At 43.4% G+C, this 144,179-nt stretch overlaps 4 protein-coding genes across 6 annotated transcripts in view; 1 reads left to right on the top strand and 3 right to left on the bottom strand.

Moving 5' to 3' along the window:
* FICD (FIC domain protein adenylyltransferase) overlaps positions 1 to 1,089 on the bottom strand; it is a 5,902-nt gene extending 4,813 nt beyond the window's left edge. Inside the window, exons 1-2 of one of the 2 annotated variants that reach the window (XM_088457261.1) lie at positions 863 to 1,089; positions 156 to 486 (exon numbers count right to left, since the gene is read on the bottom strand). In XM_088457261.1, coding sequence (XP_088313387.1) covers positions 156 to 486; positions 863 to 880 — 349 coding nt within the window. In that variant the 5' untranslated portion in view covers positions 881 to 1,089. The remainder of the gene's footprint in view (positions 1 to 155; positions 487 to 862) is intronic. The other variant, XM_088457263.1, reaches the window with a different exon arrangement.
* A 35,923-nt stretch (positions 1,090 to 37,012) lies between these two features.
* On the bottom strand, positions 37,013 to 76,484 carry SLC8B1 (solute carrier family 8 member B1). 2 transcript variants are annotated; one of them, XM_088457258.1, is made up of 17 exons: positions 76,328 to 76,484; positions 68,577 to 68,638; positions 59,973 to 60,102; positions 58,047 to 58,199; positions 56,222 to 56,274; positions 51,861 to 51,918; positions 50,179 to 50,284; positions 49,836 to 50,003; positions 49,401 to 49,508; positions 46,692 to 46,748; positions 42,696 to 42,826; positions 42,473 to 42,614; positions 42,085 to 42,206; positions 41,782 to 41,935; positions 38,718 to 38,798; positions 38,016 to 38,080; positions 37,013 to 37,548 (listed from the first exon to the last, which is right to left on the bottom strand). In XM_088457258.1, the coding sequence occupies exons 3-17, from the start codon at positions 60,099 to 60,101 to the stop codon at positions 37,351 to 37,353; spliced, it is 1,725 nt and encodes a 574-aa protein (XP_088313384.1). In that variant the 5' UTR covers position 60,102; positions 68,577 to 68,638; positions 76,328 to 76,484; the 3' UTR covers positions 37,013 to 37,350. The 2 variants fall into 2 exon arrangements, with proteins under 2 accessions (XP_088313384.1, XP_088313385.1); XM_088457259.1 differs by lacking the exons at positions 68,577 to 68,638; positions 76,328 to 76,484 and having other exon boundaries at positions 59,973 to 60,240.
* A 303-nt stretch (positions 76,485 to 76,787) lies between these two features.
* Positions 76,788 to 120,823, top strand: PLBD2 (phospholipase B domain containing 2). Its single transcript, XM_088457272.1, has 12 exons — positions 76,788 to 77,005; positions 78,149 to 78,242; positions 80,515 to 80,673; positions 100,428 to 100,528; positions 106,114 to 106,328; positions 106,502 to 106,596; positions 109,669 to 109,829; positions 110,059 to 110,154; positions 110,550 to 110,621; positions 110,796 to 110,948; positions 111,086 to 111,248; positions 119,007 to 120,823. The coding sequence occupies exons 1-12, from the start codon at positions 76,794 to 76,796 to the stop codon at positions 119,172 to 119,174; spliced, it is 1,689 nt and encodes a 562-aa protein (XP_088313398.1). The 5' UTR covers positions 76,788 to 76,793; the 3' UTR covers positions 119,175 to 120,823.
* Positions 120,824 to 121,689: 866 nt separating this feature from the next.
* SDS (serine dehydratase) lies at positions 121,690 to 140,321 on the bottom strand. Its single transcript, XM_088457269.1, has 8 exons — positions 140,217 to 140,321; positions 137,962 to 138,120; positions 136,985 to 137,024; positions 135,027 to 135,166; positions 134,825 to 134,916; positions 126,001 to 126,228; positions 123,283 to 123,407; positions 121,690 to 122,503 (listed from the first exon to the last, which is right to left on the bottom strand). Exons 2-8 carry the CDS (start codon positions 138,112 to 138,114, stop codon positions 122,310 to 122,312), a joined length of 972 nt encoding a protein of 323 aa, XP_088313395.1. The 5' UTR covers positions 138,115 to 138,120; positions 140,217 to 140,321; the 3' UTR covers positions 121,690 to 122,309.
* Between the last annotated feature and the right edge of the window lie 3,858 nt (positions 140,322 to 144,179).

Here is a 144,179-nt window from a genome sequence, read left to right as displayed (position 1 = left end):
CAGATGTTGCTAGCCGTGGTAAGATTACTGTGATGAGGCAATAATAGTTTACACTTCTTTTAGACGGAATATACAATAGATATTGGCTTCTACTTTATATCACACTACCCCCTTAGAAATGTTATTTGCCATACAGAAAAAAAATTTACTCTTACCTGGAGATGGTTTCTGTTTTAACACCAAAAGTTCGATCGCAGTTGAAGCAACAGCGAGACCTGTAGTTTGTCCAGTGTATTTGTGAATTCGTTCATCACCTCCCCAGAGATTACACTGCAGCAAAACTTTTACAGCAGCTCTATACTGCTCATCGAGACCACTCAGGGGTAGGAGGACCACCAAAAGTGACCCAGACAACACCACCAGTGCAGCCCGCAGACCATAGCGAGCACCAAATTGTGGCCATTGAAACTCTGTCACTGCCATTGATGTGTCAATCACCCAACTCCAAGCACCTGCAGCAGGATCATCCTGAAGGTTTCCTCGAACCTAGAATAATAAAACAAAATAAACTCTCTTAGTTATGCAAATGAAATGTACTTTAGAGAAGACAGCCTATACTATATCATATGCACTGACAAGGGAATATCATTTTAATACACTCAACTAGTATTGCAAGTCCCAGCATGCCTTTATCCACATCTGGGTTACGGCAGCTGTAACCCAGAATATATAAGGTCTTTATCTGCTTTAAGGCATAAACCAATTCCTATGTTTGGAATGTACCCAGATTTCAATGTAAAATTCAAACTAAACCAAACTAGGTTAAACTATTACATACATGTAACCTATCTGTGGCAGCAGTCTTATTTACCCCCCAAATCCATCCCTCCCTCCCTCCCCCAATAATGCTCCATCAACGTACCAGACCTCCACAGCACATGGCTGGTGCGGGAGTTCCCGTTATTGCCCTTTACAGCAGCAGCAGGCTCTGCGATACTACTGCCATGTACCCCTGTTACAGCGGCAGGGCGCCCCCGCACACACCTCACCGGGAAATTACCACCAGCCTTTTCCTGCTAGTGACACTGACTACACTACAGCTAGCACATCCAGAGTCCTCCAATGGCCCCGCCCACGCAACGCTCCGTCTCCTGCTATTGGATGAACTAACGTGACTCAGTTCAACAGTTAACCTCAGCATATCGCCTCAGCTTCCGTGCGTAGTGCTACACAAAACACTAGAGGCCGGACAGACACGGTCTGTCTCCAGCGGAGTATGTGCACGACAGGCGGACATTTTTGGTGCCACAAGTACTTTCGTGAAGACTATACACAAGAATAGTGCATTAAGCGGAGACAAAAATAACGTGTTTGCAAACTCTAGCAACGCTTCTTTTATTCATCCAGAGCGTGGTGACATATGATTGGATAACGTAATCGCTTTGGCGTTTGGCCATAAACTGTATTATATTTAGTTTTGAAAGACATGGAAAACTTTGTTCTCAATTTTTTTATGCTATGCTTATTTATGCATACTGACCCAATCAATTCTGGAAGTAGATTGCCGAAACAGATCAATATGACTCACTTGTTTGTGTTTGGTCCAGTGGTCAAAGTGGGAATTTTAAAGTGGGGGGTATGGAAAATCGGTAGTGTATGGGCTATTTTACACCTGCCGGTTTTGGCCGGCTGGCAAAAAATACTGAAGTTTTTTTGCCGGGTGTAAAATTTAATTAAACAAGGAACCTGTGGGTCCTTTCACACGGCACACGTGTTACAGCTGGGAATATCCACTGAGAAGGATGGCTGCCGTGCCGTACCCATGCCGTCCCTGCAAGCCAGTGGAGTATAGGGAACATGTTTCCTTTCACACACACTGGCCGGTGTGTACTACTGCTGCTGCACATGCCTGGGAGATGAAGTAAAAAAACAAACATTAAAAACGTCTCAAAGCCGCTGCATGGGAAAGGCACTGAGTGCCTGAAAAAAATGGCCAGCTTCTGCCTGTCTTTTGTCGGCCGGGCAAAACCGGCAGGTGTGAAATAGGCCTTAAGATCCCCTTCCTTAGATGTACCTTGAAGTGACGTGAAGTGAGGGCGGAAGTGCGGTTCTATACCCATGTAACACCCCTTTACCTGGGTCTCCTAGGTAATGGGCTGTATTTAAAGATACTCTCCTTGCAATGCTTCACTCCATGCGGTTCTCTTAATTTCAGTGCCTCCACCCGAATCTTCATAGAAAGCGCTCTTCTGGGGAGTGTTCAGGGTCAGGAACACCAGGGGGAGACTCGGGGAACGCCCTGCCCAACATGTACTTAGGCCACCAACACCACAGTAATGTATCACACAGATATGTTGCAAAAGCCACCCTGGCACATTTATTAATGGGTTTGGGATTGCTATTGCTTTTTGTGGTTTTATATCAAAAATATTATTTAAGATAAACAAATATAACCATAAACAAAAATAGGCATATAAAGATAAATTGTACAGTCAGTTGTGTATCCAAACATCTAAAGGGCATATACAGCATTAATCAAAAACAAATATAACACTCTCAGGGGTATTCAATATGGGAGCGAAAACTCAGTTTTTGCGTTAATATCGCACCTATGATCTCATTATCGCAGGTTTTAGTTTTACACCGTATTCAATTTCAAAGACTTTTCGCAGATTTGAAAAGTCTTTGATAAAAAATGGGGATAACTTTTCACCATTGAATAGGCGTCGAAAAAAAGTGCAGAATTGGGGTTTAGGGGTGCAGGCTTAAAAAAAATAGCCTGCACCCCTGGGAATTACATTTAAAAAAGAACTGTGTAAAAAAAAAAGTTTTTTAAAAAAATAGGGACACCCCAAAAAATTAATTAAAAAATTGGGGTGAAAAAAAAAGAAATGGGAAAAAATTGTTTAACAATAGGGAAATAGGTTCAGGGCTATTCTGCAAGTATGCGGCAGGTGTATTCTAGAATAGATTTATAGCGGCAGGTGCACAATTGCAGAATTTTTAAAAACTTAATTTAGTGACATCAAAATATGCTAGTACCCATTTTCATGTACCCCAAATTTGATGGGACCACTTAAAAAAATGAAAAAAATAACCTAAGTGCTCTTCTGCAACACTTCTTCAATGTTGGGAAAAAACACCTGCTGCGGCTATTTAAATACCCGACTTTCATTTAAAGGCTAAAACGGGGGTACCCATAGTGATCCCCCATGTATTACAACTTTAGGGGGGTCCTACAATTTTTTTAAGGAAAATTTCATAACTTTATGCAAATCCCACTTCGCAGGCTCCCGTTTTCGTTAGTTTCATATTGAATACGGGGATAAGTGGGCGCGCGCCCGATACTTTAACACAGGTAAAATCTCCGATATGAAACGTAACCTTCGACAGCGAAGTTTACGTTTCATATTGAATACCCCTCATTGTCTTTTCTGTCTTTCGGTTATAAAACCTTCCTTCCGAGTACAAATAATACACAGGCCTATGCAATCACTGACTGGGTAATAGCTACATCAAAAGCAGCAACACACAGGAACATCACACATACCACACTCAGCATTAGACCCCACCATCTATAGTGCACTGATGAGTTGGAGCTCATTATCTTCTGCTGCTGTATACTTGGAGAAAGCTGAACCTTAAGGATTTCCACTTGAATGTCAAACACATGAACAAATAACTTTATCAAAGTTCCTCCTTCCTTCTTGTCACTTCCAACAAAGCTTGCACTTGTAGTTCCACAAACTGATTGGTGATGAAATCACACCTTTCTACTAAGAGGGGTATTCAATATGAAACGTAAACTTCGCTGTCGAAGTTTACGTTTCATATCGGAGGTATTACCTGCGTTAAAGTATCGGGCGCACGCCCGCTTAACCCCGTATTCAATATGAAACTAACGAAAACGGGAGGCTGCGAAGTTGGATTTGCGTAAAGTTACGAAACAATTGTTGCAGAAGAACACTTAGGTTATTTTTTTAGTTTTTTTAAGTGGTCCCATCAAATTTGGGGTACATGAAAATGGGTACTAGCATATTTTGATGTCCCTAAAGTAAGTTTTTAAAAATTCGGCAATTGTGCACCTGCCGCTATAAATCTATTCTAGAAAACATCTGCCGCATACTTGCAGAATAGCCCATAACCTATTTCCCTATTGTTAAACAATTTGTTCCCATTTTTTTTTTTACACCCCAATTTTTAAATTAATTTTTTGGGGTGTCCCTATTTTTTTAAAAAACTTTTTTTGACACAGTTCTTTTTTAAATGTCATTCCCAGGGGTGCAGGCTATTTTTTTTAAGCCTGCACCCCTAAACCTCAATTCTGCACTTTTTTTCGACACCTATTCAATGGTGAAAAGTTATCCCCGTTTTTTATCAAAGACTTTTCGAACCTGCAAAAAGTCTTTGAAATTGAATACGGTGTAAAACTTAAACCTTTCGATAATGACATCATAGGTGCGATATTAACGCAAAAACGGGCTTATCGCTCCCATATTGAATACCCCTGTTAGTGTTTAGTGCTAAACACATGCACAGAATACAATATTTCTTCAGGGCTAGTCCCCCAGCTTTTCCCTAGTCTTCGCTCTACTAGCAATCTCAGGGGGTCATTCAGACCCGCTCGCGAGCGCAGGACGCTCGCAAGCGGGTCGATGTTACCCCAATGCGCATGCGCACAACGGAGGGAGCTCCGTCGTGCGCATGCGCGAGACCCGGACAGCGACAGCCAAGCTGTCGCTCCGGGTCTCGCACCAAAGGGGGCGTGCTGTCGATGATGACTGACAGCACGCCCCATTTGGTGGGCGTGCCGGGGGCGGGGCTTCCAGACGGAGGCGTTCACATGGGAACACCTACCGTCTGGGTCCGGTCCCACTGACATCACTAGTGATGTCAGTGGGATTGATTTTGGCTCTGATAGAGCCAAAATCACTCCAGGGCTTGCGGTCACCGAGACCCTACCGCAGGGTCTCGTCGCAAGCCCGATGGTCGCAATGGTCTTGACCATCGCGACCATCTTTTTGGCCGCTCGCATATGCTGTGGGTGGTCACCCACAGCCATGCGAGCGGCCAGGAGGCCGCTCCATTTTTAGGTAGGAGGGCACTGATTCAGAGCGAGCACTCTGGTCAGAGCGTCCGGCTCTGAATCAGGCCCTCAGTCTTTATCAGGAAACATAACACTGTAAATAGCTGCCACTCAGGGTACTTATCTCACATGTCTCCACAGTGTGTGCCTCTCTCTGCAAACACTCTTCAGTGGATCCAAAGTGATGTTTTGAAATGCTTTATCCTCTTTAGGCTCCCTGGTCCATCAGACTGGAATTCTCCCCTTCAGCTGGGGTCTGTGCTGTGACTCTCCTCACCGTCCCCTCCAGTCATTGTAGCTGCTTCCTCCCCCTATCCTTCTCTGGACAAAGGCATTCCATTCCTTGCTTCCCCCACTCCATGCCCAGTCTTCCCCGCCCCTGACAGCCTCTGCGTGTCTCTTTGAGCACTGTCTTACTCCAAGGCAGTCTGGGTGATGTAGTTTCTGCATCGTTTCACTGTGATCCTTTTTACTTGCGCTGCCAGCCACCGGCGCCAGCGCTACACCCATAAATAGTACAAAATAATATCTATAATCACACACTAGCACTTCAATTAAAAATAATAGTTTTTAACTGAAGCGCCAGTGTATGATTATAGATCTTTTTTGTACTATTGATTTGATTAAGGAATTAGGTGTATTCCATTAATCTCACCACCAATAGAAGAAATTTGTTCGCTCGCCGTGCATCAGGCATGGTGGCTCACTTCGCTCGCAACAGGTTTGTATTTCCCCTCTATGTCCACATGGAGAGTTATGATGCGTACACACTGGGCGATATTACTGAGCGATTCCACGATTACGACATCGTAATCGTGTAGTCGCTGAGTAATCGTGTACTTTTATGTGAGAAACGACCAGTGATGCTCGCTCCCGCTGGTCATTTCCGACATTGTTCATCGCCTGAACATGCAGGCCAATCTGCCAATAACAACAGATTGGCATGTTCAGGAATGTTGGACTGTGCCTGCACTGAATGACTGATCATTCAGTGCAGACACTACAGGTGATCAGGAACGACGGTACTGTCTTTCATTATCGCCCAGTGTGTACGCACCATAACTAATGACGTCAGGGTACATCTACTGAAGGGGATCTATCCGCTACCATGGAAAATCCGAGGTTGTACTTATGCACGCCAGAGGAGTGGCCACTCAAAATGGGGCGTACCCTTAAGACATGCCCCTTTTCATCATTGTAGTGTACCATGCTATAGTACCCCTTATACACATTATGCCACACAATAGTAGTGCCCCTAATACAATGCCCACAGGAGTAGTGCTCCCTATACATTGCCCATAGTAGTAGTACCTCCATATACAATGCCCACAGTAGTAGTGCCCCTTATGCAATGCACACAGTAGTAGCACCCCCTATACATTGCCCACAGTAGTAGTGCCCCAATACAGTGCCCACAGTAGTAGTGCCCCCTATATATTGCGCACAGTAGTAGTGCCCCAATACAATGACCACAGTAATTGTGTCCCTTGTAGCAGTGCCCCCTATACATTGCCCACAGTAGTAGTGCCCCCTATACAATACCCACAGTAGTAGTGCCCCCTGTAGTAGTGCCCTAATACAATGACCACAGTAGTAGTGCCCCCTATACATTACCCACAGTAGAGGTGCATACTTGTCTACCTTTTTTTTTCTCTTCCCGGGAGAAACCCAGGTAAGAAAAGCAGGAGGGTAGTAACGATACTGGATCAGAACCTCTATACACACCTTCCTATACCTTCTAATATCCTGCCTATACCTTCTAATATCCTGCCTATACCTTCTAAGGATGACGCTAATTTGCGTACGCAGCCATACAGTAAATAAAGACTTAAGACTTGGAATCTGTGGTTCCAACGCACAAGTATTATTCAAGTAAAAGTACAGTCAGTTACACGCAATTGATCCAGACACAATTTATTTATTTATTTATTTATTTATTACCAGTTATTTATATAGCGCACACATATTCCGCAGCGCTTTACAGAGAATATTTGGCCATTCACATCAGTCCCTGCCCCAGTGGAGCTTACACTCTATATTCCGTATCACACACACACACACATATACACACTAGGGGTAATTTTGCTAGGAGCCAATTAACCTACCAGTATATTTTTGGAGTGTGGGAGGAAACCGGAGTACCCGGAGGAAACCCACGCAAGCACAGGGAGAATATACAAACTCCACACAGTTAGGGCCGTAGTGGGTATCGAACCAACGACCTCAGTGCTGTGAAGCAGTAACGCTAACCATTACACCGTCTGTGCTGCCCAATTTAGGCGCAAAGGAATAATACAGACCCAAGTACAGTATACATACGCAGCGCTTCCGATCATAACATATTCTCCTGGTTCAACATCGTGACAGTTAGTTTCAGGCATATCATGCGACAACAATTTCAGTTTCTGCTGCTGTTGCTTTAACTGCTTACTCATTGATATAAGATACTTTACAGTTACCTCGTTGTTACCCTTCAGGTCTTTCTGCGGACTTATAATCAAATGAGGTTGTCTACCGAACAATATTTCAAATGGGGACAGATTTAGAGGGGGTCTAGGAGTGGTCCTTATGCTATGTAGGACCAAAGGTAACGCTTCTGGCCATCCTAGTCCAGTCTCTGCCATGATTTTACTTATTTTTAATAGTCCCATTCATCCTCTCTACCTTGGCACTGGCTTGCGGTCGGTAGGGGGTGTGAAGTCGGCTATTAATACCCATCAGCTTACACATGTTTTGAAAAACATCGCCTGTGAAATGAGTACCCCTATCACTTTCAATGATTCTAGGGATACCATACCTGCATACAAATTCCTGAACTATTTTCTTGGCAGTAAACGCAGCAGTATTAGTGACCGCTGGGTAGGCCTCAACTCAGTTAGAAAATATGTCTGTGCACACTAATACATACTTAAGGTTCCTGCAGGGTGGTAATTGGATGAAATCAATTTGTATCACCTGGAAAGGTCCATCAGTTGGTGGAATGTGGGACGGTTCGGCAGGGATCGCTTTCCCTATGTTCCTCCTCACGCAGGTCAGACAGGACATTGCTATCTTTTCTGCTTGCGAAGAAAAACCTGGTGCGCACCAGTATGCCCTTACCAACTTGCACATACCTTGTTTGCCCAGATGAGTCAGACCGTGTGCTGCCTCAGCCAGGCTGTGGTAATATGCCTTGGGGGCTACTGGCTTACCTTGTCCGTCCCTCCAGAGCCCGGAGGACTCTTGCCCACATCCCTTGGACTTCCAAATGGATTTTTCCTGGATTGAACACAAATTGTGCATCTCAATTAATTTCAGCATATCAATTGTTTGGAATTACATAATTGTTTCAGTTGGAGAAAACATTTTTAACCCTGCTGCCCATTTTGCAGCTTCATCGGCTCTGTTGTTGCCCAGTGACACCGGGTCATACTCACATGTATGGGCTTTGCATTTAATTACTGCCACCGCTTTGGGCAGTTGGATTGCTTCTAAAAGATGTTTTATGTGTTGGGAATGTGCAACTGGTGTGCCTGCTGCTGTCATAAAATTTCTCAGACGCCATAGAGACCCAAAATCGTGCACCACCCCGAACGCGTACCACGGGTCAGTGTAAATGTTAGCAGATTTGCCTGCTGCCAGTTCACACACTCTAGTTAGTGCTACTAACTCTGCCACCTGGGCTGAGTGAGGAGAACCAAGAGGTTTAGCTTCTATGATGTCCGTGTAATTTACAACAGCATAACCTGTACATAATTCACCTGTGTCTGTTTGTCTATGACAACTCCCATCCATATAAAAGGTCACATCCGCATTTTCTAAAGGTGTGTCATGTATGTCAGGTCTAGCAGTAAAGGTCTGATTCAGATATGTCACACAATTGTGCGTATCATTATGTCCGCTGAACTCACCTCCCACCAGCAACTTACCTCCTTCCACCCTTTGTACATCATGTTGTACATATGGTAAATATGTTGCTGGATTCAGCGTGCTGCAACATTTAACAGTAATGTTTGCGGGTGCGATTAGAGCTAGTTCCCATTTGGTAAACCTAGCCGAGGAGACGTGTCTGGTTTGAGCTAAGTTCAACAAAGCAGATACAGCATGGGGAGTGTAGACAATCATATCATGTCCTAATATTACGTCCTCACTTTTACTCACCAATAGAGCGGTAGCTGCTACACTTCTCAAACAGGTGGGGAGTGATCTTGCTACAGTGTCCAATTGGGCACTGTAGTATGCTACGGGCCTACTGGCATCACCATGTTTTTGTGTGAGGACACCTGCAGCACAACCATCGGCTTCCGTACAATACAAATCAAAAGGTTTTTCATAATCAGGTATTCCCAATGCAGGAGCTCTTGTCAGACTATCCTTAAGATTAAGGAAAGCCTGTTCTGATTCCTCTGTGTGTATGACACGATCGGGCTTTGAGGAAGAGACTAATTCCTGTAAAGGTAAGGCCAAAATTGGAACTGGTGCCTGCTGGACATTTGCTGGCCTCTGTGCATATCCCTTATGGGGATATCCAGGTCTTCCCTGATTTGGGGTTCCTACTCTTTTTACTGTACAGTTTCTACTTAAGTGTCCTTAAGTCCTTAAGTGTTTACAGTTAAAACATGTTCGTGTATCGGGTGAAGACATGTGCTGTTGTGAGGTTTGCGCAGAGGGTAAAGGTGGTGGATATGGGTAAGGATAGGGATGGTAAGGGTATTGTGGGGGATAAGAGTATGGGACCTGTGGTTACATCGGGTTAGTGGGATAGAGTTGTGTTTGTTGTTGCGTGGGGTTAGTTAGAGCACATACTTGTTCAGATGTGAGTGTGGGTGCAAGTGCAAGTGTGTCTGTTGGCTGTGATGTTACCGTCATTCCCTCCAGAGCTTGTATACTGACAGCCATTAGTTTTTCGCTCTGGGCTTCTCTCTTCTTGGAGATGTTTTTATCATGTTCGATGGCGGTTTCTATGAGGGTATCTATTGTGAATCCCCGCCAGCCAGGCTGTGAGGTCTGAACCCAGGTTTTTAAACTCTCTTTCAGACCGTCAACGAGTATCGTGACTATCATTCCCCTGTGGTGAGTGCTATCTTTAATATCTTCTATCCCAGTGTACTGGGTGATAGCCTGCAGAGCCCGGTCGCAATAATCTTCTGCAGATTCACTCTCCTTTTGCTTAGAAAATTTTGTTCCAGTTAACTACTACCGGAAAATATATACCCAATTGAGTTACAATGCGGGAAATATTACCTTGGTTTACTTGGTCTGTTAAGGGAACGTCACCATCCAATACACAATCCGGGATAAATTTTGTCACGTCGGTATTGCGTGGTAAACAGGCCCTTAACACCACATGCCAATCTTTATTAGTTGGCTCATGTGAACTACCCAAATTTCTCAAAAATCTTTGACATTTGGCTAATTCCTTTTTGGGATCGGGGAAATCATTTATGATGGAATTTAGATCTGCTCTTGTCCAAGGACAATGCATTACCACTTCCCTCATGGGCACTATACCATTCGCATCTGCATTTCCATTGGGAACGGTTATCGTCCGAATGGGATGCAGACCGGTAGCGCTGCTACCTTTGACCTGGTTACCTGGCTGGGGGTTTAGTCTGCTGCTGCTATGTATGGTAAGAACAACTTGTTCTACGGGTGCAGAGAGTGTTAACACTTCCCTTGCTGTTACCGATGGAGATGGCGGAACCACTCGTGATTGTGGTGATGCAGTATCTATCATTTGCACAGCATGGGAAATGGCAGACATTACAATAGGTTCATCATCCACATCATAAACATTTTCCTTATGGTTGCTTAAGAGAGGGTACAAATTGCTTGTTACATTTTTATGGGTATTTTTGGTAACTGTACTTGCAACTCCATCCACATAAGGTGGGGGAGGTGAGCGTGAACTGCTGGCAATACGCTCCACGACGCTACCTTGCCGCACGTGCGTGCCATTTTGCGGCTCGCCCTAATTGCAATTTAGCATCGCGGATATATTCTCTGGCAATGTGCTTGCGACGCTAGTTTGCGTCATTTGCACATTTTTAAGCCATGCATCCCCTTCATGCTGACATTCATAATATTTAACCTTTTTCTCTCGGGAGCGCATCAAACTGATGTGATCCCGGACATTATCTAATACATTTTTATCAAAACTACCAATTCTGGGAAACGGTCTAACACTCTTCATCGTCATTTTAAACCATACATCACAATACCTTATTGCATAAGTACCGTACTTAGTATGCATAATACGACGAGCCAATCTGATCGGCGCCTCCATTAGCAGCACATCATTGTCTAACATCTCTACTGTTTGCGCGGCTCCCATTCTGAGACAAAAATCCTACGCTTTTCAATGAAGATTTAAACTGGTGAAAGACAATCAAGATACTTTCACTTACCTGTGGACGATTTAAGTCGGTGGCGCCCACACACCTGGATAAGATTTGAAAAAGGCAACTTCCACACCCGGATAAGATTTAGAAAGGCAACTTCCACACCTATGGAAGTTTATATGTCGGCCACTTCCACGCACCTCTCTACAACAAAGACAACATGTACACCTGCTACTGTGTATAGAACGGTAAAGCTGCTTACCGAGCGACTAGCACTTAGCCCTTAAAGGTCATACAGTACCTTTAACTGTAGGGAACAAGTTACCCCTACCAACAAAACACTCACTGTTACACACTTTTTCCTGCGCAGAAAAATACACTTTAACCCAGATAGATAATAATTGAAAAATGTAAACCTCAACGGCTTTGTTCAAACACGTGGCAGCACAACTGGAAGTACGTATACGCTATTGTGCGACCAGTCGCATACACAATAATGCGACTACCACACAACCGTATGACAACCTTTAGCTGCGTACACAAAAGTGCGTCTTTGTTGTGCGCAAACCTGCGACTTAGCTATGTACTCAGTGCTGCGGCACCCCTTTAAACGTAAGGTTCTATTAACAGAGGAAAACAAACTTTTTCCTCTCTTGTCCCTGCATTCTAGTCAGCTTAGAGACGGATAGCGATCTTTCAGCACAAAGCGGTTGCAGGAAAACCCTGCATGTGGCCACTCCACCCTTTGCTGAAATATCGATAGCCGTATGTACCGTGTGAGCAGGTAAGTGACTTCACTACGAGCCCCCAACTAACGATACTGGATCAGAACCTCTATACACACCTTCCTATACCTTCTAATATCCTGCCTATACCTTCTAAGGATGATGCTAATTTGCGTACGCAGCCATACAGTAAATAAAGACTTAAGACTTGGAATCTGTGGTTACAAAGCACAAGTATTATTCAAGTAAAAGTACAGTCAGTTACACGCAATTGATCCAGACACAATTTAGGCGCAAAGGAATTATACAGACCCAAGTACAGTATACATACGCAGCGCTTCCAGTACTAGGTGTTAGGCATCAGCAAGAAACCCCTAATCTATCTGCATTCGGCACGGACTAAAAACCCAGCGTTGGAGCACACATATTTATACCCCCCAGGAATAGAGAAAACAATAGAGACGTTTGCTGCTAATGCTATTGGTTCCCAAGGGGGATCCATCTGTTACGGGGCATTTAACAGGCTGGTTCAAATAGACTCACCCAGCCTCTAACAACTGGGGGTCTCTGCCCTCCCACCCCATGCAAACATCCTTACAGTTGTTCATATAATATACATTTTGTTGCTTGAAGTCTCTGCGGTCCATAGGTTGAGAATGCATGATGCAATCTCCCCACCGATAACACCGGAATACTGTGGAAAGAGTACGCATCAGTATAAAACCAAACACGGCTTATCTAGCATGTATAAAACCTTAGTTACCAAATATCTTTATTTCACAGTATTTATACTAACTGAACTAACTTAAATCTTATACCTTAAAGCTAATGGAACCTTGTAAGTGAATATGTAATGTGTGAGTATACGGGGCTTGATATGAAGACGCTAGTTAACTTGGAGCGGATGTGTGCGCATTTAGCTACTAAACAGTGTTTTTCTTATGCATTCGCTAATATGCGACTTGTTAACAGCGCTATTATGCGTATTATTGTGTATATGAGAAATGATGGAAGATGCAATCGCATGGTGCTAATAGTAATCTCGCCATATGTACTTAATTGTGAGTTTATCTAAAATGACGCTTGGGCGGCCATTCGCAAAATGGCATCTTGCGATCTCATTTCCAAGATGGCGACTTGCGGCCAGTCGCAAGATGGCGTCGCTGCGATTCAATTTTAAACTGAACTTGTCTCAGCCAATTACTCAGCTTTGACAGTAGCGACGGGGTGGGGCTCACGATTCGCGTCATTAAGCCACGCCCCTTGCACAGTGCAGCAATTGACTCAAATTTAATTAGGGGGTGGGACCAAATGACGCGAATCATGAAGATTCACATCATTAAGCCCCGCCCCCTGCACGGAGATCCGCGATTGCCATGGAAATTCTCCCCATTCTGCCTACCCTTCCGGGGGTGCGGGGGGTTACCCGAAAAATCGTGAGCCTCCTTCGAATTCCGGTAGGGTAGGCATGTATGTAGTAGTGCCCCCTATACAATGCTTACAGTAGTAGTGCCCCTATATATTGTACACAGTAATAGTGCCCCTTGTAGTAGTTGAATTTTGGCTGTGGATTATACTATGGGTACCTTTTACAGTTTTTGCACAAGCACATTGCACTTTGTGAGCTTTTGAGCACAGGTGCACTTTACTGGTAAACATTTATTTGCACGTGTGTATTTTTCTGAGTTATTGTAATGAGTATATAAGGAAATATTTATTGATACACTTTCTTGTATGATTTTTTTATATATCAATTGATCACTTAGATTCATTGGAAAGAAAGAAACTGAGGTGAATATTGCACTTATAATTTATTGGACGCACTAGAGGGTGCCATTGTCTCATCCTTGTGAAATAGAACTCAATTGGACTGATTGAACATTGGTCCTTGTTGGAGACTATAAGGCTGCCACTTGTGAAAACAAGTTCCGAATACCCCCCCCCCCCCCCCCCCCCTGCCCGCTGCTCCATCACCGAGTAGCTGAACAATATTACTTTCTTTCTTTTTTGTAAAGAGACTTGTGATACTGGCTGGGCTGGCTCTAGGGGGAGCTGCAGTGCGCAGCTCCTCACAGTCAGTTCCCATAGGGGCATGGTCACCGGCATTGTGAGAGGATGAGGTGACAGTATACCTGGTATTCCCAGCGCTTTCTCCCAGAGCCGCACTGTTACGGTGCGCACTGCATGTGTGGCATGCCGGCGGGGGATACCACGATACCGCTGATGTCTGAATAGGAAGAAAATGGCATTTTACTTGGAAGAGAAACTACATTTCGAGTGGGATTCTTCTGTTTGTCACATGGTTTAGCTCCAATTTTCATGTTTGGTTTTTCCAGTCAAAATAAGATGAAGTAATTCAGTAGTTCCCAAACTTTTTTGAATCACAGGGCCCTACAGCATCAGCATTGTTTCAAGGCACCCCTAAGCTCTAAGTTTGGTATTGAGAAATTAAAAAAATGTAGTGAAGCAGTAAAGTGAAGTAAATTGTGCTTATCTGTCATCCTTAGGCTCAGTTATGTGGTGGTGGACAGGATTGCTCTTCTAATTTTCCACATATTTACATTACACTGACCATAAATAATTTGATGTGGTGCTGGACCACTAACCTGAGGCACCCCTGCAAGTTTCCTGAGGCACCCCAGGGTGCCACGGCACACAGTTTGGGAACCACTGCAGTAATTAATTAAATACTATGGGGAACGCCAGAACAGGGCAGTCATAGCATTTTCATTTCAGTGATGATGGCTCAGGCAGCTTAGATAAAATCAGACTTTGTATGGTATGTTTGTTTGGGATTGGGGGGAATATTTAACATTAATATCTTAATAAATTATGCCAGTGCATAACAATACTATATGCTGTGTGAATGTATGTATGCTGTGTGTGTATGTGTATATATATATATATATATTATATATATATTATACATATATAATTATATATATATTATAGAAACCCCTACCCCCTTAACAATCCAGCTTCTGCCAAGGAGTGCACTTTTTTCCTAGGAGCAGGTTAAAGGAAGGACTTGTTGGACACATTGGACTTTTTGTGTGATTTAGACTAGATGCTGCTCACTACCATTGTGGTTTTACATATATATATATATATATATATATATATATAGCCAGCATATACCATAGCGACATTGGTAACAGGCACAGTAATATAACAAGACTGTGGGGAGAGGAGGCGATTTATCAAACCACCTAAAAAGAAGTAATAGATCGTGGGTAGGCAATGTATAACACTCCAGCTGCTGCTCCAGAGGCTCTGTAGGCGGCACCATTGCTGCCTAAAGGCCTTTTTATCTGGCTAGCAGTGTGCCTGGAACAGCACCCTGCAGCCAGTATCGCTGCTGCGGTGCCTCCCAGAGCGTCCTTTGGAAACTCCAGACATGCACACTGTAGATTGTACAGCCTTCTGTAGTGTCCTGTGGACACTCCGGGTTATGCTGTACTTCCAGGCGCTGGTGCCCCACCCCCTCGGCGTGACATCATGATGTAATCTAGTCAGGGGGCACAGTGCCTCCCTATTATGGCACTGACATTCAGACTCTGATTGGTTACTATGGACAATACCCCCACATTTCATGTTTTAGAAGGTTTTATAAATTTGCTCCTGGATATTACAAGGCAGAGTGGTAAGGACCAAATTACTCCCTTAAAGTTAATTTTTGAAATTTTATATATTGCTTGATCAGCACTATAAGGAATATATTTTTCCTCTAATCTATTATATAATGCCCTAGGATACCACATCTGTATCATGCGCAGTTGGAAATTCCCTTCCTCCCCCCCAATAGCTCCCACTGCAGCGACAGGACAGTCTGGACAGACCTGGAGAAGAGGAGCCTGAGGACGACTACTGCGTTGGGGATGGAGTAAGTAATACAGCAGGGAGGGGCGGAGCAGAACGTGGAGTGGAGAGGGCGGACTGATGTAACCATGCATATGTCCTGTCCAATTTACTAATTATTATATGTGGCGTAATTATTAAGTATTTAGTTGTAATTACACGCTGCCAATATAAAAACTCTATGATTGTTTGCGATTAACTGCTTTGACTAAAAAACATAGATTAGTCCACGGTTGAATGGTAGTTCTAATAATAGTTACATTTCTGTTAAATATTTATTTTTTATTTATTTTTGATTTAAACACAAAGTACTTATATGTCATAATTATTGGAAGGAGTGCGCTCCTACGCAGGGTTGCCTACCCTCCCGTTTCGGGCGGGAGCCTCCCGATAAACAGGTGCAGCTCCCGCCCCCCCGGAAAGGCAGGCAAGCCCCCCGGCTGCCGCCGATCCCTCGTCCCCCCCGCCAATACCTGTTAAACCCCCGCAGCGGGTGGGGCCGCTGACGTGATTCATGCTGAATCGTGTAATTTCGCTCCATGCATAAGGCAGAGACAGATAAAGAGGCTCCCTAGCTGCTCTGATTGTAAAGTAAACACAATCAGAGCAGCCAGGCAGCATTCTCTACATCCCTCCCAGCCTGCAGCCATAGTGCTGGATTAATGGGGGGGGGGGCCTCCTTAATTATAGGTGCCTAGTAGGTACTGCACTGCAACCTGGAGAAGAGGGAGGTGGAGTGTGAGCAGGGGGCTGGGCTAAATGGCATTGTGCTAGCAACATGAGTTTAAGTGGTACCATAAAGTGAGAAAAAAAGCAAAACCCAAGAGCCTGGATGCTCTTGGATGTGGCCCTCATAAGTGAAGAGGGACTTCACCATAAGAATGCCTTGTCCCATGTCGGTCAACCCAGGGGTTTTGAGCTGGGGATGGGGATGTGTGGCAATCAGTGGCAGTTCCTACGTTTAGCAGTCTGGGGGCTACCCGGGAGGCAGCTTAGGTCAGCGCTGATCCTGACTCCAGTATTGCGCAAGCGCAGAAGTCGGATTCGAGGAAGTAATAGAGGGGGATTTACAAAAAAAAAAAAACGTGCATGCGCAGCTGGAATATAACGGCTTCTAGGGCTGTACACTGTGCTGCCCCTAGAAGTACATTACAACCAGCGATCAGCACAGAACAAGCTTCCTGCTGGAAGCTCTTACTGTGCTGATAACACTCTGGACTGGCAGTCCCACAGGGGGAGGGGTTTCCTAACCTGAGACTGCCAGCCCTGTGTAAGATTGGCAGGTAAGGCTTCAAATAGGAAGCCACTACACTGCCAACACATGCAGCAGGGCAGACCTTAAGGATACTGAATTTCAACCTCTGTACGCACCTACCTATACCTTCTAAACCCTGCCTGTAAACCTCTAAAATTGACGCTATTTGCGTACGCAGTCATACAGTAAATTAAAGACTTTAGACCTTGAACATGTGTTCCAAAGCACAAAGTATTATTCAAGTAAAGTACAGTCAGTTACATGCTGTGATCTAAGTACAATTTAGCGCAAAGAATTATACAGACCCAAGATACAGTCATACATACGCACACGCTCTGGATAAGATACCGGCATCAGCAAGAGACCTCCGTCAATCAGCAATCAGCAGAATAGACTAGAAACCCAGTGTCAGAGCACACGTATTTATACCCCCCAGAAATAGACAACACAATAGAGGAGTTTGTTGCTGATCCCATTGGTTCCCAGTGCGGGTGCATTTGTTACAGGGCATTTAACAGGTTGGTTCAAATGGACAAAGAACAGCCTCTAACAGCTTGTTGCCTCCTCTATTTCCCCTGAATGCAAATCTAGGCTGTTGGTTTCACAAAATACATTTTGGTGCTTTATATCTCTACGGTCCATAAGTTGAGAATGCATGATACCGGGAAGCTGTTGAGAAAGTGCGGATCAGTATAATATCAAACACGGCTTACTTATCACGTATTAAACCTTAGATACCAAAATAGTCTTTATTTCACAGCATTTGTAATAAATAAATAAAACTTGGATCTTTTACTTTATAGCTATGGAACCTTTTGCTGGAGGGATCCGCCCACACAGGGTAGAAAAAGTGTGTCCACACCTAAAGGCTGCCTTGTATAGAGCGCTCAGGTGAGCAAATGAGATAGACCAGTCAGGCTGCCAGAGCATATAGTCTAAGTGGGACTGTGGCAGCTATAGAACCCAGTGTGCCTGGGTGCCAGTGGGGGGCAGGAGGCCAGTGTCCAGACCTGCAAGAGGCAGGGAGAACCACAAAACTCAGACTGTTTGTGTGAAGCTGTAGCAGCTAAGGAGACTGGGACTGGGTCCATACTTGCAGGAGGCAAGGAGGACCACTAAAGAAACTGTGTGACTTTGTGGAAGTTAGGCCAGTGGGGCCATGTCTATACCTGTGAGAGACAGGACTACAAGAGACTGTGTTACGTTTGCAGACTAGCTGCCCGTAACAGTAAAGGTTCAAGAAGTGAGGTAGTGTCCTGAATGAGGGCTAGGTTTTTGTTCTTTTTATTCCTGAATGCTGACAGTAAAGCACCATTTATTTCATTTAAACCTAAAAAGCTGCATGTGGACACATAGTATGCACCTAGGCACTGCACCACTGATCCCTCTACTAAGCTAATTACCTCAAGTTATCACTATATACACAACTGCATTACATATTCATTACCACATATACCTTGGACAAGTATTTTGTATCCTGGTATAGCACCAATTATCAATTCAGCCAGGGGCTGCACCAATTATTGGTATAGCAATCTGTAGAACTACAGTAGACAGCACATCTGCTCACACCAGAACTGGAATGCCTAAGGAAATGTGGACCCTCCCCCTCTGCTGCGAGTATATGCTAATAAATGCATACACCTGCAGAATAAGCAGACACCTAGCACTACACAATACTTTCCACTTCAATTAACGTGCGTCCTGTTATACCACGCAAGACAGCGGAGTCTTCGTTAACATTGAGAACCATCGAACACATTAGCATAATAGTGGTTGACCTGACTTCACGCAGGATGAGTGCCACTTCCTTCTTGCAACTAGACCTCAGGCTATGGCCGTTGCCGTAAGGGCTTAATTATGCACGCCCCTAAAACGGAGTCTAAACGCACAGGCATGCCTGCGTTTGGCCATCCACCCCCACAAAATGGAACTTTCTGTCAGTCACTGTACTCTGGGTCTGTGAAGCCTCTGCACACGCAGTTCCCACCGCAATAGCTGGTTCACGCAAGCGCACAGCGATGCATATGCATGCGCAAAGCTAAACATTGGCCAACTGCGTGCATCTGCATCTGTGCGTTCCTTGCTGAATCAGGCCCCATGTCCATTTCAGTCCATGTAGCATCCCACAAAAAAACGCAGCTACTGCTTCTCAGGAAGTCCCTTTGCGAATGAGGGGTCACATGGGGATGCACTGATTGGTCAGTTCGGTGTTGTCATTTGGAAGGGTGGACCCCATTTTTGAGGGGTTCTCTACTTCCCTAGGTATTACAGCCCTGGGCTGACCAGTCTGAGACTGGTTGTCTTTATGGCAAGGCATGCTATTGGGCTGATTCACGTAAATCTTGTCTCGGATGCGACAATATCCTAATGTTGTAGCCATTGGGATTTGCACCAAGATACTCATCAGCTGCATCTCTACTCCGCCGCTTGCGTGCAAAGACGCACCATCGGGCTTCTGAGAAACCCTATGGATTGCTCAAAATGTCCGTCGGAAGCCGCCGGAGCCTTAACTACTGCACACAAATTTGAAATTGCAGGTTGAACTTGAAACACAACCCCAAAACAGTTACAACATGCCTGCATTTGATTAGCCACCCCCTTCACCTCCGACAAACCGTCACTGACTGTCAATCACTCTACGTCCAAATCCTCACTGTGACCATCGTCTCTAAGCCGTCCACTTCTGGACATAGGCCCAATGTGTTCCCCTGCTATGTGTTCAACTGTCCAGGCTAGTTCGGCCTAGTGCCAGTTATTGGTTAATAAGGGGGACCCAATGCCATTCCTCCCCCTTTTCCAATACCAGCCTAGGCGCAGGGGCCTGGGGCTGGTTAATTATTTACATTGGGGCTCACTGTTTTTAAAACATTTTTACCACTTTTAAATATTATTAATAAAACAAAGCCTGCACAGATCATAGTACTGTATATGTACAGTGCTACACATTTTATTTATTTATTAACAGTTTCTTATATAGCGCAGCATATTCCGTTGCGCTTTACAATTGGAACATTAATAGAACAATTCATAAATACATAGAAAATGATCTTACAAATCCGCGCTAATGAGATGTTTCCAGATAACGAACCTTGTTCACAGACTCCAAACGTATTGAATTGAAATCAGTCCATATGCAAAAGAACATAGAAAAAAGGACTCTTTTATGATACAGTTCTTATTGAAAATATAGTACACCTTCAGTGCTGAAAACGGATGGAGAGGTGAAACCGGTCCCGATCCACAGTGGAGGTAGATAGTGGGAGAATAGTCAAAACGTCCATAAAGAATACATCCACACTGTGATCACAATGAATGGTGCTTACATGTAAGCTTACATAAATCAAGTAAGGTGCACCCACGTAGCAGTTTCTTTAGGGGTCTCCTTTGACAATCACACATCCGTAGATTCCTCATATAAATAGGATCCACGACACCCCAAAAATAAAAGGACCAACACAGTCACCACGGATAGCTGACACTCCAAAGTTTATTACAAAAAACATAAAAACATGATAAACATACCCTTTGTGCATCAAACAATCCTACAGCGTAAAGATGGATCCCGGGAATAACGCTAAAGTAGGAAGGTAGATCGCACAGGGTGGGAAAATACAGACACTAGGACGCGTTTCGACGCTCTGCGGCGTCTTTATCAACTTTAATGTCACAACGTGCAGCTTGTGTGATTATACGGCCGCCATCTTGTTTGGAATACTAGGTAGTTATTCCAAACAAGATGGCGGCCGTATAATCACACAAGCTGCACGTTGTGACATTAAAGTTGATAAAGACGCCGCAGAGTGTCGAAACGCGTCCTAGTGTCTGTATTTTCCCACCCTGTGCGATCTACCTACCTACTTTACCGTTATTCCCGGGATCCATCTTTACGCTGTAGGATTGTTTGATGCACAAAGGGTATGTTTATCATGTTTTTATGTTTTTTGTAATAAACTTTGGAGTGTCAGCTATCCGTGGTGACTGTGTTGGTCCCTTTATTTTTGGGGTGTCGTGGATCCTATTTATATGAGGAATCTGCGGATGTGTGATTGTCAAAGGAGACCCCTAAAGAAACTGCTACGTGGGTGCACCTTACTTGATTTATGTAAGCTTACATGTAAGCACCATTCATTGTGATCACAGTGTGGATGTATTCTTTATGGACGTTTTGACTATTCTCCCACTATCTACCTCCACTGTGGATCGGGACCGGTTTCACCTCTCCATCCGTTTTCAGCACTGAAGGTGTACTATATTTTCAATAAGAACTGTATCATAAAAGAGTCCTTTTTTCTATGTTCTTTTGCATATGGACTGATTTCAATACGTTTGGAGTCTGTGAACAAGGTTCGTTATCTGGAAACATCTCATTAGCGCGGATTTGTAAGATCATTTTCTATGTATTTATGAATTTATCTGTAAGGTGGTGACTTATATTGTGATCTTTTTTCTGCTGCTATATGAGGCAGCGCCAAATTTTGTGAATATTTCTTCTGTGATTAATAGAACAAAACTGGGTAATAGACAGATATATAGGTAGGAAGGCCCTGCTCGTACGCTTACAATCTATAGGGAAATATTCATTGATACACAAGGATAGGTGCTACATATTGCAATTTGGTCCAGCCAGACTGCAGAGTTTCTTGGTGGGCTGCATGATCCAGTCACACAGGAATGTCAGCCAAATGTCAGGATGATGTGAAAGAAAGACAGTGTGTGCGGTTATGTGTGCACTGTGAAAGGGGATGTAATTAGACATAAACTCGCTTGCTAGAGGCAGGTCTATTATTTGGTCGGGTTTGCTGTCGCTTTGTGGTGGGTTCTAAACCCGACCCATAGTAAATCCAGGGTTTCTATTCTTTTAACTGAAAATAAACCCATCAATAGTGAGCTTATGTGTTCCAAAGTCGGTCATCAGTTTACCATTTTGTAAATGAGCAAAACTGTAAACCGACCTTTAGTAAATATACCCCTAGCTCTCCCTCTAGTGGTTGTATAGAGCAGGGGTAGGCAATGTGCAGCACTTCAGCTGCTTTGGAACTACATATCCCAGCATGTCTTGCCACAGTTTTGCTGTTAGGGCATGCTGGGATTTCCAGTTCCACAGCAGTTAGAGTGCCAGTCATTGCTTACACCTTGTTAAAGTTGCAGTACTTTGCTAAAGTTGGACACTCCCTAATATAAAGCACTATAAATGTGTATAATTTACTAGTAACATATCCATTTCAATGTATTGTTTAGTTAAATATTTAATATTAATGGTGTGACATACAATATCAGTCCCTTGCCGAGCTGTAACATTTTCGGTCCCTTTCATTGCATGCTATGCAAAGTTGTGTATGTGCATAAATATTAGAGATGTGCACTGACCCCCATGTTTTGGTTTTGGTTTTGAATCTGGATATCCCCTGGTTTTGGATCTGGATGGGTTTTGCTAAAACCTCACCTCCGTGTTTTGTTTTTCGGTTTTGGTTTTTGGATCTGGATTTTTTTCTTAAAAAAATCATAAAAACAGCTAAAATCACATAAAGTGCGCCTGTTTTTGTTCCTACAGTATTATTAACCTCAATAAAATTTATTTCCACTCGTTTCCAGTCAATTTTGACCACCTCACAATATTGATTTTTTTCATCTAGTTAAGGGCCAAAAGGTTGCATCCAGCTAGCTGGCTCAAAACTGATTTAGAGTTGAGGACTGTGCAAAGATGATGGTTGGGGTACCCCTTGAGCCCCTGGCTGAAGAATTAATAATTGGTGCAGCCACTGGCTGAAGAATTAATAATTGGTGCAGCCACTGGCTGAAGAATTAATAATTGGTGCAGCCCCTGGCTGGCTGAAGAATTGATAATTGGTGCAGCCCCTGGCTGAAGAATTGATAATTGGTGGTGCAGCCCCTGGATGAAGAATTGATAATTGGTGCTGCCCCTGGCTGAATTTGTTAATTGGTGCAGCCCCTGGATGAAGAATTGGTAATTGGTGGTGCAGCCCCTGGCTGAAGAATTGATAACTGGTGGTGCAGCCTCTGGCTGAAGAATTGATAATTGGTATAGCCCCTGGCTGGCTGAAGAATTGATAGTTGATAGTTAATTGTTGATGCAGCCTCCGGGCTGAGTAGTAGTGGAATACAGAGCTATGATTAGTCCTGCAACAGCCTTGAGGCCTAGAACTCTTGGCAAGTTGCGGCCATTATAGCCTTGAGGGCTGGTGAGGAGTGACGACAGCTGGCCTTTGAGCTGTGAAGCAGGATGTGGCCTTTGGACCGTGTAGCAGCCTTAAGGGCCGAGAACCCTTGGCCGAATGTCACTGTTGTGCGACTTGTGCCGTCGGGTTGACACAACAAGCAGCAATTGGTTCAGAATTTTCTTTAAAAAAAATGAAAGGGGCATTAAGGAGATGCTGTCTGTGGCCATAACAATTTCTGAACATTCATAAACCATAACATTAAAATGTCAGGCAGCAATGCCCCAACCAGCACATAATGGAAAGGAAAAAGGTGCAAGATGGAATTGTCCATGGGCCCTCCAACTCACCCTTATGTTGTATATATGAGACAGGATATTCACAGTTTAACAAACCAATCACTTCAGCGACAGGGACTACCACTTGTGGCTGAAATGATTGGTTTGTTTGGACCCCCCACAAAACAAGCTGCCAATGCGCAGTGGACATTGGTGGCAATGATCCCATACACAAACTGGCTTTACAATACATTAGATGTCGTCATCGTCATCCCCATCCGTGTGTATATCCTCCTCTTCTTCGCACAATATGAATTCGTCCCCGCTGGAATCCACCATTAGTGAGTCAGACGCTAATGTCTTTTTTGGACTTAAGTGGTGGTAAAGGTTTTCCTCATGGAATTTGTAATTCATTTTGAAGAACATCATCTTTTCCACATTTTGGGGAAGTAACCTCTGACGACGATCACTGCGCTGAAAACTCTTTCAGAGTACACACTGGAGAGTGGGCAATTTAAGTACAGCAAAGTCAGTTTGTGTAAGGGACTCCAAATTGCCTCTTTTCCTGCCAGTAGTGAAACGGACTGTCTGACATGCCTATTTGGATGCTATTCTTAAAATAGTCATCCACCATTCTCTGAATGGTGAACGTGTCAGACAAAGTCACGGTAGACATGTTACTCGTAGGCAGTTCTTTCAGACCCAACCAGATGTCATTAGATTTCGCTGACTGATCTGCATCACCACCAGCAGTGGGTCTGTTAGGAAAATGTAGTTTTCTCCTGGAAGCTGTAGAAACTGAAGGAGGAGATGCTGCCATGTCACGTTCTGCTTGAGCTGACAATTTTTTCAGCACCAGCTCTTTGCATCTTTTAAGATTTATGTCCATTGGAAAGAAATACACAAGGAATGACTTAAACCTAGGATCAAGTATGGTCGCCAAAATATAGTGATCTGGTTTCACAAGATTGACGACCCTTGGATAATGTTGAAGCGAATGAAGGGCTTGATCTAAAAGTCCCACATACTTAGTGGAATCACTCCGTTTCAGCTCCTCCTTCAGTTTCTCCAGCTGCTTTTGCAAAAAATTCTGATTAGGGGAATGACCTGACTCAGGCTGGCAGTGTCTGAACTAACTTCACGTGTGGCAAGTTCAAAGGGTTTGAGAACCTTGCACAACACGGAAATTATTCTCCACTGTGCTTGACTAAGGTGCATTCCCGCTCCTCTCCCTATGTCATAGGCCCTACTGTAGCCTTGGATGGCCTTTTTCTGACCTCCATCCACTGATGGCAGAGCAAATTCAACAGTTCTTGCTGGTACTGCAATCTTCGACACGCAGTTGCTGAATGTTGAAAATGCCCAGAAATCATTTAGGCTACAGAGAGAATCTCCTGCACGCCCCTGTCATTTAAAAAAAAAATGTTGCACCACCAGATTAATTGTGTGAGCAAAACATGGGATGTGATCGAATTCGCCCACATGTAATGCTCGCACAATATTGCTGGCATTGTCAGAAATCACAAATCCTGAGGAGAGTCCAATTGGGGTAAGTCATTTTGCAATGATTTTCCTGAGTTTCTCTAAGAGGTTCTCAGTGGTATGCCTCTTACTGAAACCAATGATACACAGAGTAGCCTGCCTCTGAATGAGCTGGAGTTTCTTAGCTGCTGCTCCTGCTGTTTGCACTGTTGGAGGCAGTACACCTACCCAGTGGGCTGTCACAGTCATGTAATCTTTAGTTTGCCCTGTCCCACTTGTATACATATCTGTGGTTAAGTGGACAGTGGGCACAAAGGCAATTCAGCAGACATTAATAAGTTTTTTTCATGCCCGTGTACAGATTTGGAATTGCTGTTCTAGAGAAGTGGAATCTAGAAGGCACATTGTAGCGGGGACACAGGACCTCCATTAACTGGGTAAAACCCACTGCATTAATGGCAGACACTGAATGCATATCTAATACCAGCACAGCTGTTATGGCGTCAGTAATCTGCAGTGCAACTGGGTGTTTGCTGTCATACTCGTTTGCCAATACAATGGATTGTGTGATTGTCAATTGTTTGGTTGTACTTGAACTACTAAGAGTAGTCTTTTTCCTGGTCCCCTTCTGGGATGAAGATCCAGTCATAGCAACAGCAGCAGGCGTACCACTCAAGGTTCCTTCTGAGGAACAATGGATAGGAGAGGAGTCAGTCCTTATGATATTGGATGCAGGACTACTTCCAATCACGAATGAGGATGTTGATGATGATGCAGGTGTTGGTGGTGGATATTGCAGGCGCTTGGATCCAATTAGAAGGGAGCAGCTTGGTGACACTAGACTGATTGTTGTTTGTTTTACTTTTTTTTGTCCCCAAAGTTTCAATACCCTTTCCGACTTGATGAATGCGCTGCAAACGATGTAACATGGAAGAGGTTCCAAAATGGTTAAAGTCCTTACCTCTACTCACTGTTACTTGGCAACGGTCGCAAATGGCTTGGCAAAAGTTGTCCGGATTTGGGTGGAAATAATTCCACACATGAGAAGTGGATTTTTGGGTCCTTTGCCCAGGCATGGCAACAATGGGATTTTTCCCAATATGGGCAACAACAACTGTTGCCTGATTTACAGTTTTCACACAAACATCCTCGCCATCCTTGTTGTTATCGCCAGCTACGTAAATATCCTCCTCATCTTCCTCGTACAATTCCACAGAAGCATCCTCAATTTCTATGTCAGAAGAAGGTACACAAATGGTGGAAGGAGGATCCTCTTCAAGTAACGTATTACTAGAAAGGTCAGGCTCACACATGGCAACATCGGACACACTTGGACTCTCCTCTGGGATTTGTGATTTTTCAGAGTACATAGTTGGTGCCGGTGTCTTACTCATCTTAACAATTTTTATTTTTTTGTACCTCTCCTACAAGCAGAGGGGCTTAAATCATCACTAGAACCATCAGTCAATAATAAAGTCCACTTTGTGTAGTGAATAGCATATTGCCAATTTTTTGTTTCTCTAAAGCTGACTTAGCTTTACATTTTTTTTGCTTTAACAGGGTAAAAGTTGCTTTTTGTAGCCTGACTTTTTGGCCTGACTTAAGCCCTTGTACATCGGCCTTCATAGATGACGTTGACGGCCTTGCATCATCATCATGACTGCTGCCGACAGCTACAAGACTGGTATGTGAATCTTGCTCTCCGGTCATGTGACTGTCCTCCACCTCCATACTCACTATGCACACAACCACACACAAAAAAAAATAAAAAATATTTTTTTTGGGCAGCGTCCCTTGACAGACCGCAGCACAGCACCCCTGCGCAGCTACGCCAAAGACAGTGATAGCCAGGTGTGGCTGACATGCACACAAAAAAAATAGTTGGTTTTATTTTTTGGGCAGCAGCCCTTGACAGACAGCAGCACAGCACCCCTGCGCAGCTATGCCGATGACAGGTATGGCTAACACGTCACACAAAAAAAAATTGTTTATATATTTTTTTTTTTAACACTGGGGTGAACCCCTGAAAGAGGCAGCACCCCTGCACTGATGACAAGTTTGGCTAACACAAATTTTTTATTTTCCTTTCACACTGGGGGTGGGTGAAGAGTACCCCCTGGACAACACAGCACTACAGCCATCCAGCCCTTATGGACAGGATAACAGCCATCCAGCCCCTATGGACAGGACAACGACAGCCAGCCAGCCCCTCTATAGACAACAGCCAGCCCTTATGGACAACAGTAGCTAGCCCCTATTCACAGCGTCAGCGTGCAATTAATAACAACAGCACAGCACAGGTCCCAGCTCCCTCCCTCTTCACTCTCCACAGCCAGAATGAAAAATGGTGGCGATCGCGGGACCTTTCTAGAATCCAAAACCAGCGAGAAACCGACAGCAGGATGATGACGTTTTGCTTTGTTTTCAGATCAGAGTTAGGCAGGAAAACCTGAGTCGACTCGGATCCCCAAAGTTCGGGTGGGTTAGATTCTCAGGGAACCGAACCCGCTCATCTCTAATAAATATGCCTGTGTTCAGTTGTATATATTAAATCAGGGGTTCTCAACTTCTTCAATCGTGCAGGGGAGCAGTGGCAGCTCCTACCTTTAGACTTAAGGGGGGCTACAATTGCCTAGCTACTGCTGGTTGCACACGATACACCACCTACAGATAATCTACTGTAAACCACTTTAAGCACTCTCGTAACACTCCCATAAGACAGTGTACGTCTGCGCATAGGAATAACCATCGCTCAGGATCACCCTAATACCTTTCCTAGACAGTGTGTCTCAATCGCTACTGCGCCTCTGTACGTGCACACTGTGGGATGCATCAGACACATTTAAATATAAAATGTAGCGTTATAAATACATTGTTTTCCTTTTTAGAAATATCTTTATTGAAGTACAATGCACCGCAACAGCATATGAAAATACTGGTATAGAAATAGAAAGAAATAATGGTCCAAAGACTAATGAACAGATGGAATTGCAATAATATATAGGAAAAGATGTGATTGCTATTGGTGACATGTCGCCTTCATTGCCCACTATTACTCACTCTCAGGTAGCTGAGACTCTCCCCAGTATTTCAACAGTCCTGGATACATGTTCTCCACAACCTTTTTTTTGCCTTCCTCGCGGGTGCCTGGGTCCAACAGCAACCTGATTTGACTTATGATACTTTGGTATTTGCTTCCTTATTCCTCTTCGACCGTGCCTAATTATCTTGGGGGACTGGGAGGCTCCCCATGTGGCAGAGACTTTCCTTCCCCATCTCGACTAAGTGCCTAAACCACTTCTCATTTTTCCATAGACAGGGCGTGGGGTGATATTTATTTCTGTCGGCTGGACGACTAATTATGCTTTATATGCTGACTCTTACCCACTCGACCTTTCTACTACACACTACATTATATTTTGACCCGTACAGTTCTATAATACACATTATCTGCTTGACAAATTTGGTTTGGCTTAGTTTTGAACCTTGCACTATCCCAGGGGCGTATCTATAATGGGTGCAAGGTGTGCGGGGTCCAGGGGACCCACACCGCACACCCTGCACCCATAGGTAAGTATACTTACCTCATTGCTGATTCCTGAAGTGCTGCTCTGCAGCGCTGGACCGGCGCTGTAGAGCAGCAAACACTCACTGGGAAAATGGCGGCGGCCATTTGCCCAGTGATTTGCACATGCGCAGAAAAGATGTCGCCGGGAAAGTAGGCGCAGGTGCCATTTTCCCGGAGACCCGTGCATGCGCTGTAGATTCTGGCATGAAGCCAGAATCTACAGCGCTGTGTGCTGTTGAGCCGCTGTCAGAGAGGAGGGGGCCCAAACGGAGGCTGCACATGGGCCCCCTCCTCTCTTAAAACGCCCCTGCACTATCCGGTTTTGACTGTATTAATGAATAGAAAAAATCTTATTCTATTATCATCTGTATGGTTTCTTCAATATTTCCAGCTATTTGTCTCTGTATATTTTAATTCTATAATACCTATTGCTATTACATATACAGTATGCTATGTTAATACACTGTTGATGTCTCCCCAATCTATGTCTACCCGTATAACCTTTTTATACTGAATATAGCTATTTTTCCCACAGTTTTGCTTTGACAAATTTGGTTTGTCCTATTGTCTAGTATTATACATTGTACTGTCTTGTATTGACCGTATTGAGGAAAAAAAAAAATCAAAAAGTTTTGTTCTGCTATTATCTTTATTGTTACTTTGATTCCAGCTATTTGTTATTGTGTACTTTGGACTTATTTCACCATTTTAACAAGATTGTACTTTTATGTAATTCTGTTCATTAATGTTCCTTTTTTCTTACTGTTTTTTTTTGTAGACATGTTCATACAACTCTTTAATACAAAACACTTTGGGTTTTTTTGTATATTGAACACTTTACTTCAAAGAAACCACCATCAATTTACATAAAGAACATGAACACCAAAACCATAAAATAAAATAATAAATAAATACAAATGTATGCGTGTGCTCACAGGGGAAACAGTAACGGTGAAAAAAGAGGGAGCACAGTGACCTCAAAGTATCCCTGACCCCAAAGAAGAAGCTACACGTTGTTTCTTCTCCCATACGGTCTCAATCCAGTCCATCTGAAACACATGCCCGAACGTCTCTATGAAGAGATGAAAGGAAGGGGTTCCCTTTAAATACAATTTTGGAGGCTGGTTTATCTACTAGCTGCTCTAATTATAAATAGTAGCTTCTTACTGCCCCCAGTAATTCTTTGATTTTCAGGGAAAAAAGCCCCCAATATGGCCCAGTCAGGATCAAATGGAACATTAGAGTTCACCAACTGCCAAAAATGTCTAACCAGGGAACGTTCCCACAAATAATGGAAAAGATTAACCCCATCATGGCAGCATTTTGGGCAGTGGTGGGCATCCATTAGCCCCATCAAATAACATATCATGGGGGAGAGATGATGGGTATGATGCTGTGTATTAAAAAACAATTCAATAAACATACTAGAGGATAATAATATACATGAAGAGTGGAAAGAAGGAATCAATTGAAGAATGGAGAGAAAGGGGAAGTGATGTAACCAATGCGTGATGAGGGCATAGGCAACCGTCTCATTTAACAAGGTATAGTGAATGGCAAGGGCTTTACGCATAGGTGGAAATTGGAAGGTGTTTTAAAATAGTTACTGGCTGTTGACCCCATCTGAAAAAACCCTGATAGTGTGACTAACATTATGCTGAGCCGGCGAGAAGGCCATGGGGTAAGGCTTTATAACTTCAAATTTCTCTGTGGCTTCAGTGTATGCAAGTGGGTGCTTAGTTGAGGTATCAACCAAGTGAAAGAGAGTACATACCTCTCACTCTCACAATTGTAACGGGAGTAAAGAGCCATGCCACCTTGACAATCTGGGTTATGTAAGAAGGATGCATGAAGTGACTTGTAAGATTTCAAATTAAGACTAATTTGAGCACGCCCCCCTTCCATATGAAAGAGCAAATTATGGAATTGATAAGTTTGATATCTTTTTGGGTAAGACTGAGAAGAGACTGGAACAAGTACATCAATCTAGGAAAGGAAAATATCTTAATGAGGAAGGAGAGTATAAGATGTTCATAGGCAAACACAGGGGAGTTTCTGGTTGCCTGAAAACTCCCCCTCCCCAGCCCACACCATGATTACCACAATAGAAATAGCATATTATACCGAAGTTGCATGTTTTTTTAAGATCCCCTCAGTGTCACAAATTAAATAATTAGCACCACCAGTTGATCTTTTACAATTTGTGAGCCAGTAATGAATACACTTGTGCACCAACTAGGAGATCTGGAAACCATGCACTGTTATGGGTGCACTTATATAGACCATCTATAGGGTAAATTATTAATACATTATCCAGTACATAAGGAGACCAATCTGTACATATATGTCCAGATCACTGTAAGGTTCTTTTGCTGCTCCCAAACTTGCTGAAATGTTCTGGAATGTAGCCCACATCTGAAATAAAAACATTCAGCTCAAGCAGGATGGCCTTACTTCCACATATAATGGCATACTGTGATTGCTAGTACTGTACGTATCAGAATTATTACATATACTATACTTCGTAAGATAATTTATTATAGCTGGTTAAGTGCTTATTATGCTCTCTTCATGGACTGGCCACACTTGCTTTAAAATCAAGAATTTGGAAAGCCCCCTCTAGAAAGTTTGCGTTTGCCACTGATGTTTACAACCCTTCAATTCCTTCTCTAACTTTTTAATTGCAGTTGTAATGTTCAAATGATAAAGATGAGCCAGGTCTTTAAAGAGTCTAACCCCCAAATACAAAAAAGATTCGTAGAGGGGTAGAACTACCCCAAATCTGTTGAGCAATGGTGGTGTTTGGGAGTATTGCAATTGATTTATTGGCATTTATGGTGAAGTTAGAGACAGAAAAACCATAATGCTAAATTTCTTCAGAATGACCTCAAAAAGGAGAAGTCAGGGTTATTTACAGGGCTGGCTCCAGGGATAGCCGCGCCCTGTGCCGGATGGGTAAAATGCACCCAATAGTCGACCGAAAATGGTGGAATGGCCTAATTACCATAAGCCACGCCCTCTCTGTGGCATTATTTGTGGGAGTACCCGCATGTCACGCCTCCCGTGTACATCAGGCTGGGGGCGAGCCCTGCACTTCGTCACTAGCTGGGCTTCCCCGAGCCCTCTCCCGTCATTGAATGGGTGCCACGTGAGTGCGGTTGAAGATAACCTAGTGTCGCCAGTTTGACAGTAGTGCTTGTACACTGAAGGCGTACTTAAGACGCAGGTTTGAAACTTGTTGCCGTCGGGTTGACACAAGTGATGGTACGCTGGGTTGCATACTTAGAACACTAAGGTGCGACCTGTGCCACCGGGTTGACACTGGCCACAGGTTTGTGCACTCAGGACAAGTGCACTCTGTGCCGCCTGGATGACACACACGGCAGGGAGCTGGAATGCACAGTGTCGCCTAGATGACACAAGCGGCAGGTGGCATATATTATTTAGACCGTGCCACCTCGATGGTACAAACGGCAGACAAGAAATAGAGCTGGCAGGATCACTGGAACTCGACTGGAAACAGGAGACTGACCACAACTGGAAACATGTGAAACGCCATCACCAGCATAAGAGCAGCGTTCGCACAGGAGGAAATAGAAGCAGGAGCCAATCCAGATCAATCCCGGTATGATTGTCAGGAGTTAGGAGGAGTTTTAGCGAAAGCTCGCCTGACATTCATCTCGCCATGCATTCGCAGTGCGGCGGCATGTGGCAGTACCCCTTCCTTGACGGGTTAAAGAACCCCTAGACCCTGGTTTGTCAGGAAAGTTCTCTTCAGGGTAGGCGCATGCAACGACCTTTCAGGAACCCAGGAGTGCTCCTCTGGTTCATACCCCCTTCCTGTACACAAGAAACTGAAGACATCCTCTAGAAATTCTGAAAATTCGGGATCTTTTTCCTGGACAAATTCCTGGCGCCCCTGGACAAGCACTGATGGAGGTCTGACTGAATGCCTTGGAGAAAATCTGGGAGGAGAGAAAAAAAAAAAACGGTTTCAGGAGAGAACAATGGAAGGTGTTATTGATCCTGGGTGTCCAGGGTAACTTCAGTCGGAAAGCCACAGGATTGACTGAGAAATAATCCTAAACAGGCTGATGAACCTGAGCCCCAACTTTTGTGATCTCTGGCACAGGTTAATGTTTCTAGCGGACTGCCAAACCAAGTCCCCCACTTTAAGACTACAGGGCCTACGACGTCTGTCCGCCCAGACACTTAAAGAAGAGACTGGTGTACCTTTTTCCAGACTGACCGTAACCTGGAAACAGATGAAGGAGAAGGACTTGTGGTAGACAAAGTCTCAAAGGAATTGCTCCTAGGATGAATCCCAAAATTGCAAAAGAATGGAGACACTGAGGAGGTAGAATGGCAAGAGTTGTTGTATGCAAACTTAGCAAAAGGTAAAAGAGACACCCAGTTGTTGACATTTGGATATTAAGCAACAGAGATACTGCTCCAGAGATTGATTGGCCTGCTCCATCTGCCCATTAGACTGTGGGTGGTACCCCGATGACAGACCGACATTGATGCCCAGATCAGCACAAAAGCACCTCCAGAATCGAGCAACGAATTGGGTACCACGATTGGAGACTATATCTGACGGAAGTCCATGAGATCTAAAAACAACATGTTGAACAAAGAGTAATGCCAAGTCTTGGCTGAGGGCAATTTGCTGAAAGGACCAAAATTTACAATCTTGGAGAACTGGTCTACAATGGTCCAGATGACCAAGCAGCAAGACAATGATGGAAGATCCACCACAATACGACTCCATGGTTTGAAAGGAGTTGGTAATGGACACAACAGACCAGAAGGAGTGGTATGGAGAGTCTTTCTGGAACAGACGTCACAAGCTGCCACAAACTCATGAATGTCACGAGAGACTGCCCCCAGACAGAGCAGAAAAGAAGAAGAAGTTCAAGAGTCTTAGAAATGCCTGGATGACCAACAGCCTTGGATGAGTGGAAATCCTTAAGAACTGCCTTATGAGATCTCTCCGGGACAAAAATCAATCCTGGGGCATCTCAGAAGGAGCTTCAGACTGGCATCACCTATGAGTTCGCCAAAGTTCTTGTCAAGGCCAAATGAATCCAAGAAACCGGAATGATGGCTTCTTCTCCAAACAGTAGGACAATGGCCAACAGAAAAGCTACGAGAAAGGGAATCCGCCTTCACATTCTTAGAACCAGGCCAAAAGGAGATAGTAAAGTTGAAGCAGGTGAAGAACAGGACCCATCGTGCTTGTCTAGAATTCAGTCTCTTTGCAGACTCGATTTAAGCCCGATTTTTATGATGGTCAAAACTGAAACAACATGGTTAGCCCCCTCTAACCATTGTCACCAATCCTCAAATGCCCACTTAATGGCCAGAAACTCTTGGTTGCCCACATCACAATTTCTCTCCTCTGACTGAAATTTTTTTGAGAGAAAAAGGCGCATTTGGATGTAGTCTGTTGTCTACCAAATCCCTCTGAGAAAGGATGGCCCCACTCTAAATTTCAGAAGCGTGAACTTCAACCACAAAAGGAAGGTCTGGATTGGGATGTCGGAGGACAGGAGCAGATACAAAAGCAGTCTTGAGAGTTGAATGCGTGAACGGCCCTGCAAGACCAATTACCAACATCAGCTCCTTTCTTGGTCAAGTCCATGATGGAGGAGATGATTGAGGAGAAGGATTTGAGAAATTGGCGGTAATAATTAGCAAATCCTAGAAACCGCTGAATGGCCTTTAGTGATGTGGGTTGCTCCCAATCCAGGACAGCCTTCACCTTACGCTGATCCATAGAGAATCCACGAGAGGAGATTATGTAATCCAAGAAGGTGACATCTTCCACCTCGAATTCACACTTCTCCAACTTGGCATACAAAGAATTATCCAGGAGTCTTTGCAGTACCAGTCTCACGTGTTGTCGATATTTATTCCAAATCCGTGGAACAACGAGAATGTCATCCAAATAAACAACATGGAAAGACCCCTGGAAATCCCTCAAGACCTCGTTGATAAAGTCCTGGAAGATGACCGGGGCATTGGAGAGACCGAAAGGCATAACTAGGATACGCAAACTGCCCCGAGTGGGTGTTGAAAGCCGTATTCCATTCATTTCCTTTCTGGATAAGGTTGTATGCACCTTGCAAGTCAATCTTTGAAAAGACAGAAGCCTCCCATAACTGATCGAATAGGACTGAGATGAGAGGCAAGGGATAGACATTTTTTATGCAGGGCCGGAGTGATCAGTCTTTTTTCTGGACAAAACAAAACCGGCACCTACCGGGGACTTGGATGAACGAATAAACCCTTTTTCGAGAGCCTCCTGGATGTACTCCTTCATGGCCTATTTTTTGGGGAGACAAGGCCTATAGTCTACCTTTAGGGAGTCTGGTATTGGTATATGATCGATGGCACAATCAAGGTTTGTGGTGGTAGAACATCGGCTTTCTTTTTAGAGATCACTTCTGCCAGGTCACGATAAGGAGCAGGGATCAGATTCTGATGGAATGGCTGCTGCTAGACGAACAGGACATGAATCTGCGCAGGATACTGACCAGGATCCATGACAATGTTTGGAATCGGTGGTTTAGTCAAGGAGAGCTATGCTGTTACAGCCTTGGGGCAGGTGACCTTAGCCTGTGGGTTGTAAGCAAGTTTCGGCCTTTGGGCCATGTAGCAGCTTTGAGGGCTGGAAACCTTGGCTGGTTGCGGCCTGTGAGCTGTGAGCAAGATGCAGCCTGGATTGCATACTTGGGACGCTGAAGTGCGGCCTGTGTCACTGGGTTGACACAAGCGATTGTACGCTGGATTGTGTACTTGGGACGCTGAGGTGCGACCTGTGCCACCGGGTTGACACTGGCCACAGGACGCAGGTTTGCTTACTCAGGACGAGTGCACTCTGTGCCGCCTGGATGACACACACACATGGCAGGGAGCTGGAATGCACACTGTGTCGCCTAGATGACACAAGTGGCAGGTGGCAAATATTATGCGGACCATGCCGCCTCCATGATACAAACGGCAGACAAGAAATAGAGCTGGCAGGATCTCTAGAACTCAACAGGAGACTGACCACAACCTGGAAACACGTGAAACGCTATCACCGGCATCAGAGCAGCGTTCACACAAGGAGGAAATCGAAGCAGGAGCCAATCCAGATCAATCACGGTTTCAGCAAACGCTCGCCCTGCGTTAGTCTCGCCCTGTATTCGCAGTGCAACAGTTTGTGACACCCTGGCAGAAAAGCATGGTGGGGCTTGTAGATGGGCATTATTCTTGTATGCTAAGTTCACATAGAAAATTTCACCTTGTGTTGTGGGTAAAAACAGGTCTCTGTGCTGTAGTGTGACCAGCACAGCCTTGTATACCCCGATATTGGTTGCCACTTTGCAGTAGAACTATATACTTGATGTCTCCCTCTTTTAAGTGTAACTACCCCATGGGCCCGGCATCTGACTAGTATGGAGCCCTACAAAGGCACCCTGTGGGCAGTAATGCTGCTGCAGTGCTTTCGGCGGTTACAAAAGGAGTTGAAAAAATAAATCTTATTTCCGGGGAATTCGATTTTAGAATGAATGACTATTGCTAGATGCATCAAGACTTCCCAAATGACCCATATCGATACGATATGCTAAACTATCATGTTGATTTATAAATTAGATTATCTCAATGCAAAACTGTAACTCAGGAATGGAAAAGTGTTAAGTTCATTAAGTAGTGGATGTTAATTTAGCACTTACAGATGTGTCCTCATTCGTTATTGCCACAGTCGCACCAAACAGCCCTTCTTGGCGTGCCAGGCACTGTGCAACTCAACTTGTGCAGAGCATCTTTTTAGCTTGAATGTGTGTCTTAGTCGTAACGTGATGCCACAAAACTGCTTCACGAGACTGTACTGATTAAATTTGATATGAGATATCTGAATCTGTATATGAAGTGCTACGATGCATGAGGCTCCATTGTACAGATTCAGATTCAGACTCCGTTGCACACAGATATACAAGTATCACATATCAAATTAATCAGTGCAGACGCATGAAGTGGTTTTGTCGTATTGTGTCGCAACTAAGACGCACATTTCAGCTAAAAAGATTTGAAAGGTACACTACACTGCTCATGGCATATTGAGGCTAGGTGTATGCGGACACATCTGTACTTTATGATAAAGCAGATACATTTATATATTCATCTCAAATGTTGCTGTATTTTTTGTTGCGTGATGGGAGGTTACATTAAATTTCAAAAACTTTCCCTATAGCGATTATTACATTTATAATAAAATATATACCAGGATTGTTTTAAGAATACATATATAAAATATTAATTGACACATAAAAAGTAGTTTACATTGTTTAATCGGTAGCCGTTGTGTTCTGGTTAGAAATAATTATTGTAAAAATCAAAAAATACAATCCAAGTCAACAGCACATTACTTTTTTAAAAATAATCTATAAAAATAAAAACATGCATTATATTCCCATTTAAAACACAATTGTAAAACCATTTTATGATTGTGTGCCTTAAAAATAATTAAAATAAAAAAAAATAAAACAAAACAAAAAAACAACCTGAGACAGTAATGCAGCCATTATGGGATAAAGAGATTTGGAAAAAAGATGCCAACTTCACATAAGAAGATTATGTTGTGTCCTTTCTAAGAGTCTTTTTCTCAGTGTCATGAGTTTTCCAGTTTGATAACTCCAAATTCAGTTAAAAGGGCCACAACTAGGAAGAGAACATAGATGAAGAGCAGGGCACTCCCATAGCCACGGCGCAGGTGAAAGCACTGTATGGGCACTGATATTAGAGAGAAAACCAGACTCATTCCGAGACCTCCAGCCAGGATCCACACCAAAAGACCTTGTGAATCCAACTGAAAAAGAAATGCATAAAAGAGGGAAAAGGTTTCAATAAGAAAACCCATATACCATATAACAGTTATTTGCTCTTTTTTGCTTTACTCCCAGCGAGAATCAGACCCTATGCATTTAATGGGGTGCATTCTTTTTGAGGACATTCTGTTTTTTCTTCTTTGTTATACATCACACACCCTTTTGAATGACCAAATGTTGTCAGGCATACTCTTAGTAATTGGGGGCTCCCAGCCTAGCCATTCTTATTTTGCTCCTCTCTCATTTATATACAACTCACTCTCATCCCTTCAGGAGTATAGCCCCATGAACCAGAAACTAGATGCATTCTATAGCTATATTATAAGAGAAGGGCATGGTAACATTCAAGGTTCTATAGACCACGTCAGGCTAAGTATAGGTTTACAATTATGGCAAAGATTAATAATTAGGTTGATATGTCCCCAAAAGAGCATCCACAACAACTAACCTGTAACACTGTATTAGATGGACCCATTTGCAGCAGACACCCCAGACCAACTCCAATTAGCACATCTGTGGTCAGATCAGGAAATTAACCTCAGAAAGATATAGTGGAACATTATAGATTACTTCATTGGCTTCAAAATCTCAGACATGCAGTAAACAAAACTGTACATAATTGCATTGTAAAATAGGTGGTGTTGTAGCTTTTTTCCTGTAACATTACAGAGCAATAAGCTCTCTTGATGCTTGGTATGTATTGTGCTAGACTATACAACTAGTGCAGGTTCATGAGAATGGCCCCTAAACATTTGAGACAATATTTAAAATTACAAAATGTGAACAAATATCAATGAAAAATCTAATAGAGCCAAGAAATGAGATCCCAAACTTATACAACAGATATAATATATTTCATATATCATGGTCTTTGCTATGAAAGTTTGTTTTTCATTCAGCTAATAAATGAGCATTGAAAAGCTGTGAATTACTGGTCTGTGGGGGACTACACAAAGTATTTGTTACATCCATCTCATCTTTGAAATAGGGAACCGACTTGGTTATACCACTGGGTAAAAAGTTCAATGATGGAGAGGACTACAGATGTTTTTTACCTTTTCTTGTTGGTGACATTTGAAGACATTTGATAATACATAGGCTAGCGGTGCTGGAAATATAAAATGATCCTTTGCAGGGGGTAAAAGGATACTGAAGATGATACCGCCAAAACAGGCAGAGAACGCCATGCGAGGATAGCCTTGACGAGCCAATGTGAGGTCTGATACAAAATCTAGAAGAGTAAAGGAGAGTTGATGAGCAGAACAATGAGCAGGTGATGCTGCATCCTTACTTTAAAGTGGTCTTAAAGTAATGTCTGAGTTTTGAAACCGCAACCCATTTGAAAATCATCAATTTATATGGCGCCACAAAGGGTGCGCAGCACCTTACAAAGTACAAAAACAGAAACCGTATGAACAAAATAAGGAAAAGTGACAGAACGTTGCAGCACATAGGCAAGGTTTACAAACATCCGCAGTCACAATATTCAAATAAGCAGTAGGGTGACAGAACCCAAGATATTAGGTGCTGTTGTAGGCAGTGGGGAGGAGAAGATAGTAAAAATGAGGGTAGGAAAAGCACATGAGGAAAGAGGGCCCTGCTTGTGAGAGCTTACAGTCTAAAGGTTGATGCTAGACATCAGGTGCACAAGATTCAGACATTAACAGGCCCATGTGACCCTTAGGGGTCTATTTACTGAGCAGTGTTAGGAGACAGAGTGAAAAGTGATAAAGTACCAGCCAATCAGCTCCCACCCAACTACCATCTCACAGGCTGTGTTTTAAAAATGACAGTTGGGAGCGGATTGGCTGGCACCTTATCACTTTTCACTGTCTCCTAACACTGCTTAGTAAATAGACCCCTTAGGTCTTTGTCTTTCTATTTGGCAGAATACAATTGGTAGAATTCAGCACTTAATCATCATCAAGTTTTAAAATTAATAGCATCAGCAATTTTCCTACACAAAGACTTTATTTTTCCTGTCTGAAAATTCTGTAAAGGACTTCAACATTTTTAGATGTAAACCTTGCAGTTAAAAATCCATTGTTCTGAGACAGCTAAAGTTCCTCCCACATCTACAGGATAATGTCACCTGATTTAGGTTGAAAAGACGATTCTACATAAATTTTAAATTTCCCTAATATCACTAACCATGCCCATATGTAGTAAAGCATATCTGCCTAGTTGACAGTCATTGCATGTCAGTTCAGGGGCGAAACTAGCGGCGGCGCAGCCTGTGCTTTGCACCGGGGCCCGCTGTGGTGCAGAGGCCCATGGCCGCCTGCAACCGACAGCGCCGCTGCCCACCGACCTGGTCCCCATTAACAAAAACTGGAGCTCGAGCAGGCCCGCTTCGGCCGCTCCGGCTCCAATATGACAGACACCCGCCACGGCTCGGCCCCTTGTTAAGACACGGCGTCCCGTACGCTGTGTCATAACAAGGGGCTGGGCTGCTGGAGAGGTTTGAGAGGAGCTGCGGATTGAGAAGAGCAGAAGAGGAAGGAAATAGGGTAGGTAAGTTGCAGTAGTATAGGGAAGAAAGCACACGCTGGGGCTGCTGAAGAAAAGAGGCTGACACACACGGGGCGGGGGGGGGGGTAAGAGGCTGACACACGCTGGGGCTGGGACAAATGCTGGGGGGGGGGGAATGAGGCTGACACTGGGGCTGGGGGGAGAATGAGGCTGACTTGCTGGGGATGGGATATGCTGGTGGAGAGAATGAGGCTGACACTGGGGCTGGGGGGAGAATGAGGCTGACAAGCTGGGGAAGAGACTGAGGCTGATACGCTGGGGCACACGCTGGGTTGGGGGGGAGAATGAGGCTGACACGCTGTGGCTGGGACACACGCTGGGACGGGGGGAGAATGAGGCTGACATGCTGGGGGGAGAATGAGGTTGACACGCTGGGGCTGGGGGGGGGGGGAGGAAGAGGCTGAAACGCTGGGGCTGGGGGGGGGGGAGGAAGAGGCTGGGACGCTGGGGCTGGGGGGGGGGAGAATGAGGCTGAGACGCTGGGGCTGGGGGGGGAGAATGAGGCTGAGATGCTGGGGCTGGGGAGGGAGAATGAGGCTGAGAAGCTGGGGCTGGGGGGGGAGAATGAGGCTGAGAAGCTGGGGCTGGGGGGGGAGAATGAGGCTGACACCCTAGGGCCTGGGGGGGTGGATGAGGCTGAGTCGCTGGGACTGGGGGAGAGAGAATGAGGCTGACACAGTGGGGCTGGACAGACTGGATTTACTGACTGGCGGGGCAGTGAGGGGTGGTGAAAAAACAAGGCTGGACAGCAGGACAGACACTGGATCGAATTACGAGGGGGAGTGGGGGGTGGTGAAAAAATGTTGGGGTGCGGGGTGCAAGGAATGGGCAGGGGGGGGCCCCAAAGCATATTCTTGCACCTGGGCCCACCACTCTCTAGTTCCGTCACTGTGTCAGGCTGCTTGTTTAGGTACCCAAGCCCCTCCCACCGAAGAAGGCAATCTGCTACAGAGGAAGAAAGATGCTTTATTCAGCTAAATTTCTTGTAAAAATTGTAATATATAACATGTTACATTATTTCTCCTATAAGTCATAGAAGATAAGTAATATATGTGGGTACTATACTGATTATGGATAGGCTTTTCTTGTATAGAATTTAAACTATTTCCCTTTAATAGTATTCTAAAATGTAATGTTGTGTAAATACTGTTTATTATAGAATAGAATAGTATAGACTGATAGTCCAATTTTTAGTCCTATACTATGGTATATTCAGTTATTCTGTGTATTAACATGTAGATCGCTGTTTTGTTTCATTTGTGTAGTGCATTTTTTGTGTCCATGGTGATCATCATCGCATGCGCCGGCTTGACGGGTGCTGGGTCCCACTTCCGGCTCACGGCATTTTTTCACATGGTGAAGACTACTTAAGGTAGGATCATTGTTATATTTGTGTATAAGCCTGACGAAAGTGCTGAATAAAAGCACTGAAACGTTGCTAAACATGCCGTGGTAAAGTGGTGTCACTTACACAAGTCGCTAGGAGTGCTGCATTTTTCTATGTATGTATTTAACTAACTTTGTGCGGGCACCTGATGCAGCAATTGAGCCCTCAGTTCATGAACATATTTCTGCTCCACATTACACAGTCTTTTATATAAATTAATGTCAAATAGGGCTAGCTGATAAATTGTGTAGACTACTAGGCTGACATCCAAACATTACAAATGAGTTACATTCACCTCCAATACTGTTCCCCCAGGCAAGCAATGTTAAACCGAGCACTGTATTACTCAGCCGGAAGATAACCCCAAACGTGCGCAACAGGTTAACAACTTCAGTTGCCGCAGCACTGATCCAGAGCGCACTGACAATGAATCCCATGAAGGAGAAGAGCTGCGGGGAAACAGAGAACAGGGGCCAGTAAGCACAATGGACAAGTCAGACATAAAAGAACTACACATGGTGCTCAAATACCTGAGGGACATAGCTTAGCCAAGAGGGAGGGTGTTATAAATAAAGCTCGTCGTCATACAGACTCTTACACAGTGATATCTAGGGGGCTGATTATTCGTGCTGGTGAAGAAAACAATGATTGCCAAAGCGGTCCCAATTAGCAGCAGAAGAGCCCACACTGGCAGCACTCCCTGAATAACGTAGAGTCCATCTGCGAGGGCAGAAAGTAAACACAATAGGCTCCTCAATAAATGGCGTACATAAACTTCAATGATTGTACAGAAAGAAACAACACAGAAATGTAATTTAACAAGTTATGGTAAGTTACAGATAGCAGTAATGCAGAGGAGATTTTCAGGGGGGGGGGGGGGGTCTTACACCACTAGTTTACAAAAAAATCATAGAAGACCATTAACAGATAGAAATTCACCCATGTGGTAAAGGATGGAATAGTGACATAATGTGGCTGGTACTCACACTTTCCAGAATTCAGACAAAACACACACAGAAGCGGACTAGTGATCACATGAAGGCAATTCAGGGGCCTCTGCCAGTTGCGATCTTCTTTGTCTGGGTCCATTATAGGAACAGTGAGAATGAGCAGCATTTCCACGGGGACCTAAAGCAGAAAATGATTATACCATTGTAAATGCTATATACATAACCGATTTCTCCCACCCCCTTCCCAGTTCTTGCTCACCTTTACTACTTTCAAGACTTTCCAGGGCCAATGTTTTTGTCTCCATTTCCTTGAGTCCACTGGATTAAGCTGCTCTAAGAGAATTTGCCAGGTATTACGCTGCAGCGGCAATAATGGCTGATACTCATCTCCTGGGGAGAAGCAACAAAGAGATAAAGAGCGTCCCTCACAAATACACACAGCTGCACAATAATGCAGACAACATAGAACTAAATATCTCATGTTTACTGAATGTCACAGCTACGTAGTTTCTTATCTAATGTACAGACATATAAATTGGTGATATCTTCTGGGCATTTATCAAAACATATGTATTAATGAGTGGATATAGGTTATATCCCGGCTGTCGGCATCCCGAATTAGCCTCCATCGGCGGAATCTACTGTTTACCGAGTTCGCGTGTTTTGGAGGTGAAAACTTTTAGTGCGCGGCCCCGCTCTTTGCCCTATTAAATTCCAAAGGACGCGAAAATGGGACCAGGCTAAATGCAAAAAGTGCTGTCAGATTTGGGGAAATCAGCCTGACACCCCCCAAAAGATGCACTAACATTGGGGATCAATGTAGATACCCCCGAATAGACCTGCTTAAGGTATTTGGGGTACTTAAATGCTCTCAATAGCTGCTAATTAGAGTCTTTGCACAAGTGATGTAGAATTGCATTTTGCAGTTTTTTTTGAGAAAATAACTATTCCCAGCAAATTTGGGGTACATGAAAATGGGTGCAAGCAGGTTTAAAAATCGCAAAAGTGAAGTTTTAAAATATGCACCTTCAGCAAGCACCTGCAATCAAAAAAACACCTCCCCCATACTTGCTGACCCCCCAAAGCTTATTTCACTGGTTTTTAAGTTTGTACCCCAACTTTGAAAAAGGGGGCGAAAAAGTACAAAGTAATTTCTGTTTTAATTTTTTTTAGGATTTTTTTACACAGTTATGCTATGGGGGAGGGCTGTCCCAAGGATGCAGAGTGGTTTCCCGATGTTTGCACCCCAAAATCGCAAATCTGCACTTTTTTTCACCACCTATTCATAGGCGAATCTTTTCCGCCTATTAAATTGCATTGCAATTTTGCGTACGTGAAAACTACGTGGAACTGAATATGGAGATACTTTTCCGCCTGGCGAAATTACATCACCCGCGATACTTTTCCGCGGAATACGGCTTATTGAATATTGCCCTAAGGGCTGTATTCAATTAGTTTCGCATCCACGAAAAAAGTTTCACCTACCCGACTTTTTGTGTGTTTTGGACGTGAAAACTTATCGTGCGTGTCCACGCTTTTCGCCGTATACAATTACTAAACAGGCGAAAACGGCAAGCTGCGAATGCAGAACAGGCGGAAAGTCCTGTCAGAATTGGGGAAATCAGTCTGTACCCCAAAAAAAGATGCACTGATATTGGGGATCAATGTAGAAGTGTTCCATTAGCCCTATAGTACTGAAGTTGTTTAAAATCCTTGTTATTAGCGTCCTTGCAAAAGTGGTGAAGAATGGCATTAAGCAGTATTTTTTGGTGAAAAAAAAAAAGTAGTTTCAAATTTGGGGTAGTTGTAAATGGGTGCTAGTGTATTTTAATGTCTCTAAAGTGAAGTTTTAGAAAAGTGAAATTCCTCCGTCATACAAGCACCTGCAATCCCAAAAGCACTTGGCCCCTTCTTAGAGCACCCCCAGAAGCTTATTTCGCTAGTTATGGAAGTTGTCTCCCATTTCAAAGGCATATTTTGAGGTGGTCCTAGAATTTTTTTATTATTTTTTGGGGGTGAATTGTCCATTGGGGGGCTACCAAGGGTTTTGGGTGTTTTCCCCAACATCTGCACCCCAAAAATATAGATTTTAGACTTTTTTTCACCTGCTATTCCGTGGGAGTATTTCAAGGCACTATTTCAGTGCCTTGACTTTTTGCATAGGCAAAAACGGAAAGGAATGGAATACGGAGAATAAAAAACCAGGCGAAATTTTCCCAAAAAACACGCGAAAACTGCTATTCACTCCGAATTGAATACGGCCCTGAGTATTGGGGTTAGGTGGAGGGTTAGGTACTAGGGGGATGCCGCCACCGGGATTCTGACCACCGTGATCCTGGGCGCTGGCATCCTTTACTCAACTCTTAATGCGAGTGGTAACAGCCCGTGTCTTGCAAGGAGTATGCTCGCTGCGTTCCGGAACATTCTCTGTGATCTATAAGTATAGTCAACCAGCTGCCAGGACATTTGCTTTGAAAGATCACATGAATTTGCTGGATTTACAGCACACACCAATGGCCAAATTTGAAGATGTCCAAGGGACTTAGCAGCAAGTACAAAACAGAAGTACAATACAGACAAAGAGGAAGAAAGGCACATATATATTGGGCTTCCTCAATACTAGTATGTTTATTACCAAGTATACATACTAATACGCATTTGGTAATACTATACTTTGTATGATTGCATAACAAATACATATAAGCCTGCATGGCCTCTTAACCCTTTCAGAACCATAGTACTGCCAGTAACATAGGTTTGGGCCTGCCACATTTTTAAAGATATGTCAGTTTAGGTGACATTCCTGCTAACACATCCCTCTTAATATCTTTTCAACTTGATATATATTCTTTTTCCGTCCAACTTTCCATTTATATTATGAACTGAATTTGACATTTTAAGAGAATACTCTTAATATATAGAGCATACTGGATCAAGTGGTTAAAAGGGATTCATTTCAAAAGGCTGGACACAAGCCGCACATAACAAACAGAAAACCCATATAATAGAAAATCACAGATACTACATGTATTTATGATAATTTGTCTATATGCATTTGCCTATGGTGAATTGGCTGTAATGGGAATGGAGAATGACATCTGCATATAAGTTGGAAGCAGTAGTTGCTGGGAAACGTGGTATAGCAAGTGTGAGATGCCGGATGTAAGTAGAATGGAGATGGGTGCTTGGGGCAAAGGGGGACACTACAAGTATGTGGAGGTTCAAAGGGGAGTGAAAGAGATTCCTTATGGGAACACCAAGATTTTAAATGCACCACCTTCTCAATTACAGTAGAGGACAGGGGAGCTTTGAAATTAAATACATAAATAATGTATACATTTTCTTTTAATAAATAAAAAAAACAAAACTTATGGTAGATAGAAAGACAATGAGCGCTGAATTGAGAACTACTGGAATAGTTATTTGTGTAGCATTGTTACATTATTGTTTTTATAGAACAAATTTAAAATACTTTTAACATTTCATCTATTATATTATTCTATATGTGATTGTAAAAGAGGGTCCACTTTTGAAACTTAAAATCAAATTTTCAGTGGATTATTTTGGACGATTACTAATTAGTATTTTATTTCCTTTTGATTATTAATTAATAGGTTATATTTGCGCCTAAATGTGCCGCACATGGAATGCTGCAGAGTTCAGAAGTGATGATGTGCTGGCTAGCAGAGAATCCATGTAGGGCAGCGATTCTCAACCGCTGTGCCACAGAGCAGTTCCCAAGTATGCCACCAGAGAAGCGCTGCCCGTAGATGCCCCTGCAGTTGCTGGGCTGTTCTGGGTTGCTCAGCCGCTGCCCGGGCCGTACAAATGGAGATGTGGTGGCGTGACATAGGTCACGCACGCCGCCTCGCTGTCCCGCCCGCACAGTGTTCACTGGTGATGAGCAGTGAATGTGACTGGCTGCTGCAAGCCTTCACCCACTTCAGCTGCTAAGGTACCAGTGACGTCAGAGTCCATTATAAAGGGTTTTTAGACACTACCGAGGGACAGGTATGGGGTCAATATGTATTATTTTCTTTGGGGACCAGTGTAATTGGGTTTTCTTATGTGGATGCCAATGTGTTTAATTTTGTTTTCTGTGGAGGCCAATGTAGGTTTTTTTTTTTGTGCCCGTTGGGACCAATGTGCATGTTTTTCTCCGTGGGGGACTGATGGTGTGCCTTGGCCATTTTTAAATCTTGTTCAGTGTGCTGCGAGTTGAAAAAGGTTGAATACCACTGATCCAGTAACATACCGTATTCAGAGTCATGAGGGGTGTGGACTGTATTTTCTTCTGTGTCCGTCATAAGATCTAATTAAGAGAAATAAATATATATATAAAAAAAAACAAAAAAACAACACACAACACACAGCCACGAGGAAAATAAAACATGGGGTTCAATCCAGTTAGGTGCGAGCTGGTTTTCGTGAAACTTGCAGACTTCGCACACCTGTGAATTCTCCAATCCAATTAAAACTGTCTATTTGTGGTACTCCCAGTGGGGGGTTGTAAATTGTCAGCCAAATGCGATGTGAGAGAAGTGCATGAAATAGTGGGGTGACCATCCTGGACCCAAAAAAAAAAAAAAAACCTGACAATTTTATTTGCAGAATTATACAGAAGGCTGTTAGTGGGCATAAGAAAAGCACTAGAAGTATTTAAACAATTGCTAAATGGCTGATTTGAATATTTTTTTTTTTAATAAGTACAAAATAAAAATTATAAAAAGCAAACATTTGTGGTTTACTTTTATATGTAAAAAAAATAAAAAAGATGCTTTTGGGGTATTTTGGAGGTGACTAAAATACATGTAAGAAAATATAAAGGGCAGTTATTTAAAAAAAATTAAATACTCTAATTACATTTGGGGTGCGCATAAAGCAATTTTTTTTATTAGACCCCAAAAATGACACACAATTACTGGTCATTAGTGGGGTGTCCAAGCGGTTCTGCACTGAGTCCAAACATTTTAACCTTAGAATAAACACTTTCCCTACCATCTCTCAGGGAGGTGCGAATGGAATATGCAAGTTTACTCTGACTGGTACAATGAAAGTTGCCTATTGGACTGCAAATGAATTTGCAATGAGAATTTGCAGAGAAAACAGCAACTCGCACCTAATTTGATTAACCCCATGATGTCTCGATTGCTGCAGAATAAACTGGCACTAAATAAAAGCTAATAAATAAATTGGTGACTTCCATAACCATTTCTGTACAATGAGACAAGAGCTACAAATAACCCATACTTTCCTACTTTTGAAAAAGCATTTCAGGGAGATTGTGAAAGCCACACCTATGAGCGCGTCTTACAGTGGCCGTGTACTGATAAATCTGAGAGGCGTGTCCTAAACCTGACTTACATCCAAATGTAAACCAGCCCAAAAGCAGTTAGTAAGATCTGTTTGTTGATGAAAACACACTAATACTTTTCAGAAATTCATAGGGATCATTGTGCCTTATAATAACCAATGCAAGGAAATGACACTAATGATCCCATTTGAATGTATATATCTCTATTTTTTAATATAACAGCTTCATAATGGGGGTAAGGATGAAATGAGGGAGATTGCTAGACTCTTCAGGGAGACAGGGAGATTGCTACTATTTCAGGGAGTCTCCCTGACAATGAGGGAGAGTTGGCAAGTATGAAATAACCCTATCATCAAATATTAACATACCAGTTCCAACACTCTTTTCTTTGGCTTGACATGTAAGCGGCTATACACACGCGTGCATTTCAGGTAATGTCTGACAAGAATAGGGACTAAATGAGTCCATGCTAACAGATATGCGTTAGAACATGATGGAGGCATGTCACAGTTGCTATAGACTACCAACTTATGCCCGTATTCAATTAGAGGCGAAAAGTCGGAAACGTTTCGCTTGTTCGACTTTGCCTGTTTCAGAGGCGGAAACTTTACGCACGCGTCCCCGCTTTTCTCCATATTCAGTTCCTAAACAGGCGAATGCGGAACAGGCAGAAAGTACTGTCAGAAGTGGGAAAATCAGTCTGTACCCCCAAAAAAAGATGCACTAACATAGGGAATCAATGTAGATGTGTACTAATAGCCCTAATAAAAAAGTGTTTGGGGTACTTAATTTAAAATGCTTATTATTAGCATCTTTGCAAAAGTGGTGAAGAATGGCATAAAGCAGTATTTTGAAAATAAGTAGTCCAGTCAAATTTGGGGTACTTGTAAATGGCTGCTAGCATATTTTTATGTCTGTAAAGTGAACTTTTAAAAAAACATCAAAAACCACCCTCAAATATGCACCTGCAAGCCCTAAAACACTTGGCCCCTCCTTACAGCACCCCAAGAAGTCTATTTCGCTAGTTGTTATAGTTGTCTCCCCACTTTTTACTTTTTCGCCCCCAAAACGAAAGTACTTTTTTGGGGTGTTCTGAGGTAATTATTTTATTTATTTATTTATTTTGTTGATTTGTCCTTTTGGAGGGCTGTCCCAAGGGTTCTGAGTAGTTTCCCCACGTTTGCACCCAAAATAACGATTTTGCACTTTTTTTCACCTGCTATTCATAGGAGATACTTTTCCGCTTATTCCAATGCTTTGACTTTCCGATTAGGTATTTACTCGGATCTCAAAAACAACATTTTATTAGCTATCGGCTATCACATGTTTTGGATAGCCATAAAATAAATCCGAACTTGCGATAATTTTGGCGTAAAGAACAGAGTAAATCCGAGTAAAACCGAACTCGCACATCTCTAAATTGAATATGGAGATACTTTGAAAACAGGCAGAAAGTCCGAATCCGTGGAAACTTATCTGCAAACGGCACTTTTCGCCTCTAATTGAATCCGGGCCTTAAACTGCTATGTATACCGTAATGTGTGTTAGAGCCAAATTCACATTTATATAAAGTCATGAAAGTTATTTAGCACCAACATTCTACATTAAGTTCAGTTAAGGCTACAAAGAAATGAAAAATAAATGCTTTACCTGGCTCATCTAAGCTGGGGGCAGCCAAGAGCTGATAACGCATCCGCCGATACACCCAGGTGGAGAGGACCACCACAAGGACATAAGCCAAGTAAAGCAGCAAATACACTGTATGGACAAATCAAGATGGGGGAAAATCAGCAATAACAAAAAAGACACAAAAATAAAATAAAGTGAAAAAAAAAAAAAGAGGACATTGGTGCCATACAAAAAACTAAAATCATATGAATCACTGGAACAGTGGCTGCACAGCCTGCAAGTTATTAGTAGCATAAAACAGTGAATCTACGTGAACAAGTTGGCAATTGTTGATATGAAAACATGGATAAACAGTGACTGACTGATACACAAACTACAGCCAATTTGGAAATGACTGAAAGGAACATGGATGGCAGGTGGAAAGGGGATGATGGAGACAGTAGAACAACCACATACCTAGAACATCTGGCAAGTCCACAGATCCTTGATACAGCACATAAAATGTGAGGAAGATGGCAGACATGTAAAACACAATATCTCTTAGGAAGGGACGAGAAGCCGCGGTGAATGGTTTCACCAGTACGATGCCTCCAGCCACCACAGTGGTGACAAATATACCTGCACCTGGGATGGGCAATAAATATACTGCAAATAAACCAGCAAATTACTTCATAAAAATAAATGCATACAGGATAGGCAATTTCTTAATTTGCAGAAATTTTAGAGTCACTAAAGTGTCTGTACCTGTGCACGCGAGTCATTAAATCTAATAAAGTTTTATAGTTATAGTCAATCATACCAAAGAGTGCACCTATAGCCAAGCCCGCAGTCCTGGAGTCAGAGAAAGCAGCCACAGCGCTGAATACATCAGGGGCACCATTCCCAAAGGCCAAAAAGGTGACACCCTGGAAGTCAGCAGTTAAGGAAAATTATTTTCCTAAACTCAACATCCTCATCAACCTAGTTTCAGAACCAGCAACTCTAATAATTGCATTCTATATTCGGGACAGCTATGGTAAAGGCAGGGGGGCAGCAGCTGCCTTCGGAGCAAGTTTCTCTGTTATTCATAGTAGTGCATCTCTCTATGCCCAACATCTCACTCTGTATGCAAGTCGAAACTCAAAGCCTGGCTTTATGCACCGAAACATAGTAGGTATGCTGCTTGTACAGAGACTATGCCAGCTCATGATCCTATTACAGCAGTCTAGGGATTGTCCATCGATGGCAAAACCATATGCCAACAGTGGTTAACCATCGATGGCGGAGATCCAATGGTTCTCCACCATAAATAGTACAGAGCCCCCAATTTTTATTGTTTTTTAGCTTTCTTCTTGGCCCCGGGACAGAGTCCATCTTCAACTGCCAATGTGACCCACAAGCCCCCCCCCTCCATCAATGTGACCCACTGCTCAGTGAGTAACAGAGCAGGGATGACCATCGATAGTTCTCCTGTCAATAGTTTTATGCCATCGATGTTAACTCACCAATGGCCATTCCTACAGCAGCCACCTTTTCCTGGGAGGCATCGTGGACATAAGAGACAGGCAGTGGCTTTGTTTTTTTCTAGATTGGGAGACAAAGGGATGGTGCAGCGAATGAGAAGTACTGCTCTGTGGCTGACATGGGAGGTATAGTATAGTATAATGTGCGAGGGTACACTTACCTACTTGTTAATGGTGGGAATTGAAAGGGTGGAGTGGGATCACAGTTCCTTATTTGCTTTAGATCAGGGATGGGGAACATCTGGGCAGTGTACAGCCTGCAAAATCATTTGGTCTGGCCCTGCCCGGGCTGTGGCTCTCTCCCCCTCAGAGGCAGCAGGCAGCGCAGCGGGCATAAAGGGCTCTCTCCCCAACAGTGGCAGCGCAGCAGGCGTAAAGGGCCGTCATCAGCGGGGACGGGCTGGCTGCATCAGTGCTGGACTGAGAGGACCCCAAGGCTGCCTCTCCACCTTGCCCCTCCACCCAACCGTCGGGACTGCCCCTCCAGACTCTGCCTGGCGAGATACAGATAGCCTTCCCCTCCTTTGAGCCCACCAAAGAGAAGCAGTTCCAGCCATCACATTAGGGGTGAGTTAATAAAATTTTTGACCAAATATAGCAGGTTGATTTTGTATGGCCTCTGAATTATGTTATAAATATTCAAATGTCAATTGGCAGAAAAAAAGTTCCCCACCCCTGCTTTAGATGATGTAACGCCTTGCCCCACCACTACGGGGGGGAATTACATTTTGAGCAACTATCTTGCACCCGCACACACGTGGGGGGTGAGTTGCCACTGTGTGCATACAGCCGCACTTACTTGCGGGTGAGAGATGATCGCACCTAATTGAATTCTCCTATATTCAGTACAGCTGATCAATAGAAACATATACTACACCAACAGTGTTCAATTTGCCATAAGCCATACATACATACATACATACATACATACATACATACATATACCAGTGAAGCATTTATACCATTAAGGAAAGGATACTGCCACATTGTGGGATAGTCTAAGAATATTGGAGATTGCAGACAAATTGGGACAAAAGCTGAAAAAGAAAAAAAAAATATTTTAAATAAGTTTTTAACAGAACTCCAAAGTGATTAGTAATACAATGGGTAATCAAAAATGTATGCTGCTATTTTCAAAACACTATTAGTGGCCACTTTGTTAGGTACACCTTATCATTAATGCAAATATCAGCCAATCACGTGCCAGCAACTTAATGCATAAAGGCACGCAAAAAAAAAAAAAAAAGAGGACACGTGTTGTGTAGACCGAACAGTAGAATGGTGAAGAAGTGTAATCCAAGTAAAGGACTGTGGAAATTATTGTTGCTTTGAGTATAATAACTGCTGATCTCCCAAGATTTTCACAAAACAGTGTCTAGAATTTAGAGAATGGTGCGTAAAGATTTTTTTTTTAAGGAACCTTGACGTCAAAATGAGCCTTGCTTAAATGCCATAGCCTATTTGAATATTGTTGCTGCCACAGTCAACTTATCTTCTAATTGCCTCTTCAAGTATGATAATACACCATGTTACAAAAGCACACACCATCTCAATTTGGATTCACAAAGATTATGAGATCAGTATACTCCAAAGGCCTACACAGTCACAGACCTAAATCTAATACAACATCTTTGGGATTTGGTGGAACTGGAGATCTGAAGCATCAATGGGCAGCCAACATATCTGCAACAACTGCATGATGTTATCATGTCAACATGGACCAGAATCTCTTAGGAAGGAATGTTACCAGCACCTTATTTATTTAATGCCAGGTGTTCTGGGCGCAATGTTGGATCCTACCTAATACAAGTGTCCACTGACTGTGTATAGATCAGCACAGACAATTGTGAGAATATAGTAACACTTCTGACCAGGGCCTCAAAACCAGGATTCACATCTGTAAATGGTAAATTCTAATCAGCACGGAGATGATTTCTGGGGAGCTTCAATTGCTTATTCTTAGCAACTTTTCACATTAAACATAGTATAATGGAAAAATTCTGCTCCAAAACTATAGACGTTAATGGAGTTCTGCTAAATATAATAAAGAAAAAAAAGGACACTCATCTGCTCTCCCCCAAAACGGCATGTTCATAGATTTCTAATGGTCCACACAGGTGATCTACTTGGGGCAGATTTTTTTTTGTCAGTAAATTAATAGGAAGCTCACAAAACAAACTTCGATACCACTAGTAGTTACAAAAGCCCACTCCTTACACTTCTTGCAACTTAATAATCAAGGACCCTTTTGGGCACTAAGCAAACTTTAGATTTCAATTGCATTATTTATACATTTAATAGCATTAGCCGCCAAAAAGCGTACAAACATGAACAGGAAACGTGACATTAGGGACACCACACAGGTATACTTAATCATTTAACATGTCTACAGCAGCACTCCTATAGATTAATAGACTGGTTGGTTACACTATACAATTTGGTCTATGTAAAAAAAAAAAAAATATATATAATAATAATAATTAATTGGCAGAGGGGTATACATTGAATGGATTCTGCAAAACAATATGCTCCATTTATTCCCATCTTCTTTTTTGTAGCAACTTAGCAGTAAGTGTATGTGTCTCTGTATCCATGGCAACTGCGCCTTCATGTTTTCAGTGATAGAAGTGAAAACTCTGCTGTGTCATTGGCCGACATCTGTGCTGAAGGTATGGCAAGTTGTACATTGCAAGGTTTATGTTTTGTTGCCTTTCTGTGTCACCTCCATTACTCTGCACATGTAATGTCAGGCTCTGTTGGTCCCTTTCAATAACATTGTGTTTGTAACCAGAGGACTGATGTTGGCTAGAGGTTATACAAGCTCAGTGCTGTTGTGTGAGAGAACCTGCTGTATTACCACATTCAAAGTCATTTTAGGCTTCTCTGTTGCCCATGCTTTCACTGAATGGCACAAACAAAGATTGGCACCCTCCCAATTGCTTTAAAAAGCATTGCCTTCATGCAGAAAGCTGACAATTTCATGTACAGGGCTGGCATGCATAATACACTGGCCCTGGATTTAGGAGGAAACCGCAGATGGTAGTTTTGCATAGAGACATGTAATCTTTATCAAAGCTTACAGCAAATGCTATAGAAATAAAATCACCTAATTTCTATGCACTGTAATGATATTTTATCTGGTAAAATATTCCTGTATTAGTTAGAGATATGTATTTACACATTGTATCCTCCTGAGGATTGTATGCGTCAGTTGTAAGAACGCCTTTTACCATCAACTAAATTAGACCTTCCATTGGTGTGGTTTTATAGTCTACCGTTTATAGAATTGGTTAGCTCTTGCAGGAATGCTTATAATAAATGATCTTTATAATTCAGACTGTTAGGCTGCAGTAACTGTTCTATCAGACCAAATACAATTTAAATTTCCATCATCTCTATCTATGGATACCAAAGATGATAGACTTCTAAAGCAAGAAGAAACAGCTGCTCCTGTGGCTACTGTTCTGATACCATCAACCATAGGTTTACAAACGTAAGCACGGATCAAATCACTTCTCTCCTTAAAACACTGGGCACGGCTGATATAAAACAACCAACCAGAGTCACTACATATCGGAGGGACTACCCTGCATAATGAAGGCTAACTTGGAAATACAGCAGCTGGTGAAAGATTGTTGCAGCAGATTATAATTACTCTTTGGCGTGTAAACAAAAGTAAGGGATAAAGGGCCTGATTTAGAGATGGACACTAATGCAATCGCAGCTGCATTTTCGCACAGAACACTGCTGCGAACACATGCTAATAGTTCCAAAGATCACCCGAGCATAGGGACGCCTACTGCTGCCTTCTCATCGGCGTACTGCGTAGTTTACCTACATGTGTACATTTCGGTAACATCGACGCACATCGAACAGCCATCTTGCCCTTGCTCCAGCTTTGACCAGCTGCAAACACTGCAGCTTGCCTGATACGCAGAGGGCTCTCATGCTGTGTCGAAGATCGCAAGGGCTAATTTATGCACGCCCATGTAATGGCATTTTAACGGCCCGACACAACTGCATTTTATTAACCCCCCCCCCCCCGTTACCTTCTCCAAACACTGACTTTCACTCACTTTGCAATCGCAAACCAATTGAAGTGCATGCATAGTGCGGCTTACAAGCATGTGCAATGGCAAGCAATTGTTCGATCTGCGTAAAAGTCGCATTAGCGTCCATCTCTGAATCAGGCCCTAAGTGGCTGGTTTGCTGCGGTTTCCCAGCAGGATTGTATGCCGCATATATACCATCAATGTTTTTCCCATTAGAAGTATAGAAACTCCAGATTTACCAACTGACAGGTTGCGACAGAAGAGATAGCTCAAAAAGCATGGTGTTTGAGTTATGTGGTCATCCAGGAGGAGGATAGGAATCACAGTATACTTCTAATGAGGGCAAATCAGTATGTACAGTAAGGAATAAGGAAACAGATAACACTGACAATTCTCTTACGGGGGAAATACTATTTTATGAATATATTAGGGGGGAAATTATTATTGAATTCTAAAAGAAAACAATTGTATTAATTATAATAATGGGGCAATATTAATTAATTGTTAATTGGTGTTTAAAAATGTTTTAATGATGGGCCAACATTATTTTATGTAGTCACCATTTATATAGTCAAAAAATAATATTGCCCCATCATGAAAACACCAATTAACAAAGAATAACTATTGCCACTTTAATATAGTTATTAAATAATATTGCACTCTAGGATCTTTATATTCTGGCACATTGTATCAAATCTTGTGTGGTCGCATCGTCCCATCTGATGTGCTGCATATGATCATGTGACATACGACGCAGTGTACTGTAGTTATATTAAGCATTTAATGATATATTGCATCTTTGTACGGTGGGCAGTGCAGTGTGTAAGAGGATATGATATATCGTTACATCTCATGGTCACGTCGCTGGATTGCCGGATTGCTGATGTGTATAACCAGTTTAGAAGCCCTGGTCTATCCCCATGGACTTGGCAACTATCAATTAGACAAGTATGCAGACCTACTACTGGCCATTCAGATTACCAAAGCTGACAAATGCCTGGTGACCAGCCAATAGAATATCGCAGATATTACAGTAGCCAAACGTCACTCATTTTCCTGCACACCTCTACAAGGTTGGTGCAGAGTACCTTTGCCAGACCATTCTGGGAGGCACATTGCAGGGAATTGAATTTATCCCACAGAGTGATGACTCTACTTTTGTAAAGCTAAAGAAACTTTAGCCTGTAAATTGAGAAAATAACACCATGTAGAAGCTTACATAAGATGGGAGCAATATAATGTCTGTCTGTGTAATGTGTATTGTATGAAAAAAAAATAGAACACTTACAACTTTTCTGCAGTCACTGCAAGAATGATGAAGAGGTAGAGGAGCCACAGGGCCTGTCCAGGGAAAGAGGACAAGGTCACTCCATGTATTAACTATAATGCATTGCTAAAACATATGGCTACAATATTGCAGCTATTTTCTTCCTCAATACAACTTCCAGGTCAAAGCACATTAACTGGAGCAAGCTGACCCTAAAGGTGGGTACACAGTAGACTATATTTCGTCCGATCTCGCGGATTGGAGCAACATATAGTGTATATTGTCTAGTGTTTACCCATGATATGCGCGCTCCCACGGGTCGCAGGTCTGCACGGGTCCCTACTGCAGGACTGCCGGGGAATGTCGCTAATGATGTCATGCTGCAGAATGCAGCTAGACACATTCCTCTCCCTCGTCGGACCTGGCATCGTCAAGTGTGTATGCCACTGCTGCATGTAAGGTCCCGTTGCCGACGAAATCTCTTGGAGGACATGGATTACAGTCAGAAGAATATGACTTTTCGCTTTATGACACTGGTCAAGTCTTGCATGCACTGCCTATTACCAATACATTTTGGAATAAATACAAACAAAAAGCAGACAAGTAATCTCTCCAATGTTTCTGATTAGTCTAATTTTCAGACATCAAACCCTTCATGATGAGCCTGGGTATTCACATACCTACCGCTAGGTCCACTCGCAAGTACAGCACTTTAGCATTAGGTCTTGGCCTAAATGACCACATCTGTATGTGGAACAACAGAAGAATTTAACAGCAGCAACATAGGTTTCCCACTGAGCCAGCACACTCATTGGGTACTTAACTAGATGAGCTCCTGAAATCAGCCTCTACTTTAACAAGCCTACATTATTAATTACAGAAAGGCCTGACATTTTCCATAGTCAATACTATAGATTTTGTAGATCGGCCTTTATTGGTGTAAGTGTGCAACTTTAAATGCTAATTTATTTATCCTTTTATAGAGAGATAGTATTAACTTGAAATTAACCACCTTCTTGTTTTCTAGCTGTTCAACTAAATGGATCCAATTTCTGTATTGTACCAAGTCTGCAAATATCAGTTAAAAATTCTGGGATTTCCCTTACTAAGGGCACTCATCACTAAGGCTGCCCGCATTACTTTCCATGGCCCTTCAACACATTTTAATCAGGACTTGTCCAATGAAACTGGTTTTAAAAGTTTTTTGACACAATAAACTGAATGATGAAATTGAGTTAGTGTTGGATGAAATATTGAAAGTTTATGCAACACACACACACACACACACACACACACACACACCTTTTATAAAAAATTAAAGAAATAGCTCTTTCAGAATGAAATGGTCCCAGAGAACTGACCACTTTGATACAGAGGGCCGCCGCCCCCCCCCCCCCCTTTGAACATGTATTTGTTTGAATTTGGCTGCGATACCCTCCCCCCCCCCCCTCTCCCTTTTTTCCCTCTTCCATAGTCTCTACAGACATTTTGTTGTCCCTTTCTCCTCCCCAGATTCTGCTTGACAGCTTTTATCATTACTACTGGACTTTCAACCCCCCCCCCCCCCCACCCCCATTAAGTTATTGTATTCAATTCAGGTAATGCCATTTGTGCCTTTCAAATTTGTTCCATGAGCCCCCTTTTTCCTGAGCTCCCCTCCTTTTACTTACTCTCTTCCCTGGTTATTTGTGAAGACCAATAAAATTTTATTTCCCAAAAAGAAAAAAAATACTTTTGTTTACTTTCTGTACTTTCATAACCTTTCAGCCATACAAATATAAATTAGTACACTAACCACTTTGCAGAGCAACTGTCCTGACTGTCTACCATACAAATATATACTTACATACAAGAAGATAGCAAGGGGGAATAGTTGTGGAGGAAACCTGCAGAACGCCACATCCAGGTAACTAATGTATCCTTCGGTGCCATTGCAATCAGGTGTGTTCCTGATGAAGTCACAGCGAAGGGAGGAATTTAACGTCCCCACCTGCTGACACTGCAGAAAATGGAAGAAAAAACACCTCAAAAGAATCAGGACTCACTTACTTTACAAAGAGCAGATTTTTTCTTTGTTAACATTACAGTTTCAAATATGAAGATTGTAAAATATGGTTATAATGCTCCTCTCACCTCAACCTATGCACAAAACTAGCAATGAACAGTATATGGAAATGAAAGGGACTAGTTTGGCACTTCCAGAGAACAGCTGTTGGAAAAGGTTACTCAAAATATCTCCAAGTGCACAAAGTATAGATAAAGCACAAACACACTGATATAAAAGAAATAAATAAAGAAAACTATAGTAATAGGTCAGCTAACAAAACAAGTTGGTTCACACCTACTTACTCACTTCTCAAACAAATACATGGTAGCAACTGCTTTAGGAAGTGTTCCGCAAAGTGCCTTTTTTTTAGCACCAGTGTGCCTTTATAGTCTGCCAAGGCACATCAGTGTTAACAACCTCTCTACATACTCGGGAGCAGAGGACTGGCAAAGTTTTGTCAGATTAAAACAGCATCTCTCTACCCCTTTCAATTAAATACACTTTTTATATGTTGTCCTAAAATAATGCTCAGTTTGCCCACCCAGTTTCAAATCCGCAGTCACCTTTTGTTTTACAACAACCCAAATTCATCATACAGGGCACCAGCGTGAAGTGGTTTTTAGATGGTTACCTAGTTATAAGCAGAGCCGGCAACAGAAATCTTGGGGCCCGGTACACTCATGTTTTTGGGACCCCCTTTCCCCTCTCCTAGTCTGTCACACACACCCCTCTTCCCCAGCCCCTCGGGAGGATCTAACTCATGCTGGATGACCTTACACTGCAAGTGGCAGAGGCAAAGGGGACACGTGAACTGGGCTCACGAAATTTGAGGGTTCGGGGCCCCTCTGAATCTCGAAGCCCGGTACAAGTGTCTCCTTTGCAGCCCCATCGCCGGGTCTTGTCGTAAGGAGATAGAAAATAATAAAATATCTACCTTATTTAACAGTGAAAAAAATGATAGGGAGCAATAGTTGTTGGGAAAAATAAATGTTGTCCTTAAATTGGGGGTGACTTGTAAGTATGTTTTTGTTTCAAAAAAGTGCAGTAAAAAATAAATTATACACTTGCACCTGCAATCCCAAAATCACCTGTCCCATCCATACAGCCCCCCCAAAATAGCTAACCCACTACTTTAATCCAATTTTCCACCACTTTTTACATTTCCACCCAAAAAATTACATATTATTGGCCGAATTGAAAAATTATTTTTGCCTAATTAGTCATTAAGGGGGGGTTAGCCAAGGGGTTCTGAACCGTCCTGACATTTTTGGCCAAAAATAGTGATTTTGCACAACTTATCACCTGCTCTGAGATAGTGAAAACTTTTTGCAGCTTTTGCCTATGGAGATTTCACACCTGTAAAAAGCCGTGGCTAATAGTATTGCACGCTACGCACGAAAAGTCCTCACTTGTGCAAAGTTATCGCGGCTAACTGAATCCGGCCCTTAATTGGGAGCATCTTTACTCTATGATGAGCGCAAGTGTATTTGCATAATAAATGCATACAGCAGGTCACAAGATGACTTTGAACTGCAGACCTTCACTATATTCCAAATTGCTTTGATAAATATATTGCAGCACAGTATAAAATGAGCAGGGACATTTCAATTGTGTGGTTATTAAATTCCAGCCAAAAAAACCCCCCAAAAAAGACATTATTGTATGATTATGCAAACACTGAATCCATACTAAGACATATGAATAAGGATATATATATATACTCACGTCAACTTCTTCTGTAGTATAGTTCCCATCTCTTTCTGAATTTGGAAGAACCAAGAACAGTGGGATGTTGAGGTCTCTGTGACTTACAGATGTGGTAGTCAGAAGCCATTGTGGAGGAGCCAGGGGCATCCTAAGTGTTTAAGAACCTAAAAGTTAATTTCCAAGGAAATCCCATAAATACCAACCCCATGTTTCATGCTGCCCGTCATCGTTGCCCCTCTTATTAATGTGTGGCCAGCTTCCTGCACAGACACTGCTGTAGTATATACATTGTTCCTTCCTGGAGCAAAGTCATGTGAGACAGGAGGAAGTAAAAGCATCAATAAGCAGTCACACCCGAATCATGTCACTAGCCCGACAGAGAAAAGCCACAAGAAAGATAACCCATTTCTAATAGTGTGGACAGCTCTAACTATAATGAATTTTACTACACTACCTATGTGTCAAGGCATGTTGGGAATTTGTGTATGGTATGGCAAAATTTACTAAGCGGCAGGTTCTAAACCCCGGCGGTATAGTGGCGGTTTTGCAGCAGTTTCTAAATGACAGCCCTGTTCTATTCTTTTCTAAAATGTGTTTTGACTACGGTTTGGCTATCTGCAGATTTACTAAGGCCAAAACCACTGCAAAACTGCCATCAAAACACATTTTAGAATAGAACAGGGCTGTTACTTAGAAACCGCTGCAAAACCGCCACCAACCCCCCGGGGTTTAGAAGAGAATAGAACTCGCCGGTGTTTACAACCCGCCGCTTAGTAAATTTTGCCCTTTATCTCCATTGCAATCAATGTAGAACACACAAAAACAAAAAGTACTATAAACGTATAAAGGGACTACAATTTATGAGAAAGAAGAAACATAAGTATAGTAAATCACAGTACAAAAGTATGCAAACATTTTGCCTTTTTGTTTTCCTTATTAAATTTCAGTAGTTGGAGTTCTCCAGAGATTATTACTGCACTTCATAAGAATGATGACAAACCATCTATTGCTTTCTAATCACACATACATAATTATGTAAGTTTATAACAAAAAGTGTTCAGTATGTTAATTTGCATATTAGTAATTCAGAAGTGACAATGCTCTGTATACAGTAAATCCGGTTAGACAGGTCTATTCATACAAGACAGAAGAATGTTCATTAAGAAAACATTTTCCTGTACATGTGTTTTTATTTAATTGTTAAGACACCGCAAAGTAATTGTAGCGCCTTACAAGAAATACACAGATATATACATAGTGACAGTGGAAGTTGACATATCATACGTGCAATACCATATAAACGGACACATGTAGGGAACTATTTATTAAAAAATATTTGCACTTACATGTAACCATTAAGGTTCCCCAGGATGTAACAAGAAGGGACCACAGCAGATATCTCCAAGATCTGCCATAGTCTCTCCATTTCTGACAACAGACGCAGCCCTCATATGGGTCTCATTCCAGAGTTGTCCCCAGCAGCTTTCGCCATCTCTAGATGGCGATAGCCGCTGTAGCCTATAGACTACAGATTGCCTAAATTTCCGGGAGAGGGTTCCATGGGAACGCTCCCCGGCAATGGCCGTGGCACATGTTATCCAGATGGTTATTAAGTTGAAATTCTTAGGAAAAAGGGGTACGGGGAGACCCTAAGCACTGGTACCAAAAAAACAATGTATATAAAGAGAAAGAAGGCAGATATAACTCCACTATAATGAAGGAAGTCACTGCAAGAGATGTATCCCAGCGCAATAATAGCAAAAAGGAGGTGCACCCATGAGAGTAAAATATAGTCGAATGAAAGAAAGAGAAGTGCTCTCTTTTGTTGGGGCACAATATCCGCCTATATAGTATAAAACTTAACTTTTAATAAGTAAATGGTGTAAGACAGGGACTAACAAGACTAGACAACAAATAACAAAAATAAGCTAAATATCCAATCGATACGTAGGAGAAGGTATCAATGACCGTCATGTCTCAGATAAAAATAGTACATGAGGGCATAGCAGCATATAAGCGACAATGATTGAACTATGCCTAGTAACCAATGATATGTGCTATTATAGCGAGAGTATATGATCGATTTGATAGGTGAACATATATAAAACAATGCATAATAATTGAACAGATAAGCTCTGAAATAAAGACTGGAACATTAATCTGCAGTATCAATACATGATGATCAAAACAAGGTGCCGGGTATTCACTTTATGTAAGTGAGCATTCCAGACAGTAAACCACCCCAATGGCATTACAGTTAAAAAATTGCTTTATTTCTAAGGTATTATTGTAACTGTAATGCCATTGGGGTGGTTTACTGTCTGGAATGCCTGTGTCATAAGAAATATGTAGGCATGACTACGAGACTTTTTAAGAATAGACTTCTTGAACATATTGGTAATATAAGAAATGCTGCCACTGATTCCCAGAAAAAGAAACTTACCTCCGTGGCAAGACACTTCCTGAAGAAACATGGTGGTTCTCCTACAAGCCTTAGAGCTTTTGGTTTAGAACACGTGAGACTAGGCATTAGGGAAGGTGACCCGACTAAGGTCCTCCTACAGAAAGAGAGTGAATGGACCTTTAAATTACAGACCGTGCAACCTTTTAGGCTAAATGAATATATCACATCCCACATCTCCAATTCCTCTGCATTTAATTCTTCAGATACGTCAACATCACAATTACTATATGGTTTAAATTCATATTGATTATATGATCTCTCTAGGAGACCATCTGTTTATCTTGTTATCCCAACAATAAGTTTATAGGGACTTGTTTAAACTTGTATGACTCATACATCAATTCCTTTTTTTAGCCTTTATTAATATCCTATTATATAATTTTATTATTTTATTCCATTCATCATAATATTCAAATCCTACACTATACGTATTATATTCATTTTCTTTTGTTTTCACTGTACTTAATGTTGCACTGCTTATTCGGTCGTAATTACTTTTATATTTAATGATATACTATATAGCAATTACTCACCTCTTGTATTACACTTTATTTATCACTATGTACATACAGTCAGGTCCATAAATATTGGGACATTGACAGAATTGTCATATTTTGGCCTCTATTCACCACCACAATGGCTTTGAAATTAAACAAACAAGATGTGCTTTAACTGCAGACTTTCAGATTTAATTTGAGGGTAATTACATCCAAATCAGGTGAACGGTGTAGGAATTACAACGGTTTCTATATGTGCCTCCCACTTTTTAAGGGGCCAAAAGTAATGGGACAAACTAAACAATCCTAAATCTAACTTTCACTTTTTAATACTTTGTTGTAAATTCTTTGCAGGCAATTACAGCCTGAAGTCTGGAATGCATAGACATCACCAGACGTTGGGTTTCATCCCTGGTGATGCTCTGCCAGGCCTCTACTGCAAATGTCTTCCTGCTTGTTCTTGGGGCATTTTCCCTTCAGTTTTGTCTTCATCAAGTGAAATGCATGCTCAGTCGGATTCAGGTCAGGGGATTGACTTGGCCATTGCATAACATTCCACTTTTTAGCCTTAAAAAACTCTTTAGTTGCTTGTACAGTATGCTTCGGGTCATTGTCCATCTGCACTGTGAAGCGCCGTCCAATGAGTTCTGAAGCATTTGACTGAATATGAGCATATAATATTGCCCAAAACACTTCAGAATTCATTCTGCTGCTTTTGTCAGCAGTCACATCATCAATAAATACAAGGGAACCAGGCACATTGGCAGCCATACATGCCCACGCCATGACACTACCACCACCATGCTTCACTGATGAGGTGGTATGTTTTGGATCATGAGCAGTTCCTTTCCTTCTCCATACTCTTCTCTTCCCATCACTGTGGTACAAGTTGATCTTTGTCTCATCTGTCCATAGGATGTTGTTCCAGAATTGTAATGGCTTTTTTAGATGTTGTTTGGCAAACTCTAATCTGGTCTTTCTGTTTTTGTGGCTCACCAATGGTTTACATCTTGTGGTGAACCCTCTATATTCACTCTTGTGAAGTCTTCTCTTGATTGTTGACTTTGACACATATACATCTACCTCCTGGAGAGTGTTCTTGATTTGGCCAACTGTTGTGAAGGGGTTTTTCTTCACCAGGGAAATAATTCTTCTGTCATCCACCACAGTTGTTTTCCGTGGTCTTCCGGGTCTTTTGGTGTTGCTGAGCTCTCCAGTGCGTTCTTTCTTTTTAAGAATGTTCCAAACAGTTGATTTGGCCACACCTAATGTTTTTGCTATCTCTCTGATGGGTTTGTTTTGATTTTTCAGCCTAATGATGGCTTGCTTCACTGATAGTGACAGCTCTTTGGATCTCATATTGAGAGTCGACAGCAACTGATTCCAAATGCAAATGTCACACCTAGAATCAAGTCCAGACCTTTTACCTGCTTAATTGATAATGAAATAACGAGGGAATAGCCCACACCTGTCCATGAAATAGCTTTTGAGTTGATAGTCCCATTACTTTTGGCCCCTTAAAAAGTGGGAGGCACATATAGAAACCGTTGTAATTCCTACACTGTTCACCTGATTTGGATGTAATTACCCTCAAATTACATCTGAAAGTCTGCAGTTAAAGCACATCTTGTTTGTTTCATTTCAAAGCCATTGTGGTGGTGAATAGAGGCCAAAATATGAAAATTCTGTCAATGTCCCAATATTTATGGACCTGACTCTATGTCATATATATTTTCCACCTTTTCCAACATTAGACTATTAAGAATATATTTATAGACATACACTGTACTTTTATATAATGACTTTGGATTTATCCTTCTGTATATTTTATGATATACATTTTTGTTTGTTAATTTATCCATTTATTTATTTTTATTCTTTATATAATGTAACTGTTTCATATAAATAACTTCAACTCATTGTTTAACCAAGTTCTCCTAATATACTAACTTAGTTTCTCTCAAGTACTATCTACGGAGATCAGTCACCATGGATACGTGGCTATCAGGCTGACTGCCAATAGAAACAGACTTGTTTCTCAGCCCTGCACCCAATTGGCCATATGTGTACACAAAAGAGGCCAGCCCTCCGTGACATCACGGAGCTCACTGACGAAGCTGTAGGTGAGACGTGCATCTGCTGCTTGTTTACTGGGAGCCCCCGGAGTGCATGTGGGGACTCCCGCTCTCTGAACTCTCCGCCGTCACACACACACACAGGTATCTCCCCTGTCCTTTTCAATGGACATCCGGACTGCACCACTTAATTTTCTGTTCCCACTGCGCTGTCTATTGATATCAGTGGGGTGAGGTGTGTTTATTGCAGAGAACGGCGCTGCTCCGTTCTTTCACTTCCTTTCATGGTGCTAATAGTACCAATTGTCACTAATATCTATCAGCTGATTATATCTTTTCCTATATCTGACAGGGATGGTTATTTATTTTGCTATGACTTACTGTTCATCTCTGGATATTCTCACTCCCCTAGTGTTCCACCAGTAAACCAGTATTTATATACCTGGCTTTAGGTGGACATACACGGGTGACAGTATATGTCCGTAATCTCACACCCTCATGGTATATGTGGTGGGTCCGCTCATATGCCATTTAATACTGGTGTACATAGGATACAGAAGCCACCTATCCCCTTACCTTAAGTGAGTGGTACCTTTACTGCGTCATCTCTATTTATAATGAATCTGTCATAGATACTGGATTCACCTTTGATATATAGTTTGTGGACTACTACCTGTTACAGGATGATTAGATATATGTACTGCATATAAGGTTAAATATCTACAAGATCTATGTTGGTGGAATCATTTAGTCCACATTGCATATGACACACACACACACACACACACACACACGATTTGGTTAGATTTCTCTTTTTTCATCTACAGTGAGAGATACCAGACTGTTCAATTTTGACTCAAACATTTTTGATACCGGTCATAATTTTCTGTGTTTTAGTGTGTTGACACCAATATATGGTGACCCATATATGCTCACCTACATAAAGTGAATAATTATACATTTACATAGTGCCCTATTGGTTATTGAATTTACCCGGCACCTTGTTTTGGTCATCATGTATTGATACTGCGGATGAATGTTCCAGTCTTTATTTCAGAGCTTATCTGTTCAATTATTATGCATTGTTTTATATGTGTTCACCTATCAAATCGATCATATACTCTCGCTATAATAGCACATATCATTGGTTACTAGGCATAGTTTGATCACTGTCACTTATATGCTGCTATGCCCTCATGTACTATTTTTATCTGAGACATGACGGTCATTGATACCTTCTCCTATGTATCGATTGGATATTTAGCTTCTTTTTGTTATTTGTTGTCTAGTCTTGTTAGTCCCTGTCTTACACCATTTACTTATTAAAAGTTAAGTTTTATACTATATAGGCGGATATTGTGCCCCAACAAAAGACAGTACTTCTCTTTCTTTCGGTTATTAAGTTGAGATTGCTTAGTGGATGTGCCCCTTTACTAAAGCTGACTGTGAAACTACTGCACGATTACGACATTGTAATCATGCTGTCGTTTCACAGTCTGTGCTGTGCCTACACTGAACGATCAGTCGTTCAGTGTAGGCACCCTCCCTCATCCCCGAACTTGGCCAATCTGTCGTTATCGGCAGATTGACCAGCATGTTTGGGCAATGATAGATGTCAAAAAAAGACCAGCGGGAGTGCGCATCGCTGGTTGTTTTTGACATTTGCATGCCCGATTAACGAGCGATTGAATGATAACGATGTTGTTACTCTTCAATCGCTGTTTAATCGGATAGTGGATGTGCGCGTTTAGAAAACAAAAGTACAGCTGTAAAAGAGCACAAGCAAACCATGTAATCTGTAACACCTCCAAAGGGACTCAAAAGAGGGCTGAAGCAGTCAATACAAAAAAAAAAAACAAGTTTAAGTAAAAGTTTGAAAAGTGGGCATAGTACACTTGGAAACCATGGAGAAACTCAAGTGCTCCTGACTCATCACATGCATTAAGGGTAAACCAACCAGTAATCTACAACAAAAACAGAATAACTAGGTGCAGATTGTTTTCTGAGGCCCTTCCAAGGACTGGGCAGGGGGCATGCAACTTGAACTGTATGCGTCAGACAAGTACGTGCATTTGTGCAAATAAGTGACACAGGGCTTATGTTTCTATGGTTCGGTAATAAAATTTACTTTTCAGTTCTAGAATGGGAAACTTGATTTGCCTACAGTTTGTGTGGTGATAGTCACTAACTGCAACATAATTATTTCTGCGTAAAATGTGCCCATCTCTCGAGCCATACATAACTGAAAGCCCACATTCAGCTTTTAGAAATGATCCACTTAAAAAAGGGTTGTGTCTACTTTTGTGGGACTACAGACACACATGCAAATGTGCATGGTGGAAATCCCCCCCCCCTCAAAAAAGTGTGCATATAAGTGGTCTTACCTGCAAATAGAAATGCAAGGACGGCACTTAAAGCAATCTGTTTTTTATTTTTTTCCCCATGAGCTTTCAATGGCCAGATCAGAGTGGCACTGTTACCTGAGACGTTTTCTCAGACGCTCACCTAGAAGTACCAAGTTTAAAAGCTAGCTCTTGAAACGCAAAAGTGGCCAGGCCAGTGTATACATTGCACAATCCGAGCATAGCTAGATCAAGGATTCCATGCTGAAGACAGCAAAAATCAGAGCGACAATATTTAGAATGTAATGGACAAAGGGATTGATGACTTGGACAATGCTCTTTTAGAACAAAATAAATAGGTTAATTTTTATTTTTAAAAACAATACAAAAACTATAATCACTGCGCTGATACTATGGTTTGTTAATATTAATAATTCATTAAATGGTTTTCTCTTTATTATATAAACAGGCGGCTTGTTTAATCAAAACAAAAATATCTTTCCATAAAGAGAAGGTTCACATAAATATCAACACTATCCCATTTGACATTAGGATCCAATTTCATCAGAATATATGGAATAAAATACTAAAAATGGCTAATTGAGCTTCCCAAAGTCGTACAGCGCATCAGGTCACTGTTACAATCTGCAACAAAATAGTTAGTGAATCTGATGTAAGCACATGTAGCAAACATGTAGCTTTCTTTAGGAAGAATTTTCCTCAACAGATCAGGCAAACCAGTCAGTTGTAAAAACTTGTTAAACAGATAATCTGTTTAGTACTGGCATCCCAGTATGAGAAATATAGTTTGAAACATGCAATAGGTTTCTTTAAACACAGTTAATTACCTCTCCATATATGAGCTAGATACACTTATTTGCGCGCTGTTAATAGTCAGTCCGCTGTGATAGTGTGGCCACACTACGGGGGGCCGTAAGCTGGATACTCCTTATCTTTACACAGAGCAGTGGCTGGAAGTAGTAATATGCTGTGAATGAATGCTTGGCCGCAGTGCCGTAACTAGACTTTTTGGTGCCCTGTGCCATAGAGAAGTGGCGCCTCCTACCCCCATTTTTTAAATAAGGACATAAGATAGTGCACCTGAAAAAGAGCAATGGCCTCATGAGGAAGGGGAGGTCAGGAGATGCTGGGGATAAAAGAAGATGAAGCTACAAGTGAGAATGATAATAAACAAAAAAAATTGACAGGCCCAAACAGCATAACGCACACAAACATTTACTTACGACTGTCAGATGCTTGGAAGGTTCTGGTAAATGGAGAACAGCAAAGTTCTATATAGTGTAACCTGCAAAAGACAAAAAAAAATAAAAATGTAACAATGGAAAATTAATAAATGTAAAAAAGCATAAAAATAAATAAATAAAATTAATGTGCATATTTTAATGAGAGCTCACTAAGATCACCCACAGGCTAGTTACCATATCTGTATATGCCCAACAGGAGAAGATATTTTGTGAATCTAATGCATACTAGCGTTACAGTTAGGCTTTTTTAGCGGGGCGCTGCCCCTGCCATATTTCTAAAGGGCAAAAAGCACCCTGCCTCCGGTGCGGCTCCCCGCTGAAACAGCCTGCGGGTGTCGTTCACACCGGTAGGTCGCGGTGTCCCATGGGTGGGGGGAATACTGTGGTGTAGCGGATGCACCCGGCATCCATTCACACTAACAGCAACGCTTGGGGGCAGCAAGTGCTGGGCACGCCCCCAAGAGGGCCAAAAAGGGGACGCATCTTAAATACACGCCCCTTTTCAGGCGAGCACAGATGTGCCCTTTCTCTAGGTCCGGCGCCATGCCCAGCGCCGGAACTAGAGTTAACACTAGAATACTGAAGATATATCAGAGCTGCTTAATATCTGCTCCTAACAATCCCCATTTGTGACTTTTTGCATTCTCAAATGCAGTGACATGCGGTGAGGTCAATGGCTGGGCACACATGGAGATGGGTCTGAGTGCTGGGAGGCTGTCTCACCCCATACTCACTAACTCTCCCCTCACTACACGAAGCTTCACTGGCCATTAATTATCCTACCTGATTCACTGTGTCTTCTCTTGCTTCTGCTGACTGAGCTCCGATCTCTAAACACTGCAGTGCACTACCTGGTTACATGACACATCAAAGGTGTCCATCAGTGCTCAAGGCATGCCCCCCCCCACCCATACTCAGAGGCATACCTCTGTTAGCTTTCTTTCTATGCAGCTTACTGCCCATGGTGTGGCCCCACCCCCAGCTCTGCAAGCAGTGTCTGACTATACAGAAGCAAGGCTGAGCTGTTGCTTCCTCATCTCTCATCTCCCTGCAGTCCTAGGGAGCTCCACCAAGCTGGTAAGTGTTAACTATATAAATAATTGCAATAAACAAAAAAGATGTTTATAAGTTAGAAATATCTTCTTTATATTATTCTAATAATTTTTTATAGAAAATCTAAGGTGTATGACAGGGGGCGCTCTGCCTACCCTGACGGCACATCCCTGCTGATTAAGCATTAATGTAACGGTGCCTTTGATTCCTCCTACGTAGAAAACAGTGCCAGCGGCTAACACTTGCTATTTGCACTCAATAAAAATACATGATACAATAAAAGGGAAGACATTTAACAAAACTTTCAATAGACTGAATGTGTCTCCAATTTGACTGCAGACATATTACAGTATATTAGCCAAATGTAATAATGCCGTTATTTAGTAGGTGGACTGAATTAACACACCCCAAGGTATACCTTGTTACCTGTTGGCTAATGAGCCATTGCGGTCTCAATTTCCTATTCTAATCAATCAACTGAAAATGGATTTCGATTAATTTGGAGATGAAAAATGCAAATACTAGGTTAGTGTGGTTGAAAACCATCAATTTAGCGATTATAAAATAAATATACAAATAGATTTTTGTTTCTGGCCTTAAAGAAAGCATGAAAAAAACTGTTCTCCCCAAATTCTCATTTCTGTTCTCTCCTTTCAAATTCTCTCTGACGAAGTCCATTTGTGTGACAAAACATGTTTGGGGTTGCCTGGAGCTAACATCGTTTGGTGTCTCAGTTGGTGCTAAGGAGGGGTGGCTATTCAAATGAACCGTTCGCTCTTTGCGGTCTGTTCACGCCTCTAGGTCTGAACGAGCGAACAAAACTTGCGGTCGTTTTTTGGGAAACTACGCCCCCTGGCCGCTCGCATCCTACGTCATGTCCGCTATTTATTAGATTAATCGAGTACATCGACCAGGGTATGAACTGCTCGCTATTCTTGTGGTTGGTTTTTGCTACCACAATTTTGCGAGCAGTTCTGGCTATAAAATAACCCAGGGACGTGGTCAATGATGCTGCTGTTTTAATTATGCACACCCATAAAACGCCCGTTTTGACCTTTAAGCACGCCTGTGTTCGGATCTCCACTCCCCGTTTTCAAGCACCTTCCCCTGTTACCACCCACATACGCCTCTTTCTGTCACTCAAATTATCAGGCATTCGCTATTTTGCGAGCACATGAATTTCGACCACACTGACTGGTTCGCGCATGAGTATAACGATCCGTACGCATGCGCAGTTGGGCAAACATCGCTCGGAGCGAACGAGCGGCTGCTTACGAGCGGCTCTGAATCAGGCCCACAGTCCATAAAAAAAATTGCACACATTGTTTCAATAATTGGGTGCAGGGTCAATAGATCTTCGTACAAAAAAAAAAAAAAAAAAAAAAAAAAAACTTAACTGCATCCATAGGAGTGGTCAAAGTAAACGAGCACACCAGCCTTGTAGCAAAAAAAATCAATACATTTATTTTAAAGTAGAAAAAAGCCAACTAGCTGCATTTCTAGATATTCAATGGCATGTCAATACTTATCAAAGTAGTGCAGTGTCAAGAATAATGATAGCTTCCAGTCCCAGTGGTTCAATCTCTTGAACCACTGGATGGATTTTATTGGGGTTTTCATTATTCTATGCAGCATTGGTTGAGGAAGGTTCAGGTGTCCGAAACATTAATTTGTGACAAAAAGGAGCAGAGCAGTGAAGATTTTAGTGAAGCAAGTCACAGAAAAAAAATCTTCCACCAAGCTGCTGTATAGGAGCTGGCCAGGGTGCTGAAACAGAAAAAGCACCTGAAACTGAAGCAAGTCCCAGAACAAAACTGTTGTGCTGTGTGAGTTACTGACTGCTGCATTGACAAGGGCTGCTCTCCGATTCGCTCTCTGAGGCAGTGAGAGCCAATCAGAGATAGCAATGTGTCCTGTTGCTTAGCAGCAGCCTAGAGAAGGGAATGAGTCAGGGACTGAGCATGGTTACATCTGAGGCAGACAGAGTGGGAGACAGCCTCCAACTAACCCATGAAGATGCCCTGATGCAGACACAGTAGCCAATAAGGATCCAGGGGAGGCATTGCTATCAGGAATTAATAAATAAAAAAACAAAACCATCAGAACACCATCTAATGATTTCCATTCGATGGTGGCAAACATCGAACTGCTACCATTGTAACAAAAACATCAATGATTGGTAACCATCTGATTCCATCAGTTGTGGTGACACTGGTAAGATGCACGGGGCAGGAGTGAGAAGCAGGGGGTTGTGGTGAGATGCAGGGGACTGTGGTGACATAGCGTAGGCTGTTATGAGATGCCGGAGGCTTTGGGGAGAGGATATTGCTCCAGTGTGAAGCCGGGGTGGGTCGCTAGTATATACACATATGTGAGAAAATTCTATGCATGTTGATAAAACTGGGTGTAAGATGACCACTACTGCCAATCTTATGATAGCAATAGCAGGCAACTGTACCGAGAAGAGATCCGGCTGCTCATCCCATGTTAGGAGGTTGTATGGGTTTATAGTAAATTATTACGGTCACATAATTGAAATGTTGCTTCCCTACTAAATACTTAACACAAATCATCTTCCTATCTCAGTCAGACATAATCCAATGTAAAGATGTATAGTCCATATGACTAAGTAATAAAAATTAAAAAACAAAAAACAGAACAGACTGTCACAAGGGAGCACCCGACAAACAATGCGATAAGCGCCGATGCTCCCGGCTACTTAATAGCTGGGTAGCAAATAAGAATCTGCCTACCATAGATAAAAGGCTGTTTCTGGGTGGCTGTCTGATCAAGTTGTCAGGTTCACTGAAGCTTACGTTACTGTGAGTTGGGTGTCCCTTGAGAGTGGATCGCTCCATCCATAGGAATTTGTTTTCTATATGAATTAACCATCTTCAGAGTGAATTATATCAGACCAAGAAAGGAAGATTTTAGGTAAGTAGTAGGGAAGAAATATTTATTTATAAATTACAAGGGCCATAATAATTAAGGCGGCAATAGTAATGAATTATTTCAGGCCATGGGGCACTATTCTTTATTTACAATACTACTCTTGCTGCACTACAAGTGCAAGTATGCACTGGTGCACACTGCCCCTTGTAATGCCAAAACAGTGTGCGATATATTTTAAAAGCATTGCCCAGGTACTCACAGACCAGGGGTATCAGGAGGGTCTAGTGCTACTCAGCAATTGTTCTAGTCCGAAGTAGGCTGGACTTGTAGAAAATCTAAGAAGGGTTAAGTTGTTTTTTTTTTAACTTAATTTATTGTATATATCACCAGTGTTCTCCCCAGAAAATGTTGCCAGCCGGGTGGCATCAACTAGCAGCCGGGTGAGGGCCTTCGTGCAAAATGGGGTGTAGCGTCACATGGAGGGGGTGTAGCCACACAATAATACCAATTCACATTATGCCCACACAGTATGGCCCCTTTATTGCCCATTAAATACACTGTATGGCCCCTTATTGCACACTATGCCCACACAGTATGGCCTCTTATTGCCTTTTGCAGCATTTGCATGCTGCACACAGATGTGATCACACTTATCAGTAAATCACAGAAAGGCTGAGTGGTCCCCCATAGCGTCACACACTGCCCCCATAGCCACATACACATACAGTAGCTGGACGCACACAGACTGCCCTCACACAGTAGCTGCACGCACACACACTGTCCCCACACAGTAGCTGCACGCATGCACACACAGCCTTACTGACAGGGACATCCCTTACTGACAGATACCACTTTCACTGGGATGTAATCAGGACCCCGACGGTCAGAATGCAGATGGTCACAATCCGGACAGTGGCATTACTGGCATACCGATGGTCACAATCCAGACGGTGGGTATTGGGGTTAGGTTTAGGCACTAGGGGGTGGGTTAGTGTTGGGCTGCGGCAGGGTGCGGTTAGGGTTAAGGCTAAAGATTGGGGTTAGTATACTTAGCAAATTCCGTCGGGATGCTGCTGTCGGTAGTCTGACCTTCGGCATTTTGACCATCAGGATCCCTTACCCAACCCATCTCACCATTCAGATCTACTAACAAGCGACAGTTTGACACATACAGTGCCTTGCAAAAGAATTCATCCCCCTTGGCTTTTTACCTTTTTTGTTACATTACAAGCTGTAATTTATTTATTTTTTTAATCTGAATTTTATGTGATGGATCTGCACAAAATAGTCTAATTTGGTGAAGTGAAATGAGAAAAAAAAAAAAAAATATAAAAAAAGAATCTTTAGAAATAAAATTCTGAAAATTGACATGTGCATATGTAATCACCTCCTTTGCTATGAAGCCCCTCAAAAGTTCTGGTGCAACCAATTACCTTCAGAAGTCACATAATTAGTAAAATTAAGTCCGCCTGTGTAAAATCTAAGTGTCACATGATCTGTAAGTATAGACACACTTTTTCTGAAAGGCCCCAAAGGCTGCAACACCACTAAGCAAGAGGCATCACACCATGAAGACCAAGGAGCTCTCCAAACAAGTCAGGGACAGAGTTGTTGAGAAGTACAATTCTGGGTTGGGTTATAAATAAATATCCAAATCTTTGATGATCCCCCGGAGCACCATCAAATCCATCATCATCAAATGGAAAGAACATGGTACCACAACAAATCTGCCAAGAGAGGGCCACCCACCAAAAGTCACAGACCGGGCAAGGAGGGCATTAATCATAGAGGCAGCACAGAGACCAAAGGTAACCCTGAAGGAGCTGCAGAGTTCCACAGCAGAGACTGGTGTATCTGTGCATGTGACCACAATAAGCCGTACACTCCATAGAGCTGGGCTTTATGAAACAGTGGCCAGAAAAAAACCATTACTTAGTGATAGATATAAGACACGATTTGAGTTTGCCAAAAGGCATGTGGGCGACTCCCCAAATATATGGAGGAAGGTGCTCTGGTCAGATGAGACTAAAATGGAACTTTCGGCCACCAAGGAAAATGCTATGTTTGGTGCAAACCCAACACATCCCATCACCCCAAGAACACCATCCCCACAGTGGTGGCAGCATCATGCTGTGGGGATGTTTTTCAACAGCAGGGACTGGGAAACTGATTCGAGTTGAGGGAAAGATGGATGGTGCTAAATACAGGGATATTCTTGAGCAAAACCTGTTTTAGTCTGCCTGTGATTTGAGACTGGGACGGAGGTTCACCTTCCAGCAGGACAATGACCCGAAGCATACTGCTAAAGCAACACTCGATTCCAATTGAGAATCTGTGGTCAGATTTGAAGATTGCTGTTGACAAGCGGAAACCATCCAACATGAAGGAGCTGGAGCAATTTTGCCTTGAGGAATGGCCAAAAATCAGGGACAAAATGTGGCAAGCTCATAGAGAGACTTATCCAAAGCAACTGGCAGCTGTAATTGCCGCAAAAGGTGGCTCGACAAAGTACTGACTATAAGGGGGTTAAAAATAGTTATGCACGCTGAAGTTTTCTGTTATGTTGTCCTAAATGTTGTTTGATTCACAATATAAAAAAAGAAACAAAAAAAAACAAAACTTCACAGTTGTAGGCATGTTCTGTGAATGAAATGATGCACACCTTCAAACAATCCATTTTAATTCCAGGTTGTGAGGCAACAAAACATGAAAAATGCAAAGGGGGTGAATACTTTTGCAAGGCACTGTACATGTAGTAGTATATATACACACCTTCCACATTTAAAAATCAGGATTGCGGTTTAAAATAATTTGCTTTGATGTATACTTTTGCCATTAATAAATTGTAACAATTACAAGCAGTACATAAAAAAAGAACAAGAAAACATGCAGTTTTTATAAATATCCTGCAGATCTTTTACAAGCAACACATAACAATTACTATACTGGAAACAGAAGGAAAACAGTTGTATGTATTAGACACCTTAAGTATGTCTTATGGAGTACTGTACATGTAAAAATTGCAAGTCTAATAGAGACTTGGGGGCATATGTATTAAAGCTTGATGCGAGATAAAATTGTGAAATATATATCACCAACCAATCAGCTCCAAACTATAATTTCTTGAACACAGCCTGCAAAATGTAAGTTAGAAGCTGATTGGCTGGTGATATATATCTCACTTCAAGCTTTGATACATTGATCTCTGCATTATTTTGGGAATCTCTTTTCTAATTACACCATTGTATTAACAGATTTACTTTCCTAAAATCAAAATGTCTTTAGACTAATCTAAAAGAATAAAATATGTACTAATAATATAGGTTATACATCTCTAAAAAAAACTTTATTCACCATTAAGGATGTCTTAAGAGGAAAACTAGAAGAATTCAAAACACTTGTTTTTTTACTTTAACTTGGGATTTACTAAACATAACCCTCAAATGTTTGGTGCAGGAATAAGGCAACACTTTTCACAAAGCTAGCCCTGGGGGTTTCATAGACCCTCCAACATGACCCCTTCTACCCTGTACAATATGCTCTGCTCCTGGACTTCCCTCTTACTTTATGATAACTGTCAACTGTGTTGAACTAATTAATGAGAACTGTGTTTAAACTTTAAACGACTGCAATCATAAATTAAGTGGGAAGTCCAGAAGCAGAGCATGTTGTACCTGGTGAAGGGGGCCATGCTAGAGGGTACGGTCTCATAGGAGAAGTCTACATGTAACAATCTTAATAAATTCTGAAACCAATAGGTGAGCAGGGCAGAGAGTATGCATTACCTATGTGCTGCTGTGGGGTGGTCCTGCGGGCACTCTCTGGTTAGGACAAGCAGCACACGGCAGCTAGAACCATGCCGGGGACCTACGGTAAGCTGCTCCGGGAAGTATATTACATCGATCGCTCTCTCTGATCAGCTGACCTCAGTACTATGCTGAGGACATGAATCCTTAATACCACGCCCACTGCACGCTAAATGAGGAAATGGGCGTGGTTTCACTTAAAGTGAGCGCAGCAGTCTCTTTATAGACTGCAGAGTCGTCGATGCTGTGTGTTACCGCTAGGAGTAGTACGAGTGGTGAACGTGTAACACCAGGTATGTATATTATCTTGGCTGTAACACCGGCAGCTGCAGATATACAAATTTCGGCAAATTTGTATGTGGCTGATGTAGAACACTGTCTCGGACATTAACAGGTTAACCATAGGCTCCACCCCACAGGTGTCGGCTAGAAGAGGCTTTATCACATGACCTTCTCACTGCTTCACGTGATCAGCGAGATGGCAGCCTCTTGCTGGTGGCTCTTGTTTGCGGTATGGCTGCCTGCTGCGAGCCGGGCTCAGAGCCCCGTGGTTTCGGTCGTCCTGGACCCGCAGACAGGGAAGCTCAGCACCGTGCCGGAGAAGAGGGCAGACGCCGTGTCTTGGGCTGTGTTAAAGGACAGCATCCTTGAGAATGGGTGAGAGACGGGCGCAATTATCGCAGAGCTATGGGCAGTGCTTGCAGCCCCTTGGCGAGCTTGCACTGATGAAGGCAGGATGGTCACCTGTATGTACAGAGGAAGATGGGGCTGGGAGCTCTGTATAGGGTGAAGGAGATAATGTGGCTATGGGCAGTGTCTGTTTCATGGAGAGTAGGGGACTAACTGGAAGACTTGGGTCTATGAGCTGCGTACAACAGGTTGGCATGCACTGGGGAAGGGTATAGGGAGCTCTGCTGTGAGCTCTGAGTTGAATGGTGGGAACAAGTAACTGCTGTGTGAAATGACTATGGTATAATAGAAAACTGTGTCCATAGCTGGTGCTATGAGCAGTGTACAAAGAATAAGTGATTGCAGATTAGAGGGTTCTATGAGCAATGTTGCTATAAGATGTTTTTAGAGGCCCCATATCCAGTATACATTATTTTGTTGTGACATTTTTACACAGTAAATATTGATCATCTGGCTTAAGATAGATGTTACCATTGAACCATAACCAATGATGTTTGAAAAACTGTTGACTACCAAACATTAATGTTTGAGGATGAAAATATAATTCTCTAAGATGTGGATAACATTTGCAGGAGCTTTTCTGATCTTACCAGTCTAATTTTGCCTTCAGTTGAACCAGGAACAGAAGTATGCACCACATGGGTTGTTTGCTTTCAAGATGGCACTTAAGATTTGAAGTGTTTTGCAGTATTTGCAAGTGGCTGTTTTGTTTGAGCTTCTGAACATCAGCACTTAGAGGGAACACTCAGAGCAGTGAACGTGCAACTTTGGTAGAAGGAAAACATAGATGGGAATAAACATTTACCTCTTACTATCAATGGGCAGAAAGCATTGAACATCTACCTCAATAACGTTTGTAAACACTGTAAATGCATATAAACACTGCAGATTAACTCCTATCCACCACACAGACGTTATGAAGCTGATTAACAAGTCTGCAGTAAAGTGATGGAAACGCAGCAAACAAAGTATACTTGTATATATCTCTCGTTATGACTTTGAGGAAGTGATACATATATTTCTGCACACAGTAGGAATATTATTCCTCTTTATAATGTGTTTTGCTCGCTGTGAGATTGTGTAGCTGGTATTACTGTGTTTTATTTGCAGATGGGCTGTTCTGGAGCTGGAGAGCAATACAAATTATAATGACAGCATCCAGGCTTATGCTGCAGGGGTGGCTGAAGCTGCTGTTTCTCAGCGGGTAAGTATAGAGAATATCATGCACCTGTAAGCTAGTGTTGCTTATGTTGAAAATATCCTTGTTTGGCATTGGCTAAAGCTGGCCACACACTTATCTTTCCAACCATCCACCTACTGAATCTGGGAATCTATGGGAACAAATGACAATCATTTGCTCCCAAACAATGGAAACTGTCACTGAGACAAATTGGTTAAACTACTTTGCCTGAATGACAGTTTATGTCCGTTTTCCAATGTTTGGGAGCAAATGGAAGATTATTTACACACATATTTCACAGCACTTTTCAGAGAGTATTTATAGCAATTTACATCAGTCTCTCCCCCAGTGGAGCTTACAATCTATGTTCCCTACCACATATACACACTAGGGTTACTTTTGTTGTTGACAGCAAAATAGCCTATTATTATATTTTTGTAGTGTGGGAGGAAACTGAAGTACCACGCAGTTGGTGAGCGTTTAACTGAGACCTCGGTGCGGTGAGGTGGTAATGCTAACCATTTTGCAACCACCAAAACTGTAGTTTATGTGGCTTTCTCTGTCAAGGTGCAAAGGCCAACTGACTATTGGTTGATGAGATGTACTGCTTTAAAAAGAACATTAGATCTTTCCAGTTGTATAAAGCTAATCTAGTGCATTTAGGGAAGACTCAATTCAGTAGAATGTTGAATAGCTCCGGGAAGTCTGTCCATCGACCGTGCTGTAAACTCCCAACTAGAGGATTTCTGCTCGCACCCTCCTGAGGTGCGAGCAGAAATCATTTAAACAAGGGTGCTGGTTTCTGGCCTAGTGCATGCACTAACAGCATCATAGCAGGCATTTAAGGCAGAGAATGCCGGTTATCGCGACTTGACATCTGGCTTAAGACACTTGTAACCAGCACGTCCTGACTAAGTGCAGAGCACAGTGCAGTCAATTGAATAACTCTGGGAAATCCTTCCTGGTGCCATTCAAATTGAACTGAATTGAAATCACCCCTAACGAATGATAGTGGGTTTTTTTTTGGGGGGGGGGGGGAGGGGGGCTGTGACTCTCCTGCACAATATTCTTGACTGGAAATAAAGTTCTCATAGTCAATCTAAACTCCGGTAACCTTATATAGTAGTTAAGAAAAGCTTGCTCAGAGACATTGGTCACCATTAGCCAGAGCTGTAACTAGACTTTTTGGTGCCCTATGCCAGAAAGAGCATTGGCGCCCCCCTCCCCCCTATATTTCAAATAGGGACATAAGACTTGAAAAAGGGCCATGACCTCATGGGGAAGGGCCAGGGAAAAGATAGGGGCAGCCAGGAGATGCTGGGGATAAAAGAAGCTACATGTGAGAATGATAATAAACAGAAAATTGACAGGCCCAAACAGCGCCCCCTGCCCTGCCCTGCGGTGCCCTGTGCCATGGCACAGGCCGCACTACCCTAATTACGGCCCTGCCATTAGCATACACTGAAGTGCATCTCAGGTATGAAGTCATGTTGTATTATTTCTAGAAGCTGCTGGTTTATTTTCCTGAAGCTTTTCTCCTGTATTGTATTTTGGGACCACATGCTACTCTAGTTGCAGTGGCAATGCATGGTTGGTTAAAGGGTTTTAAGATAAATGTTTAAAAATATAATTGTTAGCGAACAATTGGAACTTGAGGTAGCTGATTAACAATTGTAGCTGGGGGTGGGGGCAGTCTGCATTTTACTTTAAAGCAGAAACTTTAGAATTTCAGGGGCTTAAAGTTGAAAGGTCATTAGTATTAAAATATATTGTGCTATAGTGGGTTTCTGTCCTGGAAGGCACACTTTGAGGGCAAAAGCTACTTGCTGTAGATTGGGTGACTGACCAAGCCTGCGTCTGGTGTTCTTAAGGTGGGTACACACCTAGCAGATATATCTGCAGATCGAGTGATCTGCAGATATATCTGTAGATTGTGGTCGTGCATATACACTGAACGACCATCATCTTCCAGACAGCCACAGGTCCCGCTGTCCTCCCCACGACTGCTGCTGTATGTGTCCGGGCAGTCGGCAGACCACCTGTACACACTTGCAGATGGACAGATATATCTGCCCATTGGCTGTGCAGCACAGCCGACACGATATGTCTGTGAACGACATTGTTCACAGATGTATCGCTGTATCGCCGACGGGCACCAGATATATTGGCTGATCGTTTAATATATTTGTTGGTGTGTACCCAGCTTTAGTCTCAAATCTATTTTTAAAACAAGTAATTGCTGTATAATGTCTTATTGATGACTGATTGCTTTTAACAAAGATTAATTGTTATGCAGCTTATCTACATGCACTGGATGAATACAATGGTTGGTTACTGTGGCCCTTATAAGTATGAAACTCCATACTGTGAGAGGTTGCGGAATTATCTGCAGGATAACCTAGCCTGGATGCAGGAACAGATGGAAAAAAATGAAGACCAGGAGTATTGGCACCAGGTACAGTGTAGATATGAGAGGATGTTGAATAACTAAATCAATAAGGAAAAAAAAAAATCTTTCTTTTTAGGGTAAATTTTTTATTAGGTATATATTAAAATATCATGTCCAACATGACACCCATGTAGACGAGATGAATGCTGACATACTAATCATGGCGACCTTTCGATTAGGTCAGCCTTTTCATGTCTGTGAGAACTGTCGCCCTAACATACCACACCCATACTTACTCCTTCCTTGTGTAGAGTGTTCTTCCATCCAGGTCTGTAAAGTCGTTGCTGCAGTGGGAGCTGTTTGATGGACAGCTTCGACTGCACCTGCATGCTGGAGATGATACAGAACTTAGCAGGCAGTTATGTAGATAATACGAATAATAATCTTGAACCTAGGTGTGTGTTTTTGCTTTTATTTTTTTTTTATTTCCCAGTCTCTATTCAGCTGACAATGTTAACCCTTTTATTTACGGCTGAGTTTGACAAGGAATCTGTCATTAATTTGCAACAATATCAAATGATGTGTATATAATGCTATTTAATTAGGTGTGAGAATAGCAAGAATCCTGTACCTGCAGGTGTGGGATTTTTGCCATCCAATTAGGGGTGTTTTTCTTTTTTTCTTTTTTGAGCATTGGGAGGTACTCCAGAGCACTTCCACTTTTTCCTAAAAAAAAAAAAAAAAAAAAAAAAAAAAAATCCACATTTTTAGGAAAAAATGGTCGAGAAATGCTACGGGACCCCGGTGGCACCCCTCTTAATGACTGACTAAACAATTGGAAGTTTTCAATTAGCTTAGTCTGTAAATTCTCACCACCTGAAGCGCTGTCGTCTTCCTCCAGCGTCGGGACCCGGCCTCTTGCAGCAGTGTGTAAGTATGTTGTGTCAGTGTATGTGTGCAGCGTGTGTAAACGTTGAATGTGAAAGTATACTGTGGAGCTATGCTGTGGAAATGAAATAAAAAAAATTGGTGAAGAGCTGAGCTTCTGCGGTCTACCATTTGCAGAGGTAATGAATGGTGGATAAGAAATCTAACTCTTGTATGATGAATCTGAATAAAGTCGGGTGAGGTTAGATGAAATTAAATTTGGCAAGAATAGTGTAGTAATTGAACTATATATAAATGATTGTAACAGTATACTGGTTACAGAGCCGTAACTAGACTTTATGGTGCCCTGTGCTAGAAAGAGCATTGGCGCCCCCCTCATCTTTCAAAGGTACATAATGCACCCAAAAAAGGGCCATGGCTTCATGGGGAAGGGCCAGGGAAGAGATAGGAGAGGCCAGGAGATGCTGGGGATGAAATAAGAGGAAGCTACAAGCAACAATAATAGACAGAAAATTGACAGGCCCAAATAGTGCTCCCTGACCTGTGGTGCCATGTGCGATGGCACCGGCCGCACTACCCTAGCTACAGCACTGACTGGTTAGTAACATGATAAATCTTGATTAAACCCACTTTTGTTGGTCATATGTTAACTTAACGTCATTTATAATAAGTAATAGTAATATAGATGAGTAGTGAACAGCAATAAACAGGGCCACTTACAAAAATTGAACTTTGTACACAGGTGTCAATATATTAGGTTTAAATAAACAAACAGCTATATAGGAGTTAACATTTTCTTTTTTTCCATCTGTTGGATACCACTTGGTTTATAGGCCCTGATTCAGAGCCGGGCGCTCTGACAGAGCGTTCGCTCTGAATCAGGGCCGTCCCTGCTCCTTTTTGGAGCGGCCTCCTGGCCACTCGAATATATAGCGACCACCAAAATGATGGTCACGATGGTCAAGACCATCGGGCTTGCGACGAGACCCTGCGGTAGGGTCTCGCTGCCGCAAGCCCAGGAGTGCTTTTGGCTCTATCAGAGCCAAAAGCACTCCCACTGACATCACCCATGGGAACGCCTCTGTCTGGGCAGGCACGCCCACCAAAGGGGGCGTGCTGTCAATCACCATCGACAGCATGCCCCCTTTGGTGCGAGACCCTTAACGACGGCTTGGCCGTCGTTATTCGGGTCTCGCGCACGACGGAGGCGCCTCCGTCATGCGCATGCACACTTGGGCACCATCGACCCGCTTGCGAGCGGGTCTGAATCAGGCCCATAGTTTGCTAGCTGTTTAATAAATATAACTGGTCAAAGACCAATATATACATGCAGTCTAATGCTGTTGCTATCTAGAAGTACACTGAACTGCCAAGTCATTGGATAGATGTATAGTATTATGTAGAACCCTCTTTAGCCTGGCGAAGTGCAGCAACTTGAAATGGCATAATTTCCACAAGTGGACGGAAGACCTCTGGAGAGATCTTGACCCTTGCAGTCTTGATAGCATCCCACAGGTCCCTGATATTTGTATGCACAGGATCTTGGGTGCTAATAGAACTCTTTACCACATCCCATAAATGCTCGATTGGGTTCATGTCGGGTGAATGTGGTGGTCACACCATTCATCAGAACTCCCCCAAAAGTTTCTCGAACTAATTTTGGACAGCTTGGAACTAATGACCTGGTGCATTAACCTGCTGGAATATTCCTTAATTGTGGGGTTACATGAAGGGCTGTAAGTGGTCAGCGTAGCGGTTATCTGTCAATGACATGTTCAGACGGACCAGCGGACCGAACCCATGCCATGTGAACACATCTCACACCATTATGGAACCGCCACCAGCCTGCACGGTGCCTTGTTGACAACTGGGGTCCATGTACCTGGGGCTTTGGCACCTTTGCATTTTTTCCACAGCCTCCATGTGCACCCCTCCCTAGCTGCTAAACATGTTGATGAGCCATGTCATCTTTGCACAATGTACCATGTATTTCATGGGCTACCTGTTCAGCTTCTTTACTGTGGTGCCCCTGTGCGAGAACAGCGCTGACTTCCATGGGAGGTGCCTCCCTGTTCCCCCCCCCCCCCCCCCCCCCCCCTAGGCATGTAGCTGAGCATGACCATCACGCTGGAGAGAGCACTTTGCGGTGGAGTGGTGGCCAGAGTCTGACTGCAGGTTCAGCGTAGGGATGGACATTGGAATCCAATGATTACTAACATCAATGTTTTTGTTCCGATGGTAGTGGTTTTACCATCTGATGGTGGCAATCCAGTGTTTGCCACCATCGAATGCAAATCATTTGCTGGTGTTCAGATGGTGGTTTGTTTTTATTAAATTCTTTATTGCTGTGCCTCCCCTGGCTACTGTGACTCCATCAGGGCATCTTCATGCGTTCGTTGGAATCTCTCTCAATCGGACTGCCTGGGACATGATCCTGCTCAGTACCTGATTCCCTCCCGTCTCTAGGTTGCTGCTAAGTAACAGGGCACATTGCTAGCTCTGATTTGGCTCTCACTTTGCAGTTTCGGCACCATGGCAGCTACTCTGTTTCAGCTGTGTGTAAGATTCTGTGGCTGCTTCACTTAAATAACGACTGCTCTGCTCCATTTTTGTCACAGATGAATGGTTCATACACCTAAACCTTCCTCGACCAATGCTTTATAGAATAGTGAAAATCCAATCAAAATCTGTCCAGTGGTTCAAAAGATCATCCTGAACTACCACACAGACCCCAGAACCAGGAACTTTATTTTATATATACATAGATACACTGTGTGTGTGTATATATATATTTTTATTTATTTTTTAGGGGTGAGTGGGTTCGGATTTCTGAAATCCGAGCCCCCTGCCGATCCGAGTCAGGCTCGACTTTTCCTGCCTGACTCGGATCTGAAATCGAGGCAAAACGTCATCATCCCGCCTTCCGGGTCTCGCGCGTTTTGGATCCTATGTAAGGTACCTGCGTCGGTGCCGTTTTCTCACTCGGCTGTGGACAGTGAAGAGGGAGGGTGGGAGTTAGGGCTCGCTGTGTAGTGTAGTGCTGTGCTGTGCTGCGCTGTGCTGCTGTTGTCCATAGGGGCTGTGTCCACTGCTTCAAAGTCCATAGGGGCTGGCTGGACTGTGTTGTGCAGTCAGTTGTCCATAGGGGCTGTGTCCACTCCAAAGTCCTGTGCAGTGTCCCAGTCCTAAAGGGGTGCTGTAGTGTTGTCCAGGGGGTGCTCTGTCCGTCAGGGGTGCTCCCCCCAAGTGCTAAAAAAAATATTTTTTCTGTGTTTGTGAATTGTGTGCACTGTGGCTGCACGTGCATCAACAAAGGAGCAGCGCCAAGCGTGCGCCTGTGTCCCATAAGTAAAAGGCCGGCTGGCTTGTCCGTTAAAGGGTGCTGTAACCCCCAAAGGGCACTAGTCTCCAAGAAAAATAAAAAAATTATTTTCTGTGTTTGTGTGCGCCTTAGCCGCACGTATATATCAATATAACATAAATGGATGACCAAATTTCTCCGATAAAAATAAAATAGGGAAAGATCAAGAACCACTTCCTCCTAGTGCTGAAGCTGCTGCCACTAGTCATGACATAGACGATAACATGCCATCAACGTCGTCTGCCAAGGCCGATGCCCAATGTCATAGTAGAGGGCACATACAATCCCAAATGACAAAGTTCAGGAAAATGACCTTGAAAAAAACATTTAAATCATCTGAAGAGAAACGTAAACTTGCCAATATGCCATTTACGACACGGAATGGCTAAGGTCTTTCCCTATGTTCATGACTAGTGGTTCAGCTTCACATGACGATGGAAGCCCTCCTCCCACTAAAAAAATCAAGAGTTAAGCTGGCAAAAGCACAGCGAAGAACTGTGCGTTCTAAGAAGATATCACAAATCCCCAAGGAGAGTCCAAGTGTGGTGGCGGTTGCGATGCCTGACCTTCCCAGCACTGGACGGGAAGAGGTGGCTCTTTCCGCCATTTGCACGCCCCCTGCAAGTGCTGAAAGGAGCACTCGCAGTCCACTTGCTGATATGCAAATTGAAGATGTCACTGTTGAAGTACAACGGGATGAGGATACTGGTGTAGCTGGCACTGAGGAGGAAGTTGGTGATGTGGTTTGTTTAAATCAGGCTCCGGGGAAGACAGTTGTCCGTGGGATGAAAAAGCCCATCACGGTCATGCCTGGGCAGAAGACCAAACATTCCACCTCTTTGGTCTGGCAATATTTCTATCCAAATCCGGACAACAACTGTCTTGCCATATGTACCATATGTAAAGGTGAAATAAGTAGGGGTAGGGACGTTAACCACCTAGGAACATCCTCCCTTATACGGCACCTGCAGCGCGTTCCTAAAAAGTTAGTCAAGTTCAGAAACTTTGGCTAAGACCGTAAGCAGTCCAGGGACACCTAAATCCCTTTTTCCTGTGTTATCCAAGGAATTGGAGGATGAGGACGACATCTTGCCTCCGTAGAGCCAGTTTGTGCAGGGACAGATTAATTGCCAGCTTGTTTTGTGGGGGCCCAAACGAACCAATCATTTCAGCCACAGTCATGTGGCAGACCCTGGCGCTGAAATGATTGGTTTGTTAAAGTGTGCATGTCCTGTTTATACAACATAAGGGTGGGTGGGAGGGCCCAAGGACAATTCCATCTTGCACCTCTTTTTTTTTTTTTTTTTTTTCTTTGCAGTATGTACTGTTAGGATGGCAGTTTGAAAAACTAGGCCCCAGTCTGCCACTGCAGTGTCACTCCTAGATGGGCCACGTGTTTGTGCCGCCCACTCGTGTCGCTTAGCATAGTCATCCAGCTACTTCGGTGCAATCTTTTGGCCATAAAAACAATATTGTGTGGTATTCAGAATAGACTGGAAATGAGTGGAAATGAAGGTTATTGAGGTTAATAATTGCATAGGAGCAGAAAAACCAACAAATTCTGTGATTTAAGCTGTTTTTATGCTTTTTAAAAAAAAAAAAAAAAAAAGATCCAAAACACAAAACCCAGAACCCAAAACAAGGAAGGGTGGTTTTGGCAAAACCAATCCAGATCCAAAACACGAAGAAAGATCCAGATCCAAAACCAAAGCACGAAAAGTGGCCGGTGCACACCCCTAAAGAAAATAAAAAATATATATATATAATATATTTTAATTTACGAAGGTTTCTCTCATCTTCTGATAGCCTAGTTATTAATGGTGATTCCAGAGCACCGTACAGTGAATGGTGTTTGCCGCAAATTACATTGTAACGGTTGTGTTAGATCACCCATGTACTGACAAGTTCACAACTTTACAAATATAAATCTTTTTACAATCCTGAGATTACATAGACAGAGCGAGAGACTGCTCTCCTTGCAATAACTAACCTGAGCATATAAAGTACATAGTGTAACTTCTCCCTCTGTGTTTTTATTCCTGCCTCTCAGCTTTGTGTGTAGTTTTTTTTTTTTTTGTTGTTGTTTGCCCACATGTTCCAGTAGAGTCCCTCTTTTATGTACCACCAGAAGTGTGAGCTGGGATAGATTTTCCTCCCTGGGGGTCACTAGTTGCTATTTTCAATTGCAAGTGTCTAGAAACTTTGCCCTCTTCTATTTGAGTCACACACTGTGTAGTCCATTGGTGACATCTGAGAAATCTATACCGTATTGCTTCCTTCAGGTGCATTTAGAGAAATTTATTAAACAGCCCCCCAAAAATGAGAAAAGCAGCCATTCTGGCTTAAGCCCCACTTAGTGGTCTTTTCCTAATGTTTAGGGGTAGCTGGCAATTTTTTCCATATCTGCATTCTGTAAGGAAGGACCTGTTGAGAAAATGTCAGCGTTGTCTGTGGAGCATGTGATAAACTTTTTTGTTTCAAGGTTTTTTGCTGAAGAATACAGTCCACACACAAAGAATACATGACTTTGATTCCTAAACTGTTTTCAGTTCCTTTTTCTTGGTATGAGAAGACTGTGGAACATTAATATTATTATTATTTCACTGTAGATACATATATGCTGTGCATCAGCTGAAGAAGTGTAGGTCATAAATTAGTATGGACCTAAATGTACAGATTAATCCCGTCTGGTTTTTTGGGTTCTTCTATTGATCCTGAATGCTCATTTAGCAGTAAACTTCACGACAACACTACCTGTCTCTACATGACTCCAGCTTTTGATAATTATCAAAAGGGCAGTTTCTAGTGCACCAGGTTATTAAAAAGTAATTAATTACTAATGGAAATAATTTACAGACATCGGCTCACTCTTTAAGAAACTTTCTAGGGTCACAAAGCTTCAAAGTGTCATTCACTGCCTAAAATTGATGCAGCTGTATATAGTCTTACCCGACAAAGCACGCGTGTGGCCGGAGGCCAGCCACACAATGGTTAATCCTTGCCGCTGCACTGAAGGGGTTAACCCCTGTACTGCGGCGCTATTTTCTAAAAGCAACAATGGGTGCTAGGCGCCACATTTAATGGTATTATCGGCGCTAGGCGCCAAGTGTTTAATGTCTTATGCTGCCGTGGCCCACACCCTGTCCGATGGCCGTGGCACTGTTAACCCCTCGGTGGGGCTGTATGATGGTGCCCCAGCCCCCGATCATCTCCGGCGGTGGCGCGGCAATGAAGGCTCCACGCTGGGGTCTGGGAGCCTGGCTCCCGACATCCCAGCTCCACAGGGCTGGATGCCGACCACTGGGGGCTGGGAGCTCAGCTCCCGGCGCCCCAACTCGCTGGTAGGCACCGGGGGGCTGTGTGGTGTGGTACAACCCCTGGGCCACCTCCAGAGTCGGCAGGGTTGTGTGCTGGCTGCTGGGGATCGGGAGCAGCGCTCCAGAGCGGCAGGAAGCTGCTGCAGCCGGGACAAATGTCCCGGACTGCAGGGCTAAGCGCCACATGCAGGGGGATCGGGCTAGCCGGCTCCCTGCACTGCGCTGGTTAACCACCGGTGCGCAGCAGCGGGGGCACTGTGCGCCGATGCTGGGGGCTGGGAACCTAGCTCCCAGCGACCTAGCAGTATGGCCGAGTGGCTGCACGCTGGGGGACAGGGAGATCCAGCTCCTCGGACCCCCATTGCTGTGAGCAGACCACAGAGGGAGCCACAGCAGTGGGTTGCAGGGGCTAGGTGCCTGCACGCCGGGGGACAGGGAGAGCCAGCCCCCTGGACCCCCAGCGCTAAGGAGGTAACAACGGAATGCTGCTGAATAAAAGTACAGCTGCTGCGGCCAGGGCATGGTCCCAGGCTGCAGAGCTGAAAGCCATATGCTGGAGACTAGGAGCACGGCTCAGTGTCCCAGCATGGAAGGTTAAGTAAAGCCCAGCACTGGGCACAGTATAACAAAACACACTGTCAAATAAATAATAAATGTATTCACAGTGGTATGTGCAGCGCTGAGCCAGGAAAGCCTGTCCTGTGCTGCCTTGCGTAACTACCTGATGCTGGGCACAGGCTGATTTGTATATTTTCACATGTAATGATTGTACTTAAGGTGTATGTAGTTAAAATGTATAATTTAAAGTTAAGTAAAGTGCACTTGCCTGTGATGCTCTGGACGGCCCACGGAGGATCCAGAGTCCTCCGTGGGCTGCTGGAACTCCCAGCCCCTTCCAGAGGAAATACAGTGTTCCCCTGTGCAGCCTCATGCCTGGAAGTGGTATGAGGAGGTGCATAGGGAGCTGGCTAAGGTAGCCAGCTAAGTGGGTTTAGGGAGCTTCAAATAGCTTCCCTTCCGTGGCCAGGGACCCTGCTTGCCCACCTCTGGAGCTCAGATTCAGGCAGAGGTGGCTGGCCTGGTCCCTTAGCAGATTCCTGGAAGTAGGGTTTTGGAGGGAAACCTCCCCTGGCCCTAGACGAGCTGACTTCTGGGTGGCGACCAAAACACCAGGTAGGCTCAGGGGACTGACCACTCCCCACTGTCCATAGGGGACAATGTTAAATGTGCATGTGGCCAGCACATGTACAGGTCATGCACTTAAGGTGATTGGTTGGAAACCGCAGAGCAGACTTATCGCCTGTGGGAATGTGTATTAGAGTGGCATAAAGGACTGCTTCGTGCCTGGTAATATTGTACATCTTTGTTTATCCTTTGTGGAGAAGAATTGCTGTAACATCTTGTATGTTGATTATTCCCCTTCAGTCCGAAGGGACGAGTATTCTTTAAGACTTTGAGCAATAAACACCTTTTTGCCTTTACTTCGATCACATCTGTACCCTACGACCAACAGAATTGCGCCAAACGCTATTCCGTTCTCCGGCTGTTCTGGGTAAGAGCTCTGTGTCTCCAACTTCAAGCCCTCTGCCAAGCTACCGTGCAGACCTGGTCCATTGCGGGGGATCAGAAGGAATCAGCCGACGCCAATCGGGGTGTGACCGCAGCTAGTCAAACACAGAAGCGGTTCCAAGCGCCGCTGAAAGGAGCTTGGTGGTGGCAGCTTCAGTAAACTCCCATGGCGCAGTAGGTGGAGTCAGTGACAGGTGGTCACTGACGGTGAGTGGGAGCCCGAAAGCGCTAACCCATGACCAGGGCTGGCCTAGACGAAAGGCGTCCGGTCACAGCGCGTCCTGCTGCCTCTCTCCCAATTTGTTACACGGGTAGCTGCCATTCTGGAGTTATAGGAGACCTTCTCTCACACTGACTTCCAGGTATTTCTTTTCAGTACAGGCAGTCCTCACATGGCGAATTTGACTTCTGCAATGTCCTTGTCTGATATCAGCAGTCACCTAACATCAGACATGAGAGTGATAGCCTGTACATTTATTTTGTTTCTATCAGCACCGCAACCGGCCCCTCTCTCATCCAGTGTCCCCTCTCTGAAGAGACTGGAAAGCAGAAGGTGCCAGGGCATCTGTGTGCTGTACTTTTTTCACCATTTATACTTCAAACCTCAGCATATTCCATAATTATGAACATATGAGTTGGTTCATATGCTGCATTGATCATATATGCTGCAACCTTTTCCTTATGTCTATGATTGCAATATGTTGAAAACTGCAACCTCTGCTTCATACTTAAGTGTCAATGATTGCAAAATATTGAAGATTGGATATATCCACTAACAACAAGTATATAAATTCTGATTAGAGGTTTCACAGGTTATGATTGTGTCAATGTCTATGGTTATATAATATCATGGGATCATCATAATAGAGCAATTTATTTACTCTGATCAGAATGTTATTATGAAGTACCTGTAAAAAAGATTTTTTTTGAGAAGATTACCCTATTGATTTTGTCTCCATAGCTACCAGATATCCGCACACATTGGCCCTCATTCAGAGGCGCTTGCAAAATGCGAGCGGTCGCTCTCAATGAGGGCAGCCGCTTGGCTTTTGAAGTGCGGCCTCCTGTTAGCTAGCTAAGCTGTGTGTTACCACCCACAGCTTAGCGACCGACCATGTTGGTCGCGATGGTCAAGACATCGGGGCTTGCGACGAGACCCTAAGGTTGGGTCTCAGCAACCGCAAGCCCCAGGGAGCTTCCTGCTCTGATCGAGCAGGAAGCTCCCCACTGACATCACTGCTGATGTCAGTGCGGCCACCCACAAAACGGCAGGCGTTCCTTTAGGAACGCCTCAGTTTGTGAAACCACCCCCCTGCCACGCCTACACAACGGGGTAAGCTGTCGATCACTATCAAAAGTCGCCCCTTTTGTAGTGAGCTCCACAGCAAGAGAGTTTCTCTCTTGCTCCGGGGCTTGCGCACGCGCAGTGTGGCCGCTGTGTGTGCGCAGGGCCTAAACATCGACCCGCTTGCGAGCAGGTATGAATGAGGTCCATTATGTGCCTAATTAACCTTGATTATTTTGCCACTGTATAACCGATTTGAAGTGATTAGAAACTATTATATTAAGTGTTTTTGTGGGTGGACTCGCTATTCTAAGAGCCCAGTTGCCCTATATTTTAGAGCTATTAATAAAAGGTATGTTTTAATATGTATCATTTTCTTACACAATTCTTGTTATGTTTGTTCTACAAAAGAGTGCTCCCCAAAAAGGAATTTTTTTTTTTTTTTTTCAGCTTCTTTTTTTGAGTAGTCCTGTGAAACATCTTAAGGAAAAGAAAATGTAAAGTTGCTTAAAGAAACCTTCTTTCTTTGGTGACTGGCCAAATCTAGTGTGGCAATGGCTTCAGTTTCCAGGGTGCTCAGTCAGGACAGATACCCTGCATAATGATGTTCGTGAGAAGATCCGTAGATAGTTGGTAGCAATGAAGTTATGTATTAAGGCAGGGGTGGGCAATGTTGCCCTCCAGGTGTTGTTGAACTACAAATCCCAGCATACCTTGCAACAGTTTTATCATGGCTAAATAGAAAAAATGTCAGGGCATGGTGGGATTTGTAGTTCTACAACACCTGGAGGGCAGCTTATTGCCCACCTGAGGGATTGTTCATTTGTGAAGAGTCTGAATACATCTACTATCTAAAGCTGGCCACACACTAGACCAACTTTCATCCAACTAGTTGATTGGTTGGAATGAAAATCTGGTAACGTATGGGAGTAACTGATCAGCAATTTGCTCCTAAATGCCAGAAAACAGATGAAAATGGTCATCAGTCAAGTTTTGTTAGATGTTTGATGTAAACAATTTGTTCAAACAGGTTTTGTCCATTTTCCGTGGTTTAGGAGCAATTTGCTGACCATCATTTACTCGCATGCGTTACCAGATTTTCATTCCAACCAATCAACTGGTTGGACAGAATCTTTAGATGTGTGGCCAGCTTTAGTTAGAGGTTGATAGCTTCAGAGGTGGCTACCAGTAGAGCATTCCAACTGCGTTCTTGGATGGCAGACCTGCAATCAGTCTTTTACCAGGCTTTCTTTTGAAGTGTGTCATCTCTTTAGTAAAGAAATTCTCTTCTCAGGATTTACCTCTAGTGACCTATAACTTGCTGTAAGATAGGTGAACAAATCTTTCCTTCCTCCTCTTGCTAGTGTTCAGTGAAGCATGGATCTTATTGGCCAGGGTAACTGTTTCAGCAGCATGGTGGCAGCACCTTTTTAACATATTTTTAACCCCTTCTACAAGAGGGTAAGTAAAGTAATCAAGTACAAAATCCTCTTAACAAGTCTTGTCAAATTGCAGCATCTTGCATACCAGCTTAATTCTCTGCAACAGATCTTAATGAAGGACAATTTCTGTCACTTGGGGTTGTTCTCATCCACTTTCTGCATTCTCCCCAGGGCAAGGTGGCATATGTGGGACTTTCAAATGAATCGCCCTTAGACCTCTAGATCACAACAGCGGGTCACTAGGGAAACCCTTTGTTGGTGGCAGAATTCAGGGTTGAAGAATCAGAATGGATTGTGTTCACCATAACTTGTTTTTATAGTTTATTAAAGAAACTAGAAAGGTGGGACAAAAAGCAGGACCATGATATATGTAGCCTTGTCATGTCATGGGTAGAATTTGCCTGCGATGTGAAGTGCTGAAAGGGACATTGGTTATAGGTGTAGCTAATTGGCTGCCTATATGCAATCAATATAGTAGAATGAGTCTGGCAAGAGCAGTGGTTTCAGTTTATTGGAGTTTAAATAATTATAACAATGTCCACACATGAGGATTGATGTACTGTAGTTGAAAGTTTGCTCCAAGTATTCATAAGAAAATATCTAATAATAAATTGGCATGCAAGCCAGTCCTTTTTATGTTGCAGCTCAAATCAGAAATTACATTTACTGAGGTGTACAAGTTACTGGTCCAAAAGTTCAGGTTTCCTCAAATAGACCTGATGGTGACAATGTCAAACACCATGGCAACTTTTATATTTCAATCATTGACACCAGAGAAAGAATAGATGTTATATTGATGCCATGGAACTTTTCCATGGGTAATGTGGTCTCCCTTCTTACATTCACTGCTTGGACACTTCTGAAGATCAAGAGCAATGCAGTAGAGGAGTTGGCATTTCCGTTTTGACAGCTCTGTCAGATCTTCAGCATTAGAGACCAATTCTTCATCCCAACCTGGATGACCTCTGAGGGTGTGAAATTTTAATATGCTGTTCAAGTGGGTCTCTGCAAAAATAATTGATGTACTTCCTCTATGTACTATAGGATCTGTAAGAGATTCATACTGTGGCACAAACCCAGACTGGATGATCCTGTGCCTTATTCTACCGATACTTGTTTTTCATTAGGTGCTATTAGACAAGGACTTTACCCAGTTGCCAACACTGTTTATCTGAACACCATTCTTTGTTATGGAGTTTGAGAAGGAAATGAGCGCAGCTAATTAATGTCCTTTAAAGTGTGTGTGTGTGTGTGTGTGTGTGTGTGTGTGTGTGTGTGTGTGGTTTCGTTTTTTTTTTTTTTTTTTAGGGGGTAGCAATTATAGACCATGGAGGAGTATAGTGAGGGGTGGTGGGGGGGGGGGGTAATACTTAATATGTTAACTTTTTCTTGTTCAGGTTGTCAGTTTATGCTTGTGCAGCTGCTTGTGAGGCAATCTGCTTCTGCTTGCAGGGGTACCTGCCGGTCCTGCAAAGCAATCCAGTAGGGTTCTAGTCTCACCCAAGATGAAACTATGCAAATTTTGGTCCAGTCAGAGTAGCTGATTCTCAGTTGACTAAGATAGGCTGGGCCAGGGCAGTAGGGTCTTCAGAAGTCCCATCTAGGCAAGGGCAGTGGACTGGACTCCTCTTTTTTTTTTTTAAGCTTAAAATGTCCTCTTCACTAATAGAGTTGTTGGTTTTAGCTAAAACCGTAATATGGAAGCAACAGCATTATAGAGCAATTGTCTGAAAGGTATTCAGGTATCCTTAAAGTACAAGTCCAGGTATTCAGCTATCGAGGACCTGGTCAAATCAGTGTATAAGGCCTTGAACCTTAGGGATTTTGATAATCCGGAAAATCTGTGAGAATTCTGACAATTGTGATGAAGGAAATCAATCTGAATCATATCTTAATCCTAATAGAAGTCAGATACTAATCAGGTTCCTGCTTTGTAAGTTTACTGGGGTAGGGGGGGGCGACACACATGCATGTTCCTGTATCTCGTTGGCCACACTTTTACCTATGAAGGATGGGGCCTCTTGAATGGTATTGAAATATATTTTTATAGCTGGGTTTACACGTGATCAACCCGATCATTCGCCTCGGCTCCTGTTTACTGCATGGAGACTTCCGGGCTTCTCGGTGCCTGGAGATGTCATCTCCAAGCGCCGGGTGAAGTGATTCACTGCACCCATGTGCAGTGTAAACTGTGCTGATACAGAAATACTTTGGATCGGCGCCGCAGTAGAAAAGTATGTCCTGGGTCTGACCCGTTTTGGGTCAGACCCAGGCTTTAGATCTAAAAGCAGTATGTTTCAATCATTTTGTCCACCGTTTTTCTATTGTAAGGGCAAAGGAAAAGAGGCCCAGGTTCGAGGATACTCAGAAGTATGTCAAGCTGACTTATCTGTGGTAGGGGCCCATATTCTGTCATTTATTGGCCATTTACCACACCACCGACAGAAATGTCTGCTGTAGATCTAGCAGTTAGGTTCAGTTTAGTTCTGCGTCGGGAGTAGTTGTCCCAGGGCCAGAAAGTCAAAGAGGAATGTTTCTTTCCAATCAGTTTAGTCCATTAAGCAGAAGGGAGTCATAGGGCCATATTCAATTGCGGCAAAAAGCCGTTATTGGCGATATTTTTTCACCAATGACTTCATTTTCGCCAATCTGGACTTATCCGCATATTCAGTTCTCCCAACTTTTCACTGGTGCGGAAAGTCAATGGATAGAACCCTGCAAATATTAATAGGTGTCGGAAAAAAAAGTGCAGAATTGGGGTTTTGGGTTACATACTTCCAGAAACCACCCAGCACCCCTTGTACTGTCCCCCCAAAGTTAAAGTGTAAACATTTTTAAAGTTACCCAGCACACCCCAAAAAAGTACTTTTTGTTTTGGGGGTGAAATAAAGTTTGGGATCAAACTCCTAAACTAGCGAAATAGACTCAGGGGGGGGGGTCCCCAAGTATGCCCCAGAATTGTGTTTTTTTGTTTTTTTGCAGTAGGTGGATTTTTCATGATTTTTAAAAGTTGACAGACACTTTAAAATATGCTTGCACCCATTTTCATGTACCCCAAATTTGCTGGGATGACAAATTTTTCCCAAAAACACTTGCTAAATGCTATTCTTCACTTTTTCAAAGACTCTAAACAGCACCTATTGAGACCATTTAAAGACCCAAAATACCTTCAGCAGGGCTATTCTGGGGTACCCATAGTGAACCCCCATGTCACAGCATCTGTAGGGGCTGTCAGGCTGATTTCCCCAAAAATGACAGCACTTTTCGTTTACTTTGTTTTCGTTTGGTCCCGTTTTTGCCGATTTGGAATTGAATACGGGGATACGCGGTGACGAGTGCGATACTTTTTCGCACCCAAAGCCTCTGATGTCTAAAGTCCGGCAACTGACTTTTTGCATCTAATTGAATATGGCCCATAGACTCTTCAGGATCAAGGACCTTAATACAGGACTGCAGGTAGACAGATTCTAGTTGAATCTGTAACAATGGTCATAATGGAAGGGAGGTGTACAGACCTCAAGGGTGCCCACCTTCACATACTCATTTGGAAAGGCCATTAATGTCTTAAGATTGAGCAGAGAGATTTTTCTTTTCAGGGGTTTTTTTTTTTTTTGGTTACAGACCAGGGGCGGATTGGGATGGAAAACCAGCCCGGGAAATTTCTTGGAAGCAGCCCTGATGGGGGCGGGCTCTGTTGAGAGGGCGTGGCCTGAGGGAATGGGATACTCCCTCTTTATAGGCCTTGATTCTAAATTGAACGCAGTTGTGGCTACTACTAACCCCTTGCATGGTGCACCGCCGTGTGTCTGAATCTGCAAGGACTGAGATGCATACTCTTATGGCCGGTACACACTAAACGATATGTTGTCCGATCCAGACGGATCGGACGACATATTGGGAACATTGTTTAGTGTGTATCCTCAATTTAACTGACTATGCGCGCTCCCGCGCATCGTCAGCGACATCGCCTGTTGGACTTGCATGCAGGTCCGACAGGTGACATCGTTAGCGAGGGCCATGCTGCCGAATGCAGCATGGCACCCGCCATGGCAATGTTGCTCCTGACACCACTGCTGGTCCCATCACTAACGAGACTGTGCTCGTTAAATGTGTACCCAGCATTAACGCTACAAATGCTGCAATACTGCTTGGTGTACTGTACCTTTAGACTCCACCATTGCTTACGCCATCAAAACTTGCACCAACCATATGCAAGTTGCATATATATATATATATATATATATATATTTATATTTTTTTTTTCAGGCAGACATATATTGGATATAAATAATATAGTTTACTTACTGACTGTAATAATTGGCCTGTAGGCTGCTGCTGTTCCGTGCGTTCGTGTACATTGCAGTGCCGGCGTGTACACAGATCATCCTGGAGGCGCCGAAGCTGGCCGCAGACAGCCTGGAGGTGGTACCGTCAGAAGTGACTGACAGGCATCCGCAATGGCTTATGGGGGAGCTGCAGCGGCTGGGCATGTGCAGCAGCTCCCCGCCTGCCATTTTTGTTTAAGTTCAGACAGCTGTGATGCTGCCCGATCGGAGCTGAGCTCTGGTCGCGGCGGCTGTGCTGTCAAAGCAAAAGGGTGGGTGAGGAATGGGATGGTTGCCGGCATGTGCGGAAGCTGTAATGCTGCAAGATCGGAGCTGAGCTCCGATCGCGGCAGCTTGCAGCTGGGCCGCCAGAGGGGTGGGTGAGAGAAGAGCCGCCGCCAGCCCCTAAAAATATAATAAGGGACCGGCCCAGCGGGAAACAGCCCGGCTTCCCGGCGGCCCAATCCGCCCCTGAGACAGACCCTCAAACGTACTAAAGTCATGACTGTCATCCTAATATCTTCGGGAATAAGGTTTTTCCCTATTTAGAAGATTTGTTTTTCAAAGCTGACCCAGATGTTGCTATTATCATTTATTTATATGGCACCACAAGTGTTCCGCAGCGCCTTACAAAGTACATAAACAAATAAGTAATCAGTGACTTAGAATACAATACAAAGCAGGGCATGGACATGTATAATAAACATTGCTATATTAGCGACCTTTACGCTCACATAAGCAGCCGAGTGTCGGTTGCCCTAGTGGGGAGTAAGATAAATTAAATTACAGTAGGGAGAAGCACAAGAGGGTAGAGGGCCCTGCTCGTAAGAGCTTACATTCTTTAAGGGAGGGGCAGACGAACAGGAGTGACACAGATGGGGTAGGGGGGGGGGGAGAAGGAAGATGTAGCAGCAAGTTAGGTGCAGAGTCTGATCGGGAGAGGTAGGGAGTTCCAAAGGTGGGGAGCAGCGTGGGTAAATCTTGGAGGCGGGAGTGGGAGGAAGTAATCAATTGACATGAAAGGTGGTGTGAATGAAGAGGGTGGACAGAAGAGTGAAGGGAGATGAGATCAGAGATGTAAATGGGAGAGGAATGGGTGAGGGCTTTGTGAGTGTGAGAACCTTGAATTGGGTTCTGGAAGGGGAGCCAGTGGAGGGCTTGTAAGAGGGGGGAGGCAGATGTAGAGCATTTGGAGAGGAAGATGAGCTGAGGAGCAGTGTCCTGTTAAGGGCAGTGGATGTCCAACAGTCCATAGCTGGGTTATCAATTGGTAACAATCCAAGATGATTCCAGGCCAGTGCATGTGAATTTTAGAGGGTCTGATATTCTAAGCAGTCCAGTAGGGAAAGTGGCATCCAATACACATTTTAAGAGCTTTATTGCGATCAACTATTGGCGATCTGCTCAAATTATCATCCTTTACCAGAGAAAAGACCAATTCTCAGATGCTAGACCTGGTCAGAGAACTTTGTACAGAGGCAGGAGTTCTTCATCCATAATTGAGTGGTTAGCATGACTGATGCTAGTCTCCAGGAATGGGAAGCTGTTAGACTGAACTATTTATTTTAAGTGACTGGTCCAGAAAACCTTCAACCACACAACAATGTAAAACTATGCAGGGTGGAACCGAGTTAGTACTTTGATGGGAGACCGCCTGGTCATATCAGGTGCTGTAGGTTGGAAACTAGGCTTCCAATCAATCTGTGCTCTTTGTTAGACGGAGAGGTTCTAAAAACAATCTCTTATCCAGGGAATGACTGTTAGGATTCAGTAAGACAATGCTACATCAAGTAGCATGCATATAATTAATCAGGGAGGGTCAAGATGTCCATGGCAATGAGTGATTCTGTTGAGGTTTTTTCCAAAGCAGAGGTTCAGCTTCCGGGAACAGCTTGTTTTATATTCCAGGAATAGAGCATGTGAAGGACCGCCAAGTCGCCAGTCCATTCTTCCAGGGTAACTGCTCAAGCTTCTGGATGCAGAGACAGTCTGGTTATGAATTTGGATCAGCAAGAGAGATGGTGTCTTGGTTCTGCAACAAGTGCAGAGTCAAGAATCCATTAGTCTTTCTAATAGATGTTTTAGAATTTCATCTTGTACATTTTCCACTGCTTCCATGTTCTCAGGAAAAATACAAAAAAGGTAGTGCAATAATTCTTGGTAGCACCAGACTGGCCAAGGAGCATTTGGAACTCAAAGATACTAAACATGTTACTGGGTCCAGAGACTGCTCTGTCACTTTGACAGGGCCTGTGAACTCAGGGGCCAATTGCTGTCATTACATCTATTAGTTTTAATTGTATTGGCATGACTTGAAGCCAAATTTAGAAGAACTAGTGGTTTCAGATTCTATAGTTCAGTTTAAGTAAAGCAGAAGGTAGTGTCTTTAGACAATGATCATAGTCTGAGGCATTCTATTACATAGTATAATAGGGAAACTGTTCTTTTTTTTTTTTTTTTTTTTGCCATGCTAAAGCCACCATATAGGCATACAGTCTGTGTGTGTGTTTTATATAATGTCAGCACTTCAATGACCACCCTCTGAACCTTTTTCAGGAGGTGGACGTGAAATAGGGTGATTTTGAAGTTTTGTGTTTTTGTTTTTTATCACAAATGTCAGAATTAGGATCTCATGTTGGAGATCTCCTTTCCAGGTTCTGATGGATAGTGTCAATTTACACTACCTTTTTTTTATATCAAGTAATGTCGTCTTTTGTTTCAGAAAATTGTATCGCAACTTTTTTGCTAGACTGCAAAAATATAGGGTCAGGCAAAGTGTCCCTGTTAGACTTTGTAAAAGTATGTACCTGAGAGGTCAACCGGCATAAGAAATATATATCTCTATCAGAAGTTGGCCAGCTTCCAGGCAGACTACAGCCTGATGGAGTATGGCCGCAGATTCTACAGACATGAGGGGGCTGAACGATCCATCCCGGTTAGGATCTCTACTCACACTGTTGGTATTTTGTTGGCGGCACAGCATAGAGCTTCTACGGAACAGTTAGTAGTAGAGAAGTTACTTGAGCATCGGTTCATACATTTGCTGGGTTTGTAGATTCATGATTTTGCTTCTAGGGATGCTTCCTTTGGATGTAAAGTACTGGGTTCAGCCAAGGCTGAGCATACCCTCTCCCTATGCGCAGCTTTTGTACATCCCCCATGGTCTAGAAGTGTTCCCTAGATGGATGGAGGAGAAAATAAGATTTTTGGTACTTACCGTTGAATCTCTTTCTCAGTCCATCTGGGGGGACACTTATTTGGCTGTGTGCAATTCTGTCCTCAGTTCTTAAACCTATCCTTGAGGCTTAAGTTCAAAAAGAGGAAGGGGTTGGCGGGGAGGAGGTTATAGACCCTAAAAAGTTTTTAACCTTTTCAGTGCTAGCTCCTCAACTCACTGTAACCCATGGTTTAGAAGTGTCCACCAGACTCTGAGAGAGAGATTTAACAGGAAGTACCAGAAATCTTATTTTTACATTTCTGATTGCGTTAATCCGTTGTATCCAATAATCTACATATGACATGGGGATTATTCGAATTATTTTATTGTTCTAACTTTCTATTTAATTAGAAATTTCTGTTATCTGTGTCTTTTAGTTGACTTTGAGAGTGACCTAGTTTTGTACATGTTTTCAGGTTCGGCTTGCACTCCTCCAGCTCAAGGGCCTAGAGGACAGCTATAGTGGCCGGATCTCCTTTCCCTCAAAAAAGTTTACACTGAGTCCCTTTGGGTTCCTGTAAGTTTGAATATTTTCACTAACATTTGTAATATTTTACCTGTTCAGAATGGTTAATTCTGTTCACCACTTAAGCACTTTCAAGTGTTGCCCTAAGGAGGTTGTGTTTTGTTAGGAATTTACAATGTACTGCTTTTTATTTGTCTAGCAAACGCCCTTCTTATAGTCTTGCAGAACTACAAAGCTAAAATACTATTCTATAATATATCTAATGGCACTCACTAATGGATATATTTAACCTTTTTATATAGCGCCAACATGTTAAATATGCTCTGTAAAGTGCTTCTTAATAATTTACATGTCTCTATCCCATTGGGGCTTATAGTATTTCCCACACTGTCCTAAAATCCCTCTAACAGTCCTGGTTTTAAGTGTTTCACTGCTTGACTCCAGGTGACTTAATTAGTACCTCAGTCACTTTGTTTAAGCCATTTGTGCTCAAGCTACGATAGCCTAATGCTGCATACACACGGAACAACTTGAACAACCATAGATATCGTTGATAGATTTCCCTCTAACTTTCTGTAGTGCAGTCGAACTATTTTGGTTGCACACTGATAAATATCTGGTAGATATCTATTGCTGCATACACACGTAAAGATGTTCTGGCCAACCATCCAACTAGTTGATTGGTTGGAATGAAAATCTGGTAATGTATGGGAGTAAATTATGATCAGCAATTTGCTCCTAAATGCCAGAAAACAGATGAAAATGGTCATCAGTCAAGTTTTGTTAAATGTTTGATCTAAACAATTTGTTCAAACAGGTTTTGTCCATTTTCCGTGGTTTGGGAGCAATTTGCTGATCATCATTTACTCGCATGCGTTTGGGAGCAAATTGCTGATTGTCATTTGCTTTCATACTTTACCAGATTTTCATTCCAACCAATCAGCTAGTTGGATGGTTGGACACATAATCTTTACGTGTGTATTCAGCAATAGATATCGATCAGATATCTATCAATGTGTACAACCAAGATAGTTTGACCTGCACTACAGAAAGTTAGAGGGAAATCTATCAACAATATCTATGGTTGCTCAAGTTGTTCCGTGTGTATGCAGCAAAGGCTATCGTAGCTTGAGCACAAATGGCTTAAACAAAGTGACTGAGGTACTAATTAAGTCACCTGCAGTCAAGCAGGGAAACCCTTAAAACCAGGACTGTTAGGGGGTATGCAGCTTATGTTAGATATCTATGATATATATTTCAGTGAAGCGATCTTTTTTTCAGGCAAATCTTTACAAAATCGTCCAAGTTGGCCTGCACGCATGAAAGACCATAGATATTGGTACCGTTCATGCGGGAACGCACATCATTGGTCGTCCGGTTGGTGACCGCAAAAAAGTTAACGATATGAACGATATCGTTCAAATTGCTCATAAGTTGTACCGTGTGTACGCACCATTAGAATCTGGGCTGTAAGAAGGCTGAGGACAGGGTTTCAGAAACAAAGGTGTAAATTCTGCACTACACAAATATGACACTGGGTAAATTTTGCTCAAAGCATTTTACCCTGCTGGTAGGTGTCTGAACTGTGGGAGTAAATGGAGGCACCCAGAGGAAACCCACCAGCATGGGAAGAACATACAAACTCCGCATATAATGGCCTAGTAGGATTTGGACCCATGGCCACAACGATGTAAACCAACAATGCTAATCACTGTGACACCACCACTCCCCCTTACCTGTGAATGCAACAATTACAGAATTTTAAAACTAAAGGTGCATACACACTGGATGATATATCGTTACGATATGAACGATATATCGTTCATATCTGTCATTTTTTATTAAGTGAACGACCAACTATGCACGTTCCCGCATGGACGAGATGTGGCAAGATGACTCGTTGAAAGATCTTTCAAAAGATATTTCATAGATATTGTTCAAAGATATCTTTGAAGTTGTTGGTGGTACAGATCGTACCGTGTATGCACCTTAAGATTATTATTTCATACATACATACATACATACATACATACATACATAGACTACAAACTATATATTGGGTTTTGTTCACGATCATGCTCTTCTATTTCCAAATAGTATTTGTAGTCCCCTAAAACAACAATTCTGCACTAAGTGTAGTGAGGCTAAATATTACCCATTTGTTTTCATCTTTCACTTCCTCATCACTGTTGCCGCAGGTTCCATTGCACTTGTTGGGCAGCATTCCAAATAAAACATGAGCATAAAACAGAGTGCATCTAAAAGATGGCCTTAGAATGCAACAAGTTCACCTTAGACCTGAAATAGAACATTGCAAAGAATGGTGTAGACATGAGATGGCAGAAAGAGCATGCCCTACTTTAATATAACCATCTACATGGTAAATTCTGAGAACTCGTTATCTAAGGTGGGGGGGGGGTTACGTAAATGTGGAAGGGTGGGGAGAAACCTTGAAGGTGTGAGATGGTATTCAGAGGGTAGGAGAGTCCTCGGTGAGTGCTTTATTAGTGAGGGTGAGCAACTAGAATTGAACTCTTAAGGAAATGGGAGCCAGAGTAGATCTTGCAGAGTGGTAATGTTATTGAAGAGTGACTGCAACAGGTATATGATGAGTTAATTTGAGGACATCAAGAATAGTACGAGGATGCAGGAATAAAAGTTGTCCATCGTTGGAGAGATGGGAGGAGTGAAAGAGCTTTTAGGGTAGAGAAGATGGGTGGGTTTAGACATGTCTGGTTTGAGGTAGTTTTGGAACCTATTATGAAAAATGCATAATGGAGAGGTCAGGGGAGCTATAATCGTACATATGCTCTTGCTGTGTTGAATGATAGAATTGTGAATTTGTACACTCTTAGAACTTTAAGATTTTTACATTATTAAAAATATACTAAGTACTGGACAACTATATAAACTATAAATCTTCCCTATCTTAAAGTTCTTTTATGGTGAAAATTTAATTTAATTTTATCCTTCATCTACTTTGGAACACTTGCGTGAACACACTGAGGTATAGACTGGTGCAAGAGAGCCTAGCACTTTAAATTTCTTTAGAAGTGTAGCTGCCTCCTCCACCTCTATACCCCACCTGACCCCAGTTTAGATTTGTGCTAGAGAGGAGACTGGTGCACGGAGGGCAGTCTTTTTTTTTTTTTTTTCATTCAATTCTACAAGCAGACTGTATGGCCACAGTCTGCCTGCAATGTGGGACACCGCTGGACTCTGAGGACCCACCAATAGCTCACTGCAGCTAGTGTATGTGTCCCTAGTCACACGGTCTGACAACCCGTCATAGCCCTCTAAGGCTAGTGTCCGGGTCCTGGGCCACATTCAGAGTGGGGACCTGCCACAGATCAAGTGGTTAGTGTCCGGGTCCCTAGCCTCCCCCACGCATCAGCGGCATGACTTCAGTGAGTATGTCCCATCCCCCTGATTAGCAAGGGGGGCTGGGTCTCTCACAGGCGTGGGTGCCCACAGGGAAGCTGGTGGCATGACTCTGCTTTTTCTCCCGCTTCCTTGCAGCAGTGGCTGCCTTGTTGTTGATGATACCCTGCTGGTCACCTCTCTAAGCTCCGGTGGTTTGCTATTTTTTTTGGTTTCGATTCTGCGGTTTACTTCCGGCTCTGTGCCACTTGTAGGTATGTCCTATTGCTACCTATCCTTAGGGAGTGTGGAAATTCAGCTTTCCTTTTTGTCTACTTCAGGCCTCACTCATTGGACGAGTGATGTACACCTAGTTTTACCAGTGTATTGGTGAGGCTGGGTACCCTTTGGTACCTCCTAACGGGACATTATTTCTTCTTCCGGGCCTACTTTGTACAGTCCTAGGTTCTCACTTCGGCTTTACCTCCTTTTGCCATTTTCCCTGGTTCTCCATGCTGGCTGTGAATACCACAGTTGCGCTCTATCAGCGAAGCTGGTTTTTAGGTCGAAGTAGGAAGTCCTGGATCTTCAACCATGTGCCTCTCGTACCTGTTCTAGCAGGCTTCTACCCTTAGGATAACCTTCTATATGGGAGAGACAGTTGGCTATCTGGTGGTTTCGGATTCTCCCACATGTCACATGACTCCGCAGTGGTTTTCCTAAGGGCTCGGTACAGATTAGTACTTTACTCTTCTGCAGCATATTGCACATGCCTGTGGTTATTTCCACGATTGCTGGTTTTCTTCTGCACAAGTCGTTCAGTTCCTTATGTCACAGCGTCTTGTTCCAGAGTGGCTCTTGCGGCCGTGCTCCTGTAGCACTCCGATATCTCAGAGCTCTGATTTGTTCTAGGCTTCGGGTCAGGAACTGGAATAGGCTGCACTCAAGTTCGCATTGACTTTTTTTCTTTTGCGTGGTGACTGAATCTAGGTATTGTCATGGTTCTGTTATCACTGGGCAGTTTTCCCTTTCGGTCTTACTGTTAATCTGTGCCATCCGTGGGGACCTCATGTGTTGCCAGATGTGGCGGTTTTGCTTCCCTCCTTGAGGTGCAGCTGCTCGGTCCACAGTCTTTCTTGGTATGCATTCTCCTTGTTAGCAAGGGTCCCTGATTTTTAACCCAACCTGCTCTGGAAGCTTTGGATCCCTCTTCTTCTTTTTTTTTTTTTCTTCCTGTCTGGTACAGTCTGATGTTTGCCTGGTGACCACTGTCTCCAGACATGGACACAGGGCTCTGCAGGTTCTCGGCGCCTTCCCACCCGGGAGGGCCAGCTTTGGAGTGAATACACCAGGGACATCCCAGTGTTCCCTAGTGGGATGTAGTTTGGAAGCCGACTGTCTAAATGCCGACCGCCGGCTTCCAGACTTTCTAATCCCTGCGTGGTACTAATGACAGGCGTCAAACTGGACAGGCGTTTACCGAACGAAGATAAGCCGGGCGGCGGGCAGCTGCGAGGGGGGAGGGTTAGGTTTAGGGCTCCCGGGGACACCCCCCTGGGAGGCTTAGGTTTAGGCTAGGGGTGGGGGGTGGGGTAGGGGGCTGTTTAGGGTTAGGCACCTTAAGAAATTTAAAGTGGCAGGCTCCTTTCTCACCCATCTATACCCCAGTATATTCACTCCAGCGTCCCCTATGGAATCTGAGGAAAGGATTTATCGGTAAGTACCAAAATCATATTATTGTATCAAAGCGATAGGCAGCATTGCAGAGCCCCAGTCTTCTGGCTGTGCTGAAGGCAGTGACTGCGTCCTTGGACACTGCTTCACTGGCTTCAACAATGTGAATTCTTGAGTTACTCAGATGACCGATCGTGCAGATCTGATACTGTGTCTTCGGCTAAGGCAGCGGATCAGGATGGGTCTATTTACACAGGACACCTCCTGCGGCATTAGTGTATTATCACACAGCCGCTGTGTGATAATACACTAATGAGGGATGTTACTATATTAATCAGTGGTGAATTACTTTCTTGTTTCTAAAACTATTGTTCCAAACCTATATAAGGGGTTCTCATTGGGAAGTCACATGACATTAGTCCTAGATAAGTGTACAAATTTATAATAAAAGCAAACTAGTCTAGAAGTGTTAATAATCTTTTTATGACACCACCAAATGTTTATAGCACTGTACACAGAGCATTACGCACAATGCTTGAGTTTAACATTGTCTGTTTGCTTACTGTTGGTTATCCTAAATGTGTGTAGTTTCTGTTTTTCAGGCTCTTCCAGCTTGGGGGTGACTTGGAAGATCTGGAAGCTGCTCTCAATAATTCAGAGGCTCAGGCACAGCTTGGTTCGGGGTCATGCTCTGCACTCATTAAGCTTCTACCAGGCAATAAAGATCTCTTGGTGTCTCACGTTACTTGGAATACCTACCAATCCATGTTGCGCATCATCAAGAAGTACACACTTCCCTTCCGCACATCTCCCAGTGGTAAAGAATTACTATTTTCAACTGTGCTTTTTGGCTTTACCAACAATTATCCCTATTTACTCTGTGTATGGAGTGTGTAGAATAGCAATATTACATGGGGGTACTATCTGGTGTTTCACTGTGTGTGTGTTTTTTTTTGTGTATTGACTGGCTTATTACTTTTGTGTTCTCAGGGGGCAATGTGGTACCAGGCTGTGTTCAGACATTCTCCTCGTACCCAGGCACCATCTTCTCTGCTGATGACTTCTACCAACTGAGCAGTGGTTTAGTGAGTATTCGTTGGCTTCAACCCATACCGGCAATCCAACTTAAACATATTAGTTTACAGCTTGCAGTGTTAAACACTTAACCAGTATGTAGATTAAAGGATTTAAATTTTATTTACATTATCATGACTCTTGTCAGACCAATGTGTTCCTTCTTTTTTTTTTTTTTTCTAACAAATGTAGGGAGACTCCCCTCGTGGGTACCCTCTGCAATACTATTAACCAGCCCCAAACAGGGCTAGTATCACTTGCAAAGTCAGGACTCTCCAAAATAAGTGTGTACCCCCTTCCTAGGGACAACCAGCAGGGCTCTACCCCATACTCCTGGGCAGTGTGTTTGGGGGTAATGGTTGTGAAGACCCGGTGAGTTAGTTTAAACGCACAAGGTGATCCCTGGGACTTTGGTATGGTCACGTAAACAGGAGACTCTTATAAAGATACAACAATTTTTTTTTTTTATTAGAGCTTTACATAACACAAGTTCTCTAAATAAGCAAAATGATTAAACACATTTGAAATTAAACCCAGACCAAAAGGTATCAGTTAACTCCAGTTTACCGTTATACTCCCCAGAATTTGCCCACACTGTACATGATTAATTTCCAAGTGATCTGTATGATATATGATTGTGTAGTTTGTTTAGCAGAGCCAACAAGTCTGCAATCCTGAGGAAAGCTTGTAATCCAATAGCCATAATACTTCCACACACAGTCCTCGCACACTGGCAGAAGCCAAGACTCAAAAGGTAACAGCGCTAAACTGGAAAATTTGCACATTAATTGTATTTAATAACAATGACCTTAGAACTTATGTAAAATCAATGTGGACCATACGTATAAAAAAATAGTACGGAAACATTAAATATAAAACCGCATCATCCAATCCACCATATATAGAACTAATCCATGAGTGCTCAGAAGCTTTTTGGAATCCAAACGTATCAGTGCTTAATTACTGTAATAGTCCAAGCTGAATAATTGCCAAGTCCAATGTCCAGTGTAAATGTGGGGTCCTAATTAGCAGTGCTGGCAGGCTTCTGCAAAGGTCCGGTCCCCTGGGCACAGGTATGGTGATGAGCTGGTGTAGTTTGGTGGGCACTTGGGTAAACCATGCGACTGGCACTTTTTCTGATGTTTGGAATAAGTGGCGGAGGCTAAAGAAACGCGTCGCCAAAATCACACCTTTGATAAAGCTGTGATTTTGGCACAGCGAAATGCGTCAGATTCTGATGTTTGGAATAAGTGGTGGAGGATAAAGACAACCAGAGTGCCAGTCGCATGGTTTACCCATCAAACTATACCAGCTCATCGCCATACGCTTGGATTCCAAAAAGCTTCTGAGCACTCATGGACTAGTTCTATATATGGTGGATTGGATGATGCTGTTTTATATTTAATGTTTCCGTACTAATTTTTTATACATGTGCAAATTTTCCAGATTAGCGATGTTACCTTTGTTTTATGCTTGTTTGTTTCCAAAGGTCTGACTAGCCTCTTTATACAGCTGCTTTCCTTATCTTGGAATATTCACCCCACTTATCACTCCTTCAGTATCTCTTTACTGTGGTTTGTTGTGAAGACTCAAACGCCTGTAGCTTTCAGAAACAAATATACAAAACACAACTGGGGCTCCCTGGGGGCTCCCTTGCATCATTTCTTAAAAAGGGTTCCAATTTCCACAACTAAAGTCCATACTGCAAAGGGTGGTCTTAGGAAAAGGTCTCCCCTGATTGGTAGAGTTCAATGAGGGGCTGTACAAGAGTAGTCATGTGTCAGGGCCAAGATGAATTCCCTCCTGCTATGTTCATGACAGAATGTCAAATTTATGCCGGGTACAAACTGAGTCATGTGTACCAGTACGATATGTCGGGCCAACCTATCGTACCACAGGTACACATTTGAGCGATTGAATGATCCCTTGTTCTGTCCTTCATTACCTGCAACAGGGGCGCATGCGATATCAAGTTGTACATGCAGCACGGCCGACCGGACGATATCTCATGCGGGAGCACGCATATTGGCTGTACACACTAAGCGATTCGGCCGGAAACTACGCGTCATGCCGACATCATCTTAGTGTGTACCCAGCTTAAGTTCAAGGGAAGAACAATGGGTTCATGATGTAATTAATACCTTGGTGATGGTGGGGATAGCCAGTCACTCACTGTTTTAACCCCTTCTAGTCATGTCATCACACGGGCCCTAGCTGCTTCCAGCTTCCTGTCCTATACTTTGTTCGGCTGTTAAAACATTGGCAGATTGGGCCTGGAACAGTGCATTCTGTCACAATGGTAACGAAAGAGTTAGTTTAATACTGTTTTTTACAGGCTGCCTACAAGTCTTGGTAAGCTTGTCCCAGCATGAAGGCACTTGTACAGCGTGCCCAGACATTAAGGGCCTGCTGACACTTGTATTCAGACTTTAAAAAAATAAATAAATAGTAAAATAAAGACTGGACACTGACACCAAATGTGTTTAATACTTTATTTAAAAAAAAAAAAAAACCTACACAGCCCTCATTCTTCAATTTTATTTTTTTTTAATCACAAAATCCATGGAGCATGTCCACCTTATTCCAAGTAGGCATCCACGGCTTCTTGCCAAAAAACAAACTGACTTGAATGGCGCCGCAGTGTGACACTCCCTATAACTGAATGGGCAAGTGCTGTTTGACCGAAAATGCCGATCCCACGTGCTGACTTTTTTTTTTTTTTTTTAAACCGTCAACATTTTGGTGTCTACCTGTTTTAAAATGTCGTTATTTAATATAGACAAATGACTGTATATATTGACCTTGTCGACATTTCACACGGTCTATATATTGAATGTCTAATTATATAACTGTCGACAATTGTTTATTTACATATTGATTGTTCACATATAGTCCATGTCGACTTTTTGGTTAACTAAATTTTGGACCTCTTGACATTATGGTGTCTGTTTTTTAAATATCTAAATGTTGACTGTCTAAGTAAGCTACCCTAAGCCGTCTTTTATATGTATGGATATTTCTTATGCTGACCTCGCTGGTAACAAATCCTTATAAAAGGTGGAAGATGATTTCCCCTTTTGCAGGTTACTTTGGAGACCACCATTGGGAACAGCAACCCAGATCTCTGGAAGTATATTCAGCCACAAAATTCTGTCCTGGAGTGGCTCCGGAACATTGTAGCAAACAGATTGGCCACAGGAGGACAGGAATGGGTGGATATCTTCAAGAAGTTTAATAGTGGAACGTAAGTAAGGCATTTAGTATTAGATTTACTTTTCCTAAAATACAAGGATGTAATTGCCCCTTCCTCAATCTGCCTTATCCATACAACATGAATGACTAGGACTAACTGATGCACAAGCAAAGGAGGTAGGAGAGTTTTTTTATAAGCTTCCAGCACTTGAGGAAGATAAGTGGGTGTCTGAGTACTGAAATTCTAAGTTCTCCTCTTTACTGTGCAATCCTTCTCTTAGATACAATAACCAGTGGATGATTGTGGATTACAATAAATTCCATGCTGGACATTCAGATGTACCCAGTGGACTTCTCACCATTCTAGAACAAATTCCGTGAGTTACTGATTTTGTTTATGTTGGATCTTTTACGATACTAGTATCCTGATGCAACACATCCTTGCTTCTCCTATCACTTGCCTCCTAGAAGTCCCTAGCCAATCCAATTATATGAATTGTATTAAACTGCAGGTGGTGGAGGTTTTAGCTAAATTTGGCCACATTCCTGTATTAAACAATGTGCTAACTAAAAAGCATAATCATTACTTGTTACGTTGTGGCTGCTAAGCTGAATAAAGCTACTACTACTACATCCAAAAAAAAACCTTAAAAATGTCTCACACTTTAAAACAAACCCACAAAAGTAGTTTTAAAAGAGTTTGGTGGCTGGAAGTTTTTTTTGCTGTGTCACTAACCCTTTTTTCTTTTCTCTTACTGCCATTCTATCATAGAGGTATGGTGATCGCTGAAGACAAATCTGATCTTCTGTATCAGACCGGATACTGGGCCAGTTACAATGTTCCGTAAGTGCTTGCCTGTATGTATGTATCGAAGTATGTCCAAGGAGAGTATGCAGTTCTGTCTCTGTAGTGTGGTTCTGGAGTGTGTGATTTTAGTGCTAGCATGGTTCAGTGGGAAACTTCATAAAGCAGAGGTTTTGGGCATTCTACTTATTCTGGTCTGGTCTCTTCTTGTAGGTACTTTGCAGAGATTTTTAACGCCAGTGGACAGGCAGCCCTTGTGGAACAATATGGAGACTGGTTTAGTTATTCCAAAACACCCCGGGCTCAGATATTCCGCAGGGATCAGGCCTCTGTGCGGGATTTGTCATCTATGGTAAAGCTCATGAGGTAAGGCTTTACCTATGGACTCCTGATATCCTTTTAATGCCAGAATTGTGTTTATATTGCAATCATCCAATTTTCATTGGACTACCACTTAATGTACAGAGACTGAGAACATCATGATGGCCTTTTTTACATTTCAGATACAATGATTTCCTTCACGATCCCCTCTCTCGTTGTGAGAGCTGTGATCCCAAGCAAAATGGGGAGAATGCAATCTCTGCTCGGTCTGATCTTAACCCAGCTAATGGTACATACCCATTTGGAGCTATGCGCCAGCGGCAACATGGTGGCACAGATATGAAGGTGGGTGTGGTCCAAAAAATTTTCAGCCTTCACAAATCTAAATTACAGAAGCTCTGATATTGGAACTGTTCAACCAGTAATCTCATGCAGGGATTTTTGAGAATATACAGGATATAAAAACAAGAGAACCCGTTGCTACCCAATTTTTAAATGTTTGCTTTTTCTAGTTTGTCTTTACACTACCAGTCAGAAGTTTTAGGTCACCCCCATTTTTGCAGTTTTTATTGAAATACGCACAGATTAATATCTCAATGTAAACTGACATGAAAGCAAGCAAATACTTGGCTAGAAGGAAATCCTAACATTTTTGTTTTTATAAAATGTTATCTAAATATTTGACTCTCCAAAGTGGCCACCTTTACAGATAAAACTGCTGAACACATACGTGACCTTCCTGCTACAATGGAAATCAAATTTCTACTTCAGGGTCCATAGGGTATCCACAGGATACCTTGGGGTATAGGTGTGACGTCAGTCGCAGGGCACCAAAGAGTTAAGCTTTCAGCCTCCCAGGATGCACTAGGTCCCCCTCCTATACCCCGCTCCCGAGCCAAGGCACCCCAGTTTAGTTTGGTGCCCGGCCGGAGTCGGGTGCACCTGTTGGAGTGGGGGCTAGAAGAGCCCCTGAAGCTTTTTCTTCATGCAGCTGTGGCTGCACATCTGGATGAACAGCATGGACAGTCAGTCCTGACGTCCATGCTGTCTTCCCTACACCCCGCCGGTACCAGAACGCCGGTACTGATCCGGGGATGCTGATGGGCATCTGGGGTCACAGCTAGCGGTGACCCCAGATGTTCCGGACCATGGCCGGATTCAAGGGGGACTGAGGTAAGCAGCGGGGTCCCGCGGTGGGTCCCCGCTGATCACATGGTCCTAAGTCCCCAGGCAGGGGGCTCCCTGGGGACTGGCTGCAGCGTGGAGCCAGGCGACCAACCTGTGCTTCCACTACCCCCTGGGACAGCAGACCGCAGCAGAGTGGTAGAGCTGCGGCGCCCCAGGGGTTAAATGCATGCCAGGGGAGCGCGCCTTCCCTGTCTCACAGCCGGCGCCTCCCCCGCTGCACACAGCCCTGCACTGTGCTGACTGGCCCTGTGTCAGCGCTCCTCCCCCAGGCCAGCCTTCTCTCTGCTCCTCGGCGGCCATCTTTTCAGAAGCATGGTGAACGCTGCTGGAAGCCTGCATTGGAAGCATCGTGGTCTGGGTCCCCCCGCATACCTCTCCTCCGCTGTGGTCAGGTCTGTGTATGCAGCGCTGTGTCCTACCAGGCCCTGTGTCTGTGTAGTTGAGTGATCAGCGCTGTTAGTGCAGGAATTGATTTTCTTTGCATTGTATGTGACTGTGCTAGCGCTGCTGCCTGTAACTTTTCTTCTCAAGACTGTCAGCTTTATTACTGTCCCTGTTCTTTCTGCTAAGCCCTTGCGGTGCGGTGCTTGCAGGGTGGTCTCTCGCCTATTTAATATATAATTGGTGAGAGGGGTCACATACGTGGTCCCATCATGTCTGAAAGTGATTTTCCCCTCCGGCTACAGTGTACCACGTGTAAAGTACCGTTAGCGGAGGGGGAGGGTAACGCGGAGGGCCTTTGCCGGCAGTGTTTGTCCATGGCGCGGCCTCTTACGGTTACAGCACCGGTACAGGAGCCGCCCTGGGCTTGTTTCACTCAGGCGCTAACAGCTTTAGTGGGCCAGTTAGCTCCGCAGCCCGCATTTACTCCGATGGGTTTGTCCCAGCAGTCTGTGGTGTCGTCACCCATGCAGGGTTTCCCACGACAATTGGTGGTACCCCACAGTCTCCCTATTTCCCCGCTCCCGGTTTCTCAGGAGCCAGCGTGGGTTAACTCCCTGACGAGTTCTGTACAGCACTTGTCGGATGTGTTGCAAGGGGAGTCTGTGATGCGGCCTCTTAAACGGCTGGTGGCGTCTCTGTCCGCTCCTTATGAGGATGACTAAGGGACGTCTGATGATGGGGAGATCCTGGATCCTTACGATCAGGAACCTCTCCATACTAAGGACGCTGATGCTAAGTCCAAAGTATATATTCCTGGACTTATTCGGGCGGTCCGCACAGCCTTGGTGATTGAGGACGAAGTTCCCCCAGCGGCTAAGTCGAAGTATGCCTTTTTCAAAGACGTGAAGGGCGATGCCACAGTCTTTACTCTTTCGGGTCAGTTGGTGGACCATTTAGAGGAGGCGTGGAAACAGCCTGGCAAAAGATACCAGCCGCAGCGACGCCTGGCGGTGGCTTATCCGTTCGCGGATAATTATTTTGCTAAGTGGGAATCCCCTCCACAGGTGGATTCTCACGTGACCCGTCTTGTCCGTAGTGCCACATTGCCGATGCCATCCATGTCCTCCCTTAAGGATGCTACGGACCGCAAGGTGGAAATCTGCCTGAAGTCCGCTTATTCCCTTGCAGGGGGGGCAGCACGGCCGGCTATGGCCATTTGCTGGGTTGCCAGAGCGATGGAGCGCTGGGCGGATTCATTAGAGGCTTCTTTTGATTCCGACTGTCCGGCCGAACAGGCGGAGTTGATTGGCAATCTCCGTGATTCGGCCACCTACATCAACGAGGCGGCTCTAGACATTAGTACTCTGGTGTCTAGAATTTCTTCAGCAGCGGTAGCTGCTCGTCGCACCTTGTGGCTGCGATCCTGGAAGGCGGACGCAGATTCCAAGAAGGGTCTGGAAGCGTTGCAGTTTACCGGAGAAGTTCTCTTCGGTCCGGATCTGGATAAGATTGTGGCCACGCTGGCGGCAGCCAAATCGGCTTGTCTCCCGTCGGCCGCTGCTCCTTCTGGTTCTGGACCATCGTCCTTTCGGTCATCTAGGGCCCAGGGCAGGCCCAAACCACAGTCGTTTCATCGTCAGGCTGGCCCTAGGAAATCGGTCAAGCCCCGGAAGCAGGCATGGAGTACCAGACGTCCGGCCCCCAAGCCAGATGACAAGCCTGCGGCCTGACGGTCTGGGCCTCCCTTTGGGGGATCCCAGGGTGGGAGGTCGCCTGCTGCAGTCCGCCCAGTGTTGGTCGGTCACTACGACAGACACTTGGGTTCTGGAGGTGGTCTCCCACGGGTACGCCCTCTCCTTCCGGCACAGACCCCCGGCTCGATTCTTCACCACGGGTCCACCATCAGACCGGAACAAGGCTACGGAGCTGCGGAAGGTATTGCACACTATGCTCCAGGCTGGAGTTATAGTGCCTGTTCCATTCTCCCAGAGGGGCCAGGGTTTCTATTCAAATCTTTTTTTGGTACAGAAACCCAATGGGTCGTATCGTCCGATTCTCAACCTCAAAGCACTCAACAAGTCTTTGCGGGTACCGGAGTTTTGGATGGAGACCCTACGGTCCATCATTCTGGCACTGGAACCTGGGGACTACATGGTGTCATTGGACATACAGGACGCTTACCTGCATGTCCCTATTCTTTTGCGCCATCAACAGTTCCTCAGGTTTGCAATCCGCAGCGACCACTTCCAGTTTCGGGCGTTACCTTTTGGCCTGGCGACAGCACCACGTGTTTTCACCAAGGTGATGGCGGTCATGGCGGCTTCTCTGCGGCTGTAGGGAGTCCGCATGTTGCCGTACTTGGACGACCTGTTATTGGTGGCGGGATCTCCAGAGCTCCTGTTACGCCACTTGGACCTGACCATTGCCCTGCTGCAACGGCACGGCTGGCTAATCAACTGGCAGAAGTCCACTCTAATCCCGTCTCGGAGGATTCTGCATCTTGGAGCCTTATTGGACTCGGGACAGCAAAAGATCTTCGTGACGGAGGAAAAGATCTCTGCTTTACAGTCAAGGGTGCGCAGTTGTCTGCACAGCCGCCGGGTGTCTCTACACTCGGCGATGAGGTTACTGGGCTCCATGGTGTCGGTGTTCGACATGGTGGAATATGCCCAGTTTCACTCCAGACCTCTGCAGCACCTGATCCTGTCAAAGTGGAACGGGCTGCCTCAGTCTCTGAAGTCCCAGACGATTATGTTCACCCCGGAGGTTCGCCTGTCCCTTGCTTGGTGGTTACAGACGACCCACCTCAGCAAGGGACGTCCGTTCTGGGTTCCAAATTGGGTCCTGTTGACAACGGACGCCAGTCTTCGGGGCTGGGGAGCAGTTTCGGGTCCACATCTGTTCCAGGGCAGGTGGACACCGACAGAAGCGGAGCTTCCAATCAATATCTTGGAACTCCGTGCGGTCTTCAATGCTCTCCAGCAGGCACATCGGTTTCTCCAGGGTCACCCGGTACAGGTCCAGTCGGACAACGCTACCACCGTGGCCTACATAAACAGGCAAGGAGGAACCCGAAGCCGGGCGGCTCTCGTAGAGGTGTCTCGGATCCTGGTTTGGGCGGAGCGCAATCTTCCGGCCATATCAGCGGTCTTCATCCCGGGAGTGCTCAATTGGGAGGCGGACTTTCTAAGTCGCCAGGACGTTCATCCGGGGGAATGGTCCCTGCACCCGGACGTTTTTCAACTACTGGTGGACAGATGGGGTCTTCCAGAGATTGACCTCATGGCGTCCCGGCACAACAAGTAGTTGCCAGTGTACGGGTCTCGCACAAGAGACGATGGGGCGTCTCTGGTGGATGCTCTGTCCGTCCGGTGGACGTTCCGGTTCGCATACCTGTTCCCTCCGGTCTCCCTTCTTCCACGAGTAATCCGGAAATTCAAACAGGAAGGAGGGACGCTTCAGGGTCTGTCCGTGGACAGTCCTCTGCGGTTGCCGCTACGACCGGACCTCCTGTCTCAGGGTCCTTGTCGTCACCCGGACCTGACTCTGCTGTCTTTGACGGCGTGGCTGTTGAGATGGCCATGCTGAGGTCCCGGGGTTTTCCAGCTCTGTGGTGCGTACCATGTTGCAAGCTCGGAAACAGTCTTCCGCGAGGATATACCATCGCGTGTGGCATACGTTCTTCCAGTGGTGTCGACCGAGAGGTTATGCACCGCGGGAGTTTCGTCTGTCTCGGATTCTCGCCTTCCTGCAAGCGGGACTAGATCATGGGCTTCGCCTTGCTTCTTTGAAGGTACAGGTTTCGGCCCTGTCTGTCTGGTTTCACGGTAGGATTGCTACAATCCCGGATGTGCGCACCTTTATGCAAGGTGTTGTCCGTATTCAGCCGCCCTTAGTTCCACCTGTGGCGCCTTGGGATTTGGCTGTGGTCCTGAGGGCTCTCCAAGGACCGCCGTTTGAACCACTGGGATCAGTGGATCTTAAATGGCTAAAAGCTAAGACTGTTTTCCTTCTGGCTATTGTTTCGGCCAGACTTGTTTCTGAGTTAGGTGCTCTTTCTTGTAGACCCCCTTTCTTGGTTTTTCATGGGAGCAGGGCAGTATTCCGCACTCTGCCCGAATTTCTTCCCAAAGTTGTTTCCCAGTTTCATGTTAACGAGGAAATCGTTGTTCCGGCCTTTAACTCACCGGGTCTTTCCGTGGGTGAGGCCTCTTTGGATGTTGTGCAGGCCTTAAGGACTTATGTTGACCGCACTTCTTCGTTTAGGAAGTCGGACGCTTTGTTTGTCCTCTATGGCTTCCGTAAAAAGGGTTGGCCTGCTTCAAAGCAAACATTGGCAGCCTGGATCCGTATGGCTATTTCTGAAGCTTATCTTCATGAAGGCCTACCGGTTCCTCCTTCTCTGAAGGCTCATTCCACTAGGTCTGTGGGTCCTTCGTGGGCAGCTCGACGTGGTGCTTCTGCAGTCCAGATCTGCAAGGCTGCTACGTGGTCCTCTGTCCATACCTTCGTGAGGTATTACAGGTTTGACACTTTCGCCTCTCAGGATGCTTCCTTCGGGCGGCGGATTCTCCTTTCTGCACAGGAGCGTCCCCACCCTTAAAGGATACTGCTTTGGGACATCCCCAAGGTATCCTGTGGATACCCTATGGACCCTGAAGTAGAAAATGAGATATGGTAAGAACTTACCCTTGTTATCTCTATTTCTACGAAGTCCATAGGGTTCCACAGGACTCCCGCCCTGTCGCACCTGTGCTGCAGATGGGCTTTGCTCTGGTCACCGGTTTTCCGTCTCCCTCTGGTGAGAATGTGATTCTTGTATGTGTCCAGATCTTTGTTCTCGCTCTTCCTTCTCCTCCTCCGGTCTATGGCTTGGTAACTAACTGAGGTGCCTTGGCTCGGGGGCGGGGTATAGGAGGGGGACCTAGTGCATCCTGGGAGGCTGAAAGCTTAACTCTTTGGTGCCCTGCGACTGACGTCACACCTATACCCCAAGGTATCCTGTGGAACCCTATGGACTTCGTAGAAATAGAGAACACGGGTAAGTTCTTACCATATCTCATATTATTAGGGATGTACTTGCTAATACTGTTGCAGAAGTTCCCACAAGTGTTTTGCACATGTAGGTTGCTTTGCTTTCACCCTTGTTTAAGCTTGTCATGCACTGAGGAACCATCCTTACACCTACTCTTGTGTGATTAACCTAAGATTCAACACTTTGACTCCTCTGCCCCTAAAACCTTCTTCCAGTCTTCAGTAGTCCAGTGCTTCATGGGCAGGCAAGCCTCTTTTACATCGCCATGGAACAGCTGTACTTTTAACGCATTTTGTTCTTGAATAATGCTTGTTATTGAAATTGGATATCAATTAGTCACAATATACAGTATATTAAGCCGTATAATACACAATAAATAATAAATCCACTCTTGAAGGTTAAATGGGCAGATGTCATTAAACTGTGCACCCAGATTTGAGCTGGATAAGATGTTTGTTCTGCTTTTAATTAGTGACTAGTTTTAGTAGCAAGTTTTAGCACCTTCAAATGGAGGTATAGGAACGATAACATATATTACAGCTGGGAACGTTTAACAGTGTTATTGGGAGCACCTTTTATATGCATCTGTCGTTAGTAGGTTAAATAGTTCATGCAGTGAGTAAAGCTGCATACACACGTAAAGATTTTCTGTCCAACCATCCAACTAGTTGATTGGTTGGAATGAAAATCTGGTAATATATGGGAGTAACTGATGATCAGCAATTTGCTCCTAAATGCCAGAAAACAGATGAAAATGGTCGTCAGTTTTGAACAAATTGTTTAGATCAAACAACAGTTTTTGTCCATTTTCTGGAGTTTTGAAGCAAATTGCTGATTGTCATTTGCTTTCATTCCTTACCAGATTTTCATTCCAACCAATCAACTAGTTGGATGGTTGGACAGAATCTTTACGTGTGTATGCACCTTCAATCTAGACTTCACTTAACACAGTTGTAGACTCAGTTGAGTAGCAATTGAGTCATAAGTAATGAGCATAAAATAAATAGCTCTCTCATCGCCAGATTGTCAGCATGTACTAGAGCCAAATGTCTGTGAACCCTATCTGTGGTGTGCACTGCTCTAGATGGCACTAAAACTAGTGTCCTCTGCACGCAATGGATGTTGTCCCAAATCTTGTGGTCAGGATGCTTGTTAAATGGATCAGTTTTGAGGAATCTGCACCAAACACGAGCTCTGAGTGCTGTAATTGGCAGTGTCTGGAAGACCACACCTCAACAGTAATGAGGAAACATGAATTCTATTTTAGCCTTTGCTGACCTTAAGTTTTCTTTTTTATATTTATTTAATTTTTTTACCTCTATCAGTTTACAGCTTACCTCTTTGAAATGTAAGCAGTGCAAGGCTTGCAAATACTCTGAAATAGTACAAATAAAAACTTTTGACCTATAGTGTAAATTCCTAATTTTGTGATTTACCATTGTTTTGTGTGGTGCAGGTTAACTAGATGAACAATTTTTTTTTTTTTCTCTTGACAGGTCACTAGCTATGAATTGGCCAAGCAGTATATAATGGTGGCTGTTAATGGTCCTCCATGGGATCAGGTTACCCCATTTCAATGGAGCACTTCTCCCTTCAGCAACCTCATGCACATGGGTCACCCTGACCTCTGGAAATTCAATCCCATTGTAATCCGCTGGGATTAAATTGCAGCACTGGAGTTTGACTGGTATCAATTGACCACCTCAATATAGCTTCCTATGTCTGGCCACTGTTTGCCAAAGGTATTTGTGTGATTGAACGGGATTAATTCACTTGATAAAAGGAAATTATCGCGCATGACAGCTGTTGAGTTTTAAGTGTACAATCAAGCAGCTACTCTTTTTGCCTATATAGTAGCAATATGAGCTCAAACATGGCAGTCAGTCACTGTGTTATGGATGCTCATGAATGAGTTAATTGGCTCACACTAGAGCAAATCAGTCAGGGGCTTCACCTGTTATGTATGACTCCCTGCAATAAAGATGTCAAAGGGATTTTCCACTCTCTATAATTTTCACTAAATTCCCTTCCCAATAATTGTACTGGGGGATTGTTCACTGTATTTAGCAGTTTTATGGCACTTCAGTACAGATGGGACCTTCAGCCTGGCTCTGCCCTCTGTAGCATAGGACATTTTCATTCTCTATTTGACAGCTTTAAAGCCACTGTGCCAGATGGGGGGTGGAAAAGCTTTAAAGTTTTGCATGTAATCTTTCTCTAACTAAAATAAATAAAAGGACTGTAGAAAATAAGTGTTGGGATGGGGAGGAAGACTTGCTATGGGGTGTCATTTGTAGCTCTGTTGCAGTCATAGCTACCAGTGTGAACATTGCCTGAGAGGGTAACCCATTTATTTGGGTATAACAACTTGGTGTGTTACTCCTATACCTTGAGAAAAATGATACCCTGCTAATAATACAATTTTTAAATAACCTATATTCAGACTTTTCAACGTACCCCCTGCTGCCCTGTACAAATTGCTATGCTCCCAACAGCCGTCTCTGAATTTTATTATTGCAGATACCTGGGCTGAAGGGTGTATTTTATAACTTAAGTTAGGTGGGAGTTTGAGAGTGGAGCATCAGGTGGAATGGTTAGAGGGGTTTTGTCCCAATTTAGGCTTCCTATGCTGGGGATCTGTAATTCTGGGTGTTTCATTAAGGCACGCAGTGAAGACTGCCACCTCGCATACCTCCTTTCTCCTGTGGTGTCATTGGTTCTCAGTGAATTGATGAGTCTCCTACCCATAAATGGAATTCAGCCTATGTGTGTAAGCAAACATTATGCTTTACATTAGCACTTTATAGATTGCAAACTGTTAATATTAGCTCCAGATGTGTTTGGTAGTTTCTCCTTCTTTTTTTTTTTTTTGTATTTGAGAGCATTATCGTATGGATTCAAAAAGATTGGATCCAAAGTTACCATATGTTGTACGCACATTCCCTAAATGGGCAACTTTTTGCTGTAGATGAGAAATGCTATTGTCAGTTGTAATAACTAGGTCTTGTCAATTCAGAGTCATCCTGTTCTAAAGAGAACAAGGTCACATTGTACTCTGAAAAGAAGCAATCCCAAATATATACAGGTACTTATACCATCTGTTTCAGCCTCTACACTAAATATCTATGCAATATATATTTTTGACGCTGCTACACTTGGGCAATACTTGCTTGTCCTTTGCATATTGATTTTTTTTTGTCGTTTTTTTTTTTTTTTTTTAAATTGTTAATAAATTGTTCTCGTTTTGAAAGCTTTTTGCAACTTGCTAGCTTGTAAATAAAATTGTGATTTTAATCACCACTTAATGACTACATTTTTCGTGTGTGATCTGTTAAAGTTGAATAAATGAAGGTGCTTGTGGGCTTTTTTTTTTTTTTACCATACAAGATTACATGTGTTCTTTGCTAGCAATATACATTTTAAATTTCTCAAGTGAGCCTAAGCCTAAAAATGGAACATATTCAATTTAAATAGACTGCAAACATGGTGTGATCATTCTGACGGTAGGGAGCTCCTTTATAAAATCTTGCTATGTGGCCCCCAAAGTTGTAGTTATGCCCTTGCATGCAAACAGAGGTATGACTAAGATAGATACACATCTAGCTATCTATATCACTTTTAAAAAGGACTAAAGCTGGGTGCACACCAGGGGCATATTAAGAGAGTAGGGGAACCGTGTAGTCTCCGTCCGGGGCCCCATCCTCTCTACCTGGTGGCCAGCAGTGCATTGAGCGCAGCAGTAGACTCTGGGCACTAGTATGTGCCAGAGTCTACTGCGCATGCCGTGCCATTTCCCCGGTGGTTTCCCTACTGGCATGCACAAAATGCTGGCCATTTTCCTGCCAATTTGTACATCAATGCTACCGCCAACGCGGGACTCCAGAGAGGTAAGTATTGAATAAATAGGTGCAGGGTGCGTCCCCCTGGACCCAGGGGCCCTTGTGCACTGCACACCCTGCACCTATTATAGATTCGCCCCTGGTGCACACCTAACAGATATATCTGCAGATGATTGTTGTTCATACACACTGAACATCTGTCATCTGGCCATGTGTCCTGCTAGCCGGGAGGCGTGTTGCGCCTTCCTTCCTGCAGCCTCTGCCCTATTTCCTGAATTGACTTAACATCCATACCATGGCTAATCCACCATACAGAATATAAGATTGTGCTGTTATCAAATAATCTTCACTTCAGAATTTTATTTTTCAGATTATTTAATTTTACATAGCACATAAACTTAAAACCTATTATAAAAAAAAAGTAATTGTTAGCACATCATACTGAGGTAGCGTAAAATGGTTGCATTGAAATAATTACAGTACATTATTCTAGACTTCATTAGTCTCTTCCTTGAATCTGTTTTCATCTTGGTGATATCATATTAGGTCAGTTTAATAAACCTCTCTGAACTACCCACCCTGATCGATATGTTGAAATAAAGCTAGTGTCTCTGGATACCAGAAGTTTTGTACTTGCTTAGAGTAAGGTATAGATGATGACAAATTTTTTTTAGCCTGGACTTGCATATTTGTGTATAACTAGGTAGTAAAGTCAGTACTAATCACCTGCTGTAAACTCACCTGTTTGAGGTTAGCTAGTCTCGGAATGTGGACTAACTTCTGCTAATGTTTTATGCGTACAATAGGTGTATGAACACCAGATCCAGTTTGTGCAGAGCATGTTACTATCATGTTCCCACCCATGTCTTAGTTTTCTGGATCTAACTTTAGCTCCAGTGTCACCGATAGCTGAAGTAGTCCATAGATCTAGAATGTGCAGGCATTCTAAGCCTCACGGGTTCACTTAATGCCTAACTCCTGCTTGAGCCGGAAGAGTTGTGTCAGGGTGATGTTGTTTCCGCCGCACACGATGATGACCAGAGAAGAGAGGTCTTGATTCAGTTTACCTTCCTTCTGCAACTTCCCAACCACGTCACTGTAAACTACAGCAAGAGCTGCACCGCATGCTGGCTCCACAAGCATCTTCTCATCGTCTAGAAAAATGGATGCAGGACGAGTTAAATAGAAAATACTCACTGTTATATTTTATATACACTCTTTATAGCAACATGGGCAAGGAGAAGCTTTTGCATGTTTACCTTTATATATTTGCAGGGATGTGGTCATACCAAATCCTCAGCTAGGTTTAGATAAATTACTACCATACAACTGTAATGCCAGTAGCCAAATCATCATATGGGGGGGAGGAATATCAAACATTTTAATGCGCTCATAGGCTATAGCTTTTGAAATAAATCCACTTAGACAATACACAATTGTCTTTTTAGTAAGATAACTAGAACTGGAAAAGTGACAAGCAATAGCCAATTGATTGCTCTGGGTTACTGTTTTTTTTTTTTTTTTTCACATTAATACCAGCCAGTTCATTTTAAAGTTAGGCATGATTAAGTATCCTATCCTTTCATCTTATGGTGCATACACACGGTCAGACTTGCTAGATCAATGATTTGAACGACTATTTCATGAACGATTTCTGACAGTATTAAAATGAATGAAATCGTCCAAATCTGTCTGCAAAACACAGTTGAGGTTAGATATCGTTATCTGACAAGTGGGAATGTGCATCGTTGGTCGATGCATGCTCTACCTGTCAAAGATATGAACAATTTTTACAATCGTTCTTATTCATATCTGATAAGAAATCTGACTGTGTGTATGCACTATTAGTGTGTTTTTAGATGGTGTCATTTTAAGTGACATTTGAAATTGAGCCATTATTACTAGACAACTTAGACCTTCTGCAATCACTTACCCAAAAACTTTTCAATAGCCATCACAGCCTCCTGATCTGAGATGACCTCTGAGAAAACAGGGTGTTGTTGAGCCACTTTTAATGTTTGTGCTCCCACAGTCTTTGCTCCCAATGTCTTTGCAACACTAAGGAATATAATATCCAGGACTTGTTAATATAGTGAAATACACACTGTAAACACAAACTGGGTGCATCATCACAGGCCAGTACACATGATCAATTTGGCTACAGCCTGCAAAATGTAAATTGCAAGGTGATTGGTTAGTACTTTATCTCACAATTTTCTCTCTCCCCCAGGTTTGATAAATAACCCTCCTGGTCATTTGGCAATAGAACTTTTCCATGCATTGTGATGATAGTTATTCGCCAGCATGTTAGGTTACAATTCAGGATCAGATTTTGAACAAACAATAGCAGAGACCATTGTTTCCATGTGTCTTGGAATTTAATTACATAAGTGGATGCTGCTAGCTAAGGCCTTTCTCATTCAAGGGAAAATGCATCAAACTTTAGAGAAAGGTAAAGTGTAAACTTCTCCATAGCTACAGTACCAATCAACTTCTGTCTTTTTGTAAACTCTGCTAGATAAACAGCTAAAAGCTTATTGGTTGCTATGGTCAATGTCTCTATTTTATAACTGGAGAAGGTTTGAAACTTCTGCCCTTTTAGTGACTACGTGAAATAATCATGCCATATAGGGCACAGCCTCTGCTTTGTCAGTCAATGATTTTTGAACAAATCAGCTGTCAATACGAAGAAATTAAAAAAAAAAAAAAAACTATTTAAAGAAAAACACTCCAATAAGAACTACCAGCTCCTGCTACACTGGCTGAGATGCCACTATGTGGAATGTAGAATCATCACACATTGGGGGGAGATGCACTATGGGGTCTATTTACTAAGCAGTGTTAGGAGAGAGTGAAAAGTCATAAGAAAGTGGTAAGGTGCCAGCCAATCAGCTCCCAACTGTCATTTTTCAAACACAGCCTGTGAGATGACAATTGGGAGCTGATTGGCTGGCACCTTATCACTTTTCACTCTGTCTCCTAACCCCTGAGTCTTGGAGCGGAGGTTTTCAACCGCTGTGCCGCGGCACAGTAGTGTGCCGCGGGCGGTTGTGCGGTGTGCCGCAGCGCTAGAGCCGCCGGTCACATTAAAGAGCTGCGGCCCGGGCAGCGCTGCCACTGAGCTCCTCTGGGAGGCTCAGGGGCACGCCCGGGCCGTGACCTGCCTGAACGCGGCAGCGTGACATCACAGGTCACGCATGCCGCGTTGCCTGCCTGCCCGCCCCAACAGTCTCAGCCAGTCCTTTCCTCCCGCTCACAGCCAGCCAGTCCTCTCCTTCCCGCCTGCGACCAGGCAGTATTCCCACCATCGCCAGCGGTTAGCCACCCCTTCACTAACTCCTGCCCGCGACCATCCAGTACATCTCTCCCTCCAGCGACCAGGAAGCCTTTTCCTCCTAGCCGCCCGCGACCAGCCAGCCACTGCTGACAGCTCTGCACCGTGGGAACCTGCAGCCGATGACAGACAGGTAAGTCTAAAAAAATGTACATTTATTTTTGATGTGGTAGCCAGTATGATTTGATTTTGTGGAGAGCAATGTGTTGTTGTTTTTTTGTTTGTTTCTGTGGGGGTCCTTGTTGGTTTTTTTTTTTTTTTTCTGTGTTTGCCTGTGTTGTTTTTTTTTCGGTGGGGGCCCATGTTATTTTTTCCTGTGGGGGCCTATTTTTTTTTTTTTTGTGGGGGCCTATGTTGTTGTTTTATGTGGGGGCCAATGTATGTGTGTGTTATATCTTTGGGGCCATTGTATGTGTTTTATTCCTGTGAAGGCCAATGCGTGCTTTTTTATGTGAGAGCCAATGTGTATGTTTTTGCATAGGTCACGCACGCCGCATCGCCGGATGGTGTGCCTTGGCAATTTTAAAATCTTGCCTAGTGTGCCTCGAGTTGAAAAATGTTGAAAATCAATGTCTTGTAGAGTAATCAAGTGGAGAGTGATAAAGTACAAATCTGGAAAACTAACTCAGGACTGAGTTTGAGAACCACTGGCTTAAGCTGGCCACACATCTAAAGATTATCTGTCCAACCAGCCAACTAGTTGATTGGTTGGAATGGAAATCTGGTAAGGTATAAAAGCAAATGACAATCAGCAATTTGCTCCCAAACGCCGGCAAATGGACAAAAACTGTTTGTTAAATGTTTGCTCTAAACAATTTTTAAAACTTGTCTGACCATTTTCATCTGTTTTCTGGCATTTAGGAGCAAATTGCTGATCATCATTTACTCCTATACGTTACCCGATTTTCATTCCAACCAATCAACTAGTTGGCTGGTTGGACAGATAATCTGTAGATGTGTGGCCAGCTTCAGTGCATCTCCCCAGAGTGTCTACTCTGTTACTAAACAGCAGAGGTTCTCTAACATGCTCCTCAGGACCCCACACAGTTCACGTTTTCCAGGTCCCCCGGCAGGTGCACAGGTGTAGTCATTAATCACTGACACATTTTAAAAGATCCACAGGTGGAGCTAATTATCTCACTTGTGATTCTGTGAGGAGACCTGTAAAGCATGCACTGTTTGGGGTCCTGAGGACTGAGTTTGAGAACCTGTGCTATACAGAATAATTTTTTTTTTTTTTAAAGTTTAATTTTACTCTACATATAAAATGAGATCTAATTAATACAAAATATTGTAAACGTGAAATAATTCGCTTACCTGGTAATTTCCGGAAGAGTCACTAGTTTCCCAGCTTCCAAAGCAGCATGAAGGCTGTGAGCACCTATAGTTTCCATGGCAATGATGGGTACATCGCTCCATCCTACTTCCTGGAGGCCTTGGGCCACGCCGCAGAGCATACCACCACCACCTACTGACAGGGCAATTGCCCCAGGCTTTGCAGTGAGGCTTTCCTTCATTTCTTGTACAAGTGAGGTGTGGCCTTCCCTGTACAATGAGAAACCATATTAGAAAATACATATTGAATAATGTAATAGGAACACAATACAATACTAGTTTATATGAATATACAAGTATTTTGAGTGTGTTTTCATTTGGTTGTACATGTAAATTCAAGAGCACAAACTATATGTAATCAAGCTTGTTCCTCTCCTGGACTGCAAGTACCAGTAAATGTCTAATATAAAATAACTTTAAGACAGTAATAATATGAAATAAATGGTACTGTAGGTATATATAAACTGACACAGAGGTAACTGAGAAGTGTGCTGCAACTTGTAGTAATAAAGGCAGATTCTAACTTATTTGTGTGACTAGAGTCAGAGCACCTTATTGTATTTAAAACAGGTATCATAACAGGAGCTGAAGATTAAAGTGTAGTAATGTGTAAGCAATCAAATCATTGGAGTTTTTGCAGCAGCGCATAGTATTTCAGGTTATTTGTGCGCTGATCTTTTGAAAGGCTTTGACCGGTCCACTTGTATTGTTGTGAAACTAAGAAATGGCTGAATGCTACAGTATGAAGATGTAAGGTAAGCAGGGGGCCACTGACCGCGATAATGGAAGGAGTGGGTTCTCCAACAATGTTAATGTGAGTCTGCTCTGTGCATTATGGTGTGAAACATTCCTCTGTATGAAACTATTCATATTTTTGTAGTGTCATTTTTGGATATTAAAGAAAACATCTGGTTTCTGGTGATTTATATTAAATGTTTTTGCACAGGCTATCATAAATGACCCACACTGTGTATCTAATGACTTGTGCCTACTCACAGTTCATATAAGCAACACTCCTGTACAAAGAGACATCCATAGATGAACATGTACTCACTCTGATTTGCCCCAAGAAAAGTTATACACTCCATGGTACATGCCCATTTCCCACCTCCCACATCAATGCCTCCTTTACACATATAACAAAGTACTTTATCCCAGCCCCTCCCCGCTGACCTTCTGTATTGCTTTATACACCAGACTTCTATCCCTGAGCGCTCACAATCTCTGCCCCAATATACTTTATCCTGTACATGAAGACTTCCAAATCCATTTTTCTATTACACGGTTAAATTAAAATCACTGCTTCCAATCTTTCACCCCTTTTCTAGACGTTTCACAAACCACTGACTTGTCATGTTTTACTCTGTGCTTTGCTTCCTAACTTCAGTGCACTGACTAGTTTTGTTAAGTCATTTCTCGGGTATAGCTAGTAATATGTACTTCAGCTGCTGAACTCAGCTAGCCATGTTGACTTAAACATATACTTTAAACTTTCTCACAATAGTGATATAAGACAGTGGGCCCTATTCACTAAGAATCGAGGAAGTGCTGCAATTATTCTCAATGTACATGGCAGCGTGTATAATATTGCTTCCTCCACTAGGGGACACGGGGCCAACTCTGGGTATAGCCTGGAGAGGAGAGACTGGGCAACAAATGGTTAAATCAATTTACCCACAAGCCCCAGGCCCCTTCCACTATACCCCGCTCCCAGGCACTGGACTTTAGTTTTAAGTTTGGTGTTGGCAGGAACTTGGCACCAGTTATTAGGGGGGCTAGTTTAGGTGGTCCTCCATTTTTATTTAAATTTCTTTATTTTAAAATAGTTTGAGTGGGCAGTGGAAGGCGTCCTATAGAACGCCCCCCCATTGCCGCCCCAGTGCCTGCGGCCACAGCACTGGCAACTAGGTCAGTGACCGGCCGCGGGACTCCCACACACAGGAGCCGCTAGCCACAGCCGGCGTGCATCAGGAGATCAAGGGCTATTTCACACTTGCTGGTTTTTTAGCTGGGTGTGAAATATAGTAATGCAGGGAATCAGCTGGGTCTTTTCACACGGCACGGTTGCCGTGTTACAGCCGGGAGTATCTACTGTGCAGGACGGCTGCCGTGCCGTCCCTGCACGCCAGTGGTGTAAAGGAAACAATGTTTCCTTTCAAACACACTAGCTTCTGCCAGCAGGGCTTGTGCAGCAGCAGCAGCAGAAGCTGCCTGCTGCGCATGCCCAATTGGTTTAAAAAAAACAAAACCTAAAAAGCATCTCAAAGCCGCTGCTTGTGAAAGGCACACAGTGCCTTAAAGCTAACCGGCTACTGCCAGGTTCTTCCTGGACCGGCCAAAACCGGCAAAAGTGAAACTGGCCTAAAGGTATGAAGTAAGCGTGATAAAGCGGCTTACGCCGCCGGAGCTGGAGACCTCTGGCAGTGCTGGTAGTGAAGGCACCCGGTCTGACCGAGGTTTACCACTGGAGACCTCTGGTGATGCTGGCAGTGAAGGCATCAGGTCTGACCGCGCTGTACCACTAGACCACCAGGGACACTTTATGTAACGGGGCTGCTTGATGCAGCAGTAACGTCCCTGGGGTTGAAACTAGCCAGGGGAGTGGGCGCTTCCCTGTTAGCCCCTCCCCCAAGCATGAAGCACACTCTCCCTTTGCAGCAGTGAGGCCCCAGGCTCCCTTCTCTCCACCCCCTCCTGAACGCTGAGCCGAAATTTTAGCCACATTGCCTCAGCGTTGGAGAGAGAAGCACATGGCTCCAGTCTCCTCTCATAGCCTGCTCCCAGCAGCTGCGCATGAGTTATTGCTCCTTCCTGCTAATGTAGGCTGGTTTGTTGAGCTTTTTCCCACTTTCTGCATTGAGTGGTCTGCGTGCCTGGTGTATGTAAGTGTAGTTTCCTCATATCTGTGCCGCTAGGGCTGGTTACTGGGGGATACATCCCATATAGGGGTGGATACAGTTTGATTGTTTTGACAGCTTTGCTGCCTTTAACTTTCATATAATTCTGTATTATATACTGCATTAATTATATACTACACTACTAAAGAAAGACCCTTGTTTTGCTTACACCTCACTAGTTATTTGGTGTGTGTTTTTTTTTTTTTTCTGCAACTACAACATGTCCAGAAATAAAGCTACTTCAGCAATGCGCACATGTAAACAGTGTCTGACTGTCATTTCTCAGGATCCGGAGCATGATGACCTGTGTGTCACTTGTTTTCGGGCCCTGCTGCAGGTGATTTGGCCTATGACTTCTAGTCCAGAACCGTCTTGGGCGTCTCGTCTGACACAGGTAATGTCACAATTTGTAGACAGTATGTCAGTACCAATGCCACCTGTCTCTATGCCACAGCTTCCCAGGGTGGAGCCTCCATGGGTGCCAACTTTTGCTCAGTCTGTCCAGGGGTTCGCTTAGGTGTCCACATGTTTTCAACAGATGCTTGATAGAGATAGGGCACCTAGGCGTAGGCCTGCTCCACCTGAAAATCCCACTCCATTACCTGACAGGGGTTTGGGTTCAGTAGCTTCCTCAGATGGTGAGGCTAGCGTCTCCATTGCTTCGGACGTAGAGACTTCCTCGTTTCAGAGGAAATTGTCACCTGTAGACCTAGAAGCTCTTATTAGAGCAGTTAAGTCTATTCTGTTAGTGGAGGAAGAGGAACAGTCTTCTAGATCTAAGGCACTTGTCTTTAAAAGATATAAAAAGTCAGTGGCGGAATTTCCGTCTTCTGCATAGCCAGAAGATGATCTCCTGGTGGAAGCATGGAGATACCCTAGTAGGGCTAAATGGGAGTCTCCTACCCTGGTGGATGCCCATATTACCCGCCTTATTAGGGCATGCCTCCAACCTATACCAAATACGGCATCTCTTAAAGATGCTACCAATAGGAAGATGGAGAATTTCTTGAAGACCATTTATATGAAGGCAGAAGCCCTGGCTCGCCCAGCCCTGGCATCTGTTTGGGTAGCTAAAGTGGTAGGCTGCTGGGCAGACTCCTCGAGGACGGTCTTACCTAGGGTGCCCATAGGAGTGACTTAATGGCTATGGTTGCACACGTTGGGGAAGCTACTTCTTATCTCTCTGAAGCAGCTATAGATTCCGGACTTTTAACCTCTAATGGTGCATACACACGGTCAGATCTGTCAGGTGAACGATTGAACGATTTTTACCAATGATTTGAATGATTGCAGTCAGATTTGGATGATTTCATTCATTTTAATACTGTCTGAAATCATTCAAACACATCAGATGTCAGATATCGTTATCTGACATCAGATTTGAACGATTTTTAAAATCATTATCGTTCAGATCTGACACAGAATCTGACCGTGTGTATGCGCCATAAGGTTTCTGCAGTTGCTGCCAGAAAGGCTCTTTGGCTGTGCACTTGGAAAGCGGATACAGAATCTAAGAAGGCTCTGGAAGCTCTTCCTTATTCGGGTGACATCCTTTTTGGACCGGAATTGGACAAAATCATGACTACGTTGGCAGCCTCCAAATCAGCTTTTCTGCCATCAGTCACCACTACGAGACCCAGGACTTCAGTATCTCGTTCCTTTTATCCGCAGGGTAAGGCCTGAGGTCAGCCATTTCCAAGATCACAGGATTCTGCCTCCAAAATCTCCAAGCCCAGAGGTAAGCAGGCCTGGTCCACCAGACGTCCAGCTGCCAAGCCAGTGGACAAGCCTGCCGCATGATGGGGCAGTCTCACTCCCAGCTTTTCGGCTGTATGGATGCAGACCACAATTGATGCTTTGGTCAAGGACGTCGTGTCATCATTCCTGTTCCCCCATCCCAGAGTGGGTTAGGCTTTTATGCCAACCTCTTTCTTTCTGGTTCAGAAGCCGGGCGGCTCCTTCCATCCCATTCTCAATTTGAAACATCTAAACAAGTTTCTTCACATTCCCAAATTCTACATGGAGTCCCTTTGGTCCATCATCTTAGCTTTGGAACCGGGGGACTTTAAGGCGTCTTTGGATATACAGAATGCTTATTTGCATATCCCTCTACAAGACAATTACCAATGTTTCCTCAGGTTTGCAGTACAAACCAACCACTACCAATTTCAAGCACTACCCGTTGGTCTGTCCATGGCTCCTCGTGTGTTCACGAAGGTCATGGCAGCACATCTACGACGCAGGGGCATCAGGATTTTACCATACCTGGACAACTTGCTTCTCTTAGCACAATCTTCAGAGGTGCTCAGGGATCACATCCATCTGACGATACAGCTTCTTCAATCACACGGGTGGATATTCAACTGGAAGAAGTCAATGCGATCTCCTTCCCAGGAGATGCTCCACCTGGGAGCTTTGTTGGATTCCAGAACTCAGGGAGTTCCCCTTCCTCCAGACAAGATCTTGTCATTGCAAACCAAAATTCGCAACTTTCTCAGTCTACGGAGAGTGTCCATTCACTCATGCATGCATATTCTGGGGTCATTAGTTTTGAGTTTCAACATGGTGGCGTATGGACAGTTTCACTCCGAGCCTCTCCATGGACTCATTCTGAGGAGTTGGATCAAGTCTCATCCGAACCTCAAGGCTCACACTTTGATTCTCCCTTCTGTGGTGGCTTCATGGTTCTTATCTGGACAAGGGACACCCCTTTTGGATCCAGGACTGGGTCCTTCTTACCACCAATGTAAGCCTTTGGGGGTGGTGGCTCTAACTTGTCAGCTCACTTTTCAGGGCTATTGGACGCATCAGGAAAGCCAGCTTTCCATATACATTCTGGAGCTTCAGGCCGTGTACAGGGCTCTGTGTCAGGCACAGCACCTCCTTCGGGGACATCCAGTGAAGATACATTAATCACCAGGGTGGCATTCGCAGTCAAGGAGTCTTGCAAGAGGTAGGCAGAATGCTTCACTGGGCAGAGCGACATCTTCCAGCACTGCCCACAGTCTTCATCCCGGGAGTTCAAAATTGGGAAGCAGACTTTCTAAGTCATCAGGACGTAAATGCCGGACAGTGGGCATTACATCCGGACATCTTCCAGCAGTTAGTCTGTCACTGGTACCTACCAGACATCAACATGATGGCATCTCGCTACAATCACCAGCTTCCGAGATATTGCACCCGCGCTAGGGATCCGAGAGCTCTCCTGGTAGATGCACTGGCAGTTCCTTGGACCTTTCCACTGATTTATGTCTTCCCTCCAATCTCAATGATTCCTCAGGTCCTTCACAAGCTGGAAGGAGGCACTCTGATCCTGGTGACTCCGGATTGGCCTCGTTGCATGTGGTACGCAGATCTCTTGGGCCTGTCCATAGACGCTCCTCTATGGCTTCCGCTGCAGCCAGGTCTGGTGTCCCAAGGCCCATGTCTACATCCGGACCTGGCCAGGCTCGCTATGAAGGGATGAGACATCCATCCTAAGAGCAAAGGGATTCTCTAGACGAGTTGTTCGGACCATGCTGCAGGCCAGGAAGCCGCCTTCTGCTCGTGTTTATCACAGTATTTGGTGTACATACTTTACATGGTGTTCGACTAGGGGTTTTAATCCCAGGTCTATTTGTCTTTCCTAGATCCTTTCCTTTCTACAGACAGGTCTGGACTTGGGCCTTCGGCTTTCTTCCTTTAAAAGTCCAGGTTTCGGTTTTGTCTGTCCTTTTGCAAATACAAATAGCTCTGCTTCCTGAAGTGAGAACTGTTTTCCAGGGTGTGCTTCATGTGCAGCCACTGTTTGTTTCTCCTGTGGTTCCCTTGGATCTATCCTTTGTTCTCAGGGCTCTCCAGTCGGCTCCCTTTGAACCGTTGCAGATGGTCGATCTGCGTTGGCTCACATGGCAAACTGTGTTTCTCTTGGCCATCGTGTTGGCTCGGAGGGTCCTGGATTTCAGCACTCTCTTGTGTCGCTCTCCATTTTCCCAAGGTAGTGTCCCGATTTCATATTAATCAGAAAATTGTGGTTTCTGCATTTGTCTTTGGATCCATCTCACCCTGAGACTTTGTTGGATGTGGTGAGGGCTCTCCATTTGTATGTCAAATGAACTAAGACGTTTTCGTAAGTCGGACTCTCTTTTTGTCTTGTACAATTTTAACTACTAAGCAGGCCTTAGCCCACTGGCTTCGATTTACCATTCGCTAGGCTTACTCCTTGGCGATCCTACCTGCCCCTGCCGGCCCATTCCACCAGGTCAGTGGGGACTTCATGTGCAGCACGCTGTGAGGCTTCTGCAGAACAGCTCTGTAAGGCTGCCACATGGTCGTCTGCTCACACCTTATCAGATTTTATGCTTTTTATACTTTTGCATCCTCGGACGCTGCCTTCGGGCATTCTGTGCTCACTGCAGCTCAGGAGCACCCCTGCCCATAGGGGACAGGTTTAGGATGGCCTAGAGTTGTCCCCGTTCCCGCTAGTGAAGGAAGAAGAAAAGGAAACTTATGTATTACCTGTTAAGTCTCTTTCTTCGACTCCATAGGGGGAACACGGCACCCACCCTGATGCACCTGTCTGCCGGGGGGTGTTTCCTTGGTGACCGTTCCGGCTGATATGTATGGCTTTTTATGTATGCCGGCTTTCCTTCTCCTCCTTTGCCTCGCTCCTGCCCTGGGCTTGTAACTAAACTAAGTTCCAGGGTCTAAAGAAGAGGAGCCTGGGCTTGTGGGTAAATTGATTTAACTGTTTGGTGCCCAGTCCTTCCTCTTCAGGCTATACCCAGAGATGTCCCTGTTCCCCCTATGGAGTTGAAGAAAGAGACTCAACAGGTAAGACATAAATCTCCTTTTATTTACATGATCATCCCCACTATGTACTAAATGTAACTCGCAGGGATATCAATAACTGTTGTCCCTGCAAGTTACATTCCAGTGGTACTGGAAGAGTCTTTCACCTCTTTTCCCTGGGAAACTGACACTGGGCATTGAGCGAATATGCTTCCATAGGCATAAAGCGGTGTACTCTAGCTAAAGATGGCGTAAACCAATGGGATAAACTCTGCAAAGCTACGTTTTTTTAAGTTTGGTACATAGGAGGCAGACCGTAGTCCCCAATGATAATAATTGGGATTGCGGTCTGCAGCTGTAGTTAGCCTTTAGCAGGAGAGTTAGGTAAAATCATCTGCATTAGGCTATTCTTACATAGCGGTGATAAATAAAATTTAGCAGAAACTGCAGGTTATGTATGTTTATGAAATAAACTGCCTGATAAATAGGCCCCTATCACCGTTATTTACTACGTTTGGTGCACGTCTTTATTCATTAACAACACTGGTCATATTCTACATTTTTCTTGTTTTCTTTTAAACATTGCCTCCAAACCAGTCTTTGGCAGTGGCATCCCTACCTGTCTTGTCACCCGGTGCGGGGAGAATGTACTGCACGCGGCTTAGCCGAGCACCGGCAAATAAGGGGGCGTGACCTCATGTGAGGGGGCTTGGCCTCGCAGGTGGGGGTGTGTCCTTGTGGCCTGAACCCCCCGTTTTTTGTCACAGCGGGGGTGCCGGAGGTGCAGTTTGCCCCTGGGGACCATCCTGTGTGAAGTGCTGGCTCCCTTACTCTTCTAGGAGACGAGTGCTGCACGTAATGCAGCACCCCGCTCCTGTCACTGAGGGGGATCCAGCACTTTGGTGTCACCCCTCGGCTGGAGACATCCAGGGGCGGGCCGCACCCCCCGTGTGATACCAGTGGTCTTTGGACTTGCGTTTCTCCTGTCTTCTCATCTGTAAGCTCCAGAGCAGGTCCAGACAGTTATTGCAAGTCCACTTTTATATGAATGTTACAATCTATCCTATTGCCCATTCGTACATCACTGCTGAATTATAAATGTAATTTCGCAAACTATGATAAAATAGGCAAACTCTTACCAGATCAAAGGGTCATCAAATGGGGGAATGTACACCCATCCTGGGTTATTTTTCACCAACTCTTTAGCGTGCTCAATGGTATCATCTAATATCTGCAATAATTGGAGATTTCAGAGATTCAATAATAAAATTTTTGTTTGTTAAAAGTAATTTGTGTTTTCAATATATTTATCTGTTTATCTCAGAGGACTAGTGAACTGACCTCTCCCACAACAGATACCGTGGCTCCTTCATCTTTCACCCTCTGAATAGTGAAGGCAGGGGTGGTAACTGGCACGAGAATGGTGGCAGGAATAGAGAGCATGCGTGCACTGTAAGCAGCTGCCAAGCCAGCATTACCTCCTTTAACACAAAAATTAAAAACAGTAAGTCTATCTTAAATATATATATTATTTTCATATCATGTGGATAGTCTCTAGTTCACTGGTTAAAAAAGCTATAGGGGTCAATCCAATTAGGAGCAAAAGCGTTGAATTGGCGCTACAACGGCCTAGAAGCACCAACAACGGCACGGCAATTCGCCCGATCTCGCCTATGGGGCTGCAAACTGAAATGTGCGAAGTACCGTAATTGCAGCCATTAGCTGTCAATCTAATTAGATGTGAAGGGGGAGAATTGCTTCTGGAATGGCATAGAAATACCACCAATTTGACCCGGTGCGAATCTGGAGGTACCATAAGTGTGGCATACAGTTGCACTTACCTGCGGGTGTGAAGAACTCGCACCTAATTGAATTGAGCCCTCGGTGTCTGATACTGTGCTATCCAAACTAAAATATTTATGTAGCAAACAATAGTGTTCAGAGGCAACCAAAACTCATGGCAGTCCTCTATATTATGGATACATCTGCACCGGCCTCTATAGGGTTTTTTTTTGTAAATAAGAAAAATTACTGAACCTCCTCTCACTGATAGAAAATGTACCTGAACAGCAATAAATTTGGCTGTTTATGTGCGACTATGAACTCGCATTAGTTTGCAGCAAGTTTGATGCAAGTCTGTACTTAAAGTCGCACTATGTAATAGAGTGCAAATTGGATGTTGCAAATATATCAGAGATGCGAGTCCATGCAAGTTTTTCTAGGGGAAAACTCACAACTTGTAATGTGAGTTTCATTACAAGTTGCAAGTGTATCAGAAGCCTGCATAGATCAGTGAGATCAGTGCAGGCTTCTGTGAGTTAAGTGATAAAAATTGTTAAAATAAATGTAAACAAAATGACGTGAGGTCCCCCCTCCTCCCAAAAGCATAACCAGCACTGGACTGTGTGTACTGGTCCTGATTTTCAAAATACAGGGGAAAAAAGACGTAGGGGTCCCCCGAATTTTCATCAACCAGCACCAGGCTCTATGAGTCGGTCCTAGTTGTGGAAATATGGGGTACAAAATGAGTAGCGGGCCCCTGTATTATCTACAACAGCACCGGACTCTTACTAGTGGGGGTGTAATGCTGCAGCTGGGGGACGTGGTTCACGGAGTCCCCCGGCCAAAGCATTCAGCACCCCACACTAGTCACGAGAGGTGGGGACTGATTCCCGGGGCTGTCCCCTGCTTCCCTGGCTGGTGAATGTAGGTTTGATTGTGTTAAAAAATTAGATACAAACTAATATTATATTTTACAGGAGGACTAGATACTCTATTACATTTCCCCCATTGTCTTTGTCTGTAACACCCTGTTACAGCCCAGTGTAGATGTGATCGTACTGTGTACAACTCTGCAAAGTGTGAATTCACACAAGATACAGACATCCATTCAACTACGCATCAGCCACAATGTGCTAACTACACTAAAGATTCCCTATTTTCAGGCCAGAGTCGAGTCGGACATTACTATTTTGTTTGTTAAAGTATTAAACTAATACAGTGCCCCTTTCATTCCTTACACAGACAACATATCCATTTATTGTATTGTACCATAAGTTCTAACATTTCACCTTTTCAATATTAAATATACCACTAGTTCACATCATGTCAACAACAAAATGTGTGTTTTGAACTTGATTTCCAATGTTTTCTGTCACCAAATCCTGTTGCCTGAGCCTGTTTGATGCCTTATTAGGTTATAGCATTGTGCTGCAGAAAGTGACTGAAATGACTAATAAAAGCAGTGGGAGGAGAGGGTGGTATCCAGGAGTAAAAGATTAACCCATTAAGAAACTCACCTGATGAGCACACAAAATGTTTACAGCCCCGGGCTGCCCACTGCAAGATAAACATACACAAGATTAATTTTCCATTCACTCTTAAAGAAAGCCATAATTAGATGTAAAAGTGCATACACACACAACGATGTAAGTAATGAACGATTTTCGTTCAGTTTTTCCCTTGAAAAAGTGAACGAAGATCGTTTTACAAAGAAGTTGGTTTTACTTTACATAATAAACGATTTTCTGTGTGTTTGAAGGAAAAATGTTGCAACTTCTATTGAAAATCGTTCAGTTGGCCAGTCTGACTGAACTACAAATTACAAACTACAATCGACAAACGTGAACGGGCATGAACGATAATCTTTAATCGTTTATCGTTTTACAGTGAACGATTTTTTGAATGATAACGACGTCGTTATAGTTAAATCGTTCAAAAAATCGTTGTGTATACGCACGTTTACAAATAAGACAAGATCAACTTTTTTTTATATACATGTAATTAAACTGCTTTAATATATAGGCCAATAATTATTTTTTTAAATGATTAATCTGACATCATAACAAAAGTTAAGGGGCCCATACATCCGCAATCACAAAAAACGATTCACCAATTTGGCGTTTTTTCTTTCCCCTGATTTCACAGTTCTTCATTACACCAATCTGCGTCCATACATTGCTGATATTTTCAGTGATTTCCAGATTTATTTATTTTTTTCATCCAAAGATCAGATCTGGATATCATGAAAGGGTCCATTTTATTAGTATCGGCCTGCAAATTGTTACCCTACATTAGCAATCTACAGTCCCGATTGGTCAGTGAAATCCAACATGTTGGACAACCAGATTCACTTTTTGGTCAGAATCGGCAATCGGTGAACCCCATATATTGTGTAAACAAAATCTGCAATAATTAGCAAAACGCATAATTGCCCCAATTGATTACTGATTTTTGAGCCCCATTAGTCTACTAATTAATTGGTCAGTGCACTCACCGTTTTGCATAGATGGCCAATGCCTCTGATTTTGAAGGAGCCTGTAGGCTGTGCATTGTCAAGCTTTAGATATACTTTGGTCTTGGACAGTTTGGACATAGGGACACTGTCTCTTAGAGGGGTGTTCAAGTGAAGACTGCTCATTTCTGGCATTGTGACCTATAGAAGGACAAGTGTGTACAGTAATCATTATGGCAACAAGATTGTTACTATTCATGGTTTAACTGGAACTAAAATATTGACATTGTGATTAAGGTGTTTCCGTGGCACTAGATTTATCAGTAATACAAGTTTATACGAGTTTAGCAAGATAATAGACAAGGTGATTAAACTGTTCCCAATGTTATTGATCCAGAAGTTACTGTATAGAAACAGTTTTTTCACATTCAGCAAACAACTAGTTTTTAACTAATGTTTCCAGTAAAGTTTTTAAAATATAAGGAAACAATTGATGGGTTGTTGCCTTTTAAAGCATTTTATAAAAGTTCCCCCTCCTTCGCAAATAAATAAATAACTTAAAGATGTTCCTAGTTATCTGGGAGCGGACAATATGAATGCTCAATTTTGTTTGCTAATAATGCCACTAACATTGTGTAGGGGTTTGCTGGATATTGAGATCCAAGAAAGCATTTTACACACAGATGCAGAAAGTTTTAGCTGCTCCCTGTTCATCTCCTAGAGATCAAGTTTTTTGTAAGCGTACAGCGTTCCCATGATCCCCTTGGGCTTAAGATAATAGCGTTAAATGCCATTAGTATTCACAGCTCTTCATTCTTGAAGATTGCTCTCACCCACCAGCCGTGTAAGTACATCCACAATACTGAATTATTTAACACTTTCTAAAAACATAACATTTTTGTTAGACTATGAATTAACCAGTTATCATTTAATGTGAATTGAAGAGTGTGGCCATATGGACTAACTTTATAAAAAAATTTTTTTAAGAGAAACAAACATGCCTCACTTTTTATATTTATTGTATTTACTGATTTGCAGAATTACAAAACCCTTTCCTAAGCGCTTGCTGCAGATGTTCCTTGTATGGTGCATCATCATTCGTAATACAGTATTCTCATTATTACCATTAATGTATAAGGATCCACACTGCCGGACAGTCTGTATAGCAGAGCATACATAACACAAGGACATACAGTGCAGACAATATAAATACAGATGTGAAGACAAATGATAGGGAGAGCTTACAATCTAGTGATTAGCCTTTTGTCTTCACGTAACATGTTATCACATGTAAATTCAGATGTTCTCAAAGGTAAGTCACAGATTCAGAACTAATTCACAATAGGCAATATACTGGATGATATATCGTTCCGACATGGTTCAGAACGATATATCGTCCATATCGCTCAGTGTGCACCATCAATCGCGCATTCATGTGCGTCATCAGTGGGGTCGTTCCATCTGATGTGCTGCATGGCAGACGGGTCAACCACGCTGATGACGACATGCAGGTGAATCCGGGATGGAAAGGTATATTGTGCGGTTTCCCTGGGATACACGTCGTTCTGATATGTACCTAGCTTAACACACAATAATATGTCTAAAATAAATTATCTTATTTTGTTTATTTGGGTTTGTTTTTTGTTTTACCTACAGTTTGAGATGGACACAAATTCATTACAGTTACAAAGCTTGTTGTGTATTCTGCAGTGCACACTGCTACTATATACTAAAACTGTAGTCATTCCTTTTATTATAAATCTAATCAATGATCAATGAATATGTTTGTTTTCTTCAACTTTAATTTTTTCTTTATAGCAAATGAGCAGACATGTTTGATCCTATGGGTAATGTCTGCATATTTTACTGTATGCAGGCCCTTTGTATGAATGGATTATCATTTAAACCTGAATACTTTAGTTAAGTATCTGTAATCATTGCATTGTCATTATGCCTAAATACATAAAAATTTGATTAACTAAAGAGTGTATGCCAGAAGAAGGCACCTTAATGGCTTTATAGCTGACTGTGTAGGAAATGATTAAACGTATCAATTTTATTCACTTTTTACTTTCAGTGTTTTATTCCCACCGTGAGAGAGAACACATTCTTTGAAATATGTATGTGCTCTCCAATAATCCCAAACTTAATAATAATAATAATAATAATAATAATAATGTGTAATACCATTTATAATACTACTACTACCAATAATATAATACCTTTATTTTATACATATATAGTGTTAATAAAATTAAAGCATCATTCATATATTAGACAAGGGACACAAAACTGACCTGCTCTGCCTCTGGCAGTGTGTGGTGTGGTTCAATTTCATTTGTCTGCTGCCCAGTGGAGGATGCTTCCACACGTTATTGGAAAAACTTATAGGACCAAGACTCTTCCCTGTGGCCAATCACAGACCAGTTAGAAACACACCCCCTGTACACCCCCAGCACTCCCTCCTCTCTTTATGAACAGTAGTCATGCATTACAGCTAAAGGAGATGTTAATCTTAGACAATACCAAAAGCGTCAATTGGTGGGTGGTTACAAGCATGGTGTCTATTTTAAGGTTCTTTTACCAAAAGACACCCTGCTGCCACAGAGTGCCCCCTCCCAAATGTGTGTCTGATGCTTTTTCAAAAGACCGGCTTAAGCTAGTCAGACTAGTTACTGGGGAAAACAGTCATCTAGTAAACATGAAACAGTTATACTCCAGTCAAACGGAGAATAAAAGACCACGCTGAGATCTCCAGGCGGTGAGGAGGCTGGAACTGTGTGAAAAGTTTATTGTCCTGTTTCACAACACAGGTATGACATATGTTCTACAGTGACTAATGGGTGCAGCTCATAAACAGTCAGGAATGTTCTCCCCCAGGACAGAGAAAAATAAGATGTTCTAAAAACAAGTCCTAATGATATGCTCAGATGTCTGTGAACAACATGTTTATGTACTGTACTTACTGTACATTTCTAAGTATATACTGTGTAGGGGGCAAAAGATTTTGACTGAACTTGCAGAAATTGTTTATGTTCCTTAATAATACTATTTATTAACTAAGCATGGCTTGAGGTCTAGGCATCCTGCACATAGTTATTGTATTAAAGTGTTTCACACATGTTCTCAAAACATATTAAAAGCTTTTTGATGCTAACAGCCTCCAAAATAAAGAAAGCCCAATGACCCATATAGACACACACACACTGGTTTATTGAGAGATAGCAGGTACAGCCATGTTACATCTATACTTGCTCACCAGGTGGTGAGTGTCGGGGGCAAACGCAGGTTTTGTCGGGAACGGTTTCCATATGTGCCCTTCAACTAAAATAAAACTATATATATATATATATATATATATATATATATATATATAATTTTTTTTTTCCATATATTTCTGGCACGGGCACTCTCCAAATATATATTTTTTTAAAACACACACAGAAGCCATCACGATCTCACTGATCTGTGATGGCTTCTCTAAAACTTGCACCTTTTAATGCTACTCGCATTAAAAGGTGTCAGTTTACAATTACATAGTCCTAAACTCGCAAATGCAGTAGCCTCGAGCTGAAAAGTTCGCAGGCTATTGAATTTGCGAGTTTCAGTACAAACTCGCACTTTTAAAAAGTGCGAGTTTGTACTGTTACTAAAACAGACTACCTATTACATTTGGCCCTAAATGCATGATGAATGTTAAGTTAAGCTTATATGCAGTGGATTTACCGGACTGTTGCAATAGATATCCCACAACATGAAATGGTTGATAAGAAAGTGTCTCTTGTTTGGGAAGCAGTGCAAGTGCATGGAAATTAATTACCATTAAGAGGCTATTATGTTTGTGTCTATGAGGTCATTCTGATGAATTCTCATGGCCATGTGTTCACTTGTAAATTATATGCCGAAAATTATATGAAAAAGTCAGATGTTTTAAACTAAAGCCTGATGCTGATTCACTGGGTGACATTTCAAAACTACAAATAAATGTGTATTGAAAGCTAAGTGGATGTTTAGATTTGGAAAGTGCCCGTGCAAGAAAAATACGTGTGATTGGTCGCCACAAATAGATATTGCGGTGGATCATTGCGGGACCACTTCACAATTTGTTTCACGATGGTAGAGTGCAAGTGCTCAAAGAATCTATCTATATATATATATATATATATATATATATATATATATATATACACAAATAGTCAAAAGCGCAAGACTTAAAGAACGGAATATTAGTCCCAATAAGGAAATCCTTAAACCAGGGATCTGTGTGCAAATGCCTCATATATTGGGTCGGCGTATCTCCCTTCCAAGAAGTCACTGTATCCACCACACAGGTAATCAATTTCTAAAAGAAAGATAGAAGGGGCGCCAATAGTGCATTATCTTCCAACTTTTATTAAAACATATCAGACAAAACATATGTCTTAAATGACGTACCAGACATAGCGGTCAAGCCACCGCAAGTATACAGCGCATAAAGATAATTGATCCTCCGTCTCCGGGAACAACAGGTTCACTCGTAGGAGACCTCGTATCACAGAACAACGCTAGGCCACTCAGTGACGAAACGCGTAGGGGCGTGGCCTAGCGTTGTTCTGTGATACGAGGTCTCCTACGAGTGAACCTGTTGTTCCCGGAGACAGAGGATTAATTATCTTTATGCGCTGTATACTTGCGGTGGCTTGACCGCTATGTCTGGTACGTCATTTAAGACATATGTTTTGTCTGATATGTTTTAATAAAAGTTGGAAGATAATGCACTATTGGTGCCCCTTCTATCTTTCTTTTAGAAATATATATATATATATATATATATATATATTAGATAGATTTAGACAGACTCTCATTGGCTGCTGAGTCCACGGAGGGAGACAGCTGGAGCTCACTCATGAGCTCCGCCCTCCGACTCCCCCCGCAGCGGGTGATGGGAGAGACGTCACGCCGTCTCTCCTATAGTGCAGAGCGGGGTGGACAGCGGCGGTCGCGGCAGGAGCGGGGTTTCAGGTAAGTTGTGTGTTGTTATTTTTGTGTGTGTAAGGGGCACGGGCACTGACTGCATAGGGGGGGTGCTACTGGGGGCATTGTATAGGGGGGTGGCCGCTACTAGGGGCACTGTATGGGCGGGCTACTACTGGGGGCACTGCATAGGGGGGACTACTACTTGGGGAACTGCATAGGGGGGACTACTACTGGGGGCACTGCATAGGGGAGAACTACTACTGGGGGCACTGCATAGAGGGGACCACTACTGGGGGCACTACATAGGGGGGCCCAAAACATAGTCTTGCACCTGGGCCCACCAATCTGTAGTTCCGCCACTGATCCCTCCTGTGATTGGTAGATGGCTGGAGCCATTAACCAATCCGCATCGCACAGCGGCACCCCAATGACTGCAGTCAAACAGAGCTGCCGGCCGCCAGATACTGCGCACAGTCACCGTGTGGGACAGTGCAGTGGTGAGAAGTATGCTGCCTGACTGTTCTCATTGTATTTACAAACACAATTAGAGTGGCTGGGGAGCCTCCTCTGCCTGCATGCCCCCCAGCCCAGTCTGGCCCTGGCTGCTTGTGTGATCCGCCGGGGGTGGGGTTTCCAGGTACTCAGAAACCCCCACTGCGTGCGCTACTGAGTGTATGCTTCAAATTGGTAGCGGTACAGGGATGCTGGAATAGCTTTATATGCAAGTATTAACCAGGCTCTCTTTATCAGCTAAGTCTCACACCATGTCACTCTACACAGTAAAACCCAGTACAGCAGAGGTTCCCAAACTTTTTTGAATCACAGTGCCCTAGAGTATCAGCATTGTTTTCATGGCACCCCTAAGCCAAAATTTTGTTATTGAGAAATTCAGAAAAAAAAATGGAGTGAAGTAGTGAAGTAAATCGTGCTTAACCTGTCATCAATAGGTTGTTATGTGGTGGACAAGTTTGCACTTCTGTTTGTCCACAAATTTACATTACATTGACCATAAATAATTTGATTTGGTGCTGGACCACCAACCTGAGGCACCCCTGCAAGTGTCCCAAGGCACCCCATGGTGCCGCGGCGCACAGTTTGGGAACCTCTGCAGTACATAGTAAAAACAAAATGGCTCTTGCACATGCTCAGTAGTGATCTCGGTGCCATCTTGGATCAGGACATGAAGCTTCCCTGGAGATACAGGAAGACTGGAGTTTGCGTAGTAGCATCCTCCTATTTCAACAAATACAAGGTAGTTCGATAGGGACAAATGTTTTGAAAGTAAGGGCAAAGCTGAAGATTTA

Source organism: Taudactylus pleione, unplaced genomic scaffold, assembly GCF_031769625.1.
Source record: "Taudactylus pleione unplaced genomic scaffold, aTauple2 ptg000749l, whole genome shotgun sequence".
Taxonomy (NCBI): domain Eukaryota; kingdom Metazoa; phylum Chordata; class Amphibia; order Anura; family Myobatrachidae; genus Taudactylus; species Taudactylus pleione.
The sequence above is the reverse complement of the archived record's forward strand: the minus strand, read 5'-3'. Positions and strand labels throughout refer to the sequence as shown.

What these genes read in the sequence shown, in the direction of transcription:
- SDS (XM_088457269.1), bottom strand. Translation starts at nt 138,114, where the DNA reads ATGCCAGAAATGAGCAGTCTTCACTTGAACACCCCTCTAAGAGACAGT. An exon ending in ACATTTTGTGTGCTCATCAG is followed by an intron (nt 135,167 to 136,984) that starts GTGAGTTTCTTA and finishes TTTGTGTTAAAG; the next exon opens with GAGGTAATGCTGGCTTGGCA. An exon ending in ACTCTTCCGGAAATTACCAG is followed by an intron (nt 123,408 to 126,000) that starts GTAAGCGAATTA and finishes TATATTCCTTAG; the next exon opens with TGTTGCAAAGACATTGGGAG.
- SLC8B1 (XM_088457258.1), bottom strand. Translation starts at nt 60,101, where the DNA reads ATGCCCCTGGCTCCTCCACAATGGCTTCTGACTACCACATCTGTAAGT. An exon ending in AAGTCTTGAAAGTAGTAAAG is followed by an intron (nt 42,615 to 42,695) that starts GTGAGCAAGAAC and finishes TTTCTGCTTTAG; the next exon opens with GTCCCCGTGGAAATGCTGCT. An exon ending in AGCCCCCTAGATATCACTGT is followed by an intron (nt 41,936 to 42,084) that starts GTAAGAGTCTGT and finishes GTTTCCCCGCAG; the next exon opens with CTCTTCTCCTTCATGGGATT.
- PLBD2 (XM_088457272.1), top strand. Translation starts at nt 76,794, where the DNA reads ATGACCTTCTCACTGCTTCACGTGATCAGCGAGATGGCAGCCTCTTGC. An exon ending in AAGCTGCTGTTTCTCAGCGG is followed by an intron (nt 78,243 to 80,514) that starts GTAAGTATAGAG and finishes ATTGTTATGCAG; the next exon opens with CTTATCTACATGCACTGGAT. An exon ending in AAGAAGTTTAATAGTGGAAC is followed by an intron (nt 109,830 to 110,058) that starts GTAAGTAAGGCA and finishes TCCTTCTCTTAG; the next exon opens with ATACAATAACCAGTGGATGA.